The 144,179-nt window shown below is 36.1% G+C and overlaps 2 protein-coding genes and 2 non-coding genes across 7 annotated transcripts in view; 3 read left to right on the top strand and 1 right to left on the bottom strand.

Moving 5' to 3' along the window:
• Nucleotides 1–12,231: 12,231 nt before the first annotated feature.
• Nucleotides 12,232–12,313, top strand: TRNAL-CAA (transfer RNA leucine (anticodon CAA)). Its single transcript has one exon. It is a non-coding gene; the product is annotated as a tRNA-Leu (tRNA).
• A 10,937-nt stretch (nt 12,314–23,250) lies between these two features.
• TRNAE-UUC (transfer RNA glutamic acid (anticodon UUC)) lies at nt 23,251–23,323 on the bottom strand. The gene has a single exon. It is a non-coding gene; the product is annotated as a tRNA-Glu (tRNA).
• Nucleotides 23,324–32,360: 9,037 nt separating this feature from the next.
• PSMD14 (proteasome 26S subunit, non-ATPase 14) lies at nt 32,361–136,008 on the top strand. 4 transcript variants are annotated; one of them, XM_069574349.1, is made up of 13 exons: nt 33,121–33,588; nt 42,048–42,181; nt 44,463–44,514; nt 71,666–71,703; nt 92,281–92,352; nt 92,580–92,699; nt 94,704–94,774; nt 95,752–95,902; nt 110,140–110,247; nt 116,428–116,502; nt 122,489–122,614; nt 133,088–133,150; nt 135,593–136,008. In XM_069574349.1, the coding sequence occupies exons 6-13, from the start codon at nt 92,580–92,582 to the stop codon at nt 135,689–135,691; spliced, it is 813 nt and encodes a 270-aa protein (XP_069430450.1). In that variant the 5' UTR covers nt 33,121–33,588; nt 42,048–42,181; nt 44,463–44,514; nt 71,666–71,703; nt 92,281–92,352; the 3' UTR covers nt 135,692–136,008. The 4 variants fall into 4 exon arrangements, with proteins under 4 accessions (XP_069430447.1, XP_069430450.1, XP_069430449.1 ...); XM_069574346.1 differs by lacking the exon at nt 71,666–71,703 and having other exon boundaries at nt 32,361–33,588; XM_069574348.1 differs by lacking the exons at nt 33,121–33,588; nt 42,048–42,181; nt 44,463–44,514; nt 71,666–71,703 and adding exons at nt 51,387–51,430; nt 52,140–52,199.
• A 4,810-nt stretch (nt 136,009–140,818) lies between these two features.
• TBR1 (T-box brain transcription factor 1) overlaps nt 140,819–144,179 on the top strand; it is a 7,609-nt gene continuing 4,248 nt past the window's right edge. The window contains exons 1-4 of the mRNA XM_069579460.1: nt 140,819–141,510; nt 142,118–142,272; nt 142,630–142,751; nt 143,324–143,482. Coding sequence (XP_069435561.1) covers nt 140,819–141,510; nt 142,118–142,272; nt 142,630–142,751; nt 143,324–143,482 — 1,128 coding nt within the window. The remainder of the gene's footprint in view (nt 141,511–142,117; nt 142,273–142,629; nt 142,752–143,323; nt 143,483–144,179) is intronic.

The following is a 144,179-nucleotide window of genomic DNA, read 5'->3' as shown; positions in this document are numbered from 1 at the left end:
GGTCAAAATGGGCCCTTTGATTCTTTGAATCTCTACATAATTGTTGTTTCTAAAGCTACAGTTTAAAGTGTTTAGCTGGCATTTTCATTCATTATGATCAACAATTTGGCAGTGTTTATAAAATTTAATACACATGCATTTGATCCAGCATTTCCAGTTCTTTGCACCTATTCTATAAAATACTCAAACATACCCTCAAAGATAGGTAAAAGAGACTACTCATTGCATCATTGTTTTCAACAGAAAATACTTGAAAGAACTGAAATAACCTGCCATAAGCAGTGGCACAGTTAAATAAAGTGGGGTACATCTATGCTTTGGAACATTATGCAGCAGTTTTAAAAGAAGGATTCCCTGGTGGTCCAGTGGTTAGGATTTGGCCAATGACCCATGTTCAATCCCTGATCAGCAAACCAAGATCCCACAAGCCACATAGCATGGCCAAAAATAAATAAATAATAAAAGAAAGAGGTATAGCTATATATAAGTATAGAGAAAAATATACAAGATATATTGTTGAGAGTTAAAAAACCAACCAAACAAAACTCCAAACAATTTATGTGATGTAAATGCATAAGAATATGTTCTGAATTGAGAGGCACCACACTTTAAATCTTATCACCTCTAGGATAGGGAGGTATAGTGATAATAAATGATACATTTAAAAGACGCTGAGAAGTGCTTTCATTTTTTACTTTATTGGTGTATTGTTTTATTTTTAACAATGAGCATGCATTTATGTATTCAATAATTAAATAAAACCTGTAGATTTTTTTAAAATAATACTTTTTCATACCAAGAAACTTCTCCTTGGTAAGCAATGGTTAAAGTATAATTTAAAATATTTACAGCTATTCTCTACATCTCTTTCTTTTCTGACATTCCTCTTCACACATCCCACCCATTACAAGGCTACAAAGAGTAAACAAAAATCTCTTAAAAAATAAAAAAAGAAAAAAAAATAAAGATATGCCTAGAAGAAGCTTTGCACAGATTATGTCCCTCTCTTTGTTTAGAGACAAAATAACAAATTTCTGTTTAATCCATCATGAAATATTAAAACTACCAGAGAATCTGGAGTGTTGGTCCCCCCTGATAAACTTGAGGGAAATGCAGCTGATCATTCCTACGAAGATTTAAAGATATAATAGTTCTTAAATATTTCCTTGAATGAGTAGATATATATCATTTAGGATTTTATCTGATTGTCTTATATTAATTAATTTCTCACAGTATTATATTTTTCTTTAAATCCATCTTACATTGCTTTAATCCCAGTAGGTATTAAAATTTGTTAATTTATATTCCATTGTGATATAGTATTTCCTGTATATTTGCCTGCCTCACACATGACATTATTTATTGTTGGAATTAAGTCTTATCCATGCCTTTGTAGTTCAAAGACAAATAGAAAAGCATTACTTATCACTTTCTTAATCTCTACTTTTACATATACTTGTATACAATCTAATGTTTTCTTATAAAATTATTTTCTTGTTTCTATATTATGAGAAATATTTTAAGTAATGAATAGGAAAGAGAAATTCTGACATATAATGAGAAGTTGCCTTCTAAAAAAGGTACATTTTTATTTTTATATATTTTTATAATGTTTATTTCTTAAAACAGCTGTTTATGTTTTGACTGTGGTGGGCCTCTGTTGCTGCACATCGGCTTTCTCTAGTTGCAGTGAGTGGGGGCTACTGTCTAGTTGCACCACTCAGCCTTCTCATTGCAGTGGCTTCTTTTGCTGTGGAGCATGGGCTCTAAGCACGTGGGCTCAGTAGTTGTGGTTCCCAGACTCTGGAGAACAGGCTCAATAGTAATGGTGCACAGGCTTCATTGCTCCTTGGCATGTGGAATCTTCCTGGACTAGGGATCGAACCGGTGTCATTTGCATTGCAACATGGATTCTTAAACACTGGACAACCAGGGAAGCCTGAAGTTAAATTTTTAAATGTTGTAAGTGCTTAAACTTATGCTTGCTGAATGTAAACGCTCACTTAGATTTCTGCTACAGGTTTTGATCTCCACTTTTCAAAGCTTCTAAAGTCTAAACCAAACCTCCCATTATTTTCTCTGAAGTCTAACAATCTGAACAGATGTTTTTCTTGAAAAGAGGAAATTTTTTATGATTGAGGTCTGACATTGTCTCATTCAGTGACATTTTGAGCTGACTTCTAACATAAGATTATTAAGAAGAAAATTGAAGCATCACCTATTATGCGTTGGAGAAGGAAAGGGCAACCCACTCCAGTGTTTTTGCCTGGAGAACCCCAGGGATGGTGGAGCCTGGTGGGCTGCCGTCTATGGGGTCGCAGAGTCAGACATGACTGAAGCAACTTAGCAGCAGCAGCAGCAGCCCATTTTAGCTTCTACAGAATCTGACCTAGTCAGTAGAAAAACTACTAACCAAATAATCATTTCATACAACTTATCATTGTATTTTAAATTAAAAGGCATTAAACTAATAAGATGATAAAAAATCTAATGATAGCTACCCTCTTCTGCTCTACCTATTCAAATACAGAAACAGCCAAGCATTTTTCCAAGAAGAGAAACATTTTAACTAAGTAAGTAGAAAATAAAGTTACCTTCATTTTTCTACTGAAACACTCCAAGGAAGAAAGAGGCGGGTAAAACACTTAAAGCAGAAAAAAATACAGCAAGAAATAGTGTGGCTTCTTGTTTGTTTCTCCTCACTCATTATTTCCTTTATTCTTTAAATCTACTGCTCTTTCCTTCAAAAAGAGCTGACTTTATAAAATCAATGGAAAATGAAGATATTTTTGTAGACCAAGTAATAAGAAATATGCTAATGATGTGTAAAAATAAGGAAACTCCTACTGGGGTCTTTACAGTTCTTCAGGACATTGGCCTCTCCTTACGTTCTATGATCACACCTCCCTCCACCTCCATTTTTCATCAGCACTGCTGTCATTACTGACTGAGGCCAGCAGAATAAATGATGCCGTGGGAACTGCAACTGTCATTTAAATGTAGCTCAGATTTTAAAACAGTTGATGGTGTAATAGGATAGACACCAGGATAAATTCAAAATGAATTCACCTAAAATAAACTATAACATGGGCTATTCAGTTTTTCTAGTTATTTATATGTTTTCTTATTAGATACTTGTATACATCCATTATATATATTATTGCATATGAACTCATGCACATGAAAGAGAGGAAATGGTCAATTGTTCTGTACTAGTCAGATATGGCTTTTAAGAGAAGGGAATTTCACATATCTCAACATATGGTTGACTGATAATTTCATGCTTGTAGAAAACTTTAAGATTATAATGGACTGAGGGATTACCTGAAAAGCTCAGGATCTCTGACCAGGGATTGAACCTGCGCCCCCTCCAGGGGAAGCACAGAGTCTTAACAATTGGACTGCTAGAGAAGTCCCACCTTGAAATTTTCAATTCTAGAAATTTCATTGTTGTCACAGGAATGATTGTTCTCTATGGAACAACTGGAAAACATATAAAAATTATTATATACAATTGTTATTGGCCTGTTCACCTTAAGATGAGACACTTCCCTTCTTTGAGCTTTGTTTCTAATGAACTAGAAATAACTTCCCATATAAAGAGGAAAATTTTCTTTCTGTTTTCCATTTTTGTTTTCATTTCAGAACAACAAATATGCACAATAACATAGTTTGATAACCGAATTCTACTTTAGGACTATTTTTCACACAAATCTAAGTACTAGACATTGAAACAAATGTCTGTTGTCAGCAGGAAGGGAGATTGTTTAATATATTTTTATCTATTTATTTATTTGTTTTTGGGTGCACTGGATCATCATTGCTGAGTGGATGGTCTCTAGTTGCAGTGAGTGGAGGCTACTCTTTTTTTTTTAATTTATTTTTATTTTATTTTATTTTTGGAGGCTACTCTTTAGTTGCAGTACATGGGCTTCTTGTTTGTCGTGGCTTCTTTTGTTGCAGAGCACCGGCTCTAGGCTTGTGGGCTTCACTACTTCTTATTGGGCATAGTTGCCGTGAGGCATGTGGAATCTTAGTTCTTGGACCAGGGATCAAACCCATGTCCCCTGCATTGGCAGGAGGATTCCTAACCACTGGACCACTCGGGAAGTCCCCAGGAATGGAGATTTCACTAGAAATCACTGGTTTGTATTTACTAGAAATACAACCAGTCCTCATGTAAACTTCACTCAAAAGAGCCAAGAGCAAGATAAATGCATCCCATTTACTGAAACCACCATTTATCTTTCTAACATTGATGATTTTAGTAAATTTATATTTTAAAAAAGCTTAGACTGAAAGGATTGTTTCCTTGTACCAGTGTGAAGAAATTAATGAAACTATAAAAATGGTTTTATCTATTTATTAGCTAGCCTATGTTTCTATAGGAATTGAACTCCAACAAATCTGCTGTTAACTGATCTTTTTCTTGTCCTTGTTGGGTTGAGTTGGGATATCCTCCTGATATTTTTTGTACTGGTGATATTCCTGTCATACTTCAAAATCCAAATAATCTTGAAGATCCCATCTAGCATTACTTTGGTTAAGGATATATTATCTAACTGTAACTAGACTGCAAAAATTAATTTATGTTTAACAGCAAGATGGGAAAAGAGATATTCTGAGTTACATCTAAACTTGGTTCATTTTTCTATAGGGTACACTGAACAATTAAACAACTTTCTTCCCCTAGTTTTCTTGGTTAAATGAACTTTTCATAGTAGAACAAGCTACCTAAATGGTTTTCTTTTGAGATAGGAAGTTCTATCGAGACACTGGATTACTTTACCCAACACTTTTTGCCATGACCAACAGATGGTTATGTTCTGAACCAGACTGTTACATGCCTTTCATGGTCTAATTTTATAGCTTCTGGGGAATGGAGCTTCCATTACTTTCCTGGGAAGACAGTTCTCCAGTGTAGTCCCTCTAATTAGTTAAGGTAGGTCTTCATTTCTTTAAAAGAGCTGAATTATTCAAATTGGAAAAGCAGCTACTGCGTAAGCAGCCTGACTTAAACTGACAAAAGCAAGGAAATTCTGGATCCATAATTCACCTTCCACCCCTTGACCTCACAAGCCGCCATATTAGCGTGATCACACCAAAATACCAGCTTGTGTTTACAGTTTCAGTCCTCCTGATGGCGGACGGGCGCGTGTACACGAGCACTCGCTCTGTGTGCACTGAATAGGATCACGATCCGGAGAGCTGAAAATGTAAACACAAGCTGGTATTATGGTGTGACTGGCGGTTTGTGGTTCTTTGTTTGAATACTTTAAAAATGGGCACCCTGGCAAGAACAAAAGAGGCAGAAACAGAACTGCTCCGAAATGGCTTCTCTCATCTTTGTCCCGCCTCAGGTAGACCCAAAATAACTTACCCACTTGACGGGGTTCCCCGCAACCGTTTGTTTTTGCCTAGTTGGCTACACTTCAATGCAACAGTTTTGTTTTTCAAAGGCAGGCCGTTCATCCTTTGCCTTTCGTAATTGTAAATTATTTTCTGAGTATTTGCTAGCACTGTATTTCTCCAGTCATTATTTACGTCAAAATCTTCCAAGTGGCAAATTCATTGCAATGCCTGATGAGTTTAAGCGAGAACCTAAGTGGCTTCTGTGGCCTTGCTTTAATATTTGCAAATCAGGAATGGTTCTTTTACTTCAAATGAGGATTGACATCAGTATATATGGTTCTTTTACTTCAAATGAGGATTGACATCAGTATAACCCTATCAGACAACGGTATCTACCTAGTGTTTTTGCTCAAGCTATTTTAGTCGTTAATTTTGAAGTGCAGAAGTTGACCTTAAGAGAGATGTAAAGGGTATAAACACTCGAAATTATAAACTTTATTTTAGGATAACATCTACTTGCATCGATGGACTTTTCGTTTTCTCTCTAGCCTTTGTCATTTCTCCATCTTCACACTAAATATGTTCAATCATTGGTTTCCCACTGTGAAGTTTGATTCTGAAATAGATTTACTTGTAGGATGAAGAGATGAGTATATCATTTCAGGGAGAAAATTAAGACATATAAAGAAAGAAGGCTGAAAGAAACTCATTTCCTGAAAAATGTCAACGTATCTCATGCTATGCTTGACTTCGTAGTAAAGTACATTATCTTGTTTTTTAAAAAACAAAATTTTCTCTTTGGAATTAGGTGTACCATCACTACCAAAAATCGATAAGCAAAGGAACAGTGGGTAGTATGGCAGGTCCCTTTTCTTAAATAAAAATTGCAAAATTGATTTTACACCTATTGAGGCAGCCATTCACTACTGTAAACTTATTTCTGACAACTGTTTCTTTTAGAATCTAATAAGTAATTGAAAAACAAAAGTGGTTTTCTCAATATAATCGGAAGGCAGTTAATGTAAAGGCATATACACAAACAACTCATGGTTGTAGACAGTTTTGATGTTAGACTGCAGTACTTAATAAAGGAATAAGAGGGATCCTAGCTTGGGATTTTTAATGAAATGCCACTCAATGGAAGCAAGTGATTTCAGAAGTGTTGTCAGTCACTTTAGACTGAAAAGAAATAGCAAGAAATAGCTTTTCAGATATCAAATAATTTGCACTCAAATGCTATACTATAGCACCTCGTCTTTGAATAGGCCAATTTGCCTTGTTTGTTTAAAACCTATTATACATGATCCCTTCGAGAGACTGCACAACTTGACTGATCTTTGCCATCTTGTAACTTTCTTATCTCTCTCCTTGTGAAATCCCTTACCGGGAGAGCTAGCAAGCATTTCACAAATTATAATAAAGAAACCACCTACATGTACATCAATACTGACAGATCTCAGTCATCTTATTTTCACGTGATGTATGTTCAGGCTCAATTGATGACTAAATTATGGAATTAATAGATATACTGGAAATGTGAGTTTGGTCTTATCTTACACACATGTTTTAAAACAGCTGTATGGAGCTATTTTGGAAACTCAGTATCTATGGTAATATGTTCAAATATACAAATAATTAATGTATAAAGAATTGATATTTTCATAGATTTTATCTGCAATATCCTATAAGTTCATATCTTGTGTGCTATATTTCCTATTCTAGCAGAAGAAGTTTGTGCTACAGGATTTCACAGATTTAAAGTTTAGCTTTTAGAGATTCTTTTAAAAATTATTTATTTCAAATATGATTGTAATTTTGCAGAAAATTCAGAACATCCTTGAGCCTATAAACATTCTTATGACTGCTTGAAATTTGTGTTGGCCCATACTTGCTAATGCGATTGTTTTCTTTAGCTACCTCATGCCACTAGTATCTGTTGATAGCAAATACAGACAAATAGCATTTAGGTTAAAAGGACATTGGCAAATTTGTCTTGTGGAAACCTGCTAAGAAAGGTAAAATGGGGGTCAGAAAAGCTGTAGCAATTGTCTAATTCTGTATCTGTAGCAATAAGGGTTAAAAAGAAAAGGATGGGTGGTAGAGATGGATGATGGTGATAATTGTTCAACAGTGTGAATTTACTTAATGCTAGTGAACTAGGCACTTAAAATGACTAAAATGGTGAATTTTATGTTTTGTGTATTTTACCACAATAAAAAAATAGAGGTTAAAATTGTCTCTGATGAGAAATTAGAGACTGACTCTAAGAACCTACTTGCCCAACAAAAAATGTGATTTCACTGCAGAAAAGATATAAGTGTATGTGAAAACAAGAACACCAAACTTTCTTTTCAATTCATTAAAGCAAACACAAGCATTCTTTGCCTTTGGAGTTGATTCAAACACAGATTATCGTGTAAAATCACCAAGTGATAATAGTAAAGTAAGACAAAGTTTATCAAATATTCTTTAGTTCCGCTCTGTATTTTTTTGCAATTGGCTATCTTTTTTTTCTAGGTTATTTTTTTAAGTCAATGCACATGAGCATATAACTTATTTGTATGGCTATTTATAAAAATGAAAAGGAATGAAGTTAAAGTAGTGAAAAATAACACTGCCTTAAATACTAATGAATTTTAAGTAGTTGAATTTTTTAAAAGTAAACTCTAAGTCATACTGTAGAGCCTACTTTCCTAACTTTTAATAGCTTTCTAAAAAAACTCAAACCTTGAAGTGCATGCAATTAGAAACATGCAACAGTGAGGCTAGGCTTAGTCACAGTACTATTTCAACGCAAACTGCTTCTATTTTTGGTGTCCTACAGAGAAATAGAATTAGAATGTTCTAACCTCTGCTCATTCTGTAGGTGAGAGTATAAAGCTGACTGCTTAAAAAATTGCTGTAGGGGGAGTCCTTTCAACCCAATTCTTTCTCATGTTTTATGTATTAGGTGATTACTTTACTATGAAGTAGACAATTATTTAAGGACAAATAATTAATTTTGTGTAAGTAATCAGTTCCAAACTCACTACGACAGATTGTCATGAATGTGGCCTCTCTATGAGCATCAGTACGTGGTTTATGCCTCATATTTGTACTATCCTGGTGGGGTTTTTTTCCCTGCTGTATGGTTTGTAAGGCTAAAACACAGCAATGTTACCTAAGTTTATAGAATCATAGAACTGGGTGAATTTTGAATTCATCCAGTTTAAGCACCCCTTTGATGCCTGAATCTCATTTAAGTACTTATACAGTCTTAGTATTAATATTTCTAGTGATGATAATGCTTACTTCTGCTGGAGCATATATAATTGAGAACAGGAAAGCTAAGAAGTCAGGATTAAATTACAATTTCTTCATCTGTAAAAGATGTATACAATTGAGGTTTAAATGAAACAAACTATATGATCAGGCCTAGCACAGAACTAAAAATATAATGCTTACTAAAAATTTATATCACACTTACTACTCTTTATGTTTCAAATATCTAGTGCTTATTAATGTCACATAATTTGAGGGGAGTTACCTGGTCGTCTGTTATTATTTTGGGCTTCCCTGGTGGCTCAGACAGTAAAGAATCTACCAGCAATGTGGGAGACCCTGAAGGAAACGGCAACCCACTCCAGTAGTCTTGCCTGGAAAATCATATGGACAGAGAAGCTTGGTAAGCTACACTCCATGGGGTCGCAAAGAGTCAGACATGACTGAGCAACACATACTAGCTGGTTGTCTGTTACTACGTTAAGGTTAGGGTCACTGAAGTATAATTAGACTAACATTATGATATAGAACTGGGTCACAATATTTTTAACATAAAAAAATAAAGATACTTATAATTAGATTCTTGTGGTGTTAGAGTAATAGCTGTGTCATGTTGTTGTTCAGTTGCCAAGTCGTGTCCAGTTTTTCGAGACCCCCTTGAACTGCGGCATGCCAAACTTCCCTGTCCCTCACCACCTCCCGGAGTTTGCCCAAGTTCACGTCCATTGAATCAGTGATGCCATCCAACCATTTCATCCTCATGTCATGATATGTTTACATAAATATTTACCTGTTCAAATTTTATTTTACCTTCCTACTCACTCCACTTGTTCTAAAATCTCATCACAAATTTTAAAATCACCAGAAATTTTATAATACCTCAATTATGCTTGTCTTCAAAAATTCATGGTTGTTTTTTCTTTCTTTCATTTATATATTTTGATTAATTAGATATTGAGTACAAAAACCTACTAAATTCTACATCTAGAATATCTCTATTTCTTAATTTCATATTCAGATATTTTAAAAAACCCACAAAACTATGCTCTGATAAAATTGCATTAAACTAACAATTATAGACTCTGAGCTGTTTTTAAATATTCCTAAAAAATTTCTAGTTCTATGATTTTGATTATTACTAAAGCAATCTAAATATAAGCAGTTTGTTGAAGATAAAGTAATTCAAATTATGAATATGTAACCTAAAATTTCTTAGAGTAATTAGCAGCTCTGGTTTACCTGAAAGATGCAGTTATCAGGAGCATGTAGTTTAATATTAGCACATCTCTAATATCAATGTTATTTAAAGCCATACATTAAGAATCATAAGCATCTGTAGTGACAGAAGAAGCATGCAACAAAGTACTGAAAAACTGGAATAGAATTAATTGGTTTTGGTCTACCCACTTCAAATGAGAAAATAGCAACAGAAAAAAAAATAAGCACTAAATGTATTCGTTAGGCAGGATCAGCAATCATGCTGCCCACACATGATCTGCAATTAATTTGTAAATAAGAAGATTCATCACCTGGAGGATAATAAACTCTAGTTTTATGGCCCAAAAGACTAGACAAGTAAAAACCACTAATGAATGTACTGTATAAACACAGGGGCAAGAATGTACATTGGTTGAACAAGTGAGGATAACAAGGAGACTCTGTTTAGTTATTAAAGTAGACCAAAAGATACATGACACATATCTGGAGATTTTTCTAAAGTGTTAACACTGCTCAAAACAGGGTCACTTAAAAGACATGGAAAAGTGTTACTACAAGGTAAGAAAGGCAAAAGTTGATTTTTAGAAAGAGCATTTTTTTTAAAAGTAAAGATCAGCGTTGTTTTATTTTAAAAAACAGATTAATCTCTTAATTTTAATTGATTTTTCATAACTGCATATTAGAAAATATTACTAATAATAAGCGGAAGTGATTTTAGTTTAGATCTTAGTTTAGATTTAGTTTAGATCTTTATATGTGACTTGGACTATGAAGAGATGCCTTCAAACATTATTTATCGAGAAAATAAGTATTAAATGGAATTTCCAATATTTCTGTACTTTGGGAAAGGCTTTGAGGTGAAAACTATTTTCTTTCCTATAAGTTACAGTTGTATAACATGCCTTAATTTTGAACCATAAATGAAACACTCAACTTTATGTTGAACACTCAAATGAAACTCCATTCAGATGAGAATTTATTCTTTAGTGCCAACTGAGAATTTTGAGAAACACAGAGAGATAAAAGAATTAATTTGGATGTTTATTTAAAATACAGTGTCCTGGTCTCCACCTCATAGCAAGTGAAATACAATCTCTGCATGTGAAATCTTGGCATCTCTATACAATTGCAGCAAAACCTCTAGTTGATTTGGAACCATACTAAAGTTTAAGAATGACTTTATTGTTAGTAAATATTTATTAGTTGGACTATAAAGAAAGCTGAGTGCTGAAGAATTGATGCTTTTGAACTGTGGTGTTGGAGAAGACTCTTGAGAGTCCCTTTGATTGCAAGGAGATCCAACCAGTCCACCCTAAAGGAGATTAGTCCTAAGTGTTCATTGGAAGGACTGATGGTGAAGCTGAAACTCCAATACTTTGGCCACCTGATGTGAAGAACTGACTCCTTGGAAAAGACCCTGATGCTGGCAAAGATTGAAGGCGTGAGGAGAAGGGTTTGACAGAGGGTGAGATGGTTGGATGGCATCTCTGACTTAATGGGCATGAGTCTGGGTAAACTCTGGGAGTTGGTGATGGACAGGAAGGCCTTGGGGTCGCAAAGAGTCGGATACGACTGAGCAACTGAACTGAACTGATTATTTTCATCAAATATTTCCTTTTCATAAACAAAATTTATTTTTTAATAGACACAGGAAAATACTTTTCCAAAGTGTAAAAATTAGACCTGAAATTACTTTTATGAAGTAAGTCCTTAGGCCTGGAATCACCTTAATGGTATCAATAATATTATTAGTGCTAAAATTAAAAGGAGAAAGAACTCAAGGGAAGTCTTAATATACTAAATAGTATACAAATTTTTGAATGCTCTAGAACTTAACTGTTAATTATAAATATAGTTTATATATTAAACTATATCATTTATTAAGCTGTTTCAAAGCTGAAACTCCAATACTTTGTCCACCTGATGTGAAGAACTGACTCCTTGGAAAAAAACCCTGATGCTGGGAAAGATTGAAGGCAGAAGAAAAAGGGGTCAAGAGAGGATGAGATGGCTGGATGGCACCACCGACTCAATGGACATGAGTTTGAGTAAACTCTGGGAGTTGGCGATGGACAGGGAGGCCTGGTGTGCTGCAGTCCATGGGGTAGCAAAGAGTCAGACACGACTGAGTGATTGAGCTTAACTGAACTGAAACTGTGTCGATTATTAAAATTTAGTACTCAAAACAAATGTCATAAAGTATGACATGCTATAAATTCTATAAAACATGTGAAGGTCTATGCAATTCATCAGAAGGATTTGACCCAATTCTAATAATTCTATCTGCCTGCTTTATTTGATTATTTAACATTAGAAGTAGGTGTATTTTAAAACAAAGTTGGGGGAAAGGAAATATTTGCTGCTAGCAGGTGCTTTTAAGAAGTGGTGTCTGGAAATAGAGCTGTGATGGCTGGGTGGTCAAGGCATTGGATTCAAAATCCAATGGGGTCTGCCCGCTCAGGTTAGAATCCTGCTCACGGCATTTCTCAGTGAAATTAAAAGATGTTGGCTCCTTGGAAGAAAAACGACGACAAACCTAGACAGTGTATTAAAAAGCAGAGACATTACTTTGCCTACAAATGTCTGTATAGTCAAAGCTATAGTTTCTCCAGTAGTCATGTATGAATGTGAGATCTGGACAATTAAAAAGACTGGGCACTGAAAAATTGACGCCTTTGAACTGTGATGTTGGAGAAGACTCTTGAGAGTTCCTTGGACGGCAAGGAGATCAAACCAGTCAATCCTAAAGGAAATCAACCCTGAATATTCATTGGAAGCACTGATGCTGAAGCTGAAGCTCCAATACTTTGGCCATCTGATGCAAAGAGCCGACTCATTGGAAAAGACCCTGATGCTGGGGAGAACCAAAGGCAAGAGAAGGGGACAACAGAGGATGAGATGACTGGATGGCATCACCAACTCAATGGACATAATTGAAGGCTCATTTTAGAAAGATCTTAATCTGTATTGTTTAAAATGAACTTTTCTTTAAATCTTAAGGAGATAAATTTCACCAAACCTGAAAATTCACTCACGGGATTTACCTCAAAGGAAGACAGGGGTTTTTCCAAATAGTTTAACTTAAAGAATAGAGATTGTTACTTAGACATAGGCGCCATCTAGTGGCAAAGGGCGGTAGTTTGGGGGTAATTGTTTTCTCATTGGATAAGAACAATATGAAACTGGCTACATTTACAGGTTTTGTTAAAGGCTTAAAAAAACATCATTTTAAATTGTAGAGATTAAATTGAAAAGCATTTACTGAATTTCAAAATAATTTATATTAATGAACATCACAGAGTGAGGAAGAGGTTGAAAATGATGAAGGTAATATCACCATATATTGTAAAGATATGGGTGATATGAAATGGAAAATCAATGCAAATAGAATTTAAGAAAAAACTTAATTGAATATTTTTATAGATATTTACTGTATACACACATTTTATGAAGAATGGTCTTCTTATGTTCAGAGCTCATTTTAAAAATTATTAATATATAGTGGAATTCTCTTTTCTCTGATGAAACAGGTTATATCACTATGTATTCAAAAAATTAGTCCACTGTAAGGAAAATTGGACTTTCTGATTATTTATAATTAACCAGTAAATGTTTATTAAGTAGGTATTCCACATAACTAGGTTCTGGGGAATGAATGTGATTGAAAAAATATATAGTCTCTATAATCTAACAAACTATAGCTGACATGACAAGAGATTAATTCCAAAAAAGATTTAGTAAGAAAATTAATTTAAATTACAAACATATAACCACTGTATAAACAAAGCTCAAGAAAGACCATACTTGCTTATTCTGGTGCTTTGTACCAGCTCAAGAGAAATCATCTGTATTAAAAGTTTATTATGTGTGCTCATTACTTGGTCTGACATGATTGGACCAATAATTTCTTACACTGGCATGTTCAAACATAAACATAATGTTTTCTTATACAAAGAATTAATAATGTCAATTGTATGAAACCATATGTAACATTGTCGGGCCATGGTAGATATTTAGTTCTTTTAATTCTTTTAATCTTTAATACAGATAATCAAGAATAGTTGTTGTGAAAACTGAACAAGTACTGAAGGGGAATGTTTTAGATGGGGTATGATTAGATAAGGGAAGATATAAGATGTTTTGAGTAAGATCTGGAACAGAGTCATAGGTATAAAATGACAAAGAAGTAGCAAAAAGGCATATAAAATAGGAGCATAAAATTGAAAGTTAACATGTTGTATTAATGATGTAGAGATCCGTGTAAATGTAGAGGTCAATGTGGAAAGTAAAAAGAAATAACACAAGAATGTGATTAGAATCATGCAAGAAATTCTCTCTTAAAGATTTTACTTTATATCGATATGATAGGCAATAGGGAAAACTGTACTCAATATTAGGGTTATAAAGACTGATAAGATTAGATTCCTGAACTGAAAGAATACATAATAAACTAGGGTAAAACATTTGCTGGGTATCCAAAATTATTTTGAATTTTACTCAGTTTATTGATAAATATATCCGTTCAATGTTTTTATTTCTAAAAGTGTTAATTTTCAGATCCTCATGCACTAATCAAAGGGAGAGTGTCCATAGTTCTTTTGGTTGAAGAACAAAAGAACCATATCCCAGGACAGTCCCTAATGTCAGTGCATTTTTCTCGATCCTTATGATTTTCAGGGTGATTGTCAAGATGCAGTTTGGCCGTGAAAGTCCTCCTTAGATGTCATTTGTTAATTCAGTATTCTACAGCAAGATTTGGAGTGACTTGATGAAGTGTGCTGAATATTTTCTGCTGTTCATCCTCTTCACCCTGCTCTCTGCCCTAGGAGACTGGTTCCTAAAGACCGAATCATCTGGAAGCTGGTCTTAGCTTAAGACTGTCTGAATTCTACTGAGGCCAGAGCTCCTGTCAGGTGGCCCATCCCCCATAGCAACACTCTCATTTCAGCTTTGGTTACTACTACCTCCCTTTGCCCCTCAAGTCTAGGGAGAGTAATACCTTCATGTTGGCAGGTACTTCAGTTGAATTCCTTTAAACATGCCCAGATCTTTAATTAAACTATCTTTTGAATGTGCCTCTGTTTCCTGCTGGAATTCTGATATAAGGCTTCCAGTCACAGTCCCAGGAAGATTATAGAAAAGGAATATACACTAAAAAAAGAGAGATTAGGCAGAAGAGGCTATGTTTATATTGTGGTAACAAACAAGAACTAAAATCTTAGTGGTTTAACACATAGAAGATTATTTCTCTGTCACTCAAAGGTCACTATCCTTGATGTAATTCTTCAAGGCAGCTATCATTCATGTGTCACTTAGCAATCTCATCTTCTTTGATTTTCTGGCTCCGGTTTCTTACCACAAGACACCCACATTTGCTGCTGCGGGGGGAAAGGGAACTGGAAAATTGCACAGTGGCTTTTTACCGCCTCAGCCCGAGAAGCAAAACACATCACTTCTCATAGTTGATTGATCTGAAGTATCAGATCTCCCTGGCCAACTCCTAAGGGGCTGGGAACTTTAGTCCTGTGTGAGCTCAGGAAGGAAAAAGGACGTAGAATACCTACTATTGTGGAATAATAAGCAATATGTGCATGCGCAGTCGCTAAGTCCTGTTTGACTTTTTGCAACCCCATGAACTGTAGCCCATCAGGCTCCTCTGTCCATGGGATTTCCCAAGCAAGAATACTGGAGTGGGTTGCCATTTCCTCCTCCAGGGGATCTTCCCAACCCAGGGATTGAAGCCGCATTTCCTGTGTCTCCTGCACTGGCGGCAGATTCTTTCTCACTAAGCCACCTGGGAAGCCCCATAATAAGCAATATCTTTGGCTTTAGATCGTGGTTCCCAGCACAGGGTTCCATTTTAACTTTTCGAGTGCTAGGAGCGACCTTTGTCATTCATAATCAGCCCCTTTATATCACACTTAAGTTTATGCTAATGAGATAACTTAGAATAAGGTCCCTAGATAGCCTCAGGATGGGACTGGTCACCAGAAAGACCAGGCGATTAGAGGGTAGGAACTTGCACCCCCACCCACTGACTTCCAGGAGGGGAGAGGGGCTGGATATTGAACTTTTTGAAACTTAGAGAGCTTCCAGAGTGATGAACAGGTCAGGTTGGTGGGAGGGTGGCACACCTGGAGAAGACAAGGAAGCCCTGTGCCTTCCCTACCCTATGTCCTTTTCCATCTGCCTGTTCCTTTGTGTCTTTCATAATAAACTGGAGTTATAGGCATAGCATTTTCTTGAGTTCTATGAGTCATTCTAGCAAATTATCAAACCTTGGAGGGAGAAGAGGTAATAGGAACTCTGGAATTTGTAGCCAAGTTAGACAGATGTGGACTGTCTGGTACCAGGGACTTGGTACTTAGGCCTGATGTTTGAGTGAGAGCAGTATTATGAGACTGAGTCCTTAAACTTGTGAAGTCCAACACTGACTCTGGGTAGTGAGGGTAGTTAGTATCAGAATAGTATTGAATTGTAGGACACTCAGATTGTGTCAGAGAGTTAGAGATGTAGTGTTGGAAAAGACTAAATGTAGACATTGATAAGTTAAATTATCATGTTAAAATTTAAGAGTAGCAAATGAAAAAGATTGAATATCATATACAAAGTCAATTGACTTACAGGTCATATGCAATAACTATAATAATAACACATAATGTTTACTAAATGCTTTACAAATATTGAGCCATTTAATCCTCATAACAACCCTATTTAACAAGTAGCATAATTGTTCACATTCTGGCTCTAGAATTCATGCTATTAACCCCTAATGCTAACATTTTATATATGTCTTTATTTGATTACCATTGCAATAGATATCAGCATGTTTTATACAGGTAGCAATAAACAATAGTAAATGTGGCATGAAAAGATATACAAAATGTTAACAATTAGTATATGAAACTGAAAAATCTTCATGAAAGTGAAAGTGAAATCGCTGTTGTGTCTGACTCTTTGCGACCCCATGGACTGTAGCCTACAACACTCCTCCATCCATGGGATTTTCCAGGCAAGAGTACTGGAGTGGGTTGCCATTTCCTTCTCCAGAGGATCTTCCCAACCCAGAGATCAAACCTGGGTCTCCCGCATGGTAGGCAGATGCTTTACCATCTGAGTCACCAGGAAAATCTTCATAGTTTAGAAAAAAAAAAAGCACTTGCTTTTGGCAGTCGGTGGAGATAGAATCATCCCTAAAGCTAAAGTACTAGAAAATAGAAATGGTGGTGGTTTAGTCGCTAAGTTGTGTCAGACTCTTTGTGACCCCGTGAACTGTCGCCTGCCAGGCTCCTCTGTCCATGATTTTCCAGGCAAGAATACTAGAGTGAGTTGTCATTTACTTCTCTAGGGGGTCTTCCCTGATCTTCCCCACAAAGGGATCAAACCCATGTCTCCTACGTTGCAAGGGGATTCTTTACCGACCGAGCCACCAGGGAAGCCAGTAGATGTGACATGTGAGAACTTAGTGCAGGAGTGTGGCATTTCAAATCAGACAGATAAAGACAGATTACTTAATAACGTGAAGAACCGTTAGGTCGTCATCTTGAAAGAAATGAGAATTTAGAGACCTACTTGACTCCTTACGCAAAAATGAAATCCAGATTGATCCACAATTTAGATGTAAAAGTGTTTGAAGAAGGAAGAATGATTGTTTAAATTTTTTTATGCTGTGAAATCCTTTTTTTGGGGGGTTGAGTATATGCAACCCAGAAGCAAAAGCAAAATCAGCAAGCTTTCTTTGAAAGTTTTATGCAGTAAAAAATAACGTAAACAAATTTACAGAGGGCGCCAAGTTTTCTCACCCACCATATCAACAGAGCAGTTTGGCGTTATTCTGTTTTATGTACTGATGCTCCATGTAAGGTTCTGTCTGAGAAAATGTTCTTGTACTAGAATAAGGTAAAGAAGAGGAAGAAGTTGAAAAACACTCTCTAGTTGTGCAGACTAAGGCCCAGAGCAGTTAAAGTCACAAAGTCACAATCTGCTCTAGACTTGTGCTATTTTGTTATTTGTTTTGGTTTTTGTTATTATCCCTTTGTTAAGATTAAAAAACACTGTATTGCCATTAAAATAAATCCTCTTTTTCTGTAATAAAAGAGCCTATTGATTTTTTCAGTTTGCTTAGCCCTTAGTAGTTTTGAATCTTTTTCATGTGTCCCATTATTGATTATTTAGTTACTTATTAGCAATGTCTAAAAATATGTAGGTTAGGAAAAATGGAATGGACTTCGCAAAGTAACGTACAATGGGTGTGTTTCTTTTAGAGTTATTTAAAAATTCTTCCAAACAATTAAAAATTCATTAGAACTGCCTTAAAACTCCTTTTATAGGGTAAGCAAAGTCCTGTGGACTCTGTTAAGGTATCTTTTTCTTATGCAATTGTCAAGTGCGCAAGAAAACTTCTTGTGTTTATTTGGAGTTTATCCTCCTAATAAACACATTTCATTAAAAAAAAATTCATTAGAGACCTTACTTGATGGTCCAGTGGTTAAGAATCCTCCTTGCAATGCAGGGGACACACATTTGATCCTTGGTCTGGGAGGATCCCACATGCCGTGGAGCAACTAAGTCTGTGTACCACAACTACTGAGCCCACAAGCTGCAACTACTGAAGAAAGAAAGTGAAGTCACTCAGTTGTGCCCGACCCTTTGCGACCCCATGGACGGTAGCCTGCACCAAGCTCCTCCATCCATGGGATTTTCTAGGCAAGAGTACTGGAGTGGGTTGCCATTTCCTTCTCCAGGGGATCTTCCTGACCCAGGGATCGAACCCAGGTCTCGGCATTGTAGACAGACACTTCACTGTCTGAGCCAAGCCTGCATGCCTAAAGCCTGTGCTTCTCAACAGGGAAGAAGCTTGTGCTCCTCAACAAGAAAAGACACTGAGATGAGAAGCCTGCGAACCACAACTTGAGAGTAGCCCACACTTGCTGTAACTAGCGAAAGCCAGCACTCAGCAGTAAAGAACTGCTAGCGTCAGAAAGTGAACAATGAAAATAAATAAATAAACCTTAAAAAAAAATTCATTAGCGACACACAGCCTAATGAAATTTGGCATAATGCCAAATGTCCAAAGTATCTTATTATAAAGATGTCACCTTCAAGGCAATTGCATAGCACAGATACCTTGGTTGGTATCACAACTCTAGCAAGCCTTTTTAACATGCTAGTCTCATAAAGTTACTTCTTATAAATGTACATAAATTAGCATTTATACATATGTGTACATACATGATTTGACATTGCATTGCATGTGAATATTAATTTTTTATGAGAATGATTAATAGTTCAGTTGCTCTTATAAGTATTGATGGTCCAATCATGTTTTGAAACATGAAATAAAAAATTCTTTCTCAGTAGGGAAAAGTAATCTGTGTTTATTTAATTCTTAATCAAATTATTTGTACTTTGAACATTGTACTCAATGGCTGAGATTTATTGTGAATGTTACCATCTACCTACAGAGAACTCGTCATTCATGAACATTAAATCCTCTTCATGAATTAGTTTATTTTCTCCCAAATTGTTTGGAATTCATGTATTTACACTAACATTTTAAAGCATTAAGGTTATTGTTTAATTTATTAAATATACAATAATTATACAAAGCTATCACAAAATGCTAAGGAAAAAAGATTAACAGGGTTTATAGTGAACTAATCCACAAATCAAATAAGTTCATTACAAAAATAGTTATACCTAATAATAAGACTTTTTATAGATCCAATTAATATCATCCAACAAAGATAATCTTATTTAAGCTACCTCATTAGAGGCTAAGAAAGCTTTTGAAGTTTAAATAGAGCAGTATTTTCTGATACTTAACACATTTCTAATTTAATTTTCCTATTTCTAAGTGGATCAAATTTATTTTATAAAAGGTTCAAATTTTATGTAAGTCCTAACCAGTGGTTCACTAATATTTTTCTGTTAAAACAGGAGCTAAGTGTAAGTTTCAGGATTTTATAAAATTAAGAAAAAAATTTTTTTTCCAATTCTTAAGAGGAGACTGGATTTTATGCAAACAATACTGTGCATATTGAAACAAATAATAAATGACAGTATTTTATTTCTTTGAATCCTGGGGTAGAAAAGCAGTTACATTTTTAGTGGTGATCTGATACAGCCAATTGCCTTAAGTGAGAATACACATAAATAGCATCTCTAAGTGACCACTTAAAATTAAAAAGTAAAAAGAAGCCATAATCTAGAGACACTGTCTTCACTCTTCTACTTTCTTTTGGGCACTCTCTACCCTAACAATTTTAGGAAAGATACTTTAGTTTTGTTCACTTAGAAACTCCCCAGGTAGTAAATGGAAGATAGGACATTATCAGTCAAAAATTGGGGTGTCTCCCTGTGCCTGTTATTTTAAAGCTCTCAAGAAATGAAATATTTGATGCTATCCTTGCCTTCTTTGATCATAGCTAATGAAGCTCTTCAAAACTGTCGTGCTATATCTTATGTGGAATATAGAATATTCGGTATTTTTCTCGAAATAACATTCAATTGAATTCACTTGTTAGTTTTATTTTCTAGGTTAAAACCCCCAAATTACTCTCATCCTTATTCATGCTTTCTATTATTAAAACAATTACTATTGTTGGTTGTTCTTTTTCTTAAAATGTGATAAAAGCTAGATATAGGATTCTAAAAGGGGCCTAGTCAATGGCAAAAATAGGAAGAAATTACATCCTTGCATATGCTTTCTTGAACAAGAAAGGAGAGGGGGAGTTTAAGAAGTATACAAATGAGAAAGATGGAGATTTTGGTGAACTTTGTAACTGTAGGTCTTGGTAAGGAGAGCGATATGTATCCTAAAAGCACTGAGTGTGCCTGTGAAAATGGCCAGAAGCATAACACTGTATGAAAGGGGCAGGCAGCCTTGGAGGGATGGGGAGAGAAAATATGATGAAGATTAGTCATCCACCAAAATAGAAAATAATTTTTTAAGATTAAAATTAAATGTATTTATCAGCCATCATGTGTGATGAAGTCAGCTTTTAACTGTGGATTATTACCACAGTCATTTTTCCTGTGGATGCTAGCAGAATTACATTACATGCCAGTTCCAACTCACTGAAGAAAGTCAAAATTTGGGAATGTTAATGCAAGGTTAATAACAAAACATGCATATTTTGAAACAAAAAACAATGCTGCTGCAGCTAAGTCACTTCATTCGTGTCCGACCCTGTGCGACCCCATAGACGGCAGCCTACCAGGCTCCCCTATCCCTGGGATTCTCCCGGCAAGAATGCTGGAGTGGGTTGCCATTTCCTTCTCCAATGTGTGAAAGTGAAAAGTGAATGTGAAGTCTCTCAGTCGTGTCCAACCCTTCACGACCCCATGGACTGCAGCCTTGCAGGCTCCTCCATCCATGGGATTTTCCAGGCAAGAGTACTGGAGTGGGGTGACACTGCCTTCTCTGAAAAAACAGTGAAGAGATCGTAAGAATAGACTCGGGAATATGTAAAACCATTAGAAGAGGGTCAGATGGATTGGGTAGTGATTTTAAGGATTTGCTTGGGGGCATTTGTGTTGGGATTTAAAGTATGATAAGCAGGATTTGATATTTTTTGTTTGTTTGTTTGTTTTGCTACAAAGTGAAATGGGTAGACTCTGGAGATGTGAAATAGTGGTCACTAGATATTTAATATTGAAATTCTTATAGACAAAAAAATGACTCAATATCATATATCATTTGCTTACATTTGTATATTCAGCTTATAGGCCACCATGGCTATTCTAAATATACTATTCTGAAACCAGAGCTTTTTCTTATTGTTAATACTATCTATTCCTTGAATTTGGGATTATTAGAAATGAAGTTTAAACTATTGGATAATTCTACCTATCATACCATACTCTATGGTTATCCATATTTTTCAAGCTGAATATGCTTCATTCTAAATACTATCCTAGACAAAAATCTGCTTTTAAAGTCCTATGTAAATATATAAATAATTATTAAGGTATTCTAAAGCCAAAGTATTTGAGAAGAGAGAAGGTGTGAATCACTAGAAAAGATTGACCTGGGCTTGAAACTTGTGTGCCATATGCTAAGTCGCTTTAGTCATGTCTAACTCTTTGCAACCCTATGGACTGTAGTCCACCAGACTCCTCTGTACATGGGTTTCTCTGGGAAAGAATACTGGAATGGGTTGCCATCTCTCCTCCAGGGGATCTTCCCAACCCAGGGATCAAACCCCTGTCTCTTACGTCTCCTGCATTGGCTGGTGAGTTCTTTACCACTGGTGCCACCTGGGAAGCCCCTGGGCTTGAAACTTGGATTTTCTCAATTTCATGCTCATCATTTGAAAAATGATGGTGTTGGACTTTTAAGCACATGGTCAACTATTTTCTTGTTAACTCTTTGCCTGAGATAGTTGAACCTCGATTCCTTATAAGGCCCCAAAGGATACAGTGATAATCAAGACACAGTCCCTGTCTTATAGAGGTTGAGGCTGAGTGATAGTAAAAGCTGACATTATTTTTAGAGGCCCAGTACTATGCTAAGTACATCATATGCACTACTTCATTTAGTCACATAATCCTACCAGGTTGTTAATATTATTTTGATTTTATAGAGATGAAGACTCAAGCTTACAGAGATTAGGTGACTTGCCCAAGGTAAGTAAAAGATGGAACCAAGATTTGATTCTAGAACTGTCAGATATCACAGTCTGGATTATTGAAGCTATGTAATAAGTCTTGGAGTCAAGTAGTATAAATTATTTACCTTTATTTTCTTTTTTTCCCACAGTTGTTTTGGTTATTTTAAGTCCTTTACATTTCCATATGAATTTAAGAATCAGCTTAGGGAGAATTGATAACCCAGCATTAAATCTGATTCCGTTACTTAGACATATTTTGATCCTTTGGGGTCCTACTTTTAAGCTCTTTAAGTAGTACCAAACCTGCTTTTCACGTTACTGAAACACACTATTCTTAGTGCTCTTACTGATGCTGTTTTAATTGTAAGGTTTTTTTCCTAAGGCTAGTTTTTATTATTATGATTATTCCCGGCCCTTAAGAACCACTCCACCCTCTAATTCTTTCAATGGTTCTCTCCCCAGCCACATGCATGCGCTGATTACCAGTCAGCTGAATATTCAGGGTGGTCCCTCTGCAGACCTCCGGTATTCTGCCTGTGTATCTCCCTCCTCTCTAGTTCTCTGCCTGATGAACTCTAGCAGCCTGGCTTCCGCAGACTCCCACCTCTGTCTCTCCAGTTCTGGTCGGCCTCTGGGCTCACCTGAGTTCTTTTCTTCCTGTGTTGAGGCTTGGACATTTTCTCCAGGCAGTAAACTGGAACAACTGGAAGAACTAGAGTACTCTGTTCACTTGTTTTCCATCTCTCAGGGTTCACTGTCTTTTTTTTTTTTTTTCTGGCTGCACCATGTGTTTATGGAATCTTAGTTCCCCAACCAGGGATTGAACCCAGGCCCTCAGCAATGAAAGCACAGAGTCCTAACCACTGGACCACCGGGGACTTCCCCTCATTGTCCTTTGATGCTTGATGTCCATTGTCTTCTTCCTTCCCACTAGAGATGACAGTCTCTCTAGCAGTTAGCCGTTAGAGTGTAAACGGAAGTGATTATGCGTAAGTTCTAGTTCAAGCTCTTAGCTAAAAGCTGCTTGCCCCTGATTCCTCCTTCCCTTTCCCACATGCCATAGTCTGAGAGGATGATAGCACAGCTGGGAGACAGACCCCAGGCTTCTGAGAGCCTCATTGGAGCAGTGCCACTCTGACCCCCTCACTACTGTGATCTTCAGGTGAGATAGAAAGAAACCTGATAACTTGTTTTGTTGTCGTTCAGTTGCTCAGTCGTGTTCGACTCTTCGGGGCACCATGGAGTGCACCATGCCGGGCTTCCCTGTCTTTCACTATCTCCCAGAGCTTGCTCAAACTCATGTCCATTGAATCGGTGATGCCATCCAACGATCTCATCCTCTGTAATCCCCTTCTCTTCCTGCCTTCAATCTTTCCCAGCATCAGGGTCTTTTCCAATGAGTTGGTTCTTCACATCAGGTGGCCAAAGTTTTGGAGCTTCAGCTTTATCATCAGTCCTTCCAATGAATATTCAGGATTGATTTCCTTTAGGATACTGTTTTGATCTCCTTGCTCTCCAGGGGACCCTCAAGAGTTTTCTCTGACACCACAGTTCAAAAGCATCAATTCTTCAACACTCAGCATTCTTTATGCTCCAACTCTCATGTCCATACATGATTATTGGAAAAACCAAAGCTTTGACTATACGGAAATTTGTAGGCAAAGTAATGTCTATGCTTTTTAATATACTGTCTAGATTGGTCATAGATTTTCTTCCAAGGAGCAAGCATCTTTTAATTTCATGGCTGCAGTCACCATCGAAGTGATTTTGGATAACTGTTTAAGCCATTACTATTTTGGTCTTTGCTAAAGCAACTCATATACCAATCAGTACAGCCAAGGAAAGTAAATAACTTCCCAGATTCATACACATAGGACGTAATGGAGTTAATTTTTCAACCCAGATTTATCTATGATCATAATCATCATCCCGGGTTTCCCAAATTTTGGTTATATTTGTGCCATTTTCACATTTTTTCCCATATCTGCTTATTATTTGTATCATTGTTTACTTAATATTTTTCCTTAAATAGATGGTTTTAGAAGAAATTGTTATCTTAAGCAATAATAGTCATTAAATTAAAGGTCTGATATGTTTTTTATATATTCTTTTAGTATACATCAAAATAAGTATGTATCCATTAATATAAAAGATGTGCACGGATGTCCAAAATCATCTTATGTACCACCCATGGTATTCATGAAAAACACTGAGAAATACATGGTATTTTGATTTTGCCTCTTAATCAATTAATCACAATGAGTAGAGATCACAGTGAAAAGAAAGACCAGACTCATCTGTGAGAATTAATTACATGATAATTGCAGCCATGAAATTAAAAGATGCTTACTCTCTGAAAGGAAAGTTATGACCAACCTAGACAGCATATTGAAAAGCAGAGACATTACTTTGCCAACAAAGGTCCATCTAGTCAAGGCTATGGTTTTGCCAGTGGTCATGTACGGATGTGAGAGTTGGACTATAAAGAAAGCTGAACACTGAAGAATTGATGCTTTTGAACTATGGTGTTGGAGAAGACTTTTGAGAGTCCCTTGGACTGCCAGGAGATCCAACCAGTCCATTCTGAAGGAGATCAGTCCTGGGTGTTCATTGGAAGGACTGATGCTAAAGCTGAAACTCCAATACTTTGGCCACCTCATGCAAAGAATTGACTCACTGGAAAAGACTCTGATTCTGGGAGGGATTGGGGCCAGGAGGAGACGGGAACGACAGAGGATGAGTTGGCTGGATGGCATCACCGACTCAATGGACATGGGTTTGGGTGAACTCTGGCAGTTGGTGATGGACAGGGAGGCCTGGCGTGCTGCAATTCATGGGGTCGCAAAGAGCCAGACACGACTGAACAACTGAACTGAACTGAACTGAACATTTCCCTCACTCTATCCCCAAGATTTCCTAGATAGTTGTTCACCAATTTCCTCTATTATTTGCCAATATTATGAACAGATCTATGACTTTTCAAATTTCCCTGTTGAGTGTCGTCTCCTTGGAGCAGCATTCCAATCTCAGTGGACTGCTAGGTAGTCACATACATTCTGAAGTGTCACAGACATCTAAAATTATACCGGTTAACACTTTAGAAAAATAAAATGATAACATAGAAGGAAGTGACATTAATTGCATATCAGTTGCTTTTCCACCAAATTAAAAAAATAATCACTGGTTACTATGAATTTTAATTCTGCTACTAACTAGCAACATGACCTTTCTCATGTAAGGTATCCTCTTTGGGTTTCATTTTACTGAAGTGAAAAATGAAGAGTTTGAAAGTATACAAAACAATAATAATAATAACTCCATAATAGAGAATGTGCCAGAGTCATGACTTGGCATTTCAGAAAAGAGTAAATATAAATGGTCAACTAACACTTGAAAGATATTCAACTTTATTAGTAATCAGGAATATGTAAATTAAAGCAAATGATACATCATTGTACTTTCATTAGCTTGGCAAAAATTAAGAAGTCCAACAAAATAAAATGCTAGTGATGATGTAGAGCAATAAGAAAGTTTGAATGTTAAATGGGATTACAATTTGACATTATCAAGTTAAAATTGACAACATGCATGCCTTTGAACCCAGCAATTTTACTTGTAGGTATAGTCTTGAGAATCTCTTGCTTAGATAGACCAGGGAATATAGAGAATGTTTATAGTATTCATAATAGCAAAAAACAAAAAAACTAGAAACAATCCAAATGCCCATCAACTGGAGAATGATAAATGGTGATATAGTAATCAGTTCAGTTCATTTCAGTCACTCAGTCATGTCCAACTCTTTGCGACCCCATGGACCCCGTGGCAGCATGCCAGGCTTCCCTGTCCATCACCAACTCCCGGAGCCTACTCAAAGTTATGTCCATCTTGTCAGTGATGCCATCCAACTATGTCATCTTCTATCATCCTGTAATACAACAAAGAAAAACCTGGAAAAGACAATAGAAATTTACAAGTCTTCAGAATGTACATGGTAATTAAAACTTTCAGCCAGAATAAATCAGTACATAAAGCCCTATAGAATGAACAGAGAATTGGATGGAAAATGGCAGAGGAAAAAGGACCAACAAATTTCCTTTTCAAAAGGCAGATAAAAAAATCTATACAAAACCTTTATTTTAATACTCATCTAGTATCAATTTCCTTTACCCGTTATAGATAAAATGTTATTTTTTGTGTCTTCCATACGGTTTCTTTCATCAGAAACCCTTTTGTATTGATCAAAATTACTTTGTAATACAAATTATTACTCTTTATTATTATTTTTTGCTACACTGGCTTCCCTAGTGACTCATGTGGTAAAGAATCTGCTTGCAATGCAGGAGACTTGGGTTCGTTTCCGGGTTGGGAAGATACCCTGGAGAAGGAAATGGCTACCCACTACAATATTCTTGCCCAGAGTATCCCATGGACAGAGGAGCCTGGCAGGCTACAGCCCATAGGGTCACAAAGAATTGGACACCACTTAGCGACTAACACATGCAGCAACAACGTGCAGGGCTTGCTGGATCTCAATTTCCTGACCAAGGAATCAAACCTGTGCCCCCAGCAGTGGAAGGGTGAAGTCCGAACTACTGAACCCCGAAGGAATTCCTCCCCGCTTTTTAAAAATCTTAACAATATGTTGGGTTTCTGAAATTAAAGGATGTCAATTTGGAATCATTTGAGTTATCCTGTGTATTTTACTTACTTTGCTAGAATGCAGTAAGTTAAATTTTAGAGGCTTCTTGGAAACAGAGGTTATGCTTTTTTACCCAGTAGTAACTTGAATACATACTCTGAATTCTGATTTATCCATTTTATGGCATCTTTTCTTTGTAGGTGCTAAAAAATAATCTTTGTTATTTGCTCAAACAAAGAACAATAAGGAAATTAGTTGAGAAAATTAAATTTTATTGACACCAAGGATACTTAGGCCACGTCACCAAAAAAAATTATGGCAATATCAGTAGTGCCTTTTAAATTAAATGACAAATTGGAAGTGTTTAACAACATATGGTCCCTTTTTCTTGACATATATGATTAAGAATATATCTTTTTATCAAAATGTAAAATACCATCTGGCAGAAGTAACAATTATTCTATTGGCTTTATACATTAAATCACTGTACTTCGAAAAGTAAATATTTTCCTATTTTTCCTTTTTCTTGTGCTAGATCTATTTATAATATTCAAAACTGTATAATTCAAACACTATAATTAGGTATAACAATTAAAATTGATTTTGAATTTTGAACACAAAATGTTTCTTAAATTCTTCCAAACATTTCTTAAAAATTCATTTTGCAATAGCTCTTTTCTGATATTCATGATTGTAAATTTAGGCTATCTGAAAACCTACTGTTACAACTTCTTGTTAGACACATAGTTAGACTTTGTATATGAAAGGAGTTATATGTATATGCATGTAGTGCTCTTTACAAAAAGGAAGGAATTTTTATAATAAGGTTCACACATTTTGAATGTATGTAGTAATGCTAATAGCCAGAGTTATTCATTCATTTGACAAACCTGTCAGGTTCAGAAGATACCAAATGAGAAGGAAAAGTTTCTCTCTGACACAGGTATTTTATATATCTAATAAGGTATACTTCTGCAATATATGATTTTAGGAAACATATCAAACAATTCACAATTTTGTGCATATAGTGTTCTCCAAAGCAACACTGGGACTAACCCAAACAATGAATGCTTTAAGCATTAGATGTAATATTTGTATCAGCTATGTGGCCTGAATTCTATAAATTCTGTTGTTGATTTAACTTTAAAGAATTGATAATTTCAAGAGGGGCTATTAGATTTTAGATATTTCTGATCCTTTTGAGTATTCTTAGCAAGCAAACTACTTGAATAAATATTCTATGTATCTATGATGTATCTATGTATCATGTATGTATGTATCTAAGTATCTATGATGGCTAGGCCCTACCCACTGCTCTCAAGAAGCTTAAAATTTAGATGCCAAGGCAGACAAGTAAAACAAGGATGATAGAGTAAGACTGTAGGGTAAGCAATGTGACTGTTATTTACTGACCATACTTCAACCACTGGGGTAAAGTATGGGGATGGGAGATGGAAGAAAGGACATTTTAGGCAGAAGTCATACTTTGGTATGACTAAGGAAAGGACTAAATAACAAATTTGAGAATTTTCTTCTCTTTTATATCAACTATATTGTAGTATAAACTATATACAATAAAATGTACTTAAGTGTACAGTTTGATGAGTTCTGATAAACCACCACAAAGAGATAGAATATTTCTGACAACCCCAAAAGTTCTTTCCCACTCCATGCAGTCAATCCTCCCACCTAACTCCACATTGAACCCCCAAGAGAAGCACTGATCTGCTTTCTGTCACTATGTATTTGATTCCATTTGTTTCAGTTCAGTTCAGTTCAGTTGCTCAGTCGTGTCCGACTCTTTGTGACCCCATGAATTGCAGCACGCCAGGCCTCCCTGTCCATCACCAATTCCCCCTGTTCACTCAGACTCACATCCATTGAGTCAGTGATGCCATCCAGCCATCTCATCCTCGGTCGTCCCCTTCTCCTCCTGCCCCCAATCCCTCCCAGCATCAGAGTCTTTTCCAATGAGTCAACTCTTCGCATGAGGTGGCCAAAGTACTGGAGCTTCAGCTTTAGCATCAGTCCTTCCAAAGAAATCCCAGGACTGATCTCCTTCAGAATGGACTGGTTGGATCTCCTTGCAGTCCAGGGGACTCTCAAGAGTCTTCTCCAACACCACAGTTCAAAAGCATCGATTCTTCAGCACTCAGCTTTCTTCACAGTCCAACTCTCACATCCATACATGACCACTGGAAAAACCATAGCCTTGACTAGATGGACCTTTGTTGGCAAAGTAATGTCTCTGCTTTTGAATATGCTATCTAGGTTGGTCATAACTTTTCTTCCAAGGAGTAAGCATCTTTTAATTTCATGGCTACAGTGACCATCAGCAGTGATTTTGGAGCCCCCCAAAATAAAGTCTGACACTGTTTCCACTGTTTGCCCATCTATTTCCCATGAAGTGATGGGACCAGATGCCATGATCTTCGTTTTCTGAATGTTGAGCTTTAAGCCAACTTTTTCACTCTCCACTTTCACTTTTATCAAGAGGCTTTTCAGTTCCTCTTCACTTTCTGCCATAAGGGTGGTGTCATCTGCATATCTGAGGTTATTGATATTTTTCCTGGCAATCTTGATTCCAGCTTGTGTTTCTTCCAGTCCAGTGTTTCTCATGATGTACTCTGCATATAAGTAAAATAAGCAGGGTGACAATATACAGCCAGATGTACTTCTTTTCCTATTTGGAACCAGTCTGTTACTCCATTTGTTTAAAGTTCATTAAAATTGTATTTTACAATATGTACTCTTTTGTGTCTCTTTTTCATCAGTAAGATATTTTCAAAAGTCATCCATGTTGTTGCATATATAAGTGGTTTTCTTTTTACTGCTGAACATTATTGTGTTGTAAGGACATACCACACTTTATCCACTTACCAGTTGGGAAACATTTGGATTATTTCCAGTTTGGGGCTATTATGAATAAAACTGCTATGAACTATTATGTTTAAGTCTTGGTATGGACAAATGTTTTTATTTACTTTTGGTAAATATATAAAGTGGAGTTACTGGGTCAAATGGTAATTGTATTTTTTTTCTTAACCTTGCAGGATGTTAGTTCCCTGAACAGGGATTGAGCCTGGGCCACAGAAGTGAAAGTACTGAGTGCTAACCACTGGACCACCAAGGAATTCTCTGGTTAATTGTATTTTTTAACTTCATTAAAAAAAAAAAAAAAAGCCAGAATGGGAATTCCCTGGAGGTAGAGTTGTTAGAACTCTGTTCTTTCACTGCCTAGGTCTCCGTGTAGCCTGCTGCCACCTCTCCCTCCCCCCAAAATCCAACAATGCCAGAACAATTTTCAAAGTGGTCAAACCATTTAAGTTACTGTTTGCATGGTAAATATACTTTTCATCCTCTTAGTTTCAAAATGTTTTGTCTTTACATCTAAAATGTGTCTCTTGTGGCTTGCATATAGTTTTTTTTAACCCATCTTACAAATCTCTTTTAACTAGAATATTTAACCCATTTGTGACACATTTATTTAGTTACATTTAGTGTAATTACTGATAAGATAGTTTTTATGTCTGCCATTTTGCTGTTTTCTTAATGTCATATATTTGTCTGTTCTTCTATTCCGTTACTCTCGCCTTTTATGTTAAATACTTATTTGTACCTTTTAATTACCTTTGTACCTTTAATTACTTTGTACCTTTAATTACCAGTCTGTTCTAAAGGAAATCAGTCCTGGGTGTTCATTGGAAGGACTGATGTTAAAGCTGAAACTCCACTATTTTGGCCACCTGATACAAAAGCTGACTCATTTGCAAAAGCCCTGATGTTGGGAAAGACTGAAGGCAGGAGGAGAAGGGGACGACAGAGGATGAGATGGTTAGATGGCATCACCGACTCAATGGACATGAGTTTGGGTAAACTCTGGGAGTTGGTGATGGACAGGGAAGCCTGGCGTGCTGCAGCTCATGGCGTCACAGAGTCGGACACGACTGAGCGACTGAACTAAACTGAACTGAATTACCTTGTCATTTCTTTTATGATGTATTTTTTGAGTATCTTCTTAGTGGTTGTTCTAGGTATTACTCAGTTTTGTTCTCTGAACACCTTGCAGGGCAGCTGATTGTTAAAACGGCGTCTTAGTGGTTGCTTCTAGGGCAGGAGGAGAAGGGGACAACAGAGGATGACATGGTTGGATGGCATCACCAATTCAATGGACTTGAGTTTGAGCAGGCTCCAGGAGTTGGTGATCGACAGGGAAGCCTGGTGTGCTGCAGTCCATGGGGTCCCAAAGAGTCAGACCCAACTGAGCAACTGAACTGGGGATTACAATTACCAGTTTAGAACAATACAGCTTGGATTAATACCAGTTTAATTTCAATAGTATACAAAAACTTAGCTACTATATAGCTTCATTCCCTCTTGCTTCCTTTGTATTATAATTATGATAGAAATTAAATCCTTATACATAATATGCTTATCAACAAAGATTTATAATTACTATGCAGCTGTATTTTAAATGGGAGAAAAAAGAATTATAAACAAAAAATACATTTATACTTTTTATAAATATGTATTTACAAGTTTCTTTTATATGGGTTTGAGTTATTGTCTAGTTTTTCATTTCAACCTGAAAGACTCCCTTTAGAATTTCTTGTATGGCAAGTTTCCTAGTGACAAATTCTTGTTATTTTTGTTTATACATGCACTTGGGGAATGTACTAATTTCTCTTTCATTTTTGAAGGATCGTTTTCCTGGATACAGAAGTCTTTAGCTGACAGTTTTTCAGCATTTTCAACATGTCATCCCACTACTTTCTGCTTCCGTAGTTTTGGTTGTAAATCTTATTTAGGATTATGTGACGAGTGGCTTCTTTCTTGACACTTTCAAGATTCACTTCTTGACTTTGGTTTTCAACAGGTTAATTATAATGTGTCCAGGTGTGTATTTCTTTGAATTTATCCCACTTAGACTTTATTAAGCTTCATGGATATGTGGATTAATAAATTGGAAAGTTTGTGACCATTAAGTGTCATCACATAGTATCAATAATATATACATGTCAAACCTAATCTCTCAATCCTTTCTGTTCTCCCCTTTCCACCTTAGTATTCATCCTTTTGTTCTCTACATCTGTGCTGCTATTTCTGCTTTGTAAATAAAATGATCTATACCGATTGCTAGGCAATGGCACCCCACTCCAGTACTCTTGCCTAGAAAATCCCATGGATGGAGGAGCCTGGTGGGCTGTAGTCCATGGGGTCGCTAAGAGTCGTACACGACTGAGCAACTTCCCTTTCACTTTTCACTTTCATGCATTGGAGAAGGAAATGGCAACCCACTCCAGTATTCTTGCCTGGAGAATCCCAGGGACGGGGGTGCCTGGTGGGCTTCCGTCTATGGGGTAGCATAGAGTCGGACACGACGGAAGCAACTTAGCAGCAGCAGCATACCGTAGACAGCGATTTTTGAGTGGGAAAATTTTGAGTGGGAAATTCTGTATAATTGTGCCACTCAAACAGCTTTGGATTCCTTCCTTTCCCTCTATCCAGTAGATTGATCACCTTTCTTGATTTAGGAATGCTTTAAAGATGCTAGTTATTTAGAACACATCTGACAAAGTGAGAGGGGCTTGGTAAAAGTACTGCCCTAAACAGAGCCTGTACTGAATTGTGATATAAACTGGTCAATAGTCATTTCTTGGGCAGTTTTGCTCTCTCAACACCTAGCAGGGGAGCTACTGGGTAAAACGTTATTGCTGATAATTACTTGGAGAAATGTGAGTAAATGATTTCTTAAGTTTTGTAAATTAAGTTGGGCTTAAAATAGATGGTTTCGCAATTAGGGAAATACTTGTTTTCCTTGAAATTCAATCTTCGCAAATTGGTGAAGACAAGGTGAGTAGACTGCACTATGGAAAAAAACATCAGACCGACCGATTTCCACTGTTTTCACACGTCTCCCTTTTCTCTCTTGCTTCTCAGATAGCCACGTTAAGTTTAGTTCAACTGAACCTTTTCGTTTTGAAGTAGGGCCGCGATGAACACCAAAACGAAAGGAGTTCTGGACTTCGCATTACTACACTTCCCTTTCCTATTGAGTCACCTCCCAGGGTGCGTAGGCCAGCGTCTCGGATCTCGGCGCTGGCCGAGCGCGGAGAAGCGGGGAAGGCAGACGTGAAGGCGGAGCAGCGAGGATGTCCGAGGATGTCCGGCGCTAACTTCCGCCTCGCCCTCCGAGCCTGGAGTCAAGAAGCTGGCCCGCTCCGTCGGTCGCGGGCGCTACTCCTGGGACGCCTGCTCGACTCCCGAGTCGTCTCCAATTGGCCGTCGGAGGAACGGAAGCTGAAGAGGAGCAGTGAACCCGGAAGTGCTTCGCAGCGGAGGCCCGGGCGACTCTTTTGAATGGAATCGGGCTGATTCATCGCCGGTTCGCCTAGCCAGAGCCGGGCCCAGTCCGAGCTGCTGCTGTCGTTGTCGCCGCCGCCGCGTCATCGCTCCTGGAAGACAAGGGTCCAGACCGCGACCTCCCGCTCCGCCCGCCTTCAGGTAAGCCTGTGAAGGCAGGCCTCAGACGTCCGCGGAGGCAGCCGCGCTAGGCCTCTGCTAGCCCCGTGCTTTCCTGAGTCACGTTGCCCAGCAGAGTTGCCACGGCCCCGGGCGGTGAGGGTGGAGTCCAGGTTCCTTCGTCCTCCTCTCTGGCTTCCCGGGTCTCTGATTAAGTTAGGTCTGGATGTACTTTCCTTCCGGGCGTTTCTGCTTCGCTGAATTCACCGCACTTTGGGAACCTCTCCTCCCTATACTGGGAGAATCCTTGGTTTTGGCCACTGTTTGTGTTCTGTGGAAAGTTAGCCCTATGTTGAAAAACTTCGTACCAGACAGGAAACAAGGGCGAGAGAATAAAAGGAACTTTACTGTTGAATGCATGTTTATCACTTCTCCCAAGGATAGGCCTTGACCCATTTTCTTTTAGGTTTTTATCTCCCTTCAAAAAAACAAACAAACAAAAAAAAACCCAGAGGTGCACTGGTTTTTAAACTTGAAACTCTTAAAAACAAAGTGCGATTATTTCTGCTCTGCCTTTGAACGTACTTTCAGTTTGTCCTAATAGAGTAGTTGTTGATGAGTTGATTACATTTCTTGTTTTCGGTAAAACTCAATTTTCCTGGGAACAATACGTTGTGTCAGTCAAGGAAGAAAAATGTAAACGTCTTGAAAAAGTTTGAAAATAAATCCAGTGATCGAAGGCAAGATTCTTGAAATTAAAATGGTTGGTAAAAGATTTAATGGGAAAGGCAAGGAGGAGGTTTTAAAAATGAGCAAGAAATGTCCTTCTAGGGTGAAGATTTTTTTTTTTTTCCCACTGCCCATAAAATTACTTAGCGCTGCTGACTTGATGTTTGTGAGTAAGCAAGAAGACAGCCAGTGATAATGGTGAAATAACAGAGAAAGCACTGAGTACAGTTGTAATGCAGAGGACTATACCCCTCTAGTCTTGTCCTATGAAACTGCCAACTGGTTCATTTAAAGTTTGAATTGGGTATGTTTTAAACATACAGACTTAAGTGGATTATTGTGCATTTGAAGAGATTAAGATACGTGGTGGCTGAGAATTAACTACGGGATGCATTTAGTGAAGTGGTATTTCATGAGAGACCTGAATATTATCTTGATTTTGTTTTAGAACAAAGTTACATGTGGCCAACAGGAGAAAGTTCTGAAGTCATGATCTTTCAGTGTAGCCCCACCTGTTGAGTTTGGGAGATTTTTTTCCCCCCCTAGGATGCTTGATAAATATTATATTGTTGTTCTAATTGAAAAGCTGAGTTTTTAACCTGCCTGACATGGGTTTAATTTACTTTTATATCTGTCTGTCAACCTTGTGTTTAATATCTAGTTTCAGAACCCTTGTTTGAAAATCAGTAACACGAAGCAGTTGTGCTTAAAATTTGTTTTTAGTTTTATAGCAATGTTTGTTTCCTTAGTTGTTGTCCACCTGTGAAAGCCTTACCTAAACACTTGTGATTTTTACTTGTGAACTTGTCTTCTACCCAGTTTGTCGTACTCATTTGACACTCATGTTTTATGATATTTTGATGTCCCCGTCTGTAAAGTGAGAATTGGATTAAATAATCTCTTCTGGCTCTAAGTAAGTGTAGTCGCTCAGTCATGTCTGACTCTTTGCAACCCCATGGACTGTAGGCCACCAGGCTCCTCTGTCCATGGGATTCTCCAGGCAAGAATACTGGAGTGGGTTGCCATTTCCTTCTCCAGGGGATCTTCCCAACCCAGGGATCGAACCTGGGTCTTCCGCATCACAGGCAGATGCTTTACCCCTCTTCTGGCTCTAAGAGAATACTAATAACAGTTACTGAGTATCTGTGAATATCTCAGGCACTGTGTTAGGTGCTTGTATTTTTTTTTTTTCTTACAGCAGACTTGCAAGAAAGATACCACTCTCATTTTAAGATGAGGTCTAGACTCTAGATCTAGAGTCTAGAAGAAGGGAACTTGTTCACATCATATATAGAGACGGTAGGTGAAGACGCTAGGATTCAAATCTAGGTCTGATTTCCTCCAGAGCCTTTCCAGCTGAATCTTTTTACTTTATGCTTTTTTCTTGGGTTTGTATCATTCCTCTCAGGTGGATGGTAAATTCTTTTGGTGAAAGTGACTAAATTCATTAGTGACTCTATTTTTGTATCATCTTATATACAACAATCATGAAGCCCTAATTTGTTAGTAAGTTGTGTCCCACTTTTTGTAGCCTGCCAGGCTCCTCTGTCTGTGGGATTTCCCTGGAGTGGGTTGCCATTTCCTTCTCCCGGGGATCTTCCCGACTCAGGGACTGAACCTCAGGTCTCCTGCATTGGCAGACAAATTCTTTATCTCTGAGCCACCAGGGAAGCCCTATATATATACTAGGAACTATTTAATAAATGTTTTGTTTTAGTGCTGTAATTAGGAGATAGCACAAGATACTTAAAATAATTCTATCCTTACTATTCTAAATGGGGGGGGGATCTTGCTTTTCAAATCTTATTTATACAATTAAATTAATGTTGACTGTTTCTGTTTCTTTCACTGAAGAAAATGAGAGGAAGAAATTCCTAATTACACAAATCAGAGAGTAGAGGAATTAGAAATACAGTGAGATCACAAATACAGAATAAAGAATTTATCATCAGTTTGAGAATAGTATGTAAGTGCAGCATGGGTTGAGAGGTAAAAATGAGCTGGAAAACAGAAGAAAAACTCGAACAAATAAGGGCTTTATGATTTTGTTAGCTCAGTTTGGGAGATGAAAAAGTGGAAAATCATGAGGATTTTTAAAGTACTGATACTTATTTTGTACTGTTTTTTTTTTTCCTTTTTTACCAGAGTTCTAGACATTATATATGACACGTTAGGCATAAACACTTTATTCATATTATCGGATAATTTTTTAGCTAATAATATCATGAATGAGCTCTTGAGTCCTTTTCTTTTTGATAGATGTAAAAACTTAGTTTTGATCCATAGACATTTTGCATTGCTTTTATTTCTGAGTATTTGAAATATTCTTTTTTTGTAAGTATTCTTTTATGTTCTAGTGTAACAACTTAAATTTTATGAACCCCTTTGCTAAATTCTGCAAAAAAACAAGTCCCTCCTCTTCAGCGTGATTGATTCATTTTTTACTGTGAAATATGCCCAGTGTTTTGAAATTCACTAAATGTCAAACTCTTTGGGAAGAAGAACCTGTGTTGAATGAGCACTAGCTATGCTCACAGGATGAGCAGCTGATGACAGCAGCTAGCATTCATTGTTTACTTCCTATGTGCCAAGCATTATTAAATGTTATTTTTGTTCATTGTCTTCTTTAATATTCTAAACAATTCTGTGAGATAGATATTATCATTATCCCCATTTTACAGATGAGAAAACTGAGCCTGAGAGAGGTAATTGGCCCAAGGACACAGAGCTAAAACGTGTTGGAATCAGGATTTGAGTCCTGGCACTGAGACTCTAGACTCTTAAGCTCTTAACCTTAATATACCAAGAAAAACAGTCATCACTATTTACCACCTGGGTCCAGTAGATCTTTTAAAATTTCTTACACCTTATTCAGTTTTTGAATAATTTATAGAAGTAAAAATAAAAGAATAGTAAAAAAAAGTATATTTAGAAATGTTAATGATATTTAAACATAGCACATGCAAATTTTTGTTCTGCATTTTCCTGGTTTTGAAGGCATATGTACCTGAAATGGATAACATCATTTAAATGTAAATAGCTGTCCATCATCCATCATACACGAACCTACATTTTTTTAATAACGTCTCTTAAGAGGCCCTAGCTTATCTTTTCTTCTGGTTCTACTTGTGCTTGCAATACTTTGTGCGTGTGTATGTGTGTTAAAATATGCATGTAATAAAATTTACCATTTTAACCTTTGTTAGGCCTACAGTTCAGCGGCATTTAAGTACATTCACATTGTGTAATCATCACTACCATCCATCCCTAGAACTCTTTCATCTTCCCTGATGCAATAATTTTTAATTGTATAAGATAGTTTTTAAAGTAAGCTTATGGTTTTGCTGAAGTAGGGATAGCCATCATCTTTGCTCATAAGACATTCTTACTTTTAGATTTAAGAACACCAGTTAGTCCAGTGATTTTTTTTTTTAATTTGTGTTCTTTCTTTTTACTCACCTTCGTGTACACATCAGCATTTGTCCACATTTGAACTATATCAACATCATAAATGATAACAATATGTTGCCTCTTTTGCAAAACAGGTTCTTGTTGTCAAACTGTGTAAGGAGTCCTTTTTGTTGAATATTAACTAGATATTTCATATTTCCTTTTTGATCTTAGAAATTCATTGTCCAACTCATTGATCGTTTAAAAAATAATTTTTGAAGTAAAATTCACATAGCACAAAATTAACTTAAAATTTTTTTTAAGTTATTTCTTTTTTAAAATTAACGTATAGTTGATTGGTAATTTGTACCAGTTGGCTATACAGCAGAGTGACTCAGTTATACACATATATGCATTCTTATATTCTTTTCAAAACTATCCATTTTAAAGTGAACAGTTTAATATCATTTCAGTTCAGTTCAGTCGCTCAGTCATGTCCAACTCTTTGTGACCCCATGAACCGCAGCACGTGAGGCCTCCCTGTCCATCACCACCTCCCAGAGTCCCCCAAACTCTCCCAGGATTAGGGTCTTTTCAGATCAGTCAGCTCTTCGCATCAGGTGACCAGAGTATTGGAGTTTCAGCTTCAACATCAGTCCTTCCAGTGAACACCCAGGACTGATTTCCTTTAGGATTGACTGGTTGGATCTCCTTGTAGTCCAAGGGACTCTCAAGAGTCTTCTCCAACACCGTGGGTCAAAAGCATCAGTTCTGCTCTCAACTTTCTTTATAGTCCAACTCTCACATCCATACATGACTACTGGAAAAACCATAGCCTTGACTAGATGGACCTTTGTTGACAAAGTAATGTTTCTGCTTTTGAATATGCTGTCTAGGTTGGTCATAACTTTCCTTCCAAGGAGTAAGCGTCTTTTAATTTCATGGCTGCAGCCACCACCTGCAGTGATTTTGGAGCCCCCAAAAATAAAGTCTGACACTGTTTCCTCATCTATTTGCCCTGAACAGATGGGACCAGATGCCATGATCTTAGTTTTCTGAATGTTGAGCTTTAAGCCAACTTTTTCACTCTCCACTTTCACTTTCATCAAGAGGCTCTTTAGTTCTTCGCTTTCTGCCATAAGGGTGGTGTCATCTGCATGTCTGAAGTTACTGATATTTCTCCCAGCAATCTTGATTCCAACTTGTGCTTCTTCCATCCCAGCATTTCACATGATGTACTCTGCATATAAGTTAAATAAGCAGGGTGACAATATACAGCCTTGATTTATACCTTTATTCATTTGGAACCAGTCTGTTGTTCCATGTCCAGTTCTAACTGTTGCTTCCTGACCTGCATATAGGTTTCTCAAGAGGCAGGTTAGGTGGTCTGGTATTCCCATCTCTTTCAGAATTTTCCACATTTTGTTGTGATCCACACAGTCAAAGGCTTTGGCATAGTCTATAAAGCAGATATAGATGTTTTTCTGGAACTCTTGCTTTTTCGATGATCCAGTGGATGTTGCCAATTTGATCTCTGGTTCCTCTGCCTTGTCTAAAAGAAGCTTGAACATCTGGAAGTTCACAGTTCACGTATTGCTGAAGCCTGGCTTGGAGAATTTTGAGCATTACTTTACTAGCATGTGAGATGAGTGCAATTGTGCGGTAGTTTGAGCATTCTTTGGCATTGCCTTTCTTTGGGATTGGAATGAAAACTGACCTTTTCCAATCATCTAGTAGATTCATAATGTTGTACAACTACTCTCTATATTTATTAATAGTTCTGTAACATTTACATTCTTCTGAAGTAAAATCCCCTATTCACAAAGCAGTTTCTCCATTTTATTTCTTTCCCTAGCCCCTGGCAATACCAGTGTGCATTTTGTCTCTATAGATTTATATATTTTGGATATTTCATATAAATGGAGTCATTCAATATATGACCTTTTACACATGACTTCTTTCAAAGAGCATGTTTTGGGATTCATCCACTCTGTAACATTTATCAATATTTAATACCTTTTTATAGTTGTATAACATTCCATATGTTCCATTGTATGTATATATAGAATTTGTTTATCTTTTCCTCCTTTTATGAACATTTGGGCTGTTTCCACCTTTTCGCTGTTCATGCATGTACATGTACTTGTTTTGAATACCCGTTTTCAGTTCTTTTGGATATATAGCTGGGAGTAGAATTTCTGGGTCCTGTGGTAATTCTGTGTTGAACTTTTTGAAGAACTCCCAAGTGTTTCCAACACTCACTGGATTTTAAGTTTTAGAAAATATCTAGGATATTGTCAGTGGTGTGAGATGTTGTTTATATCAGGGTGATTTCATCTGAATGATTTTACCCTTCCAGAGGACATTTGGCAATGTCTGGAGACATTTTTTTTTTTTTTAAGTAAAGTTGATTTGCAGTATTGTGTTAGTTTCAGGGGGATAGCAAAGTGATTCAAAGTTATATATATATATACACACACACACATATATTAGGTTATTTTCCATTATATGTTATTACAAGATATTGAACATTGTTCACCATGTTATACAGCAAATCCTTGTTACTTCTCTATTTTCTGAATAGTAGTTTGCACTGTTAATCCCTTCCTCCTAGTTTATCCCTTCTTCACCCCCTCTCCCCTTTGGTGACTGTTTCTTTTCTATGTCTGTGAGTTTGTTTTTGTCTTGCATATAGATGTATTTGTATTATTTTTTAGATTCCACATATAAGCGATATAATTTTTATCCTCTCTGTCTGGCTTTGCTTAGTATGAAAATCTCTAGGTCCGTCTATGTTGCTGCAAGTGGCAATGGTTCATTCTATTTTTTATGGCTGAGTAATATTCCCGTGTGTGTGTGTGTGTGTGTGTGTGTGTGTGTGTGTGTGTGTGAAATATTCTTGAACCAATCATCTGTTGATGGGCACTTGGGTTGCCTCCACGTCTTGACTTTTGTAAATAGTGCAGCTATAAACATTGGGATACATGTATCTTTGCTAATTGTCATCTTTTCCAGATATATGCCCAGGAGTGGGATTGCTGGATCATATGGTAGTTCTATTTTTAGTTTTTAAGGAAACCTCCCTATTATTTTTCATAATAGCTGCACCGGTTTACATCCCCAACAACAGGGCAGGAAGGTTCCCTTTTTTGGAGACAGTTGTGATTATCACAGCTGTACTTGCTATAGGGTCTAGTGAGTAGAGGCCAGGGAAGCTGCTAAACATCCTGTAGTGCACAAGACAGCCCTCTACAGCAAAAAAGTTACTTGGTTCTGAATGTCAGAAGTGCCAAAGAAACCTTGGCTCATGTCAGCTTTATTGTCATCACTAGAGTGCTGTTACTTTTTTTTTTTAGCGTTCATCTCGTGATTCTCTAATAATTGTGAAACTTTTTCTCTGTCAGTTCCCTCTTTGCTGTTAGGGGAGGAATATGAGGGATTCTGAAGTACTTGTTCAGTGAAAGCTAACAAAAATGACTACAAAGATGGTATCTCTAGTGTTTTGTATCTTTTTGAAAGATGAAGCAGTGCTTTGGGCAGCACCATAAAAACTGAAAGATGATGCAGTGGCTATAATGTATTTCACTGTTGCATTATTTGGGGTAATCTTGCATTTTCTCCTTAGTTTAGTCTTCTTTGGCATAGTTTAGAATAATTGATTAGGACATGTCAGAGTAATTCCTGCTGCTAAGTCGCTTCAGTCATATCCGACTCTGTGCGACCCCAGAGACAGCAGCCCACCAGGCTTCCCCATCCCTGGGATTCTCCAGGCAAGAACACTGGAGTGGGTTGCCATTTCCTTCTCCAGTGCATGAAAGTGAAAAGTGAAAATGAAGTCGCTCAGTCATGTCCAACTCTTCGCGACCCCATGGACTGCAGCCTACCAGGCTCCTCCGTCCATGGGATTTCCCAGGCAAGAGTGCTGGAGTGGGGTGCCATTGCCTTCTCCTAGAGTAATTCCTAGGATAATGAAATAACAAACTTTAAAGATATACGGAAATTAACCACTAAGATTCCATAATATATTACAGATTTCTAATAATGTGCAGTGAACCTATATGGTAATTTTGTTCTATTTAAAAATGAATAAATCTTTGTTCTTTAAAACTCCTCTAGAAAGACTGAAAGTCATGAGATAGCAATCTTTACATATAATTAGAACAACGCAAAAAAATCTTTAGGATCAAAAAATTTGGATACAGAGGTAATCACTATGCTCTATAGCTCCCTTGGGTGGTATTTCATTCTGTACTCTCAGGAAATGATAATTAAAAATCAATTTTGATTTCTCTTTTGTTTTTAGAAATTTTGCTTATTTCCCTCCTTAGTTCTCAAAATAATTATCTTATTTAATTATTATTATTATCATTATATTTTTGTAGGAGAGAGAGAAAGGGGAAAAAAAGCCTTGGGAAAAATTATACCTGCCAATATTAACAAGAGCTTGAATTTAAAGAAATTTTTCAAACTCAGCAAATTGAAGCTTAATACCACAATAGCTGTAGCTACTGACCAGGTAAGAATTAAGAATGTATTTTACTTTTATTTATTCTTTCAGGATATTGTTATAACAATATTATGAAAATGTGTTACTTTTAACACAGATCAAAAGCCCAGATTTAAGAGCTCTTGAAAGTCACAAGTAGCCTTTTTGTTCTTGTCTGCTTTCTATAAACTTCTTAAAAGTAGTGTAATTTAGAACACTTAACAATATATTTCATTTCCAAATGTTGGTTTTTTATTAAACCTTATTATCTTATCTTAAATGTTTTAGTTTGATAAATATTTTTTTCTGTTTGCTGAGACATCTCATTTTGCTAAAAACACAAGTTTGACCTGCCAGATTTTCTTTCCCTCTGCTCCCCACTTAGCTCATGTATATTCACAGCATCTGGAGTCTGTGTAAAGTCATCAGAAACAACACAGGGGGAATAGATAAACTGAACACAGCTGGGAATTTACTTTGGCTTGGAATATATAAAATGTCTAAAATTTTTCCCCCCATTTGTTCTTTATTTTAGTAAGCTTGCACTGATCCAAGAGAATTTTTTTTTTCTTGGAATAATATCTTGTAGAGGAATAAATGTCTTTTATATTTTAAATACACAGGAGTTTATTTTGTTTTGTTTTCAGTCAACAGCCTTTAAAAAGTACTGTGTATGGAATGCCATATTTGAGTTATGGAATTTTAATGAGAATTTAATGGAGAATTTATTTGTAAATGTTGCTGTTAGGAGGGTTAGTTAATACTGTGAAGTGGAAATTTTGTTTAGACTATCAAGTTTCCTTATGTGCCTTTTCGTTTTTTAAAGAGAGTTTATTATCAGTCTCACAAACTTGTGGAGTGAAGGATGCCAGACCCAAAACATATTATTTTGTTTATATAAAATTCAAAAACCCTGAGAAGGTATGCTGTTAGACCTTGGAATTCTGCCTTTGCAGGGGGTTGGAGACTAGGAAGGAGCATAAAAGAGTCTTAGGTGCTGGTAAGGTTCTCTTTCTTCATCTAGGTGGTGGTTATGGTGGTATGTTCACTTTGTACAGATTCCATGGTTGTATCATTTGGGCACTTTTCTAAATTAGGATTTGAATGAAGTTTGCAGTATTAACAATGTTAAATATTCACAGGATTAAATTGTTAGCAATATTCAGCAAACATGATTAGGTAACAGTATAATGATTATAAGTTAGTAGAGTTAGTAAAGCTGTTCTAACTAGTAAAACAACTTGGACAAGTGACAAAATTAATCTGTTAGTGTTTATTTAGTTTCAAATATAATTTGTAGTAATGCCATTTTCTAAAGCATACATGTAGGAAGAAGAGGAATTTTAAGACATAGTAGAAGTGACTTAGCAGCAGCAGTTTTCAAGTAGAAAAAATTGCTTCATTATTATGTTTATTTAGTTGTACTAATATTAATTTTTATAATTTGATTACTCTTTTTTGTGCATTTGTGGCCATATTAGTACCCTTGCTATTTTTCCCTTTGATTTCTTCTGTGAAATTTTTGAGCTTATAAGAGTATCTTCTGTGGTTACTCCAGAAATGAAAAAAAATCAGATCGACATTTCAAAGTTAATCTTCTTTGTATTGATTTACTCTAAAATTGAGGCCAGAAGCCGAATTTCCTTAGTGAAAATGGTGTATATCTTCACATTATCTGAAATAACGCAAACTATCTGTGTGGATTCTAGAACACTATCCTAATGCACTTAATGTTTACTTTATAATATTTTGTTTAGTATAATGAGTGCGTTTTAAAGCCTTTGATGCTAATTCAGAGATCCATAATCTGCTCACAATGTCTTTCACATGTAGTTTTGATGATAACTGACAAGCTGTAAGTTAATTAGCACAGAACTTACTAATGAGGATGTTAAAATTTAATTTAAAAGTGAGGATTTTTATTTGTACACTCTGGACAAATTGAAGGAAATTCAATCATACAAATGATAAGCATTTCAGGCACTTTTTCCTCATTCAGGTACTTTATTAGATAACAATAAGAAAATATAATTAACTTAATGATAGCAAAGTTTTGAAAGTATGCTAAGATTGCTTGTCTTTAGAACTAGGGAAAACCCAAAACCAAAGCAGTAAAATAAGGTCTGTTAATTAGCATGGAAGACAGCTTCTTGAATTAATATGTGGTGTTAATTAACAGGAAGTCTGATGTTGTGTTGTAATTACCACCAATATTTTTGACATACTGAGTGACTGAAGGTGAATTACATAGATAGCAATTGAGTAAACACTTTTGTGCTTAGGATCGTTTTTCTTTGTTTCTGTTTTCTAGAAATATGGACAGACTTCTTAGACTTGGAGGAGGTATGCCTGGACTGGGCCAGGTTAGTATATGGACTAACTATTTTTTTGTGTGTTAAATACAAGCCTTTCACTAGTTATCCAAACAGAAAGAAATCACTCCCAAGAAATTCTCCTCACAGATAACCTTATGGTAAGAAGCGTCCCTTACTGCTGGTTGTTGTGTACCAACACTAGATAACTTGTGAGAATATGTTCTATTAATTTAATTTTCTCCTAAGAATAAGAATTTTCTCTGCTTTGATTTAAACTTTTGAGATATGCAAGATAATCAAACTTGCCTTTTGGTGAAACAAAGAGAGACTCATAATATGGTATTTCTGGGTTTACAATGTAGACTTTAAAAGTAACACATGAAAAAGTAAACCGTGCATACTATTGGCAAATCCGGAAAAGCCATAGAATGTCTGTATGGACAACCTTAACACTGATAAATTCCTTCCAGTAATTATGATCCATGGATGAATAAGTAATACCTCTTTTTCCTTTAAATTTGATATATATGATTTCTTTCATATTCTTATTAAAATTAAATTAATTTTCAGTTATTTTTAATATTATCATTTATCTTGTTCTGCACAGTTGAGGCAAATGGCCTCCAGATACACTTCTGTCTTAGGATATTCTGTCTGCTTTCAGCTGAAGAAGAAATTTCTGCCATTTTTGAATTCTTCAGTGATTGTCTTCCCAATCTTCCAGTCACAAAAAAGATGATTATGTGAGACTTTTATGTAATATATTATTTTATGTTGACATTTTGGGAGTATTTTTCTAACCCACATTTAGAACCCTTTTAGTGATCAGCTTTCCCGTATTTCCATATCACTGTCAATGACTTTGTCTTCCTTTATTCATAGTAGTCTAATATTTTGTGTGGGAAGTAGTTGTGTTTGAGATTTCATGAAAGTTTCAATGTTTCTTAGGCACTTTTACAAGAATTCTGTATTAGGTCCGTTGTGCTTGATGACTAATAAACCTTTTCCTTTTAGGATGTTGAAGGCATTTTATGATTCTATATTATACCCTTGCATAGACCATTTGTTAGTTTTGACTGTTTCTCGTTCCTTTTCTGTAAGCATGTTTCTTTATGATTCTTCATTTTTCTAAAATCTTTGCAATACGTTTGCTTAAGAGGTCTAAATTTCTCTGAACTTGGCCCCTAAAGCTGCTTTCATACTTTTGCACACATTATAGATTGTTTCTAGAATTTTCTGATTCACTCTAAAATCACCAGTAATATTGTTTAGGTATAAAAAGTGTCAAAAGTGAACTGAGGTGGTGTATAGATACTTCACATTTACCTGCAAATTACAGGTCAAGGTATTACCTTACTGGAATTCTTAAGAGAAGTTGCTTCAAATTTAAATACCAAAATAACTTTTCCCTTAAGTAGTAGATACAGTAAGTTATATATCCATGCCAGAAATCCATGCCTGGAAATGCTGGACATGAAATGATGGTTTGATTGACTACAAATTGATTGACATCATACCTCAGTGACCACTGCAAACCTTTGCATTGAGCGGAAAACCAAGTGTTGGTTCAGTAACCTGGCCTTGGTTTTGGATAATTTCATCGGCACGTGTTCCTCCTTAATTTGTATTCTTATTTGAACTTAAAAATATGTTGTCTGAGAGTCTGTTACTTCATGTGTTTCATTTTTCTGATTAGATGACAGACTTTCAAAAGAATGATATATGGGGTTCTTATTTCTGTGATAACCTTATTTATCAAATACTAGGTGTTCAATAATTATATTTTTTCTTAAAATTTTATTATGCTCTTGTTCTAACCTAAATTGACAAACAGATATGATGTTACTTCTTTAAAATGAAAAGTTGTGTGTATTACTTTGTTATAAGGAGTAAAAAAGTTAAGTGTATTGTTTATTAAAAATTTTTTTTGGCTGTGCATCCGTGGCACACAGGATCTTAGTTCTCTGACCAGGGATCAAACCTATGCCTCTGCAGTGGAAGGAGGGCGTCTTAACCACTGGAGTGCCAGGGAAAGTCCCAAGTGCATTATTTAGTTTCAATTAAAAAGTCAAAGATCTTTGGGTTGATAATAGCTATTTCCATTTGATAATGTGTAGCAGCCAATAAAAGTAGAAAAGGAGATAGAAGTTGTTTTATCCCTCCAAATATAAGTGGGAAATGTTACTATCTTACCATATAATGGAAAAGTCAGAATTTCTTCATAAATAGGGGCAGATTACTTGCTGTTAACTTTTCGATGGCCCTTTTAAAACATTGAAATTGTAGCAGAATAAAGTTTTCCATCCATCCTACTGACTCAGCTTTCTTTGACTAGAAATGACATTTCTCTTTTCCATGGCTAATCCTTTCACTTATTCTCTGATCCCATCCTGTCTTGAAACCTTACTCATCTCCACTGTCCTTTTTCTCTGTTACAGATATTTAAATGTCCTATATCCCCCCCAAACTTCCCTGCATCCTGCCATTAAACATTTCGTTTCCAGAATTCCTGTAATAATAACTGAGACTCACATATCCTGCCTCCTTACTTCCATTGACTGATGAGATTATATTCTGGCCTCCTCCATTACTGTACTAGAATTGTTCAGATTGTCAGGTCTGTTGGCTCACTGTTAGTTCTCTTTCACTGTTTTAATATATCACATTGTTCACAGTGTCTTTCTTGAATCTTTCTTCCATTAGCTTTTTTCTGTTACTTTTTCCTAGTTCTTCATCATGGTATGCATACCCTATAAGATGACTTAAAGTTTTTTTTTTAATATTACATTTTTAAATGTTATTATTTGAACAGTAGCAGGCTAAAATCATTAAATCTGTCCATAATACCCTACTTCAGTATAACTTATCAGTAGTGAAGCAAAAACAGATGTTTTATTAGAACTATTAACAGTTTGTAAATGAATAGCTTTTTGTTTCAAATATGTTTTTATTTACTTTGCTACAGTGCTTATGAACTTGAAATTACTGAAAGATATGAGATAATTATATTAAAAGCATTTATTGCTCTCGTTAGACTGCTTGATTTTCTTTATAACTATCCCAACTTAGATCTTGGCAACTAAGCTATTTCCAAAAGCAGTCAAGACTAAACCCAAGAGATGGGCATAGCCAAAGCATAGTCAGCAGTCTCTAAAAGTTTCTTTTAAAATAATTTAATAATACTTACTTTATTTTATGTATTTATATTTTGGCCTTGGCACGTGACTTACAGATCTTAGTTCTCTGATGGTGGATTGAACTTGTGTTTCCTGAAGTGGAAGCTCAGAGTCCTAACCACTGGACCACCAGGGAATTCCATCCACAAGTTTAGGGACTTCCCTTCTGATCTAGTGGCTAAGACTGCACTCCCAATGCAGGGTGCCTGGGTTCAATCCCTGGTCAGGAAACTAGATCCCACATGCCTCAGCTAAGTGTTCATGCCACAACTGAAAGATTCTGCATGCCACAGCTGACACTTGGTGCAGTCCAATAAATACATATTAAATTTAAATAGAAGTTTTAGTTTAAGTCTCTTGGTCAATTTTAACTTTAGAAGAGTTGAGATAAGCTTAAAAGTGAATGAAACTGGAGTAAAATGTCTTTGGCATTATCTTGTATTTGAATTCTTTAGACCAGTGTTTTGACTTTTTTAATATGTTGGTTGTTATCATTATTTAGGGACCTAACAATCTAGTAGACATACAGCAGTTATGTTTTAAGGGCCTGGCACTACTTCGAATTAGCAAATGCTAGTCCTGGAGAAGGCAGTGGCACCCCACTCCAGTACTCTTGCCTGGAAAATCCCATGGATGGAGGAGCCTGGTAGGCTGCAGTCCATAAGGTCGCTAAGAGTCAGACAGGACTGAGCGATTTCACTTTCACTTTTCACTTTCATGCATTGGAGAAGGAAATGGCAACCCACTCTAGTATTCTTGCCTGGAGACTCCCAGGGACAGAGGAGCCTGGTGGGCTGCCGTCTATGGGGTCGCACAGAGTTGGACACGACTGAGCGACTTAGCAGCAGCAGCAGCAGCAGCAGCAGCAGCAGCAGCAGCAGCAGCAGTGCTTTTTATAAATAATGTGATTTTTATAGGATATGATATTTAATTTTTTATGCAAAAAGGGAAAGTGAGACTGAATTGAGGAAATGATGCTTGAACTAAATTTTGGATTATAACCCAGACAAACTGAGAAAAGCCAGGAGAATATGTGATATGAGGGGAAATAATGGAAAAAGAAGCTGGTAAGGGAGTTTGGAATAGATTAGATATAGGCATTCAGCAGGTATTGAATGCCATTCTTAGTGCTTTTTACTTTTTCTCCAATTGTTGTACTTTGATGAAGACTTTTTATTTTTTTATCAGAGTTGTAAGATAATTCCACCTGTGTTTTTGAAAAGTAATTCTAGTGGTAGTTTGGAGAATAGGTAGGAGGAAAGAGTTTAAAGGTAAAGTCATCAATTATATGAAATATTTTTGACTTTTAACCTTCTAGGAACATAGTAGGATTATGCCTTTCCATCATTTTTGAACTTAGCCTGCTTGTGGTTTTGCTTTGGCCAGTGGAATTTGACTTGGAAATTGACAGGTCACTTTTAGACAGAAACTTTAAGAATCAGTGTGTGATTTGCCTGCCCTGGTAACCCAAGAAATGGAATCTCTCTGAATGGAATCTCTCTGAGAGAGAGCAACATAACAACCTATAAGTCAGAAATCCTATGATTTTTGTGTGAAATTGCTGAATTTTTTTAGTCTCTAGTTTTTAAGAAACATGATATAGGCCAAACTAAACACAAACTAAAAACATATGTTTTACCTGTAAGTTACCAGATTGTATCTTTCTAACACTGACTTCAGTAACTTCTGGTGCAAAAATAAGGGAAAATACTATAGGAGGGGGTGGTCAGAAAAAGCTTTCTGAAAGTGGTGAGATGTAAGCTACATTTTGAAGGGTTATTCCAGGTGACTAGACTTAAAAAAAAAAAGGCTTCACAAATTGAATATAATCTGCTTTATTTGTTACAACTCCCAAATCCACAGTGTATGGATTTTGTATTTAAAACCAATAACTATTTTTTGGTTTCTGTTGAGTCTTAGAGTAGGAATGTTCTTTCAATTATTTATCTTACAGGTTTTAATGTAACATTTTATAGAAGGGATTAATATAATATAGTAATGGGGGAAATGACTGGAATAAATGCAGAAGTAACACCATTTTCATGAATGATGAGTTTCAGTATCACATGCCAGTTCTCTCCAGTTAATCATAAATTCAGTGCAGTTCCAATAAAAATACCAACCAGAATTTTCATGGAATTAGAAAACTGATTATAAAATTTATATAGGAGAAAAAAAAAAAAACCCCAAGAATAGCAAAGAGATTCTTAGAAAGGAAAAAGAAATTTTGTTTTACCAAATATCAAAATATATTTTAATGCTGTGTGACTCAAGTATTGGTACTCAAGTATTGTGTGACTCAAGTATGTTTTATTGGTATAGAGATCGGTGGTGGTATTGTTCAGTCACCAAGTTATGTCCGATTCTTTGCAACTCCGTGGACTATAGCACGCCAGTCTTCCCTGTCCCTCACCATCTCCTGGAGTTTGCCCAAGATAGAGATAGGTAGATTGGTATAATCAAATAGAAAGTCCAGAAATAGACTCATGTATATATGGAAACTTGATTTATAGTAGAGATGGTATTAAAAACAAGTGGGGAAAGAGAGGCCTGTTCATTAAATGATGCTGAAGCAGGTGGCTTTCTTTATGGGAAGGAAAACTAATACTAAATTCCTACCTAATTCTGAACACAAAAATCTATAGCAAATGGATTAAAGATCTACCTATGAAAATTAAACTTTATAATTTTGGAAGACACACCTATTAGGATAGTTATTATCCAGAAAATGTAGCAAATATTGGTGAGAGTATAGAGAAACCCTTGTGCGTTGCTGGTAGGAATGTAAAATTGTGTGACCTCTGTGGAAAATGGTATGGTGGGTCCTCAAAAAATTAAATAGAATTATATGATCCAGCAATTCCATATCTGGGTATATAACCCAAATAATTGAAATTAGGGGCTCAAATAGATATTTGTACAGCTGCTTTATAGCAGCAGCATTTGTAATAGCCAAAAGGTAGACGCAGCTTGTATTTATTGATGGCTTAGTGGATAAACAAAATGTGGTATATTAATACTGTGGATTATTATTCAACCTAAAAAGTGCTGACACATGCCTCAACATGGGTGAACTTTGAAGACATTATTCTGAATGGAATTAACCAGTCACAAAAGGACGAATATTTTATGATCTTGGTTAAATGAGTTACTAATCTGATTCATAGAGGCAAAAAGTAGGATGGTGGTTGCCAGGAGTCGGGGGTTGTAGTGGAATGAAGAGTTGGTGTTTAATGGTACAGAGTTTCAGGTTGGGAAGACGAAAGTTCTGTAGACGGTGGTGATGATTGTACTACTGCTGCTGCTAAGTCACTTCAGTCGTCTACGACTCTGTGTGACCCCATAGACGGCAACCCACGAGGCTCCCCCATCCCTGGGATTCTCCAGGCAAGAACACTGGAGTGGGTTGCCATTTCCTTCTCTAATGCATGAAAGTGAAAAGTGAAAGTGAAGCCGCTCAGTCGTGTCCGACTCTTAGCAACCCCATGGACTGGAGCCCACCAGGCTTCTCTGTCCATGGAATTTTCCAGGCAAGAGTACTGGAGTGGGGTGCCATTGCCTTCCCACAACAGTGTGAATGTATTAATGCCATGAAATTGTGTACTTAACAGTGGTTAAAATGGTAAATTTTATGTTATGAAAATGAAACAAGTTTTAGATTAATTTTTTTTAAACAAACACTTGTTGTGAAGTGTTACTGAAGACTTAGGAAGCAACAATTCTCATAGAAGCCTTTTTCCTTAGGGTTGGTCTGGGTGTGACAGTTTGGATTATTGAAAAATTACAAAGTACGTAAGTGTCAAAATGTGTTATGATGGAATATTATATAGCAGTTAAAGTGAACTAGGTTCTATATCTCAGTATGCATAATACAAACATTTTAAGAGAAAATTTCGGGTTGTAGGTATATACATACACTATGAAAGCATTAATGCTAATTCTTAAAACAATAACTTTTTTTAAAGGTAAAAGTATTACAAGTTCTAAAGCATCTCTGTCCAATAGAACTTTATACTGTGAAGGAAATGTTCTGTATGTGCTAATACAATAGCTATTAGCCATATGTGGCTATTATCAAAGACTTCACGGGTGGCACTAGCGGTAAAGAACCGCCTGCCAATGCAAGAGATGTAAGAGTTGCAGGTTCGATCCCTGGGTTGGGAAGATCCCCTGGAGGAGGGCATGGCAACCCACTCCAGTATTCTTACTTAGAGAATTCCATGGATAGAGGAGCCTGGCAGGCTATGGTCCCCAGGGTTGCAAAGAGCAGACACAACTGAAGTGGCTTAGCATGCACACACGGCTGTTATTAAGTCTTTGAAATGTGACTGGAACAACTGAATTTTTAATTTTACTGATTTTTAATTCACTTACATTCTACAGCTGCATGTTGAGTCCACGATATGTACCAGTATGACCTGAAGAACTGAGTTTTTAATTCTACTTAAATTTGAGTAATCATGTGTAGCTTAGTGGCTACCATGTTGTATACCACAGGTCTGAATAACCCACATCAAGTTCATGAGAAGGGAGGGAGACAAAAGGAATTTCTACTTCGTAAGTAGTGTTCTCTCTTTTTAATAAGAACAACAATAAAGAAAAAGAACAGCTTAGTGAATAACATTAAATAACATTTTCCTTTAGTTAAACTTCTTTTAAAAGCTGCCAAGTAAAACAAAATCAGAAATTCATTTTAATTTTATTTTCATGCCTTACTTAGATGTTCCATATTCTCTCTTAATCTTGGAGTTGAAGAGGGTAACACTTTAGATCTTGCCAGAGACAAGATCATGTAGGGCCTTGTAGGAAATTCTCTTCCAAGTGACTTGGGAAGTTGTTAGAGGTGTCTAAGCACAGGAGTTTTGCTCATCATACTTCCATTTTTAAAGAACCGGGATACTCTTGGAGATGAGACTTAAGGCAGGAATGAAAGCAGAGACAAGAAGCTACTATACTGTATTGAAATAAATTATAGATTATGATGTTTTATTTTTATTGTTTATCTACTAGAGAGATTCTAGTGTGGCTTCAGCCAACGTAGATTAATGTGTACAGTTGATGTTTACACCTGTTTTCACATTTGAAACAAAACTTTTGTTTATTGCTGGTGCAGTAGCTTGAAAATGAGCAGGTGTTTACAAAAAGCTTTTTATGAGTTCTTTATGTTCCTGAGCTCTTTAACCTATCTGTATTGACAGTTTTTATATACTGATGGATGCTTCTGGTTACGTTTTTTCCCCATTTGATTCTTTGAGTGTCTATCCTGATGTGATCCTCTGAACGTTTACAAAGAGCCTTTCTAAACATTGATAGATTAATTTGGTCATTTTTCTTCCTATTAAGAAGTAGGTAAGAAGCGACTTAGCAGCAGCAGCAGCAAAGTGTGAAAGTATTAGTCACTCATCATGTCTGACTCTTTGTGACCTGATGGACTGTAGCCCACCAGGCTCCTCTGTCCGTGGAATTCTCCAGGCAAGAATACTGGAATGGGTTGCCATGTCCTTCTTCAGCGGAGCTTCCTGACCCAGGGATTGAACCTAGGTCTCTCGCATTGCAGACAGATTCTTTACCATTTGAGCTAAGGGGTCAAGAAATTTGAATTGTTTTATTTCTATGCTTAACTACAAATAAATAGTGATTTTGCTTTAGAAACAAAGTAAAAATATAAAATGCATGTACTTCTCTTCATTTGCTGCTCTTGATGTAATAATTTTATTATTTAAAAAGTGTAATTCCTAATTATTTTATTCATGTACTTGAGCTGATGTTTCTACTATAGAAAATTAAGAAAGAGGTCAGGTCAAAAGCAAGCTAATTAGAACATACTCTTTTTAGGTGTCATTGTAATGTAATTCTTCTGCATAGATATTAAACCCTATGAAAAATGTGATGCTCCTGAGAAGTCTCAAATCTGTTCTTGGGTGTCCTCAAGTAAAAGGGAAACAAATTTCTGGTAGTTGCACTGTGGTTAATCTGTGGTGTTCTGTTTGAACTTTCTAGTTGTGACTGGTCTTTCAAGGGGAAAGGTCTTTGACATTTGTGAATGTTAAATTTCTATTTTAATATGAAATTACCATAAATGACTTTTCTTGAATTCTTTAGAACATAAGGGGAGCAGTGATGTGTTTTCAATTACAGTGAAATTGTCTTCCAGAATTGATCACATTCTGATGAAATAAAAAGTCAAAATTCTGGGGAAAAACAAAATGTTAAGATTTTTAAAGTCAGGGATATGATGGATCCATGACAACTGATAGTGCTTTTGGTAGCTTTAAAGGGTATATGGAGTGAGAAATAAGGTACTTTTGTCTAGTATAGGAAACTAAGATATTATAGTAATATCTAAATATTCTAAATGTGTGGGATGTTATGATCATAAAAATTCAGTTTATAACTTTTCCTTCCTTACCCTCAACATCATTTTACATGTTTGATATACTGGTCACTTTGCTCATTTGGTACACTGATCTTTGGGCTTCCAATCTTAAACTTGCCTAACATGATTTCTAATTTTTTAGTTCATATTATCATTTGGACAGTTCTTTAGGTATCATGCTCACTTAAAATCTGGATAGTCATGGCCAGTGTTCTATCCCAGAACATACGTTCAAGGTGGTTCTTCATGAGTTATTATCTGGGTTGAACATCCTGGAAGTATGCCCCCAAAAGCAGGGCGATGGTCTCTACTGGGCAGCCTCCCGGTGCTGCTTTTCAAACTGTTGTCAGTGATTTCACAGGCCCTTCCCTCGAGGAGACTGAATGAATGCCTGTGTTGGGCACAGTGGGAAAGCTTAGGGACAATAAAAGTTAAGTGATGACTGGGATAATTGTACTTTTCTCTGTTTCATTGTATATACGTTTCCTATCTTTTTACTTGAGTACATTTTTACCTGCCTGTGGTATCTCTCTGTTAACTGTCAGTTCTTTTTAGTGTTCTAAACACAAGAACCTGAGTAATTAGAAGCAAAATGCTTATCAAAAGTAGACAACATGATAAAATATAATTTTGGAAAAACACCCCTTTCTGTTTTATAGTAAAGATGTCCTTTTACTTCATGGGAAATTATTGTTTTATTACCTAGAAAAATACTTTTTTGTTACTATTATGTTGCTGTATCACTATAAGGAGATAATTGTGATTTTACTTCAGTTTGTAATTCATTCCAGAGTTTCTGGCTACTATTGCCTTCCCCCTTGCAGGTTCTGATTACTATATGCATTTCCTAGTTTCTGATTTATAGGTAGAAAATGAGGTCTTCAAATACTTTATAGCTCAGTCTTTCTACAAGGTTCTTCCTTGGGGCTTTGCTTGGGGTCTGAAAATTGTAGGAATATAGGGAGATAGCCAGATTATCTGAATAGGGAATGTACGTTTCAGTGGGATTTGGAGCAAATGTATGGACCTGTAAAGAGAATGCACATATTTTGACAGCTGTGTCAGGATTCTTTTCTGGAATTTATAGAAGTAGGGTGGAGAAAGGGATGAGAGCTAAATGGACGAATGCTGAGGGTTTGCATGATTTAATGTGAGTGTTCTGTGTATAGAACCTCTTCATACAGCAATCCTCTATGGATAGGGATGATTATTTCCATATTATTGGGCCAGGCCTTAGAACTAACAGGAAGTGGAGCTAGAGGTGGAACACAAGTCTTTCTGAGGCCAAAGCCTATTCTGCATCAACACTGTGTCCTTAGGTAGATAATATCTATGATGTTAGATACTTGCTTCATATAACATTAGGCTGCTTGCTGCATAAATTAGAAAGCCTTAACAGTCTGGAATTTTTATTGGGCAAAATGTAGGCAAAGAGAAGATGCCTGCTTTACAATTTTTTTAGGAAACCTAAAATATTTGAGAGGATTTTTCTTTATGATAACGTTTGTTACATGGCCTATGTTTTTAAAATATTTAAGGAATGAGTAACTATTTCATTCATTTTAATCCTTATGACTATATCTTGACATTGATAAAGATCAAGGAAACAAACAGTACAACTTTTTAGAGAAGATTTACGTTTCTTACTCCTTTTAAGTTTATAAAACATTTTCCTTACTGTTCAGAAACTGATTAGTACTCTAAGCTAGTTGTCAGTGTGTGGTTTCATTAAAAATTTTATTTTGGGAAAGAGGTTTCTATTAAGCTAATTTGAATGACCAATCTTGTTGTACCTTGACTTGTAATAATGAAAGAAGAGGTACAGAGAGCTGTTTTATTTGAATAATAGACTTGCCAATTAGCCATCAAGTGCTTCCATCTGTGAAATTGTTGATCAGATGGGTTAGCTGGGATGTTTCCAGACTAGGGCATCATAAATGGCACTTGAAAACTGTCACTTTGATGATGAGGTTTCAAGTATTACACTGCTTGATGCTGTGGAACCTTTTTTTCCCTTTGCAGTACCATGTTTTTTTAGAACATACGGATCCCACTTATGAATTCTGTGGCATCAAGAGAACTTGGGAGACCTGCCACTGATGTAAAGTTCTGCTTAATCTGCTGCTCTGGCCTGTGCTGAGATTAAACCAGAGTATTAACAGCTTCTTTCATGGCCTTCACAGTAATGTTGGTTGGTGATCTGACTGGCACAGGCAGGCGGTGCTCATTGCCTGTGGGCCATGGAACTGGCACATGTTGACAAGTTTCTTTGCACTTTTCCATTAATACAAACTCATTTTCAGATCTTTACTCCCCTAAGTAAATGTATAGTAGTCTAAGGCCACATTAAGTGTTTCTATGTGGTAATCATATGAAGTGAATTTAACATCTGTCCTATATATTTTTAAAGAATTTAACTTACATATTGATAATTCTTATATTTAAAAATTTAATAATAACTTAGAAATATAAATTTCTGAAAATAATTGTCATGTATCCTTCTTTACAATGCTGTGTCTTCCTTGCTTGGTCTTAGGTTTTATAGGATGTTTTCGTTAGTAAGTTGACTTCCTTGAGTGCTTGTGGATATGATTAGCTGTTGGAGTCCCTAAATGATTTTCCTGTCTCGTAGGACTGTGTCTTGCTTTTCTTTCCCTGTAAACCCAGATTCCTGAAATTTGGGCAGACTTCCTGGTCACCAGTCTGTGTGAGGACAAATTTATGCCCTTTTCCCTTTGTGGACACCAGCTTGCCCTTCTGTTTACCCTGGCACAGATCTCTGACCTGCCTAAACTCATTGTGAAAGGCAGTATGTTTTGGGCAATGATGAAAGGCATGCTCTGGACCGAGGCTAGATCCAGCAATGGCTGAGCTCTATGGAAGAGGAAGAGAATAAGTACCCCCATGGCGGATTCATGTTGATGTATGGCAAAACCAGTACAATATTGTAAAGTAATTAGCCTTCAGTTAAAATAAATTTATATTAAAAATAAATAAATAAAAATTGCCAAGTTTAAAAAAAAAAAAAAGAATGCTGTGTCAGTGTGCAAGAAAGTGGATGGTTTGGGATCTTGTTCCTATTTATTTTTCTTCCAGGGTAGATTTTCATATATTTGAATCATCCCCAGGTCCTTCAGCTTCCCTGAGTTGATCCTCTGTCTCCTGATGAGAGAAAAGTATCAATTCTAATGTTTGGTTGTTTGTTACTTGGGAGTATCTGACCACTGTGCCTTTTTGTTCTCAAAGGTTTGACTGTTCCCTCTCCTAGGCAAAAATGTCCAGTAGTAAGTCAATGACATTGATCAGGCAACAGGTTTCTGTTTTACAGGTGAGGAAATTGAGGCATGTAACAATTCAGTTGTTCAGTGTGCTGTGTCATTTGAAGAAATTCGACATTTGGGGGGGAAAGTGACTTCAAAGTAGAACCGAGACTGTCGCTGTTAAGTGCTCTTCTATAGAGCTTTAAACAGAAGTGTAAGAAGAGAAGAGATGTGACAGTATTACCGGTGCCTTTCTTCCCCAAAGACTAGAACTTTCTCCTGTGCCCTTTGACCATAGTTACTCTTTCATACCTTGTAAGCATTTTTTCCCTGATGTTTTTTTCTGTCCCTGTTCCTTAATTCCTCAGAAATAGCAGCTCTGTAATTTTTTGCATGGCGTCTCAAATAGTATTGTGAATAGAAGAACAGTTCGTACAGTTAGGGTAGTGGGCAGGAGCATTTCTAGGCAGTCCAGGAGAGAGGGTTTCTGTCCCTTAGGCTCCAGCTGTTATGCCTTAAAACTTCTGAGCCTTTTATGCTTCTGAGTAGCATAAATCATGCTACTTGTTTGGTTCTTTTGAGAACCAAACAAGGTATTTTAGGAAAGCTAAATCATTGTTTTAAAATAGGTGATATTTGACATGTTACAGAGTTAACAAGTTAACTATGCGTATGTGAAATGTGTCCATGCCTTTTCTGTCCCTTCCCTAGGAACTGTTACTAATTTATTTCTGTTCTTCCAAAAATATTCTATATCAGTGAGGTCCAATAGAACATTCCTTGAGCACAGAAATGTGTTATATCTAGCTGCCTAGTATGGTAGCCATGAGCCGTGTGGCTATTAAGCCCTTTAAGTGTGAGTGGTATGACTGAAGAAGTAAATTTTAAATTTGATTTTAAATAGTTTAAAGTTTAAGTACCTGCATATGGCCAATGGCTACTGTATTAAACAGTGTTGTATATATATTTGGGTTGGCCAAAAACTTCATTTTTTTTTCCCTATAAGATGGCTCTAGTAGCGCTTAGTTGTCTTCAATTTCATTTGAAACAATTTTGTTAGATTGTATTGTAACAGCTGTCATATCAGCCTGCAGTTTAAAGAAAAGCTTATCAAAATGGGTGAATTTTTGTGTAGCCATTTTAATATTGAAGATCGAAGAAAAAGCAACATTTTAGGCATCTTATGTCTTATTATTTCAAGAAAGGTAAAAAATGTAACTGAAATGCAAAGAAAACAAAGATTTGTGCAGTGTTTGGAGAGGGTGCTATGACTGATTGAAGGTGTCAAAAATCGTTTGTGAAGTTTTGAGCTGGAGATGTCTTGTTGGACGATGCTCCACGGTCAGGTTGACCAGTTGAGATTGATAGTGATCAGACTGAGGCTTTAATTGAGAATAATTAATGTTATACCATGCAGGAGAGAGTCAACATACTTAAAATATACAAATCAAGTGTCGAAAATAATTTATACTAGCTTGGTTATGTTAATCGCTTTGATGTTTGGGTTCCATGTAAGTTAAGTGAAAAAAACCTTCTTGACATGTGATTCTCCACTTAAATGTAATGAAAATGTTCGTTTTTAAAACAAATTGTGATGGATGATAAAAAGTGGCTACTGTACAATAATGTGAAGCAGAAGAGATAGTGGAGCAAGCTAGATGAACTACCAACCACACCAAAGGCCAGTCTTCATCCAAGAACGTGATGTTGTGTAAATGGAAAGATTGTAAGGAGTCCTCTATTAGGAACTCCTTCTGGAAAACCAAATGATCCAACAAGTACTGCTACCAGTTAGGCCAAATGAAAGCAGCACTCAACAAAAAGTGTTAGTCAGAAGAAAATGCATTCTTCCATCAGGATAACACAGACCTCTTATTTCTTTGATGGCTAGGCATAAACTGCTGGGGAGTTCTGATTGACCCACTATATTCACCAGACATTGTCCCTTCAGATTTCCGTTCTTTACCAAATTCTCTTAATGGAAAAACTTCAGGTCCTTGGAAGACTGTAAAAGGCACCTGGAACAGTTCTTTGCTCAAAAAGACAAAAAGTCTTGGGAAGATAAAATTATGAAATTGTCTGAAAAATGGCAAAAGGTAGTGAAACAAAGCAGTGTTCAGCATGATGAAATGAAAATTTGTCTTTTACTTAAAAACCAAAGGAGATTTTTGGCCAACCTCGTACTTAAGAGTACATTCTGGAGATTGGCTCCTTGTGTATATTGATACATACGTATATAAGTGGCTCCTTTTCTTTAAATGGTTGTTTGCTATTCCATTTTATGTCTGAACCATGATATATACTTTGTTTTCTGTCTTAATGTTTTCACAAGGATATTTACTACATCATTGGCAGCTTTGAATTTAGGCTTCACCACTTACCTTGATCACCTTGGACACATTGATTGACTTTGAGCCTCGGCTTCCTCATTTTTACATGGCAGGCACTGTAGTATCCACTACTGTGGATCGTAGGATTATGTGATTATTAGAAGTAATTTATGTAAAAGATTCAAGAATGGTATTAGGAGCTCAAATTAGGTGTAGTAGATAATAGCCTTACTGTTACTTACTGTTTTAATAATGAAACCGTAACAACTCCAGAGGCTGATGTTTAATGTTAAATTGTGGCAGAACATTCAGAAGGCTTTGCTTAGCTCATTTCAGGTTTGTAAGTACAGACAATCTCTACCTTTTATTCCCTTCTGTGAATTGTACATAGCCATCTGTGGATTACTTTTCATATGCTAATTTAGAACTTTTGTATATCAGCTGGCAAAATTGTACATTTCAAGCTCTTAACATGGTGCCTTGCCTGTCAGCCAATGGTTAAATTTAAGCAAGATCACAGTCTTAATACAACATTGCCTGTGCTTGAATATTTTATAATATATTTGAATATTGGTGGAAAACAGGAAAATAAAAATGCTGATACTATTTAGAAGCAGCCCTAAAATTACATGGATTAGGAAGCATAATTATGAGTTTAGATATAATTTTTTTCTTTAGTATTTTCAGTGATATTGCTTATAAATGAAATCTTTTGAAGTATATTGAAAAAGTAAACTTTTTTGCAGTATGAGTTCTTGATCACAGATGATTTTTACGTTCTTAATACACTGGCAGCTATTACACTGGCAACTATTGATAAGTGTGTTTTAAGTTTTTCTTGACTTCACTTTTCATGAAATTTAAGATCTGTTGTAACACTTTGCACTGTCATAAGGATTGTTTTCTTATTCAAAGTTCTTTACAGAAAAGTTAGATTAATTTTTTAAAGTTAATAATCAAAATGTTAACAGGTATACAGATTAAGAACCAATTTCAGGCATGTTCTTTGTCTGTGTACTATGAAGGATATGTGCTGGGGTTTTTTTGTTACTGTGTTTAATCTGAGTACCTAAAATGGCATGTGTGTGAGTGAAACTCAGTTAAAGGAAAAACAAAGTATTAGCCTTGTTAGATCTAAATTTAGTTAGCTTTAGTATTAACATTTATTTCTAAAGCATATATACATATAGTATTAAAATTAGAATTGCTATTTTTTGATAGACATTGGTAATTTAAATATTATAAATTTATCATTAAAACTAGTAGGTGGAATGGTAGCAGCTGTGTGCCAGGTACTGCATATATGCAGTACATGTTTATGCCATTTAATCCTCATAGTAACCAGGACTGTGGGTATGATTTGCCCCATCTCACAAGAGAAAGTGAACCTGAGTTTTAAACTGTGCAGTGAGGCATAAACCTCATATTTCGTTTTCTAATTCCAAAATAGTTTGGGAGGGTGTTCATCAGATTGTTCATAAGCATTATCATCTTCCTTATTTACTGACTTTATAGGAATTCCGTGGTGCAAATGGTTATTTTTTGTTCATGGTGAAGGTCTCAGGACTGCCTCAGCATATGATTTTGAGCAGCAAGTAATAATATTTTTAGTATTTGTATCATTGAAATGATACACTGAATCAAAGGGATTGAACTGTGGGCCAAGAGATTTGGTTCTGAATATTCCTGACATGTAGATTGCACAGTTATTTAAAGTATCTATGTTTATTTTCCTGTGTATCTGTTCCTATCTGTATGTTCTATAGAAGTGTGATCATATCTCTGACTGCTTCATTGATTTAAGGATCAATTAAAAATAAAACAATGAGAGGATTTTAAAATGTTTTGTAAAGTCATACAGCACTCAGCAAATACTTTAAAATATTGGCTAACTCCAAGCACATAACATTGTGGTGAGTTGTCAAGCCTTGATGAAGCATCCCTAAACCAGATTTGTCTCCTTACACCATAATTTCCCTTAACTTTTGGAGCTGCCTTTGGAACTGCAAATTATGAGATAGGAGATTTGGAAACTGCAGAGAGAAAGTGGGGGAAGGGGTGTGTGTGTGTGTGTGTGTGCGCGCGCAAGTAAACACAGGTGCTATAATTCAGTTACACTGTAGATATAAGCAGAAATTGATATGTTTTTCTGAAAGAAAAGCTCCTCTTAGAAAGTTTTAATTGGCATCTCTGAATGAGTGCTATTTTTTGACATGATGCCTGAATTTGCTGAATAGCTGTAACATCTTATTATCTACCCTGTTTGTAGATCTTTTTTCAGTTTTATGCTTACAAAAGAGTTTTATTTTGTAGTCATATATTTAAGAATGATTGTAAGAGAAGGTACTAAGAAGGGTGAATTATAAAAAGTTAAAGTATTTATAAGCCTTTTATTTTTGTTTTATTTACTAAGATATAATTAGCATATACTAAACAGTACATACTTAAAGTATATAATTTGGTAAGTTTTGAGATGTATACATACACTTATGAAACCGTCATTACAATCATGATGGTGAACATCCACCAACCCCCCCCCCCCACTCAAATTTATTTAGACATTTTGTAATCCCTCTCCTTTTACTCTTCCTCAGGCAACCATTCATTATACATTAGATTTAATTTTCTAGACTGTTAAGAAAGTGGAATTATAGAGTAGATACTCTTTTTCGTCTGGTTTTCATTACCATAAGTATTCTGAGATTCTTCTCTGAGTGGTTATCAGTAGCTTGTTCTCCTTTATTACTAAGTAGTAGTATTTCATTGGCTAGACATAACACACTTTATCTATTCACCTGTTCATAAGTATTCTAGTGTTTTCTGATTTGGGGCTGTTACAGATAAAACTGCTGTGAACATTGTATCAGTCAGTCAGTTCAGTTCAGTCGCTCAGTCGTGTCCGACTCTTTGCGACCCCATGAGTCGCAGCACGCCAGGCCTCCCTGTCCATCACCAGCTCCCGGAGTGCACTCAGACTCATGTCCATTGAGTCGGTGATGCCATCCAGCCATTTCATCCTCTGTTGTCCCCTATTCCTGCCCCCAGTCTCTCCCAGCATCAGAGTCTTTTCCAGTGAGTCAACTCTTCGCATGAGGTGGCCAAAGTACTGGAGTTTCAGCTTCAGCACCAGTCCTTCCAAAGAACACGCAGGACTGAGCTCCTTTAGAATGGACTGGTTGGATCTCCTTGCAGTCCAACGGACTCTTAGGAGTCATCTCCAGCAAAATTCAAAAGCATCAATTCTTCATGCTCAGCTTTCTTCACAGTCCAACTCTCACATCCATACATGACCACAGGAAAAACCATAACCTTGACTGGACGGACTTTTGTTGGCAAAGTAATGTCTCTGCTTTTGAATATGCTATCTAGGTTGGTCATAACTTTCCTTCCAAGGAGTGTCTTTTAATTTCATGGCTGCAGTCACCGTCTGCAGTGATTTTGGAGCCCCCCAAAATAAAGTCTGACACTGTTTCCACTCTTTCACCATCTATTTTCCATGAAATGATGGGACCAGATGCCATGATCTTAGTTTTCTGAATGTTGAGCTTTAAGCCAACTTTTCCTCTCTCCTCTTTCACTTTCATCAAGAAGCTTTTTAGTTCCTCTTCACTTTCTGCCATAAGGGTGGGTTCATCTGCATATCTGAGGTTATTGATATTTCTCCCAGCGATCTTGATTCCACCTTGTGCTTCTTCCAGCCCAGCGTTTCTCATGATGTACTCTGCCTAGAAGTTAAATAAGCCGGGTGACAATATACAGCCTTGACGTACTCCTTTTCCTATATGGAACCAGTCTGTTGTTCCATGTCCAGTTCTAACTGTTGTTTTCTGACCTGCATATAGGTTTCTCAAGAGGCAGGTCAGGTGGTCTGGTATTCCCATCTCTTTCAGCATTTTCCGCAGTGTACGTTTCATTTCTGTTGGATAAATACCTAGATGTGGAATGGCTGGATCATATGGTGAGTGTGTGTTTAACTTAACTGAAAACTGCCAAACTTTTCAAAAATGATTTACTGTTTTCCATTCCCGTTAAAGTGTGAGAATTCCAGTCCCTTCTCATCCTTGCAAACATTTGGTATGTGTTATGGTTAATCTTTTTCATTTTAACCATTCCAAAAGGTGATAGCATCCCATTATACTTGTAGTTTGCGTTTTCTTAATGATTAATGATATTGAACATTTTTTCATGTGCTAATTTGCCATTTATATATCTTTTTTAGTGAGATCTTTATTCAGGTTTGCTGCCCAGTTTTTACTGGGCTATTAATGAAATTTGTGAGTTCCTTATATATTCCTTTATAAGTCCTTTATAAAATATGTGATTTGCAGATATTTTCTCACAATCTTTGGCTTATTTTTTTACTCTGTTAGTGTTTTTCAAAGAGCAGAGTTCTTAACTTTGGAGTCTATAAAAATTTTCTGTTATAAATCGTACTTCAGTGTGATATCTAAGACATTTATGCCACTTTAAGGTCACAAAGATATCCTCTTTTCTTCAAGAAGTTTTATAGTTTAATGTTTTACATTTAGCTCTGTGATCCAGTTCAAATTAATTTTTGTATATGATGCAAGATATGGATCATGTTTAGTTTTTTAAAACAACTTTGCATGTGAATATCCAATTGTTGTAGCATCAATTGTTGATTTTTTTTTCTCTACCTTTGCATTGTACTGTTATTGGAAATCAGTTCTCCCTATATGTGTAGTCCTGTATCTGGAATCTCCATTCCGTTCCATTATATTTATCTTTTTAAGCCAGTATTGCACGGTCTTAAATACTGGAACTCTATAACACATTGTTGAAATCAGGTTGTATTAGTCCTCCAGGTTTGTTTTTTAACAGCCATTGTTAAATGTTGTTATTGGCCATTTTAGGGCCCATTATATCTTCACATACGCTTAAAAATAAAGTACGTCAGTTTCAATAAATAAAAATATACCGGGGTTTCGACTGATTGTGTATCAGATCTATACATCAGTTCGGGGAGTACTGACGTCTTACCCATATTGAGTCTTCCAACCATGAACACAGGTTATCTCTCTATTTATTTAGATCTTCTTTAATTTTTCTCAGTAATTTTTTGTAGATTTCAGTGTACAGAATTTTTATATCTTGTCATGTTTATGTCCAAGTATTTCATATCTTTGATAATACTATAAACAGCATTTTTATTTCTTTGATTTTCTTGTCTATAAAAAAGGCAGTTTTACTTTTTCCTTTCCAATCTGGATGCCTTTTATTTCTTTCCTTATTGGACTGACTATAAATGTCAGTAAAATGTTGAATAGAAGTGGTAAAAGTAGACATTCCTGTCTTGTTCCTGATCTTAGGGGGAAAACATTTATTATTTCACCATCAAGTGTGGTATTAGCTGTACATTTTAAATAGATGTTCTTTATCAGATTACAGAAGTTCTCTACTTACTATTTTTACTTTCTACTGAGTTTTCATCAGGAATGGATGTTGGATGTTTTTAAAATTCATATTCTGCATTTTTTGAGATCATCATATTGACTTGATTGATATATATGATTTTTTTTTAAACTCTTGCAGTGTTCTGTGATCTGAAACTGTTTGATAGCATCCCAACTTTCTTTTGATTGCTATTAATGTGGTATATCTTTTCCTGTCTTTTTCCTGTTAATATATTCAGGTCTTTATTCAACCTATTTGAAGTACCTTTCTTGTAAGCAGTATATACGTAGGTCTTGTTTGTTTTTAATCCACTCTGATAATCTTGGCTTTTTAAATTGAGATTTTAAGATTATTTGCATTTAATGCAATTATTTATATAATTAAGTTTTAGTCTGTTGCTGTTCAGTCCCTGAGTTGTGTCTGACTCTTCGCAACCCCATGGACTGCAGCACGCCAGGCTTCCCTGTCCTTCACTTTTTCCTAGAGTTTGCTCAAACTCATGTCCATTGAGTCGGTGATGCCATCCAACAATCTCATCCTGTGTTGCCCTCTTTTCCTCCTGCCTTCAGTCTTTCCTAGCCTCAGGGTCTTTTCCAGTGAATCGGCTCTTCCTATCAGGTGGCCAAAGTATTGGCCAAACTTCAGCATCAGTCCTTCCAATGAGTATTCAGGGTTGATTTCCTTTAGGATTGACTGGTTTGATTGATTGCAGTCCAAGGGACTCTCAAGAGTCTTCTCCAACACCACAGTTCAAAAGCATCAGTTCTTTGGCTCTCAGCCTTCTTTACGATCCAACTCTCACATCTGTACAATGACTACTGCAAAATCCATAACTTTTGACTATATGGACTTTGTCAGCACAGTGATGTGACTGCTTTTTAATATGTTTTCTAGTTTTGTCATAGCTTTTTTTCCAAGGAGCAAGTGTCTTTTAATTCATGGCTGCAGTAACCGTCCACAGTGATTTTGGAGCCCAAGAAAATAAAGTTTCAGTCTATTATATTACTATTCTCATAGTATTTTTCTCATTTGTTCTTTTGTTGTTTTTTCTGCCTCCCTCAGGTCATATTATATTACCTCACTTAGAGCAAATGAATGTTAAAATAATATATTTTGTATCTTATGGTTGCTTGTTGGGCTTCCCAGGTGGCTCAGTGGTAAAGAATCTGCATGCCAGTTCAGGAGACTCAGGTTTGATCCTTGGATCAGGGAGATCCCCTGGAGTAGGAAATGGCAACCCACTGTACTGTTCTTGCCTGGAAAATTCCATGGACAGAGGAGGTTGGTAGGCTTTAGTCCTTGTGGTGGCAAAGAGTTGGATGCAACTTACTGACTGAGCATGCATTGGTACATTGCTGTTATAATTTTTAGTCTTACTTGTTATAAAGTCTGTAGTTTATTTTTATTATTTTAGATTGAGTAGTCTTTTACTGTACTAAAATATTTGTTAACAAAATTTGCCAATTTAATGATTCTTAAGTGTACAGTTCAGACATTAGGCACATTCACACTGTTGTGCACTTAACACCCCCATTCTACTCCAGAACTTTTTCATCTTCCCATGCAGAAACATACAGAAAAAGAGGGCTTCCCTGGTGACTCAGACAGTGAAGAATCTGCCTGCAATGTGGGATCTCTGGACCAGGAAGATCCCCTGGAGCAGGAAATGGCAACCCACTCCAGTATTTTTGCTTGGAGAATTCCATGGGCAGACAGTACAGTCCACGGGGTTACAAAGAGTTGGACACGACTGAGCAACTAACACACACACATACATACAGAAACTCTGTATCTCTTACTAAGCAATAATTCATCATTCCCTTCTCTTCCAACCCCTGACAACCACCATTTTACTTTCTGTTTCTACTCTCGGTGCCTCATATAAGTGGAATCAGACAAAGGTCCATCTTGTCAAGGCTATGGTTTTTCCAGTGGTCATGTATGGATGTGAGAGTCGGACCATAAAGAAAGCTGAGCGCTGAAGAATTGATGCTTTTGAACTGTGGTGTTGGGGAAGACTCTTGAGAGTCCCTTGGACTGCAAGGAGATCCAACCTGTCCATCCTAAAGGAAATCAGTCTTGGGTGTTCATTGGAAGGTCTGATGTTGAAGCTGAAACTCCAGTACTTTGGCCACCTCATGCGAAGAGCTGACTCATTGAAAAAGACCCTGATGCTGGGAAAGATTGAGGGCAGGAGGAGACGGGGATGACAGAGGATGAGATGGTTGGATGGCATCATTGACTCAATGGACATGAGTTTGGGTGGGTTCTAGGAGTTGGTGATGGACAGGGAGGCCTGGCGTGCTGTGGTTCATGGGGTCACAAAGAGTCAGACACGACTGAGTGACTGAACTGAACTGAACTGATATAGTATTTGCCCTTTTGTGACTGGCTTGTTTTGTTTAGCCTAATATCTTCAGGGTTCATCCATGTTGTACCATGTGTCAGAATTTCCTTCCTTTTTAAGGCTGAATAATATTCCGTGTATGATATACCATGTTTTGTTTATTCATCTGCTGTTGGATGTTTGGGTTGTTTAAACCTTTTGACTATTGTGAATAATGCTGCTGTGAACATTGGTGTACAAATACCTGTTCTAATCAATGAGTTTAATTCTTTTGGGTATATACCCAGAAGTGGTGTTGCTGGATTAGTTAATTAATTAATTCTGTTTTTAAGTGTTTGAGGAACTGCTGTAGTATTTTTCACAGCAGTGTATTGTCTTTTAAAGAGATTTAAATAAGAAGAAAAAAAATCATATGTTTACATATGTCCTTATAGTTTTCTGTGTTCTGTCTTTTGTGTGGATGTATATTTTATCTGGTATTTTCTGTTTGCCTGAAGGACTTAATATGTTTTGTAATGCAGGTCTGCTGCCCACTAACAAAAAAAAAAAAAAAAAGGACTGTTTTTCTTTTAATATTGAGCTGTTAAAGTTCTTTACATATTGTGGACAGAAGCCTCCTTATATGATTTGCAAATATTTTCTTCCAGTCTATAGGTTCTCTTTTCACTTTTAAAAATTTAATTTCTTTATTTTAATTGGGGGCTAATTACTTTACCATATTTTGGTGGTTTTTGGCATACACTGACGTGGACCAGCCACAGGTGCACATGTGTCCCCCCATCCTGAAGCCACCTCCGTCCGCACCCCATCCCTCTGGGTTGTCCCAGAGCACTGGCTTTCAGTGCTCCACTTCATGCATTGAACTTGCACTGGCCACCTATTTCACATATGGGAATATGCATGTTTCAGTGCTATTCTCGCAAATCATCCCAGCCTCGCCTTGTCCCACAGAGTCCAAAAGTCTGTTCTTTACATCTGTGTCTCTTCTGCTGTCTCGCGTATAGGGTTATTGTTACCATCTTTCTAAATTCCATATATATGTGTTAGTATACCCTATTGGTGTTTCTCTTACTTCACTCTGTATAATAGGCTCCAGTTTCATCCATCTCATTAGAATTGACTCAAATGCATTCTTTTTTATACCTGAGTAATATTCCATTTTGTGTATGTACCACAACTTATTTACCCATTCATCTGTCAATGGATATCTAGGTTGCTTCCATGTCCTAGCTATTGTAAACAGTGCTTCAATGAATATTGGGGTACATATGTGTCTTTCAGTTCTGGTTTCCTTGGTGGTATGCCCAGCAGTGGGATTGCTGGGTCATATGGCAGTTCTGTTTCTAGTTTTTAAAGGAATCTCTACACTGTTCTCCATAGTGACTGTACTAGTTTGCATTCCCACCAACAATGTAAGAGGGTTCCCTGTTCTCTGCACCCTCTCCAGCATTTATTGTTTGTAGACTTTGATGGCAGCCATTCTGACCGGCATGAGATGATACTTCTTTGTGGTTTTGATTTGCATTTCTCTGATAATGAGTGATGTTGAGCATCTCTTCATGTGTCTGTTAACCATCTGTATGTCTTTGGAGAAATGCCTGTTTAGTTCTTTGGCCCGCTTTTTGATTAGGTCGTTTATTTTTCTGGTATCGAGTGGCATGATCTGCTTGTATATTTTGGAGATTAATTGTCAGTTGTTTCATTTGCTATTATTTTCTCCGATTCTTATGGCTACCTTTCACCTTGCTTATAGTTTCCTTCATTGTGCAAAAGCTTTTAAATCTAATTGGGTCCCATTTGTTTATTTTTGTTTTTTATTTCCATTACTCTGGAAGGTGGGTCCTAGAGGATCTTACAGTGATTTATGTCAGAGAGAGTTCTGCCTATGTTTTCCTATAAGAGTTTTACAGTTTCTGGTCTTTTCACTTTCTTGATGATGATCAGTCTTCTTTTATGACCTGTGCTTTTTTTTTTTTTTCCCCTTTGGCTGCACTGTGTGGTATGCGAGATCTTAGTTCTCAGACCAGGGATCTAACCTGTGACCCTTAGAGTGGAAGCCAGGCAAGTCCTGTGACTTGTGCTTTGATGTTGTATTGAAAAATCAGTGTTTAGCCAGAGTTCATGAAGATTTACTCCTCTGTTTTCTTCTAAGAGCTTTATGATTTTAACTCTTACATTTAGTTCTGTGATCCACTTTGTGGGTGATGTGAGGTGGGGATCTTGCTTTTTCATGTAGATGTCTAGTTGTCTCAACACCATCTTTTGAAAAGACTTTCCCTGTTGAGTTGTCTTGGCTCCTTTATCAAAGATTTATTGATCATAAATGTTAGAATTTATTTCTGAACTTTCAAATCTATTTCATTGTCTCTGTATCTCTCCCTATTCTGCAATACTTTATAGATTTTTCTTATCGCTTGTTTTTAGTTGTGATGGGTAGTGATGTAGGTTTCTTCATATTTCTTGTGCTTAATGTTTTGCTGAGCTTCCCGTATCTGTAGGTTTATTTTTTTCTCCAAGTTTCAACAAAGTTTGAAATTTTTTAAAAATATTTTCTCTGTTCTACTATCTTTCCCACCCTTTCAAGAATCATAGTGACGTGTATATTTTTGTTTTTGTAGTAGTCCCATTGTTTTTGATGGCTCTGTTAATTTTATTTCCAATTCTTTGGTTTCATTTTCTATTGCTGTGTCTTCAAATTCACTCATTTTTTTACCCCCTGTGCAATGTCTGATCTTCCATTAATCCTATCCAATATATTTTTCATCTTACAGCTTTTTTTTTTTTCACTTTTTGACCATCTGTGGACACCCTAAAAATAAAGCTCCCCAAGTGTCTCTAGATTCACTGCATACTTTATCCTGTTGCCACTGATGAATTGTGGCATTCATTAGAAGAAGTTTGATTTGGGTCGTTTTTAGGTCTTTCATGTCTCTACTTAACTTTTTGACAGTTATAATAAGATTACTTTTATTCTAGATTGGTTTTAATTAAATTGATTTATCTCCTAATTGTGCATGCCTGGTAATTTTTTTAACTAGGGCCTGAACTTGTGAGTTTTGCCTTGTATGTTGGCTGGTTTTTATTCTTATGAAATATTCTTGATATTTGTTATGGGATGCAGTTAAATTATTTGGAAGCTGTTTGATTCTTTCTAGTTTTGCTTTTATAACTTGTTAGGTGAGACTGGAGCAGTGCTTAGTCCTAGACTCGTGTTTTTCCACTATTGAGGCAGGACCTTTCTGTCTAATCAATGCCTTGTGCATTCTGATGTTTTTCTGTTTGGCTGACGGGAATGAGCGTTATCACCAGTGCTGTGTGAGAGGTAGGTCCTCCTCTCTCTGATCTTTTTGCTCTTCTTTCCCCGCCCTTTCCCCGCCCTCATGCGGTGTCCTCCTACACTTGAACTGATCAGTACTCAGTTGATTATTCAAGGAGGAGCCTCAGAAGATCCCAAGGTTTTTTTCTCTTTGTGGCTATTTTCTCTCTGGTACCCTTTGACGATAACTCTTGCTGCTTTGGTCTCCCAGTAATCTCAGCTCTTAACATCTCAGTTCAGCGATTTCAGTAGACTACCTGGTTTCCTTCCCCCTGCACTGCAGCTTGGAAACTCTCAAAGCAACAAACTAGGGTAGTAGCAGGGTTTACCTCCTTTGTTTTCCAAGTTCTCAGAGCTCACCGTCTTTTGTTGCCTCATCAACAATATCTTACAAGCTTTTCTTTTATATAGTTTTGTCTATTTTTTATTTCTTTCTGTTAGGAATGTAAATATAGTCCTTTATTACTCTCTCTTGAACGTAAGCAGATGCCTCTTTTATTTACTTTTTAATAAGAAAAATGTTGTGGGACTGGAGATTCTGGAGGGGGTTCTCCTTTCTACTGGAACTTTAAAGAGATCAGTATTAGAATTGTACTTAGATTTTAAGAAAATATTCTGACAGTGAATAATAATTGAAATCAAATTAACAGAAAGTGCTATTCTTTCTTAGCTTTCAGAGGTACTAAATAAACAAGGTTATTGCTTTTTGAACACATAAAATTAAATGTGTAGGGCAGAATTTCTTAAATATGATAGCATGAATACTAGAGGGACAGTGATAAATTTACATTGAAACTTAAAATTTTTTTCCCTTTATGATATGATAAAATAAGTAGATAATATTAAGTAGTTAATATTTGTGGAACACTTATATGTGCCAGGCACTGTTCTAAGTATTTTAAATATATTAACTCATTCAGTCTTTTCAGCGATTATATGAAGTTGGGTTATTGTTACAATCTTCATTTTTTTTTTTCAGATAAAACTGAGGCATGAAGAAATGTAAAAAGCAAAGTGGTGAGCCACAGATTGGGAAAGATATATATATCTAACGTATAATGGACAAAACACTAGTCATGAATATATGTATTTTGTTTCTATAAATCAGTAAGAAAACGATATTTTTAAATGGGCAAAAGATAGGAATATTAGAAGAAAGAACACAAATGGTTTATAAACCATTTGTATAAGCTAGTAGTAGTGTACAGCCGTCTTGTGCATTTTGGTAAAGTCTAGTAATGGTAAAGATTTGCTTACCCTGCATCTTGAGAGATCTTTTCCTAATTATAGTCCCCAGGGAAAGTGTCCCATGTGGATGCAGGGACATTCGTAACAGCATTGTTTGTAACCCCTTGGTACTCCTTTCTTAAAGGTCTGGGTCATAAATATTTTAACTTGTGGACCAAATGGTTTCTGTTGCAACCACTCAGTTTCATCCTGCCATTGTAGTGTTAAAGCAGCCATACATAATACAAAATGAATGTGCCTGGCTATATTCCAACAAAACTTCATTTTCAAAAACAGTCAGCTGGCTCTTCCACAGGCCCCAGTTTGCTGATCTGTAGTTTATAATATCAGAAAAATTGAAAACAACCTAATTGTCCATCAGGAGGAAAATACATAACTTTGCTTAACAGTGGGGCTTTTGTAAAGTCAGTGATCTTCACATATCTGCATGATTAATCCATATTAACATACTAGAGGAAAAGGCAAGTAGAGGAATAAATATGTTCTAAGTTTTAATGTATAATTTTAAAACATGCAAATATTATAATATTGTATATTATCTGTATCTGCTTACATAGTGAAAGTATGAGGAAATGCATGATAATCACCAAAAATTAGAATAGTGGCTACAACAGAGGTTAAGGAGAGGGTGCCGTCAGTCAGGAGGATGATGCAGAAGCTTCAGCCTAACTTTCAGTGATGTATTATTCCATAAGCTGTTTAGTGAGTGTACTACAGTCTTCTGTGACTCCTCAATCAGTTTTAAAAGGAACTAACAGTGGTTAGAAAAAAACAGTAGTGTGCTCTGTGGATAGCTGTCACTTTGCTGTCATCCCCTCTCAGCTGCTCGCCTCACTGCCTCACTGGCCTGTCTTTTGCCTAGGGAGGCAGCTTTCTACTCTTAGGCCTAAAGCAGATTTAGTTCCCTAAATAATAGTAAGCCTTGTGTCCAGTCTGCGGCCTAATTGGTCATCTATCTCAGTTTCTTAGTCTCTTTCTAAGTATGTTTTGTTGTTCAGTTGCTAGGTCGTGTCCAGCTCTTTCGACCTCGTGACCTTCTACAAGCCAGGCTTCCCTGTCTTTCACTGTCTCTCAGTTTGCTCAAATTCATGTCCATTGAGTTGTTAGCTTCCTTTTCTCTAGCCTCTCATTTATTCGGCCTTGTGGATACACTTCTCCCGAGAGACGGGATCTACTCTTACTGGAGACCACACAAGCATAGGATCGCCTTTGGCATTTTCATGTCTGCTTGGCTCACAGAGGCATCAGAACGCCTTTCTTGGCATGTTTGTGGGTGAGATAGTGATCAAAAAAATGAAAACCGAAACTGCATTTATTTATAAAGAGATTGAGGAGTTATTTATTGAGCATCTTTTTGTATGTACAGGATACTGTTTCTCTAGTGTGGAATTCTCTGTTATGATAGTAGCCTTTTCTATTAGGTAGTCTGTCAACAACCAATAGCAGTATGCAGAGTACTGACCCAGTGCTGCACAAAGTTACAAACAAGTGAATCCCAAGCCCTTACACAGTGTTTTGCTTAATGGGGACGTCATAACACAATGAGAAGAGTGTGTAGCAGGGAAAATCTAGTGGCTCTAAGGAGTGTGGCTCTGGGTATGCTTGGTGAGTCCAGTGTCAGCAACTGAGTCCACCAACAGGGCCATGTGCACAATGTGCTCAGAACTATATTTTCTTACCTGAAGTAAAAAGCATATTTGTCCTTTAATGAATGATTATTTTAACATTTAGAGAAAGACATTTCAATGTAGATGCTGATTTCCAATAAGAATAAAAATATGATTTGTGTATCATTAAGATATAAATTTCATGTGTGCTTTTTTTTTTAATAAGAGGAAACTGAGTGGCCATTTGGCAAGAGCACTTTATTACTTAATTGAAGACAAAGAGGTAACAGTTCATTTTGAAAAAGCTATTGGTGTGTGTAATACTATAAAGTTGCCTCTGGCTTAAGCTACACAGAACAAATGAAATGGGGGAGAGTTAGAATATGGACTTAGAACAGAAACTACTTGTTACTTGGGAATAGAGTTGTCGTAGTTCACAAAGAAAAATACTGGATGCCCAGTTAAGTTTGAATTTCAGGTAAACAGTAAATATTTTAAAAATTTAAGTATGTCCTAAATATTGCATGGGATGTACATATTAAAAAGTATTCATTTATCTAAATCCAGATTTAACTAATAGTTTATTTTGCAGCTCTACTTGAGTATGAATTTCAGTGGCTTATACTGAGAAGAAAACCAGTCCCACTGAGACTAAAATGTTAGGATGCTTAATTTTCAGTGAATAACTGATTGCTGTAATGGCTTTTGGTAGTCTTATATTGTTGTTCTTTGGCCAGGGTGTAACCTGCCATGTAGACAGACTACATACATATAGTGTTACTATAGCTGCATTGGTTTGAATTTCCACTTTGTATAGTAATATCAGGTCTTGATTAAACAAGGTAATAGGAAGGGAAGAAGATCTCAAATAATTTCTAATAAGAATAAAAACAAAATTAGTTAAAGGGGAGATATAGATGGATTTTATGTCCATGTAATGTTTATAGTTATCACCAGAGTGCTATTATGTGGGTGGTAAGAGACAGTCAGATTCTGGAGAGTTGGGATGTGGCCTGAGGTTTATTTACTTGTGTAATTGTCCTGTCTCCTACCTCCATTTTAAAGACTAGCACAGCATGGAATTGGTTCATCATATATCTAGCGCCTGTCATAGTTCCTAGCACACAGAGTTTTACAAGTCCTTTTTTTTCCCCTCTCCTATTCACTCAGACAAGTTTTTTGAATTCCCTCTCCTCTGTATGTATGGTGCTTTTTCTTCTATATCTTCCCTTGGTCTTTTTCTTCTTTCATTAGATAAGATAAATCACATATTTGAAAAAATATAGAACAGGATATACCCAAACAGGCAAGGTTATTAGTATTCTGTGTTAACACCTCTAGAGCCTGGCTCTTATGAACTGCTTAGTGGCTCTAACAGCTGATCACAGTAGCATCCATTTAACCCTCGGCTCCTCTGATCAGTGATCCAGCTAATCACAGTCTTGAACTGTCTTCTCTTCCAGGGGTACCCATGCTTGGATATCACACAGTCAACTTTTTATAAATACTTACTGAAAAAAAATTTTATTTGGAGAGCTTGATATGTTAAACAGAAATAGCCCTTGGCCTCAAGATTGAGTCAGATAGAATATTTGTGCAAATTCCATAAACCAAAGAGATACTACATAGTACTTAACTGTATGACAGCATTTTGTATGGAAAGCACATCGTCTTCTCTCTTGTCTTAACAACTGTGTCTTTTAAGCATATCAGAGAACTCCAAATTGATATGTATTCTGAAGTGCTGAACATTTTTCATAAAAGGCAAAAATGTGGATAAGAAAAGGCACTTCTTTTTAAAAATGGTCTTTGAAAAAAGTCATATCCTCAGTAAAATACCCATTGAAATGGAAGCAGTATTAACTCATGTTTGGCTGCGTAAGAATCCATTTGTTGTTCAGTTGCTGAGTTGTGTCTGACTCTGAGACCCTGTGGATTGCAGCATGCCAGGCTTCCCTGTCCTTCACTATCTCCTGGAGTTTTCTCAGACTCATGTCCATTGAGTCATTGATACCATCCAACCATTTCATCCTCTGTCTCGCCCTTCTCTTGTCCTCAGATCTTTCCCCGCATCAGTGTATTTTCCAGTGAGTTGGCTCTTCATATTAGGTGGCCAAAGTCTTGGAGCTTCGGCTTCAGCATCAGCCTTTTTCAATGAATATTCAGGGTTGATTTCCTTTAGGATTGACTGGTTTGATCTTCAGCCCACTTTATTTTTTAAAAAAGTTTTGAATGGTAATGTGCAGGATAATGGCTTTTTTGTGTTTCTGTGCCTTTAAATGTGTTATTTTCTTTCCTTGGAAGGCCTTTCCTTGCCACTCTTCTCCTTTTTGTTTTGCTTGGATAAGTTCTACATATTTTTCAGTTCTTAGCATAAGGGAAGATTGTATCAAGGACATAACTCTGACTTCTGTGTCCACTATATATGCTTGTGTGGTGCTTTTATAGTTTTTCTTGCTTGCCTTCTGGTTTGTAAACCTATTCAGGGCATCCGTGTGTGTGTGCTAAGTCACTTCAGTTGAGTCCCACTCTTTGTGACCCTATGGACTGTAGCCCACCAAGCTATTCTGTCCATGGGATTCTCCAGGCAAGAATACTGGAATGGGTTGCCATGCCCTTCTCCAAGGGATCTTCTTGACCCAGGGATTGAACTTGCATTGATCTCTGACTTCTGTATCCACAATACATGCTTTTGTGGTGCTTTTTTAGTTTTTCTTGCCTGCCTTCTGGTTTGTAAACCTTTTAAGGGCAGGGACCTGTTTACCTTTGTATAACCAGTACATGGCATTGGGCTCTCAGGTCTGTGGTGGCTGAGTAAATAAATAAAACATGCACTCTGTATGTGTGTATAACATTCCATACATGACTTTGCATACTATAGAAGATGAGCAGCTACTTAATTATGAATGCTTCCCAAAATAACCAGTTTGTTTGTGGCTGTCTATATTTTACATGTTTTGTAATTTAAATACATAAATAGTTGAATAGTATAAAAGGAAAAAGGGCCATTAGCGCTTATAAAAGCTTTAAAGTCAAAGCCAATTGTAGGGTCTGTTTTGGAACAGTTCTAATACCTTAATGCTCTGTTGTAGGACTTTTGAGATTCTTCTTGATTCTGGGACCCTATGTCCAGTTATAAAAGATAGCATGTTTTAGCCACTCCTAAACATGTGAAGTTATAGCTTCTGAAATCATGCCATAAAAGGAATTTTGGCTTTTTGGCAACCAGTCATCAGGATATGCTTTGACAGTGCACCCTATCAAAATAATGAAACTTAATTACAAAGGTGTTTAGCTCATATATGTTTCAAAACATTTTCATAATAGGGATTCTTGTATGGTCATTGTGGAAATTAAAAGTTTAACTAAGCAGTTCTCTATGAATTTTGCTTCTTTATAACAGAGGTAGTTAAGCATTGTACTTGTTCCTTCCTCATTGCTATGGGGCAGAGTGAAAGTCACCCAGAATGGGAGACAGTTGGTCCCTGTTCTAATAAGACAAATTTCATAAATGGCTAAAGTGGTTGGTGCTTATGGCATATTTTACACACACTTTTTTAAGTAGGTGAAAACTGTTTCAAAGTGAGTATCAGGAGTGGTCTTAAAGAGAAATGTCACAGTTGGGTATTATTCGCTAGGCCACCAGTCCCTGTGTTCCTTGATAAGGTGTGTTTATAAACAAATAACGGTGTTATCTTCCCTTTTCCCCGACTGCTACCTTGCCTCACCCCACTGCCTGTTCCCCACTGAAATTTTCATATTCTCAAAATATTGACTCCAGTATAGTTCCTTAGGTTTTCTATATTGGAGGAGCTCAGTGGACCTAAGGGAAAATGTCAGTTTCCAGAGAGGCAGGAACTGAGTTTGTCAATGATGAAAAGACTTGAAAGAAGGAGATGAATGATAAAAGGGAGGAAAAGAATAAATATTAGGGTATAGGAATATAGCATGTATAATTCTCATTTTTTGACATCTTCACACCATTAAGTTGCCTACTATTATCTCAACCCTTGCTGATCAAGTTTTTAGTTAAGTGTATTGTTGGTTAAGAGTTACTTGAGAGCTCCACTGTACAACAGTAGATGAAATTATGTCTCTTTTGTCATGCTGGTAATTTTTTATTGATTTATCACAAGTCATAGTTTAGGCATTATAGATTTACTAGTGTTTAGTTCTTACTCTGATAATATTTTTATTGAGGAAAATACCTCCAAGATTGTTCAGTGGTGAAAGATGTAGCATATGTGTGTTAATTTTTTAATCATAATATTTAGAATATTATTTATGTAATTGAGTTTTAAATGGCTATAATGCTTATTATATGGGAATATTAGTATTTATACATATGGCATTTCAAAAGCAATGCATCATTATTTTAACATTCCTATTCTTATTCTTCTTTCCTTCTTTTTGTCTTTTTTTTTTTTTTTTAAAGAATTAATGTGCCATCTGGAAACCTCTGAGATCATGCCATAAAAGGAATTTTGGCTTTTTGGCAACCAGTCATCAGGATATGCTTTGACTCTGCACCTTATCAGAATAATGAAACTTAATTAGAAAGGTGTTTAACTTATATCTGTTTCAAAACATTTTCGTAATGGAGATTCTTGTATGAACATTGTGGAAATTAAAAAATTATTACTACTCTGTCCCAAGTTATTATTATGAGATAGCCCATGTATCTTAAACAGAATTGTAAATCAAAGCCCTATGTGACTAAATGGTTCTGAGCTAATTTTAAACGCTATATCCTGTATCTTTTTTCAGTGTTAAAATAAGCAAATATGTTTAGTTTATATGTTTTTCAGAGAGGAGCGTTGCAATATTACAATGCAATTAACTTGCTCTGTTCTTCTCTTCTGAATAATGTAGACATTGGAACTGTCAGCCAAAGGACCTTTTTTTGGAACATTTTTTTTTTAACTCTAAAAAGTAACAAGTTTTTAAAATTAATTGAGAGAAAACAGCTGAAAGCATGCATTGAAAGGGTTAAGTCGACATGAAAGAATTCATTTCCACTTTAATGACCTAGCCTTGCTGGGTTAGGACTATGGGGAACATGCTTCTGACTTGTACTCCTATTGCCAATTAACACCTCCTATAACAGGTTGCCTCAGCTAGTCATTGAAGCTCAGGCAGTAGAAATAGTTTACATGCAGCTTGTTTTTCACACTAGTTGTTTAATACTCACAAAATTAAAGTATTAAAAGGTTCTTTCTTACCTTGCTCGGTAAGAGATAAATAGTACAGTGGTAGTTATTTGTATATGTTTAAATTTTCTTCGTTTCTGTTCAGGTACCCCCTGCCTAGGGGTTTTTAACTGAGGAAACTGAAGATGGTGGTTTCAAAGGGCTGTATTGCAATGCCAGAAATTAAGAATTATTTCCTGTCAGCTATTTAATATATGCTTAGGTTTTATTTTATTTTTTAGAATAGTCACCTTCATTTGTTAAAAAATGTTTTTGTTGTTGTTGAAAAACATTTTAACAGACTTCAAAGATAATTCTATAATGCAGGACCAAATATATACTTTAAAATAGCCATTATAAAAATAAATCCATATAATATTTTAATCCTAAAACAGCTTTTAAATAAGTCTAGAAATGTTTTACATCATTGCCCAAGGTAACTTATATTTTTAGATGTTTTTGGACTGTTGCAATTCAGTGATGTTACTTATTTTACATTTCTTTTTAAGTGACACTTTGATTCATGTTTAATCAGCAGGTATTTTAATAACATTATAGAATTGGCTAAATAATTGATACCAGTTCACACTAAGAGAAAGGTGGAGTAATATAACTAAGAGTGTTAACAAATTTGTTAAAAGGCCTGAGTAGGTAACACTTTGAAGTGTTAGTTTTTATCCTGTTATAATGGTAAATGCCTATTTTTTTTTTTAAGCACTTAGTCAACAAGGGCTGCCCAAGGAAAAGTCATGGCTTTTTATGCTGGATCAGATTTTAACCTTCTAATGAAGGCAGGTGGGAAAGTCCCACAAAAACAACTCATGTCTCTTTTAATTTAACCACATTTAAAATTTGTGGACCTGGATGACGGTTTGTTTTACTAAATGTACCATATCAAAACAGATCAAAATGTAACATTAAAATTCAGTTGTACAGAGTTTGATGCCCTTGTGGAGTTCCTGATAGGTATTGTATCACTGGTCAGGTAGATCTTCATGTATGTATAAAAGGTCAGTCACACTATTTGTGCCTGTGGCTTACCTGTTTTACCTTGCAATTCTGTTAGATAGCTGACTTATACTCTTAGTCAGTTTAAAGGTGTGAATTCACCCTGCCTCATTCTAAACAAACTTAACTATAAGAAGTCAGGTGGGATGAGGAGGAAGATGGGAGGAAGGTTCAGGAGGGAGGGAACATGGGTGTCCCTACAGCTGATTCTTGTTGATGTATGACAGAAAACCACAAAATTCTGTAAAGCAAATGTCCTTCAATTAAAAAAATGAAGTGGCAAAAAAAGAGTCAGGCTTACTTAAAGTGATTTTAATGTTGTGCCTGTAGGATTTGAGTATTATGGATTTATACAGCAAAAGCAATTATTCCAATTTCTTATTTGTATGATTGAAAGTGAAAGTCACTGTCACGTCTGACTGTTTGCAGCCCCATGGACTATACAGTCCATAGAATTCTCCAGGCCAGAATACTGCAATGGGTAGCCTTTCCCTTCTCCAGGGGATCTTCCCAACCCAGAGATTGAACCTAGGTCTCCCACATTGCAGGTGGATTCTTTAAACCAGCTGAGCCACAAGGGAAGCCCTATTTGTATGAGGGGTATGTGCATTTTAGTTCCATGTCTTTTTATAGCAGTATGTGACTAAATCATTCTCTAGTTTTTTGCCAGTTTTCAAATTGTTAGCATCCATTTAAGTTTTAACAATAGACTATAAGGTTGTAGAATATTCAGATATTTCTTATTTTGCTTATCTGTTGTGAATTATGTATGTATTTGTTGTGTGAAGTACAGACCAATTTAGTTTTTTTTCTTTTGCTTAATACCACTTTAGTTATTAAAATGCCTTTAGTAATTCTAATAGTTTTTTAAAGCATCTTGAAGTTTGTTATATCATATTCAATCTTTAAAAAATAATGACTTTCTGTACTTGTTTATTATGGTGGTTAGAGAGTTGTTATAAGGTCAACAGAGTAAAATAGTTCACATACCATCTAAGTTGGCAGTTTTAGAGTTATGCTGTTGATTAAGCACCAGAAAGAAACATTTTCTTCATTGTTTATTTTTGTAATAATAATATCCTAAGCCAATTTTTGAAATTCAAAAAATATTGGGGCCAAGATTTTCATTTGATTTATATCATTGTATCATTTATATCATTTAACATTTTTTTACTTTAGCTAGCATTTTGCCTAATTCTTTATAAACATAATAAATTCTCAGTAAAGTGAAAGATAATTGAAGTAATTTAAATTCTGTACATTTATTCAGATATTTTTCATCCTTTGAATGGAAGATACATAATTTGTCATTATATGCGGTCACTATGATGTTCAGTTGAACGTAAACATAGCCTAACAGGTGATTTAAATCTAACATTAAAGTTTGTATCAGTTTCTGATTGTGAAATCTTTTGTTTCTGACTAAAGTTATAGGGTCGTAAATTCGAGACAGGAGGATGGGGTAAAAGGACTCGGAAACTTTCTGTGGTTGAGGAATGAAAACCATCCTATGTCTCTTTTCCTGGATGGCACTTCCCAATCCCAGAAGTCCCTCTTTGCCCATTACCACTTCATGTGTATTTCTCCTCTTTGAATCCCTGAACTCACACTGTTTTTTCCTTCAGTTATTTAATGCTTGAAATAGAGCTATACCTGGATATCTCTATTTGCCTAGGGTATAGCCATCTAGCACCTCAAGTATCTTGAAAACTTACTTGATATCTCTACTTCTGTAAGAATTGGAGTCCTATTTTGTTGAGTATATTTACTCACTTCTTTAAAATATATTAAAGTAATACTCAAGTAATTTTGTAGGCATATATATGAATAAGGTGATATTACCTTGAATAAGGTGGTATGTTTATGAACTGTGCTTGCTTTATTATTTGTCTACCATTTGTGTAAGGGTTGGTTGCTCAGTTGCGACTGGTTCTTTGCAAGCCCATGGACTGTAGCCCACCAGGCTCCTCTGCCCATGGAGTTTTCCAGGCCAGAATACTGGAGTGGGTTGCCATTTCCTTCTATAGGGGATCTTCTTGATCCAGGGCTTGAACCTGCGTCTCTTGCATTGCAGGCAGATTCATTACCATCTGAGCCACCAGGGAAGCCCTTTGTAATGCTGTGATTAAAAAAACAGCCCTAAATGTTATGTGTGACTTGTTTCTTACAATATGTTTTAATAAAAAGGCATATTTTTGTTTTCATGATAGTGTACATACTGTGTTATAAGTAAATTCAGTAGTGCCTTTTGCTCTGCTAAGCCCCCTGTGTCCATCTAGATTTCAGTAAATAAAGGGGAGCCCAGAGATGTTCCCTGTTCTCAGTGGGCATACTAACTTTCAGGTAGAAAGAACATCTATTTATTCTCAAGACTTGTTTCTGTTTTCTTTAATAAGAAATGGCTCCAGGTGGCAGAGTATTCTAAAATTGTAAACAAAGGAAAAGAACTAAGCCTCCAGAATAAGTAGATTTGGCCATCTGAAAATGGGATGGTATGCTATAGTGGAAAGAACACACTGCCAGAAGTCAAAAATTGCATTTTATTTCTGATAATCTCTGCCAATGTGTGTTTACTCTGTCTTTCCAACTACAATATAAGCTTCTTGAAGCTTTAGTGCTAGACCCATGGTAAATACTTAAATATTATTTGGAACCTGAGCTTGACCTCTGCCTCACATTTGAGAAAATGAGAAATTGTTTCACAGCCTGAAAAGGAAAGTCCAGATTTTCTCTGAGAGGACCATGTGGACCATGGAATGAATTGGAAAACTTCAGGTTAAACAAAGATAAACAGATTTTTTTCCACTCCAGGATTTTTCTTAGACATGAATTTGAGGGGTAGAGTGGATATTCATGATATCCTAGACTTACGTAACTAGGAATGAACTATTATGGATGATATTTTCTTGAAACTGTTTTCCCAAAAATGAATATTTAAAAATATATCTCTGTCATACTGCAGAATAACAAAAGAATTGATAAAACTTGGTGATGTATTGACTATAAGGACCAAAGGAGAGTCAGTGAAAATTTTGCCTAGGTTTCTAGTTTGAGACTTAAGATTAAAATAAGATGGGAAGGTTAGTTTGTAGAGAAACAGTTATAAGTTTGATTTTTGAAGATGTTGAATTTGAGATGGCTCCCTTGGGAAACAGTATGATAATTGGTAGTATACTAAGTTAGAAACAAACCCCCCAAATATTTAATTAGTCATCAAATATTTGAACCCCTCTGTAACATTTTCCCCACTTGAATCAATTATGTTTGAATAACTGGAATTACAGGGAACTCATTAACTGGAACTCTTTAGATAGTTTGGACCAGTAGAAGCTTTTTCTTATATGGAGCCCAAATTCAGTCTCCCCATAAGCTTCATTCCATTTACCTGTAGTTCTACAAACTATGTGGTCTAAGTCAGTGGTTCTCAAGTTTTAGCAGGCATCAGAATCACCTGGAGGGCTTTCTAAAAACCAAGATTTCTGGACTTTCCTCCCAGAATTTCTGATTCAGTAGGAATGTGCATTTATAACAAATTACCAGGTGGTGCTGATGTATCTTGATTTAGGGACTGCACTTTAAGAGCTGTTAGTCTGAACTTTGTCTAACAACTCTTCATATCTTTGAAGATAGCTGTTTTGTACCTTCTCTTTTCCAAGCTTTATCAAGTTCTTTTGGATATTTCCTATATATTATGATATTAAGTCTCTTTTCCATATTGGTAGCACAGATTCTGAGAGTGAAGAACTCTGAAGTGGAATCCCTTACATATAGTCAAAGCCAGTCAAAAAAAGACCTCATCCTTCAGTGTTCTTAAGTACTTTGCATTGTTAAATGTAGAAGCTTGAGTGATTTGCTTGTAATTTACCTCTGTTATCCTGAGCCACCAGGATGGGACAGAACTCTGCCTCCAGTGAATGTACTGAACAGCCATACTCCTTTTTATTAGTTCCTTCAATATTGTAAGTTAAAAGTATTCATTCAATATAGCAGCAGGCTAGGGTAGTTTTAACTTAAAGTAATATTGATAATTAAGATGGCTAGAGTCATCTGAGATCACAGAGAAAGGAGTTTTAAACAGTATTTTTAAATTATTAGTTATTATTTTGTTCTTAGGTTTATCTGCATTATTAAAAGGTTTATCATGAATGTTCTGGTTCATGCCAACATCTCTGTTTATTTACTTAAATAATTTCTAGTAGTGCAAAAGCAGGTTAAAAAGTTGTGCAGTTGTAAGGCTCTTGAGAATTGATGCTTTTGAACTGTAGTGTTGGAGAAGACTCTTGAGAGTCCCTTGGATTGCAAGGAGATCCATTCTGAAGGAGATCAGCCCTGGGATTTCTTTGGAGGGAATGATGCTAAAGTGGAAACTCCAGTACTTTGGCCACCTCCTGCGAAGAGTTGACTCACTGGAAAAGACTCTGATGCTGGGAGGGATTGGGGGCAGCAGGAGAAGGGGACGACCGAGGATGAGATGGCTGGATGGCATCATGGACTCGATGGACATGAGTCTGAGTGAACTCCGGGAGTTGGTAATGGACAGGGCGGCCTGGCGTGCTGCGATTCGTGGGGTCGCAAAGAGTCGGACACGACTGAGCAACTGAACTGAACTAAACTGAAGGCTCTTGATGTACATTGCTCAGTTGCTTTTCCGATAGATTGTACTAATTCACTTTCCCACCAATAGTGCTGAGAGTGTGTCTTTTATCATACCTGCTCCAAAATTGGGCATTGTAAAGCTTGTTTGATAGGAACAACAGGAACAACAATGTCTTAATGTGTTAATTGGCATTTCTTAATTAAAGGAGGTCAACTAGTGAGGTTGAACATTTTTCATATTTATTTCATTATTTCTTATGTAATTAGTTGCTTTATATTCTTTGCCCAATTTTCCAGTAAGATTTTAGTATTTTGTTAACTTGGGTATTGACTTGTTATAAATGTGGCAACTATTTTTTCAAGGTTTTTTCTTTTTTAGTGGAGGCATACCTCATTTTACCTAGTTTCACTTTATTGTCCTTTGCAGATAATTTTTTTTTCCCACAAATTGAGCATTTGTGGTAACCCTTCATTGAGAACGTCTATTGTGCTGTTTTTCTAACAGCATTTATTTACTTCGTGTCTCTGTGTCATGTTCAGGTAGTTCTCAATATTTCAAACCCTCCACCAGCAAAAAGATTATGATTCACTGAAGCCTGAGATGACGGTTAACATTTTTTAGCAATAAAGTATTTTTAAATTAAAGTATGTACATTTTTTTAGACACAGTGCTATTGCACACTTAACAGACTACAGTATAGTATAAACATAACTTTTATATGTACTTGAAAACCAGAATATTTATATGGCTTGAATTATTGTAACATTTACTTTATTGGAGTGGTCTTGAATTGAACTCACAGTGCTTCCAATGTATGCATATATTCAGCAATTTTATGTTATATTGTTAGTTTTATATTGTTTTATTTGTTCAGTTGAGTTTGTACCCAGAATGTGTTTCCTTGCCTAGCTCTAATTAATTAACTGGTTTAAACTAAAATATCCATCAATAAACATTAATTTTCCATACTCCTCTTCCTGTAGCCCCTAACAGCCATCATTATGTTGTCTGTCTTTATGATTTTGACTGCTCTGTGTAAGTACTTCATCATGGAAGTAGAATCATATAGTCCTTGTCATTTTTGATTGGCTTATTCCACTTGAAATAACTTCTTCAAAGTTCACCCGTATTGTAGCATATTGCAGAATTTCTTTTTAAAGACTGAGTAATATTCCACCATGTGTGTGTATACCACATTTTGCTTATCCATTCATTCATTGGTGGACATTTGGCTAGCTTCCGCTCTTTAGCTCTTGTGAATAATGTTGCTGTGAGCACTGGTGTACAGACATCTTTTTGAGAACCTGCCTTCATTTTTGGCATGTTATATACCCAGATACAGAATTACCAGATCTTACAGTATTCTGCTTTTAATTTTTGAGAAACTACCGTGCTGTTTTTCACAGTGGCTGTCCTATTTTGTATTCCTACCAACGGTCGCAGGGTTTTCTGTTTACTCACATTCTCACCAGTACTTTTTTTCTGTTTTTTTGTGTGTGTGTTTTGTTAGTAGCCATACTAATAGGTGGTATTTCATATATATCTTCTTTGGAGATATATCTGTTCAAGTTCTTTGCCCATTTTTAATCAGGTTTTTTGTTGTTTCAGGAGTTCTCTTTGTATTTTGGATATATAATTTACAGTTATTGTTTTGGCATCCTTGGCATTCTTGTTAAAAATCATTTGACTGTATACACCAGGGTTTATTTTTTTCTCTCTGTTCAGTTCCACTGGTTTTTATGTCTGTCCCTATGTGTAGTGCTGTATTTTTTTGTTTTTACTGTCTTTGTAGTAATTTTGAAATCAGAAAGTGTGAGTCTATTAATTTTGTTTTCTTTTGAAGATTGTTTGGCTCTTCAGGGTCCCTTGAGATTTCATATGATTTTAGAATAGGTATTCTGTTTCTGCAAAATTTTTCATTGAAATTTTGACAGATTGCTTTGAATCTGTAGATCACTTTGAGTAGTCTTGACATTTTAACAATATTAAATTTTCCAGTCCATGAACATGGGATGTGTTTCCATTTATTTATATCTTCTCTAATTTCTTGAAGTAGTATATGTGGTTTTCATTGTACAAGTCTTTCATTTCCTTGGTTAACTTAATTCCTAAATATCTCATTCTTTTTTATGACATTGTAAATGAAATTATTTTTGTAATTTATTTTTCAGATTGTTCATTATTTGTTAATGAAATGCAGTGTTTTTTAGTGTTGACTTTGTATCCTGCTACTTTACTGAATTTACCTATTAGATCTAATATCCTTTTCATGGAGACTTCAGGGGTTTTTTGGTGGAGTTTTCAGGGAATGGCAGCTCAACTCAAGTATTCTTGCCTGAAGAATTCCATGGACAGAGAAGCCTGCTGGCTCCATGGGGTGGCAAAGAGTCAGAAATGACTAACTAACATACTTGCAGGATTTTCTATGTATAAGATTATATTATCTCAAATAGATAATTTTAGTTTTTCCTTTCTAGTTTGCTTGCCTTTTTATTTTTTTTTTCCTTGCCTAATTGCTCTCACTAGAACTTCCAGTACTACGTTAAGTGGTGGTGGTGGTTTAGTTGCTAAGTCATGTCCAACTCTTACAGCCCCATGGACTATATGTAGCCCATCAGGTTCCTCTGTCCATGGGATTTCCCAGGCAAGCATACAGGAGTGGGCTGTCATTCCATTCTCCAGGGGATCTTCCTGACACAGGGATCAAACCCATGTCTCCTTCATTGCAGGCCAACTCTTTACTGATGGAGCCACCAGTGAAGCAAGGGTGAAAGCAGGCATCTTTGCCTTGTTCTTCATCTTGGAGGAACAGTTTTCAATTTTTCACTAACATGGGACATTATGTTCACTGTGGATTTTCATCTATGACTTTTATTGTGTTGAGGTAGTTTTCTTCTGTACCTAGTTTGTCAAGTGTTTTTATCATGAAAGAGTGTTGAATTTTTTCAGATGCTTTTTCTGCATAGAAATGATCATTTATCCCCTCCCTTCATTTGCTTAATGTGGTATATTACATTGGCCAGTTTCTGTTTGTTGAACCATCCCTGCATTGCACATTTTAATCCCACTCAGTCATGTATATAGATAGTCTTTTGAATATGCTCCTGTGTTCTATTAGTATTTTGTTAAGGATGTTTTCACTGATGTTTATAAGAGATACTGGTCTGTCTGTAGTTTTCTTATCTTGTAGTGGTTTTGTCTGGTTTTGGTATTGGGGTGTGTTGACCTCACAGAATGAATTAGGAAGTGTTCCCTTAACCAATATTTTTATCATGGTTTTGGTTATGATTGGATTTGTTTTTAAATGTAAATCAGTTCTCTGGGTAGTAGTAATGTGATATGGAGAAAGAAATTTAATGTGAAATGTTATCCATATTGGACAGTTTAAAAAAAGAGATAAAATAGACTGATTCTGTGGGGATAACATTGAACCTAAATGAAATGAAACTTTGTGGAACAATATAATAGTCCATCTAGTTTCAAGACAGGTAACCTGAATTTATTAATACCACTGGAACTTTCATAAAAATAAGCTCTAAAATCAGCTTCAGAGCTAAATATTTTATTAATGAGCTTGTCCAAATTTAAATTTTAAGACATACATAATTTAGTATACATACATTTTATTAGAACATAGAAAATGGGAAGTTGTAAACTTTCCAAACATTTAATAAATTGAGTATAGTGATATCAAAACCTGATAAATTTAACAGAAAAAATAAAATGCCTGGTCAGTCTAACTTATGTAAAAATAATATACTTATATATAAAATAATATAAATAAATATATTTTAAAATGTTAACATAATAATAAATCAAACTTGAACAATTTATCCTGGAAATATAAAGGTGATTTACTACTAGGAAATCTAATGATGTAATTCATCCCTGAAGAAAAGCAAGGTGGGTAAAACACAGTGGCCATTGTGGCTTGTTTTATAAAAAGAAACATATACATGAATTTCCATTTTAAATCACACATGAGAGACTTTTACAAGAGACTTTACTTCGTTTATATTTTTTCATTACCAATATATTTGGTCTTAATTTAGGTTGTTTGCTATTTTTGTTTTGTTCCCTTCTTGGTACTCTGATTTTTATTGTCAGTTTGTCTTAGCTTTTTCTTCTCCAGTGGTTTGGTAAGGTCTATAATCAACTTTAATGGTTATCATGGTTATTTTAAAGTTGTTCAAAAGACTGTTAGATCCATATTTATATACTAGTCTGCTGCTGCTGCTGCTAAGTCACTTCAGTCGTGTCCGACTCTGTGCGACCCCATAGACGGCAGCCCCCTAGGCTCCCCCGTCCCTGGGATTCTCCAGGCAAGAACACTGGAGTGGGTTGCCATTTCCTTCTCCAATGCATGAAAGTGAAAAGTGAAAGTGAAGTTGCTCAGTCGTGTCCAACTCTTAGCGACCCCATGGACTGCAGCCCACCAGGCTCCTCCATCCATGGGATTTTCCAGGCAAGAGTACTGGAGTGGGGTGCCATTGCCTTCTCCGATATACTAGTCTAAGTCAACACAAATCTCTTTTTTCCCCTTCTGTATGTCAGATAGAGTTTTGTATACTTTATTTCTCTCCATTGCTCTATATAGTTATTGGGCAATATCTGTAGTTTTGAACCCTGGTTATTTATTTAGGTCTGTCTCTGTTTTTAACTGTCTTTCACTAGTCTTAACAGATTGTTTTATATAATGGCTTTTCCATTTTTCACTTTGTAATTTTGATTTGTGGGGTCTCAACTGGATCATTTTCAAGAAGTTCTTTGAAGGAAGATTACTGGAATCATTTTCTGAGTCCTTGTATATTTAGTAATATATTTGTAGGCTTTCAGACTTTTTTTTTTTTGACCAAGTATAATGTATTTGACTTCACAAGGTTTCTCTCTTAAAAAAGTCTGAAACTATGCCATTTAATGTTGCAAAGAAATCCAAAGTCAACCTGAGTTGCATTTTTTTCTTCAGGTTATTGAGTTTTCCTATTTATATGGTTTTAGAAATTATGCTTTATCTATGCAGTTAAGATTTACCTAAAATTTTACAAACACTTTTCTTCATTTTTTATTGCCATTGACATCTAGTAGTACAAAAGTTGAGGGTTTTTTTTAATTCAAGAAATTTTTCTTTTGCTTTGTCTTAATTGATGCTTTCCATTTCTTATTTTCTCCTTAAGATCAACTGTATTTCATAGCTTGTGTCTCCTTACTTTCTCTTTAAGTATCATTATGTTTCTGATAGTTTTCATCTCTAACTTTTTACTCTACATTCTAAGACATTTTGCAAAGTTTGTATTAAATGTGTGATAGTGTTATTTGTATCCTTGTTTCCTCCAGTGTAATTTTAATTCTGCATTATTTTTCATGCTTTAACCTTGGTCTGTCCTACAATATTCTATTCCAAAGATAAGAAATCATGTTGTAATCTACCGATGCTAAACAGTTTTCTAGAAATTTGTTTATGATTCCTACTTTTAAATGACTTTCCTCTCCTTAAATTGTCTGAATGGTATTCCTCATGAGTATTTGCCGAAAGGCAATGTAGGTAAGTTGTCCATAGCTCCACATTTTTCTCATCTCAGGTCATCTTTGACCTACAGCTGTACTGGCTCTTACATAATTGTCTTAGCTTAGTTTCCAGAGTCCTTAATGGGGTTTTCTTCACCTTCATTTCCTGGTTGTGTGCTATTCCGAACAAGTGAGCATAACGATAGAAAAATGATAGCAGATACTCTCTGCCACTGGAGGTCCTTAACACATCTGTTACATAGGCAGTGTCTTGCCAAATTGTTTTGGGGGCAATCTATTCTAACTAGAGCAAGAAACAGAATAGCAATAGAGGGGGCAGTAGAAAATATCACTGGCTGCAGTCTCAAAACACAACACCTGTACAATAGAGAAACCAGCTGTGTGGTTTTCGGTTAGTATGTTTCTGAATCAGAAGACCATAGAGAGAAGCTAAGGATCTTTACATGTACTTCATATGGCTTGTTCTCACGCCCAGGGTAACTCTTGGGTATTTTTCCTTTCTGTTCTTTTGACTTGGTGCTACCTTAATTTGTTCATTCTTTTGTTTTTTTCCCAACCATTTCTTACTGAGTTCCATGTGCCAGGCACTTCTCTAGGTACTGGATATTATATACTGTTGAACAGAACAGTGTTCTTTCATTGACAGTAGAAATAGTTTCTGAATTTTGTTGGCAATGCATTTTGGTGATGATGTAATGTTTTATTTCCCTATTTTTCTTTTTCTTAGTATTTTCTGGCAAATTGAGAAAGGCTATATTAATAACTATAACCTAAATACCAGTTTAAATTCTTTTGCTGTGAGCATTTTTTAAGTTGCTCTGAATCAGAAAATAATTTTTATAAATATAATGTTCATTATCCTGACCTTAAAGTATTATTTCTCCCAAAACTTCTTGTGATGACTAATTTACTACTATCTTCTCTTTTTTCTTAAACTTTCTTAACTTTCTTAGATGAATAAAATGGTCATATCAATAAAATTATCATGTTTTATATGATGACCTCAACAAATGTTTTGGCATTATAGCACTTTAGTTTACCTTAGAGTTTTCATAACTATTTGAAAGGCAAGCAGTAAAGCTGCATTAGGTGATAATAGATTGAAGAATTTGGTATTTTTAAAAATGTATTTATTTTTAAACATAATATTTGAAAGATTTTATTTTTCTCACCACTTTGGATATAAGCAAATAGAGGTAATTTTTGTATGTGTTGCTTATATTTAGAGAAAACTTATTCTGGAACTTTTTATACTCAGTGCTTCCAGTAAATATTGCGAGCTTTTAAACAAAACAAAACAGAAAATCACAGTATTTGGCATATAAATAGACAAGAAGAAGCATAAAGTACACAGAGACCTATAAGTGTGAAATGTAATGAGTAAAGCAATTGTTTAATTTTAGTAATCAAGTCCATAAAAGCAAGTTAAAGCACTGACTTATAGTTTAGATAACTAACATATTCATTATATAATTTATGTTATTATTAAGGAAAGGGGACTTTAAGCAAAACAGGACCTGGCAGTTAAAAGTACATGTCATTTTATTTTCCCAGAATCCTCAGTATTAAAAAAACAAGCTTTCTATATGCACTAATTGGGTCAGAATTAATTTTATAAGACTGTAGTCATATTGAGGGTAAGAACTATATGTAAATTACTTTGAGCAGCAGAATGTTATAGTAAAAAGAAGATTTGGTGCTTTTGATGAAGAAGACAATCTTTATGGAGAAACATAATATCTTCTTAGGCTGTAGTAAGATTAATAGTAATGTTTTCTTTAAAGGTAGTTGTTAGGATTTGGAAGTCTTTTCCATTGGCTACACCAGTCTCAGCCAGTTTGCTCACATCTGGGCCACTTGTGTTAAATTTGATGTTGTGTAGGGGAAGGGAACAACTTCAGGTGAAGCGCAGAGCATGTTGTTTTCACAGCTCTTTCACCTAGGGATTAGAAGTCTTCTCCGCCCCCACCACTTCATCCCCATACTGAAGTATCGGCAGAGATCCCAAAGCCCCAATCTACATGCTGTCTTTAGCTGAAAATCATGCTCGCAGAATTTATTGTTTGTGTTGGTTCTTCAGTTAATCATGCTAGTCCAACAGTAGTTTACATTCACATTGAGGTAAGAGACATAGCTAATTGGTGCATTGTTATCTATTTTGTAGTGGGGGTGAGCTAGCATTGCAAAAAGATTCATGCATTACATCCATTGGAAACTTGCCTGAATGCTAAGTTTGATATTTTCTACAGGTTTGATATTTACAAGCTTGTTTTGATTGTTTATGTTGTAGCTGAATAAAAGGATACTTAACATATTTTCTCTAAAGTCTTTAAAAATAATCATGTTTAAATAATGTGGGACTTTAATTTTGAACTCATAACTTCTCTGTGTTTATAATGATTTCTCTGCTTGTTTCTAGGGGCCACCTACAGATGCTCCTGCAGTGGACACAGCAGAACAAGTCTATATCTCTTCCCTGGCACTGTTAAAAGTAAGTGTTGAATGGAGTTACTGGTTTTACTGAGCTCTGCTGCTTTCTCTGTATCTTTTACATTGAAATATTTTTCATGTTAACCCTCTCATACATAAACTTGTTTTAGGTGCATGTATAAAATAGAATGGTTTTATTTTCACTGAAATACAATTAGGTTATTAATTAAAAGGAGGGGTGTTTGAAGATCTCAAGGGCTTTGTGTCTGTGTATCGTCCTCTTTACAGATGTTAAAACATGGTCGAGCTGGAGTTCCAATGGAAGTTATGGGTCTTATGCTTGGAGAATTTGTGGATGATTACACCGTCAGAGTGATTGATGTGTTTGCTATGCCACAATCAGGAACAGTGAGTACTTTTATGGTTGCCTGCTGCAAGTAAATGTGTTTCTTTTTTCTTTTCCTATGCAAAATAACTCTTATCATATTGTTATTTTCTTGATAGAAAAATTGATTATAAAAGATTAATAAAAATAATTTTTAGACTGTATTGAGTTAAATCTTTTAGATGAATTATGAATTCCCTATGGGTCTATAGACTGATGCTAAAATTTAATCCCTTTACTTGTTCTTTGAGCTGTAAACTAGCATAGTGTCCTGGATTTATGTTAGTTATTTTAATAGAGTAGGATATTAGTTTGAATACTTGGTTCAAAAGATTTCAGAGACTCAATTAAAGTTTTAATTCATGTACGTTGTCTAGTCCTCATGTTTTGTTTTTATTGTTTTGAAATAGCACCCATTTAAAAATGTTCTATATATGGTGATAAATGACTTAAGCTTTTCCTATTCAAAATGTTAAGTTTAAAAAAAACAGAAACCATGACAGACTTTAGTTCTTTTTGCCTGGGTGTGGTAATTTGTCATAGACTAACATACTGCATACTGATTGTGAAAGTCCTCTACCCATCTACCCATGGGAGTTTTTTTCTTGTGGGTTTTTTTTTTTTTCTGTTTTGTTTAATGCATTGGGCTTATAGACAGGTGTGTATTTAGATTTTTAAAAACTGGCCAAAACCAATAACCATTTACTGACCTTCCAAAAAATAACACACATATTCTTCTCATCCATTTGCCTAAGAAAATATGTACATTTATCTGATGAATGTCCTTATGTCTATATCTGTTATAGTAAAAGGTTCTTAAGTTTTAATATCCTTTATTTTCTTGTAAATGTTTGTTTGATCATATAAAATAGAATATTTGATCTCTGTGTTCACTCTGTGTAGTAGAATTGGAAAGTTTCTCTTCTAGCCCAAGAGTTAGCAAACTTTTTCTGTAAAGACATATGTCTCTGTCTCATATTCTTGTTTTTTTTTTTAAACCACCCTTTAAAAATGTAAAAAAACATTCTTAGCCTGTAGGCAGCAGATTGCATACCCCTGTTCTTGAGGATGCACTCTCAATTAGAATTCAAAATACTGTTTGTTTTGGTGGGAAGAAGTGCTTATGTTAACTGGTTTGTTTAAGTAGATTAGACTTAAATTCCTGATGTTAGAGGGAAGCCTTGAGGGAGCTATAATGGCAGTAATCTATCACTGGAGAGATGATATGAATGCCTTTAATTCTTACATGTCCTAAAATTTTCTTTTGATTGAACTAGCAAAATAATGGAGCATTTAAAAGACTTGGTTACAGATTGTCTCATGTGGGAAATTTTTTGAAAATGCTTTTATATTTGAGGTAATATTTCAAATGTGTGTATTTCCTTCCTATTGCCTGATCTACCAAGAAGTCCTAATAAAAGCACCGAACTTCCTCCCCTCCCAGCTCAGCCACCCAAAAAAACAAGCAAAAACAACTCTTTAAATTGTTAAATTATTTTCCTTCCAGGGTCTTTACATACTGAAGAAAAAAAAAAAAGGAAAAGACTTGAACTGTTGGTTATAACAATAGCCAAATAGTCATAGAACTTTGAATGAGATGGAAGAGACTTACTGCCTGTCAGTTTTCAGAGGATGATTTTAGGAAGTATGCTTGACTAGATAGATCTAAATAAGAAGTTATTGATTCACTAATATGGTATTTCTTTTGTGGGTGTGTATTTGTGTGTGTACACATTAGTCATGACTGTAAACGCTTATAAAACATCCTAAAAATTACCTTAACTCATTAACAGCAGTTTGGTACTTGGCAGTTTTTTGGTACTTGGCAATGTAAAAAGTTTTATTAATATATGGATTATAATTGAATGATATGGGTATCAAATATGGGTATCAAAATCTATTAAATTATTTTGGTATCTCCAAATGTACATAGGTTTCTTGACAGTAACTTTTTGTTCATTATCTTATAATACAATTTTTTTTCATTGTTGTAGAAGCTAATCATTTTTATTTTCTTCCTAAACCAGGGCGTCAGTGTGGAGGCAGTTGATCCAGTGTTCCAAGCTAAAATGTTGGATATGTTGAAGCAGACAGGAAGGTGAATATTTCAAGTGATCATATAATGGAATAATGGGAAATATTTTCAGCAATATGTCTCAGAATTTTAGATGTTTATGAATATCATTCTTAGGGAAAAAAAAAACTATGTTGTTAATGTGATAGTGTTACCTATCTAGTGTCTCTTTCCTGTAGAATCAAAGAAATTTGCCAGTCAGAAAAATGCCTCATGTTAAAATTCTCAACCATTACATAGTAAACTTGGACTGTAACTTCCCTCTGTTTAGCATATGGAGTTACTCTCTAGTCACTTATAATTGAAAGAGCTTGTATGTTCCAAAATTCAAGAGTTGCAGCTAAATAAAATTCTGAATATTGAATTATATTTGTAGTCATATCAAGTTTTACAGACAGAGAAAGTAGAATTCAAATATTGTTCAGGTTTTTTACCCCAGATTAAATCTCTCAATAGTTGTCATTCTCTTGCTCAAATTCTTGTACTGTGGAAAAAACTTCAAAATTAATGTTAGCAAAAGGCTCAGCAGCTGGGCAGAACAGTGCAAATTGGTTTTTGACTGAGTTCCTAGTTCTCTTGCTGGTTTAATTGATATTTAATCCTTTCACAACAGTGGATCCTGGTGTCCATTGTTAAAAATGTACTCTGCCTGAAAAATTCAACTCCCAGAGCTAAGGAGTTAAAGAGTAGATATTTACTTGAATGCTGAAAGGGTAAAAACTGGCTCTGAGAAAGTGTGGTAACAAGGTGAAAAACTGAAAGCCTTATCTACCACTGCTAATGTGCATCTCTTAATGATAGCACTCCTTTGTCACACTTATTCATTTCCATGTTTTCTGGGTAATATGGTGTATGATTTCAGTGTTTCTAATGGTGTTTTTTCACACCTGTGTGTTTTTCATCTCTTCTTAATTTATACCCTGTTAGTGTGTTATTTTTTTTCATATCATAAATGTAATACTTGGTCTCTTCTGAACGGCTAAATGCCCTCTTTGTTTCAGGCCTGAGATGGTTGTTGGTTGGTATCACAGTCACCCTGGCTTTGGTTGTTGGCTTTCTGGTGTGGATATCAACACTCAGCAGAGCTTTGAAGCCTTGTCGGAGAGAGCTGTGGCAGTGGTTGTGGATCCCATTCAGAGTGTAAAAGGAAAGGTAGAGTGGATTCTGTCTTTATTAGCATCTCCTGCCACATTCTGTTTACAGATACATTAAATAAAAGTCTATTTTGTTTAAAGCTTTTCTTAATTACACACTGAAACCCTGGTCTCTTTACTTAAAAAAACAACCAAAAAACTTACAAGTCAATAAATGTGTCTTGGTATTATTATTAGCAATTTAACTGTTTAGAGATTTGTTTCTTCTTTAATCAGTCTAATCATACGTTTTTATCTTTAAATAATTTTATTTCATAGATTTAAGAATGTTAAATCATACTGAAAACCTGCTTTTCACAATTTATTAATATTTTCATAAACATTTCTCTACCTTTTATTTTAAAATGGTAAATTTGGGATTGGCACAGTGTTTACCAAATCTAGTTAAATAGCTCCGTTTTGCAGACATTGTACAGGGCATATTCTGGAGTTGTATGTTCCAAATATTTTAGACAATGAAGACTTGTCCCAAACACTTGGTATCAACCGTTTGCATTTTTGGAGTGAGGACAGAGATGAATGATTAGATATGCTAAATGATTCTGAAAAGAGATTAACTTGCAAAGCATATTGGGTTATATTTGTTCTTGTTGAAATCTTTTGTTCTTGTTTAGTTCTTTTTTCCTTCTTTATTTTCTTTTTTCCTTCTTTTTTCTGTTCGTTCGTTCTTTTCTCTTTTTTTTCTCCTTCTTTTTCTTTCTTACTAGCCCCATATGCCATTTTCCTATTTCCTGCCTCATGACAGCAGGGAGCAGCTCTATTATCACCTTCACAGAGCTGTCTGCAAATGTGAGAGGCAATTCGATTTTGCTCAACCACAGGGAGAGTGGATTAGAAAAACTACAGAACATACAGAAATTGGCTAGGTGGTTACTGCTTTAAAATACTGCTGAGGTGTCTTGTTTGAGCATGTACTTCCATTGTAGTGTAGAATAATTGTTAAAATAAAATCACAATACATTTATGGAATCCTTTTTATGCAGCTTTTACAAATAATTTTTGGAGCACTTAAAAATAAATATTAGCTTGCTATCTATCAGACCTGGAGTTTGATGGTAATGCAGATTACATTTACATCTGCTCACCAGCTCAAACAAACTAAATATGGCTGTTAAAACATGGAGCCTTTAGCTGTCATGAATTTGAAGTTGAACACTTTTTGACATTATATTACTATGATGAATAAAAATTGAGGTCTTCTCTAAATCATGATACTGTTAGATGTGATTTAGCTTTTCAGAGGCGGAAACTAGCCACAAAAATAATAATAGAAACTGATACTAGGCAGATCTGAATGGATAACTTCTGAGGCTTGCTATATACCTATATTTCAATTAATTTACTTTCTTTTTACTAAATGTGTTGTTTTTTTAACTGATACAGATAAAAGGAATTGAAAATCCTTGAATTTTGTTAGTTTTATGAATTATAGTATGGTATAGTATTTCTTAAGTTTAATTCTCTGATAATTAAGATACCTTTTAAAAAAGTAACCCATAAGTAACTAATTTAAGTAATAATTATTTTAGAAATATAACTATCTGATTAAATTCCCTCCCCACAACTCTTACAAATAATAATTGAAACTTAAATTTAAATATAATTAGAATTCTGTTTTGTAGTTTTAGTGTGACTTTTTATGATACTTAACTGGTGATAGTGGCTAGTTTGTAAAGGAAAAATATAAAGTTAAATACAGTGAAAGAAAGCATTTTCAAAATAGAATGTAAGTAAGTGAATATGTGTTTTGGTTATCGTTTATAGTATTTTAACTGGTAGTTTTAGTTTCCAAACCTAGTTTAGGTATTATATAATAGTGGAGTTTGCAGTGTTTGTTTCTAATTAAGCATGATTCATGTTAAAAGAGTGCATTCATTAAAAAATACACTTGTATCACATGACAGTTATAATGTGGTAAAATGTAGTATTTTAAAATATATATCAAAAACTATGGAATTACATGTATCACTGTCTAGTTTTATACATCTTGAAAAATATTTTTGGAAAATTAATATAAGCATCTATCATTGATTCACCTCACTTATTGTACCTAACATATATATTCATGCAATTATATTACCTCAAATAAGAATCTGTCTAGTTCTTTGTCAATAATTTAACCTCATTTATAAGGTACCTGAGTTTGGTTATCATTTATAGTTCTCTCAATGTCTCAAAACTATGAATTAAATTAAGTTTTAGTAAATCCATGGCCAGAGTGTTCTAGTTAAATCATTAAATTTAAGAGTATAAACTGTAAAAAAGAAAAGAATAATAGCATAGGACTCGCCCTTCCCAATCTCTGTACATGATTTAGCAAAGCTGTTAAAATGATTAGATCAACAGTTAAAAAATGACAGTCTATGTATAAATGATTTAAGTTGGGTCTCTGTTCTTTTAATACTTCTTTCCTGTATATCTTTATCTTTTCATTTTTGTAAGTCCTAGTCTTATCCCCCTGAATTTGAGTGATTAGATAAAAATGGATTCTTTCTTTGTAATCTCAATCCATAAAGTTTGATTTCCTTTTATTATTTCACTTTTTTCCTTGACTTGACTCTATATGAATTTCTTGCTGTGTGCCAGGTATTGTGGTAATAACTGTATGAACTTAACTCATTTGTTCTTTTTGGTAATTCTGGAAATAGACTCTATTATTCTGTTTGTCAATAAGGGTAAAAAAATTTATAGAGTCAGATCACTTTGTCCCAAATCATCCTAATATGTAATAAGCAGCAGAATAAGAATAAGAATCTAGGTCTATAAAAGTTAAGAACTCAAGCTGTTTACTGACTCTTTAATATGAACAATGCAATTAGAATCACTTGGGAATGGAAAATTAGTACCAAAGTCATTGCAGGGCCTTTTCTTAACTTACATTGGTAGATGTCATTCTCTTCAGCATAAGTCAGAGGAAGGAACTGTACATTTTCTCAGAGTTCTCAATAGTTCTATGTGCTATTTTTAGTAGATATTATATATTAATTGATTTTCTGATATAGTCTTTTTCTATTAATTAAAAACAATTTAGGCAGACTCATGTCTGTCAGCTTTTGTGACATCCCTAACCAGCATAAACAATAAAATGTACTATATGATAAATAATCCATATCTCTGTATATTATATAAGCCTATAAGTATTTTAAAATGATACAGGTGAAAAATCAGTGATAATAACATTTGTAATTTAAATGGAGTGTAAGCTTATAGCAATTACCAGTGGGTTCCTCTCTAAATTTACCAGTGAAATAGCTTTTAGGATTCTCTTTTAGTTTACTTATAATGAAAACACAAATGAAAATGTTTTAAACTTCAGTTTTCAAGAGGCATGGTGGCAGCCTCTTGCTTAATGTTTTGTTATCCTGTATATTCAGCCCACAACTGGACTCTATCCAGCGATGAATTTAGAAGTAAATTCAGCTTGTAATATGACTGTACTTCTTCATTAGGGCAAAAGAACAGTCACTTTGTGCAAAGTCAAAACTAGGTTACAACTATTACTACTTTTTTTGAGAACTAATTTTCTTGACAGGATTCTTATCAATAAAATGTTCAGATGTTACCTGTTGACTCCAAACAATCTTTGTATCTATTCTCTATTTTGAAAGCATATTAAAAAAAATCACTGAAACCCCTTTATCCCAAATAAATCTTCACACTGGCTGGACTTTCTTGAAGATTTTTTGTTTTCTTTGATTGGACATATCCAATGGGCTTCTGAAAATGTGCTGTTTATCTGGTTTCAGATCAACTCATTATCAGATACTTCTTAACTGTACCTGATATGCTTATTTGCTAATGATTTTGGGGTATGAAATTAAAAAAAAAATGGTCTTAGCCTCTTTGAGAAGTCATACATGTTTAGTGTCACTAGTGAGTCAGGTAACATTCTGCCAATTATATGCTGGTAATCCTACACTGCATACTGATATGATACAAACTAACTATACTATACAGGTTTGTTTCTGTAACTAAGTATTGAATTAGTTGCTAGTAACAAATAATTCAACCAATACTTACTTATAAACTTTTATGTGTTGACATGCAATGAAGTAGTACTTGTGTAGCAAACATAGTAAATGCAGATTAAATTAAATGTAGGCAGAAATCAGTGTAAGCTGCACAGAGTAGATGAAGCTTGGACCAAGTTTTAAGGATGTTACTTAGAAAAAAGGAGCTTATACTTTATGAGGAAAATGTAGAAATGATACCATTCAGAGTGGTTCTTTTGTTCATTCTTTTTTCACAGGTATATTAGAATATAAAATGAGTAGTTATTGTTGTTGTTTTTTAATCAGTGTTTTACAAAAAAGGTAGGGCTTTGAAGAGTAGAAACAAACAAAGGAGGAAAGAATTAGGGAATGAATAATAGCTTACTTTTTATTTTCAGATATCTAGAAGGTTATGTCTTTTTCAAGGTAAGGGGGGGAAATAGTTTACTTATCCAAGAAATTTTCTATTAGTTTTAAGATGGTAGAGATTTTAAACTATTCCGTAATAGTTTTGTGTTAGCACTTTTTTGTTATTAAAAATTATATTTCATAAAGGCTGAGAATAAGTAAAGAACGCAGGCTTTGGGGTCAAGTCTGCATTAGAATCCAGTTTTTAACTCTTCTTTACAGCATAACCTTGAGTAAGTTATCTAATATTCTTGTGCTTCAGTTTTCTCATCTGTAAAACAAGGATTTTAGTAACTATCTCATGGTGTTATGAATATTGTGAAGTGATGTATATATTCTGTGCACATGCATGTTGAAGATGTGCAATAAACTTCACTATTCTAAAGATTAAAATAATTGATACAAGGAAAAATGACTATCATGTTTTTAAAAATAGAATCTGAATATTTTTGAAAAATTTAAGAATAAGTGTATAAATTAATTACTAATTTGCTCACTTTAGGAAGGTGAAGGTAACAGCTACAAAAGAAAAAGTTCCCTTTTTATATTTTGTACTCTCAGACTAATTTAGGAATAGTCAGCTGATTTTTTTATTGGACACTTATTGTTTTTCCAGCATATTTCTCTGGGGCATGCTGATGAAAAAGAATGTGAATATATTATGTTAAAATTCTGGCCTTTAAGATAATTGATGTAATTAAAATCATTTTGTGTTTTATTCATCTGTCTATGGGCTTCCGCAGTGGCTCAGTGGTAAAGAATTTGCCTGCAGGGCAGGAGCTGCAGGAGATGGGGTTCGGTCCCTCAGTTGAGAAGGTCCCCTGGAGGAGGGCATGGCAGCCCACTCCAGTATTCTTGCCTGGAGAATCCCAGGGAAAACGGAGCCTGGTGGGTATAGTCTGTAGGGTCGCAAAGAGTCAAACACAACTGAAATGACTTCACACACACACACACACATCTAAATATTGTCTCCCCCACAAGACACACGCACATGCACACACATCTAAATATTGTCTCTCCCACAAGACACACGCACGCACAAACACATATCTAAATATTGTCTCCTCCACAAGACACACACACACATATACCTAAATATTGTCTCCCCCACAAGACTGGAGCTTCTTTTAAGGGAGAAATTTTTCCTTATCCTGAAATTCATGCAGGGTCTGTAAAAAATAGTTTTTTTCATAAGTGGTTATAAAATAAAATCAAGGAATGAGTGTGTCAGTGGTCAGTTATTACCAGTTCTGACTTAACATGTAAGAAAACTGCAGCTAATTTTGTGAGGTTTAGTAAGTAATTTGTATATGTTAGTGATGATAGAGTCTTATTTTAAATGAGTGAAACATGAGATTGACAAGGTCAGTGAGCCAGTGTTTCATAGACATTAGCCTTGATAAATCTGAATTTTCTGTAATCAGAGCTAGAGTTCGAGTTTGTCATGTCATTTGTCTTTTAAAGCTAGTGGAATATATTTAGCTACTATTCATAAGATTTTCTTTTCATCAGTATCCCATAAAAGTTAATTTAAGGGCTGAATAGTCCTTATCTCGAATTTTGTATACACACACACCTTTTCTTTGCCTAGTTTTCCAGGCTGAGAGAGAAAAATAGAAAATAGGACACATAAAAATTCTATTTCTATTCCTAATATAGCTTTGTGAGCATACTCATCCAACTCTTGGAACAAGTTTAGTTTCTATATTATCTTTTGTTTGTGCCCTGTTTTTCACTCTTAGTATCAATTTGAAGTTTTATAACATTCAGATATAATCTGTGAGGATGTCTAAGAAAATATTTTAGGTGTTAATGTGCATATACTATTCCTGCTAGACTTAATAGTTTAGAACACTAATTTATCTATATAATCAGAAATTGTCAGCTAAGAATGTTAAAACAATTTTATGTTTAAAATTCTAAGTATAAATCTGATATACAACTAACAGTTCTTAAGTGTCATTCTTTTAATTTCAAACTTCTCTATTAATAATACAATTTGTGGGCAAATTTATTGTTGTTTAGTAATTTCTATGCATTTGAGTGATAGAAATCTGCTTCAAATTGGTTTGAATTCAACTGTTGCTGTAAAGATGTAGGAAAACCTTTAAAACAATGTCCCATTATCTATAAAAATATTATTTATTGACTCTTTTGCCTCTTGAATACTTTTCTATCTTCAATCTAATGAACCCTGGTCATTCATTCAGCAGACATTTATCGATCATACTGTGTGCCAGGCATGCAGTGGACACACAGGGCACTAGGATCTACTCCCTGTTTTAATGCCAGTGTTGTACCGGAAAATGGAACCTGTAACTTTATATAAAAGGTCTTTTCATAGCCTATATATATTAGTTGCTTAAGATCATACTCAAATGATTTGACATTAATCCTTGGTAATTGTGAGGATGTTTCTGAGCCTAGGACTTAAGTTTGTCTGCTTTAGCCTGTTGTTATCTCTGTAATTTCCTCAGGAGGGTAGAATTGACTATGGTTGTAGATTTTCTTCTAAGTCATAGTTGATCATTATTCTAATAATAATCAGAGGTTTTTCTTAGACTACTAGTAAGTTTTTCAATTAATGCCTGCTGCCACTTTTTATATGCCAAGTAACTTTTCTATATGCAGTTTTTATTCCTAATTAAACACAAATCAAAGGGGAAAGAAGGGACTTTCCTGGTGGTCTAGTGGTTAAAACTCAATGCTTCCATTGCAGGGTGCCATGCAGTGTGGCCAAAAACAAACAAACAAACAAATAAAACAATCAAAAAACCAATAACCAAAAATGTTTTCTTGGAGCTTTTCAGTTTAATAGATAATCTATTAAACCTTTTCTGTAGTATATGTATTAGGGGTCCCAAGTGCTCTGCTGGGGAATGGATATTTGGTGGCACATAAGACACAAACCTTGCTGGGATGTAACTGAATCTAAGAGTGGTCTTTTTTCTTTGCTTTTGTGTTAGGATAACTGTTCCATCAGATAACGTGGTGATGAAAACTACTGGCTTTGGCATCCTGTGTATGTACAGATGATAGTGGTGTCACTTACTGGTTGTCATCTCATTTAATTTATTCAAGTCCTTGGAGCCTCAGTTTCCTTATCCATAAATTAAGAATATTAATGCCTACCTCTTGGTTGTTGAGTATTAGTGTAATTTCTATGCAGTATTTAATTAATAAGCCCAGTAAAAATATATAAAAAGGATACATACCAAAGTAATTGAGCTTTACATTTTTTCTCCTATGAAAATGACTGTGCCTTTTGAGAAATGGCAGTTTGAAGGATATATTTGTATATTTTTTTGGAAGGTGATGTTAAAGCACAAGAAATGTATGTAAATCCTTTATTTCCCTTATCCCTTCCCTACTACCTTTCTAACGTGAGTGAGCCCTAGTGTTTAGTCTCTGGAGCCTTTTATTCCTTTACTTTATGTGGAACTGTCAATAAACAAACTAACTGTATTGTTTTCTTTGTCTACTAAACAGGAGTCTGAAGTCACTTGTCCTTTTTGTGTTGACTGTCAGGGTAGCCACTGACAGATTTGATAATGTTAAGTTCGTTACCCAACCGGTGACCCAGGGATGCTGGTCTCTTGTAGCTCATTAATAGTCCCTGAGGAATTCAGTTTTTAAGTTCACTGTTTATTAGTCACCTCTAATTCTAGAAATACCTATCATAGAGGAATACCAAAATTCTAGGCATATTGTCTTTGAAAAAAAAAATCAGTATAGCTGTTACATTTTTTATTTGATTTAGAAATTTTCCTAGGGGGAGTATGTCTTAAACTTTAACACTGTACTGCAGTAGCAATATTCTGCTTAGTTTACTGTGTCAGTTTGAGTGCTCCAAGAATCAAATGCCAAAATAGGATTTGGTCTATGCAAGAGATTTATTTGGGGAAGCACCTTTAATGGATAAAGGGGAGACTCTTCAGATAGCAGTACAAGTCTGACTGTGTGGATGGAGAAAGGGAAGGTAGGATTGAGTAAGAAGACCCTCATACTGCAGTATATTCCTAAGAAAGTTTCAGCCAGGCTGTTGGGGAGTCCTTGGGACTGTTGTCCTTCAGAAGAACCCCTTATTTGGTAGGAATGGCTGTTTGTAGTACCCTTGGTGTGCCCAGTCATTGACTGGGAATAGCCCTAGGGAGATGTGTCCTGGGGAACCCCCAGAGGATCCAAAAGTGTAGCATCTGAAGTCTGCGAGTCAGCTATGTCTGCAGTAGGTTCTACTGAAAGGAGATCCAAGCTGGGCAAGTCCATGACTGCTACAGTTAGTAACACTAAGAACCACAGTGGTGGAAGTGAAAGTGAAGTCGCTCAGTCGTGTCCGACTCTTTGCGACCCTGTGGACTGAAATCCACCAGGCTCCTCCGTCCATGGGATTCTCCAGGCAAGAATACTGGAGTGGGTTGCCATTTCCTTCTCCAGGGGATCTTCCCGACCCAGGGATCAAACCTGGATCTCCCACATTGGAGGCAGACGCTTTAACCTCTGAGCCGCCAGGGAAGTACACAAATACTGTTTTATATAATTTTATCATCAAATGGTATCATTCATGAGCACATGGTGACATTGAAAAGTCAAATAGCAGTTAACTTAGCTAACTGAACTCACAGGTGATAGAACCAGAATTCTAACTTAGGCAGGATTGTGACTCCACAGAGTGTCTTAAGCATTTAAATACCTATACCATACTGAGTACAGGCACAGACTATAAAAATTCTGCTAAACTTTATTTCGTGACTTAACTGTATTCTTTTTAGAAAGTTTCATGAATCTAAAAACGTCTAATTACCTTTCACCATACTAGTTTCCAGAGATCGATTTGTTTTCATTAAAGTATATATATTCAGAGCTGTGGCTTTACTGTTTGAATTTTGATGCATGTCTTCACTTGTCAAAAAAAAGTACATTATGCTAGTTACACTCCATCCCCCTTTTCTCCCAATATATTGAAGTTGTACTACAAATCTCTAGCTACAATAAGCAATTCTCCAAGGATGAAGAAAGAAAATGTACATACACACAGGAATTTCTTTTCCAGAACTAAAATTGACGTTTTATAAATAATTTCCGTGTTGCAAAGTTGAGACTAAGAAATCACAGCAATTCAGTGATATGCATTTGGCATGAGTCAGTTTTAGTTCTTAGTGCTTTTCATTGGAAATGGCATAAAAAGTAAGATTTCTTTGAATTTTTTATGCTGTGGGCTTACAAGAGACATAAGATGTTTTTCTCTTGTAGATGTCTGGCAGTGCATGGCAGCAGAAGTAACGAAATGGTCACAAACCCCAGCAGTACTTCCCAGGTCACATGCATCCTTAATTTTTAAAGAATCTAGAAACAACCTAAGCAGTTGATAACAGGTCATTTCTAGGTGATAAAGGATATTTGATATGGGGTGTTGCTTTTCTTTCCACACCTAGCATTTTTATAGCCATTTAGAGACCTACTTCACATGATGGTGGGTTTATATGTGTTTAAATATGTAACCTAACTGATAATTGAATTGTAACTCTTCTCTTTTCTTGATGTTTGACATTGATTTTGAGGTCTGAAATTTTTTTTTCAAGCTTTTTTTCCCCTGGCTCATTTTATATATAAACACTTCCCATAGTCATTGACTTCAAAATAAGGGCAGTTGGGAATGCCAAATGCAGCTACTGTTGAAAAAACAAGAGAGAAGGAGAGAAATTGTGAATTATAGTATCTACTGCCAGAAGTACTTATGCATTTTTCTTTCAGACACCTTTGTATTAAATTAATTTTACAAGCTTTACTTAAAAAATAGTCTCCTTTGAATGTAAAAATTGGGAAACTATAGATTGATGCTTTAGAAATTTAGTCTTTCAGTGACCTAGTAGTTGATATGAAAACGTGAATTTAAAAATAAATAGCATATTGGCTAAACTGTACTATACTCATGAAAGAAGCCAAAAAATTATGGATTAAACTGAATCTGAAAATAATTACAGTTTTGTATCCTAAACCAGATTCGTTTTAAAAATGAAATGATAGGTCCTTGACCCTTGGGTGTGCTTGGAATAAATATGGAACACAGTATTGTTTTTAAAACTATTTTGCTTTTATAAGCTAAGACAGATGTACAAAAAAGATGCAGTTTTTATTTTGTATTGGCAGCTTCCAAATATTTAGTGTCTATTTCCAAGAGTTGCAATTAGTAAAGCTACCATGGTACTGAAATCTGCACATCCCACAAGCTAATTATATTTGCAAGGTCAGAGTGAATACATATTTTCAGAAAAATAAAGGGTTATATAAATATGTGTCTTCTACTTGGCTGTTATATCACAGTTTGTTGATCTGGAGTATAATGTGTACAATTCACAAATTTGTCTGATAACAGAAAGTGGTGTGTGATTGTGTTTATTTTACTAACCAGTATATTCACAGCAATCACTTCCAAATATCTCTCCAGTAAAGATGTGTTAATTACAAAACAGACAAGGTCTTCTATTATATTAAAGCTACTAACAAGAAGACAGCAGGAATCACACATGTAAATAGCATCATCAACCCCTATTTTAGTCCTCTGTTTTGATCTGTGAGTTGCGCATAGACCAAAGGTGCTATTAAAGACTGAGTGTATGAAATAGGCAGCATTATATGAACAAAATTTATTCAACAAGAAAACAGACCTTTAACATGAATTTAACAAGCCTGAGAAATTATAAACTATCATATGCTGCAGATTCATGCAGTGATAATAAACAAAAAAGGAAAGTAAGAGGTTTCCCTAAGCTAGCCAAACTGCTAATGGTTTTGTTATAAGCTGTCTACTGTCGCAGTGACCTCTGAAAAGTCTCAAGGCACTTGTACCAGAAAAAATTAAGTGGTCAGGCTGGTGAACAGAGATTCAACGTGGTGAGTAGGACTGTAGCACGGAAAGGAATTATAAAAGTCTAGCCTCATATTCCTAAAGATATTTGTCGTACTTTAGGTTGGAAGTTTTTGTTGGTACATATTAAGGAGAGAGTTTTTTGGGCAAAGTTTTTTGGCTAAATTACTTTTTGGATTTATAAGCTTATGACATAGGCTGAACTGGTTTAATGTATATATGCATTAAAAGATACCATTCAGAAAATCAGATAGCTCGAAAAAATGGATTTTGCCCCTGCCCCCCTCCCATACCTTAATTAATCCTAGGGGGTTCTTTGTTCAGTATATTGTATCTAAGATTTCCATCCTCATCCATGGAGTGACCACTTTGCTGTCATTCTGTTGCCTCATGCTGTAAATACATAAACATGGAGAAATGCCTTCAGCTTGTACACACCTCCAAGTGCTCACTAGGGCTTTTTCTTGAATCTTAGTGTGGCATAATTAACACCTTCTGCACCCATTGCTCATTAGTGCACTGGACATTAATGAGTCTATTTTGATAGTTGTTCTGAAGGAGAAAGTTACTTATTTTCACAGTGCAAAAAGCAATTATAAAATTGTATAGAAATTAAAATGTAGACTATATTGCCATATTTATATTTTTATTGCATGCTAAATCTAATTTTAGTCTGCAGGTTGTTGAACATGTTAGTTTCCTTAAGACAGTTGCTATAGTGATGGACGCAAATTCCTTTGATCTTGGTGTAGTTATTCATTTTCTGTTGGCTATCATATTGTCAGTCAGAAATTGTCAGTCTAAGCATTTAATTTCACATAGGTTGGAACAGCATATTAAATTCTTGAATTTTTCTCTTAATTTTAAAAAGAATTAAAAATTTAAATTTCAGTTTGTTTTTAACTGGTCACAATATCTATTTAACTGATATTTCCACTTCCTTCTAATGTAGTTTCATACCTGTTTATAATATTCCAGAGAAATATGAGAGACTTTTTCCTGTAAAATAGCTGGTTTGCTGCTTTGGTTTGAAGGCATTCTATATAAAAATACATCTTGTGATATATAATGGTATTTTCATAGTTTTGCAGGAGTGTTCTTTTTTCTGTAAGTTGTACTGAAATCTATTCGGAATCAAACTATTTTAAAAAACAATTGGACCAAAGTGATGCTTTGCTCTTAAACATTTACTGCTTTTGGTTAGGGAATCAATTCTTAATTTTATATTTATTTAAGTTGTACTTCTGTCTATCAGAATAGTCTCTTTTCCCCTTCTTTGGCCTAAATGTTACCTTATTTTTATGTGCTTTTTAGTAGAAAATGTTAGGAAATTTTACTTTGATATGTTTTTAAACAACTGTCTGATAATATCTGATTAAAGCATGTTTGATAGTAGTACATATTTTTATTATTGCTTTATGAAAAATATGAAAAAAAATAAGTGTAAGCAAGAGGTGTAATCCTAGGTCATATTTATTTATACATAAATGTGAAAATTAAGGCTGAATTACAGTTATTGTATAAAAAGAAAAAAGTTTTCACAAACTTTTAAATCATGCATGTTCTGGGGATACTTGGTTTTATTTTAAGGCAAGAAGAATCTTTGGGGAAATTCAAACTGTTAGAAATAAAAGCAAAAGGCAAGGTTGATTATTTATTTATTTATTTATCTGGCTGCTGGAATAGACAGAGGCCTTAGATTGTGTCACTTGTCATAGTGCTTTGATCTAAGTTTGTGTACATTCATACCTTCATGGCAGCTTTTTAGAAAGAGTGACTCTTTCTTTCAGTCTTGTTCTTGGCGTATAGCATTTAGTAATATACTTCCTTGATGTTTCAGACTTTTATTACATTCCAATTGACTTATTTTGGATTTTTTTTTTTAACTTAGTATCCTCAATAATTATACAAATGAGAAACAGTCTAGTTGACAGCAGCTTTTGAAACACTGATAAATCTCTTTGAAAGGCAAACCTAGAAGTATTATTGTATCCTGCTTTAAGATATTTTTATATGAAGAATGTATTGAGTTTTTTCTCTAGGTGATTGATTTACATTCTCTAAAAGAGACATGTGTCTTGAGATCCCAGGTTCTTTGCATAAAACTTAACATTTAAAACCTTTAACAAGTTCTTTCAAATCCATGATAATGAACAGAGAAAAGCATTCAGATAATAGGTGATTCTTGTTAAATCTCTTACTATATAAGAGCTAATTGATGATTTGTATCATAAAAGGATTTGAAGTTTTTCTCTACAAAAATATTGAATACACCCAGCAAAAAGAGAATACCTATCATTATTTGTTTACTTTGAACTTAGAACTGTATCATTCTATACCATGTTCCTAACTTAAAGCGTAGATGACCTTGGTTTTCTTGTATTGTGCCTCTTATTCTTGAGAGTGGTTTGGACATGTAAGGCCATCAGACAAGGTATAAAGTTTTTTATAGTCACAAGAAGTAAAAGGTATCTGACTAGAAGAGAATACGTGGAGTGACTGCCTTGCTGGTTGTAATTTTGTTGTCATTTCAAGTATTGTGGTAGTATAATTGATGTGACAGGGCTGGGCTTTAGATGTGGTCCCTTAGCTTGTGCTCACTTTCAGTTTTAGTTTCTCTTTGCCATTCATTTTGATTAGGTAGAATTTAGGTGACAGGCATGCACACCAATGAGGGCTGTTTGGTGTAAGTTTAGTAATGACGTGTTTCAATAATGAAGATGCAAAGTTAATATTTTCCTTTACTGCTTCATGAAAATTGCAATAATTGGTGTCACCTTACATTACAAGATAGAGGGTGGTGTGCTGATGGCACAGTCAGCAGGGGTTCTTTTTTATTAATATTATAATTAAATGATTTTCTGGAAATAGGCCAGAAACAGATGCAAGTTGATCATGCCTTGTCCACTGTTGCTTGACATCATCACTTGCTTTTTAAAAAAGAAATGACCTGACACCTTGTTTTTACAGGTTGTTATTGATGCCTTCAGATTGATCAATGCTAATATGATGGTCTTAGGACATGAACCAAGACAAACAACCTCAAATCTGGGTCACCTAAACAAGCCGTCTATTCAGGTAATGCCTGTATTTGATTATATGTTGAAACTGTTTTACATATTAAAAGCCTGTTATAAATGACCAGTTTATGATCCAATACTTAGTCTTTTAATTTGTTTTGCAGTTAATTTTTCTTGTGCTTTAAAAGGAGATTATGAAAATAGTTTTGCAAAGTTAGATTTGTTGTATATGAGTCTGCTTTTAGTGATGTCTTTAAACTTCGCTAACAGTTTGAGGACATCCTTTTGGGGGGCATAGTAGATCCTTAATCTTGAGAGTACCTTACAGTTTTGTTGGTTAACAATGTAGTAAAGGACTGATAGGGGTTTAAGTGGAGTGTGTTAGGTATCATAGTATCATTATTGATTGGTTAGTAGACTTTTAATACCTAATGGTAAATTGCTGTATACTTTAAGGGGTTCCCAGAAGCAGTTCCTAAATAGTACTTAAATATTTTTTAAATTTATTTTGCTTAATCCCTTCTTTTAAAACAATTCATACAAGACACAGCTACATACTGCTTTTGATTAGTTTGTATCTTGTTCTTTCTAGTAATGTCAGGCATATTATTAAAGTTATTTAGACACTTAATATCCTCCTGAGTGATTAGTGTTTTCTTTGTATCATTCACATACCTCATTGTTTTTACACAAATCTTTATTGTCTGCAAAAATTATTTTAATATGTTTTTAAATGCACCACAACCTGTGTCTGTATAGTTAATTGCTTCTCTGAAGATTAATTAAAAGGACAGGAATACCATGTTCGGTTAAATAGAACACACAGGACAGAGGCATTATAGTAGCTACTGCTGCTCTGCTTCTGAAACCTTGCTCTGTCCTGTGGTTGTCTTTAGGGAGTTGTGGCTTTGACAGTTAGCCATGGTTAAGCTTGGCTATACTTTGATAACTTTATACTTTCAGATGCTTAGTTTTTCAGCAATCACTCATCTGAAGCCTTCATCAAAGTGAAAAAATTTTTTTCCCAAAGGATTGAGGTGTGTTGCTTTTGAAAAAATTATTTCAGACATCAGAGAAAACTACAAAGTACAATGAGTATGAAGTAAGCTACTAGCGCTTTTGATTGGGTACAGACAAGCCCATGCTTGCATGTTCCAAGAGAATATATTACTGGACGAGTTTAGCCTGTGATAATGACCTTTCTTGTAAACCCCCATAGCATCATACTGCTTCATTATTTTTTTGCAAAAGGTTAAGTAGCATCTCACAGTCTAAGATCATTGTGATTACTGCATGGTATGTTTCTGCCAGAAGTTTCTACTAATTGCAAGTCAACAGCCACCTGTTGCAGATATTGTCTTTTAAATTTAAATACTGCTGTTTAACCTTAAAAATTGAGTGTAATTAAATAATTAAAATCTGGTTCTTTTTGCATCAATCCAGTTTGTATTTTTTACCTGATAAACTGTAATTTAAGATGAACCTTGTGAAGCTTTCCAAACTGAAGTTAAAGGGACCTGTGTATATAACAGCTATAGCATCATTGTTTTTCATTTCTTCTTAGCTTGTTTTGCCTTCCAATTAAAATCTGTAAATATATTTATTTTACAGTTTATATAGCGCCCATCAGGAAGATATCTATCTGAATGCTTTGCAGTTTTGAGACAATTCCAGTACTAAAACACTCAAATGGGGTCAAGTGAAAAACTGACAGAACAAGGGCACACCTTAATACAACTTCTTAGTTTTCTAAGACGAGGTAGAAAGAAAGCAGCCTAGAAGAACTTGAAGTGAATGGTGTTATTCATAATAGAATTTTAAGATGTGTTGGCAGAATCTGTACCTCAGGGATCAGAAACCTTTCAGAAAGGCCATACCTCTTATTTTGGAGGAAAATTAGTTTGTGTTTAGAGGGATCTTATTCCTAAACCAACTTACAGGTAGTAGGAATAGGTCCATCAGCCCTCATGCTGGTGTTTGCTAATGCTTTGCTGATTTTTTTACTATAATATTAGGGTTATATTGTAAACTACTATTTAATATATTGAGGAAAGTTCAAAATACGTTAAGGTAAAGATGATAAAATCACATATACAAGTTCTCCTCTTTGAAAAAATATATATTAAAAACTGTGTGTGTGTATTTACACCACAATGTTAGTATTGATTGCCTTTGGGTAATAGGATTATGGATTTTTTTCTTGTTTTTCCTTCTCTTTATTTCTTAAACTTTTTGCAGTGAAACATACTGCTTTTAGAAGATGTTACTTTTAAGCACTAATAGCAATGTTGAAGCATCGACAACAAAACAAAGCTAATAGACAAGGTTTATATGAACTTTCATGTTTTAAATAAGAGAAGTCATTAATAGAGTCATTTCCAATAGAGTGAAAAGTGTAATGCCTATACTGTAGAGTTTCCTGTTAATGTTCGTAACTGTAATACTATTTTGTATGTGGAACATTTGACCAGTACTGTCAAATGTATAGAATTGAGGATTAGCAAACATTTATTTTATTAAACCTGTTTCACTAAAAATTGTTCATCATTTCAAGTCCTTAAAGGTCACAGTTTGTTTGAAGGTTGTCAGCTGCATGGAAATTTACTAACTATTGATGCATAGATGCATTGTACTAGGATTGTGAGCCCCTTAAGTGTAGCTCTGAGTACAACTTTATTGTCTAACAGAGTTAAACTCTTCAAAAAACATTATTTTCAGTAGTTGTTAAGCAGTTGTGAGTCAGTTGCTCTAGAAAGAACCATTGTGGGCATTTTGTAGATGAGGAGACTTGAGCCCAGCATATTTGTGATTTGCCTAGGTTACCTAGTGAGTTGTAGGAACTCTAAGCAGAGCTTCTCCTTTTATACTATAGTTAGAAGATTCACTAATTCATTAATTTTGGCATAGATAATATATATATACAGCTCAAAATTCAAAACTTATGAAAAAGTATTTAGCAAAAGTTATCCCTTCTGCATTTGCCATTTGGAGCCTAGTCCTCCACCCAAAAGGGAACAAAACACATGTTTTGTTTCTTTTCAGTTATTTTATTTATATAAAGAAAGCTTCCTTTTAAAGTATGATTTAATGGATGATATTTAGCAGCACAGTTTCAGTTTATCAGTGTAAAATAAGGCAAACAGATTATCTTTAGATCTAAATAAATACGCCTTAAGAGCATGAAACTTTTTTTTAACCTATCAAGAACCTATAAATACGTTATTACACCTTTCATAAACTGTGTGTTTTATAATATGCCTGTTTTCCACACAGTGAGCAAATGAAGTTAGAACTTCTCATTTCTCCTGAGTAGTCTAGACATTGCCAGAAAGTATGATTTCACCATAATGATTATTGGTGTACTTTTCTTCAGATCTGTCATACCAACAAAATTATAAAGCTCTACTCTAAAGATGAACTTAAATATAGAAATAACCTGAAAGTCAAATCAGTGGGATCTCAAAACTCCTCTTTGTCTAGTTACTTCTCCAGATTACTCTTTGTCTAAAATAAATAGCATCTTACACGTGATATTGAGTCTCAACCTAGGAAGAACTCCCTTCTTTGAAAGTTTTTGACAGCTTTTGAGCAAAGAAAACAAGGGTCAGCATATCCACGAAGCAAATAAGCTAAGTCCCATTTGAGTAATTCTAAAATGTATTGTCCTAGAAACAGTGCTCTAAAAGGTGATTTAGCTTCCCAGATCAGCCACTGATAGCTGACAGCCCGAAATATAAACAGTATAGAACAGAACCTTGCTTTTTAATAGTGCTTCTATGAGAAATTGTTGGAGTTTTCAAATAATTAATGAATGAGCTTCAGGACAAAATTCTGTTTTACTGAAGAATTGCCTAAATTTTCCTAAATCCATCATGTGTTTTGTTAAGTGTAGATTTAAAAACTAGGTATTGATGTTCTCCAAAATTTCCTGGTTATGTAACTTCTTTGTTGGCCTGATATACTATGGCATTTTCAACTTGGCCCTTTCAAGAGGCTAGTCTCCTCCTTGGTAGAGCTAATCTTATATTTGGTGTATGCTGCCACAACTTGTAATTCAGTGTCAACTAGATTGGTGAATCTCAGAAAGTTTATTTTTCACTAAGTTAAATAAAAGAGCCTGCGCCTTTTGGGTTTATATGGAAGAAGGACTCCGAGGGGCCAGTTTACTTATGATTTGGGATGAATGTAATGGGGGCATGCAGCAGGTGAGTAAGTGAAGTTAGAAAATAGTTTGAGGATATCATTTGGATTAAATTTATATTTATTATTGTTCCTGCTAATTTTTCATACTACCTGTGTTAGTTTTACTACTTTTATCTGAATAACGTAATTGAAAATCAAGTAGGTAGTGCCTTCAAGTTCTCAACTGTGTATTTCAGCAGTACAGTTTATCTCCAAAATGCGGACGTGTGTAGGTACCCATTTGGCTGACTTCTGTATCTGTTGGCTATACCATTACTAGCTTTATGGCCACTATGTAAAATCACACAGTTGGAGCACTTGGGCACCTTTTCTTTAAATTCTTCCACCCAGAGGATGTACTTCCTAATTTGCATAAAGTTGAGTACCATTTAAAGGAGGCACTGATTAGCCCCACTGTTTGATCCTCAGTAGTACACATATCTATGCACTGAAATTTAGCTCACTGTTCTTGATTGTTGAAATGAATAAGGATTTAATAGATTCTCTTAGTACTTTAATTTCACATGTCAACCGTTTTATTATAGCAGATGTTAGAAATATGAGAATGGATTTTTGCAGTACATAATCTAAAATGGGTTAGTATTTGGTGGGGTGATTTTGCTAGCAAAATTTAATAATAAGACTATGCTTTGTTTTCATTCTCATTTTTAAAGTACAAAGAATTTAAGAATTTCTGAGATATACTGTAGCATCATAGTATGGTAGAAAAAAACATGGGCTTTGGAGTCAAAAAGTCTTAGGCTCAGACCCCAGCTTTGCCTTTTATTAGGTAGAAACTAGTACAAATTGAGATTAGTGTCTTATTACCTCATCTGTCAGAAATACACACGGAGCCAGCCTACCTTACTGGGTTGTTGTGAAGATTAGAAGACTTATTTTGTAAAGCAGATGCCAGGTGCTCATCAAATGTTTTCTTTCTACCCCCTTTTTTTGCCTCAACACCTTAAGACTACACTATAAAAATCTAATTATAGTTTATCTTTAGATTCCTGAGAGTTAACCCCAAAGCCCTTTTTGTTTTTGTACTTGAAAATGTATCCAATGTATATTTCTGTGCTTTAATGTCTTGGAAGGCTGATTAAGGAGTCCATAGAAACTGTTCTGGACCTCATTTGAACCTCTGCTGCTAAGTTATTTAAGCAGTTGTGAAGCATTTCTAGCACATGCAGCGTTATTGTTTCTTAATAAAACCATGCCATTAGCTTAAGTTTTTATTATGGTTTCCCTGTTTTTCTTGGTGATCAAGTACAGTGGAAAGAAGTTTCCATTAGCCAAATAGGGAAACAGACAGGTCCATATTTTAGAGATTCAACTTTTCTGCTGAAATTCCCACTTTTGAACTTGAAGGCACTACCTACTTGATTTTCAATTACGGTATTTGGATAAAAGTAGTAAAACTAACACAGGGAGTATGAAAGATTAACAGGGACACTAACAAAGAAATATAAATTTAGCCCAAGTGATATCTACAAGTACTGCTGAGTGAGATTGCCTGTCACTAGATCCAGTACAGAACAGATTCCATTTTATTAATTTAGAGACATGTGCAGACAGTTACTTTTCAAATATTAGAAATGAATTAAAAAGGGAAACTCCAGATTAATGTTGTGGGTGAAGGAACAATTATTTTGTTACAGCTTTTTAGGCTTTTTTCTAAGTAAGAAAGAGCCACTGCCTAGATGATCATAAAATTAGACTTAATAAATTATGTGCTATTTCTAAATTATGAATAGTTAATTTCTAAGTTAGATAATGATAAAGTCAAACTGTATCTAACTCTGAGCAAGGCTACTAAAACTGTTGAATCTATGCTGCTATTTCATGCCTTAAAGAATGTGTGCCCCATACCTCAGAACCTCACTCCTAAACTTTAGCTGAGAAAAAAATAGTTTAATATTTATTTTGGATAAAAAGTCATGTTTAGAAGATATAAAGGTATTGTCTACTGGATATGTCAATATTTTCAAACAGCTGTATTTATTTTATTAGATGAAAAATACTGATTTGTCCTTTTTCTAATCATTTATCTATATAGGCATTAATTCATGGACTAAACAGACATTATTACTCCATTACTATTAACTATCGGAAAAATGAATTGGAACAGAAGGTGAGCTTAAATTTTTTACCTTTGAGAAGGAAAAATGTCTATTTCAAACAGTTGAACTATTACCTGGTTTATTTGAATTTAAATTATTGACCTCTTTCATTGTATTCAAAAGTTTTTTCATTCCTCTTGAATTGCAGCATAAAATAAAGGAATATTTTACTGGAAAAAGTGAAAGACAGTTTTAACTTCTTGCTATGTTAGAAGAAGGAAGAAGTTAGAAGAAGTAGGAAACAAAAATTCCACCTTGGTTTTATGATAAATTATAAAAATCTTTCTTCTAGGTCTGTGATTTTCTGATTAATTTATCTTCTCCATAAAAATGACCTTTTGTCACTAAATTGCTAAATAGATAACTTTCCAAATTTGAAAGGAATAAATTAGATTGTAACTGTATTGTGTTTTTTAAAAAGTATCATGGTTACTTAGGATGAGTGAGTCAAAAGGGAAATGCATTTTAAGGATTTTCAGATATTCAGATCTAAATTTGTACACCTTTTTATAGTAGTAAAATTTGATACTTGAAAAATTACCTAGCATCTTGATGAATTAGCATTTTTTCAGTTCAGTTTAGTCGCTCAGTCGTGTCTGACTCTTTGCAACCCCATAAACTGCAGCAAACCAGGCCTCCATGTCCATCACCAACTACCTGAGTTTACCCAAACTCATGTCCATTGAGTCGGTGATGCCATCCAACCATATCATCCTTTGTCATCCCCTACTCATCTTGCCCTGAATCTTTCCCAGCATTAGGGTCTTTTCCAATGAATCAGCTCTTTGCATCAGGTGGCCAAAGTATTGGAGTCTCAGCTTCAACATCAGTCCTACCAATGAACATCCAGAACTAATCTCCTTTAGGATGGATTCGTTAGATCTCCTTGCAGTCCAAGGAACGCTCAAGAATCTTCTCCAAAAGCTTCTTCAAAAGCATCAATTCTTCAGCGCTGAGCTTTCTTTATAGTCCAACTCTCACATCCATACTTGACTACTGGAAAAACCGTAGTCTTGACTAGACGGACCTTTGTTGGCAAAGTAATGTCTCTGCTTTTTAATGTGCTGTCTAGGTTGGTGATAACTTACTTCCAAGGAGTAAGTGTCTTTTAATTTCATGGCTGCAATCACCATCTGTAGTGATTTTGGAGCCCCAAAAAATAAAGTCAGCCACTGTTTCCACTGTTTCCCCATCTATTTGCCAGGAAGTGATGGGACCGGATGCCATGATCTTCGTTTTCTGAATGTTGAGCTTTAAGCCAGCTTTTTCACTCTCCTTTTTCACTTTCATCAAGAGGTTCTTCAGTTCTTCACTTTCTGCTATAAGGGTGGTGTCATCTGCGTATCTGAGGTTATTGATATTTCTCCCAGCAATCTTGATTCCAGCTTGTGTTTCTTCCAGTCCAGTGTTTCTCATGATGTACTCTGCATATAAGTTAAATAAGCAGGGTGACAATATACAGCCTTGACGTCCTCCTTTTGCTATTTGGACCAGTCTGTTGTTCCATGTCCAGTTCTAACTGTTGCTTCCTGACCTGCGTACAGATTTCTGAAGAGGCAGGTCAGGTGGTCTGGTATTCCCATCTCTTGAAGGATTTTCCACATTTTGTTGTGATCCACACAGTCAAAGGTTTTGGCATAGTCAGTAAAGCAGAAATAGATGTTTTTCTGGAACTCTCTTGCTTTTTGGATGATCCAGTAGATGTTGGCAATTTGATCTCTGGTTCCTCTGCCTTTTCTAAAACCAGCTTGAACATCTGGAAGTTCATGGTTCACGTATTGCTGAAGCCTGGCCCGGAGAATTTTGAGCATTACTTTACTAGTGTGTGAGATGAGTGCGATTGTGAGGTAGTTTGAGCATTCTTTCGAATTGCCTTTCTTTGGGATTGGAATGAAAACTGACCTTTTCCAGTCCTGTGGCCACTGCTGAGTTTTCCAGATTTGCTGACATACTGACCGCAGCACTTTCGTAGCATCATCTTTTAAGATTTGAAATAGCTCTACCAGAATTCCATCACCTCCACTAGCTTTGTTTGTAGTGATGCTTCCTAAGGCCCACTTGATTTCACACTCCAAGATGTCTGGCTCTAGGTGAGTAATCACACCATCGTGATTATCTGGGTCGTGAAGATCTTTTTTGTATAGTTCTCCTGTGTCTTCTTGCCACCTCTTCTTAATATCTTCTGCTTCTGTTAGGTCCATACCATTTCTGTCCTTTATTGAGCCCATCTTTTCCATGAAATGTTCCCTTGGTATCTCTAATTTTCTTGAAGAGATCTCTAGTCTTTTCCATTCTATTGCTTTTCTCTATTTCTTTGCATTGATCACTGAGGAAGCCTTTCTTATCTCTCCTTGCTATGTTTTGGAACTCTGCATTCAGATGCTTATGTGTTTCCTTTTCTTTTTCACAGCTATTTGTAAGGCCTCCTTGGACAGCCATTTTGCCTTTTTGCATTTCTTTTTATGGAGATGGTCTTGATCCCTGTCTCCTGTACAATGTCACGAACCTCCATCCATAGTTCATCAGGCACTCTATCAGATCTAGTCCCTTAAATCTATTTCTCACTTCCACTGTATAATCCTAAGGGATTTGATTTAGGTCATACCTGAATGGTCAGTGGTTTTCCCCATTTTCTTCAATATAAGTCTGAATTTGGCAATAAAAAGTTCATGATCTGACCCACAGTCAGGTCCTGATCATGTTTTTGCTGAGTGTATAGAGCTTCTCCATCTTTGGCTGCAAAGAATATAATCAATCTGATTTCGGTGTTGACCACCTGGTAATGTCCATGTGTAGAGTCTTCTCTTGTGTTGTTGGAAGAGGGTGTTTGCTATGACCAGTGCGTTTTCTTGGAAACTCTGTTAGCCTTTGGCGTCCTTCATTCTGTATTCCAAGGCCAAATTTTCCTGTTACTCCAGGTGTTTCTTGACTTCCTACTTTTGCATTCCAGTCCCCTATAATGAAAATGACATCTTTTGGGGGTAAAATTTGATACTTTACAAATTACCTAGGATCTTGGTAAATTAGCATTCTTTAGCTTCTACTAATTTAGAGTTATCTTGAGTACATTTTTCTCTCAACTAGTTAGAAATATTCTGCCTATTGCTTTTTAAAATTATAATCTGAATTGCTGTTTTCTTTCTTTATTACTGCAATTGGTCATCCTCCAAATAGGCTTCTTGCGTTTCTGAGAAAGACTTTAAAAAGTCTTAAAGAGCATGAGTACTGTTGACAGCAATAAGCTTTGAATGCTACATGCACTCTGAAGTTCAAACATGATAAGTAATCAGTAGTAAACAAGATCTTCTTACTAGTTGAAAGTGTTCCCCACAGAGTTACCTTAGAAGGGATTCTAGTGCATATGGTGTGTGGGAGGTGAAATAAGAGGGCTCCCTATAATACTCCCTCTTTCAACCAAATCACTTCCGTTTTCTGGCTCATTTATATTTTGTGGGGAGCATGTGCCATGTAAGATTTTCTGAAGTTTGATAAACTATTGATTTAAAACTTCTAAGCCACCAATAAACTCCCTCATAGGTCCTAGGTGCTTGAGCATGGTTTTGAGTGGGGTGCTGCAGGGGGCCAGTTCTTCCTTGACCTGAGGGAGACACAGAGCCGTAAAGCTCTCTTCCATCTGTTTGCTTTTGTTCCAAAGTTCATACCAGCTTTGGTAGATTTAGTTGATAACTGAAAGTACACTTTCAACACTTGTTTTAATTTTATGTAGACTAGGTGCAGGCCATGGGTAGAAGGGTACCACTCAGACACAAACTGAAAAATTCATTCAGATACATAAATATATTATACATATATTGTCAGTCTTATATCTGAGACCCAACTGTTTGGAAATATCCATCTAATTACATCAGACTTTCTTTTTCTTCTTTCTTTTATAGTATCCATTCTTGATACCTTAGCTACCATCCTTGATATAAAAAAAGCACACATATAAATAATTAATTAATAGTATATTTATATTCCTAGCATAGCTCAGTTCATGTGCTTTCTTAATGTCAAAAGCCCCTGCCTTTATTCTTGTCCCACCAACCTGTATACTTAACTCCAAGTCTTACCTGAGGGGCCCAGTGCAATCCTTGTCCAGGCAGGGTGGGATATTCTGCTCATTGGGAAATTTTTTGGTTTGCTTTTGATGTGTACAAAAAGCCTGTTCTCAATAATCATAGGTAGCTTTATAACATTGGTATATATAGCTATATAGCATTTATAGCTTTATAGCATTCCCTGGGTTGGGAAGATCCTCTGGAGAAGGAAATGGCAACTCACTCTAGTATTCTTGCTTGGAGAATTCCATGGACAGAGGAACCTGGTGGGCTACAGTCCATGGGGTCACAAAGAGCTGGACACAACTGAGCGAATAACACTTTCACTTTCTTATAACATTGGTAGTTGCAGCTGCACCAAAACTTCCTGAAGATGTATTTTCTAAAACATTATCCATGGTGTAGATGGGAAGCAAAGAAATTGGGCTACATGTTCGGGAGTTTTCCAGGTGTTTTCAAACTACTCTTGCCTCCATGAGCCCTAGGGGAGCAATCAGGGAATTTGGAGCTTTTGTGTCTTGAAAGTTCTCATAGATGATTTTGACTTGTAGCTTATTCTTCAGCATAAGGAAAACTTTGTACTGATTTTAGCTGCAAACAGTTCTTTTAAACTAAACTCACTTCTGACTATGTCTTTAGAGCCTCATGCCTTGTGGATCTCACTTAAAGTATACTGCTTCTAGGACCTACTGTATTGCACAGGGAACTCTGTTTAATGGTATATGACAGCCTGGATGGGAGGGGACTTTGGGGGAGAATGGTTATATGTATACATATGGCTGAGTCCATTTGCTGTTCCCCTGAATCTAATCGGTACACCCCAATATAAAATAAAAAGTTAAATAAAGTATACTGGTTTTCATAGCAAGAAAACATCAATCATTCTGTAGCCACCATTTTTTTGATCTTGTGTAATTTTATCATTTAGAAAACTTTTCTTCTTCACTGGTAGTCCTCAACTGAAGGACATTATTTATAGAATAGGACTTTAAGAAAAACTGTCTTAGGAATTTGAACTTGAAAACTGATGAATTTCCAAGAATATGTCCTCAGAACTACGAGTCCAATTTAAGAAATAATGAGCTAAGGTGTTTAGTTCCGTGATCATTAATAGGATCTGATCCTAGTTTGCTGATGTGATTGCAAACTGGATGAATCTGATTTTCTTCCCAGTTTTATGACTTTTCATTTTGATATAAAATTTAAATTTAAGAAGTTATAGACAGAATATTAAAATTTGAAGGAAACTTGGAGATTATCTATAAGCCTTCAATTCATAGATACTGTAAACAAAGGCTCAGAAAGACTGACACAAAGTCATTCAGTAAATAGGAGCATTTACCTCCTTATCTTGGTATTTGAAAGCTGGGCTATATGAACTGTTAGAAATCCTATGCATAACATAGTAGTTTCATTCACTCAGTATATACTTATTGATTATATTCTATGATTAGAGTATGATCTAGATTCTAGAATCTAGATCTTGGTGATCTTGAATTAAAGTCCTTGCCCTGTTGATTTCTCTTTAGTGAGAAAGAAATGCACTAAACAGGAAAACACAAGTTTCAGCTGTTTATAGTGTTATAAAAATAATAAACAGGTTAAGGAAAGAAAGATGTTTAGGATAGTGTGGAGTGGCTTTTTTATAAGGTGGTGAGAAGTGGCATCTATCTCTAAGGAAGTGAGAAAAGTAAGCTATAGAAAGATAAAGAAAACAGCCTTTGAGGCAGAGGGACTGCAAAGGCCATGGGGTTGGAGTATTCCTTAGAGTTTTGTTAATATAGATTTAGGAGGATACTCTTTAGGGTTTATTTAAATTAATAAAATTAAATTTAAATTCATTAATTCCAAAAGTTGTTTGTGAAGTTGTTTTTCAAGACATAAAGGAAATTTCTTCAGTATAGAAGCATAATTAATTTTTCTTTGTGTTTTTTAGATGTTATTAAATTTGCATAAGAAGAGTTGGATGGAAGGTTTGACACTTCAGGACTACAGTGAACACTGTAAACATAATGAATCAGTGGTAAAAGAGATGTTGGAATTAGCAAAAAATTACAATAAGGTAAAAACTTATTTTCAGCGTTTATTTCTTATAACCTTTAGAATATGTGCAGTTAGATATCAGGCATTATATAAACAGTTAAAAGCAGAGTGGCCTATTTCATAGATCAAACAGTAAATATTTTAGGCTGTACAGGCCATCCCAGCCATCCAGTCTGTTGCAACTACTCAACTCTGCGGTTACAGAGTAAAAGTAGCCACAGACAGTAAATACACAAAGGAATTTGTGAAGCTGTGTCTTAGTAAAATCGGCATCCAGCGAGATTTGACTCATGGCCTGTAGTTAGCCAGCCCCGGTTGTAGACCGTGTAAAATGGTCTTGTACATTTGAAATCTCTCCATTACTCAGAGGACTTTTTCTTGAAAGGGAAGGAGGAACAAGGAGATGTGAACAACAGCAGCATTTAACACTTCATAACACGTAACGTGAAGTTTCCTGTTTTTCATTAAATAAGTATTTATTGGAAACCAGTTAGATAGATGTCAGGCTCTGGGGGTATAGTAAGAAATAAGACCTATCCTCGTGGAATTTATTTTCTGGCAGAGGAAACAGAAAGTCAACAAATAAACACAACACAATACATTATAATTAGTGCTGTGAAGACAGTGAACAGGATGATATAAAGGAGAAGAGCAAGGGGAGACCACTTCATATGAGGATGTAAGAAAAGTGATACTTTTGAGAATCTCCTAAAAATGTTTATTGTACGCTAAAGTGTAGGTGGCTCAGTGGTAAAGAATCCGCCTGCCAATGTAGGAGACATAGAAGACCTGGATTCGATTCCTGGTTCGGGAAGATCCCCTGGAATAGGAAATGGCAAACCACTCCAGTATTCTTGCCTGGGAAATCTCATGGTCAGAAGAGCCTGGCAGGGTACAGTCCATAGGGTTGCAAAAAGTCAGATGTGATTGAAAGACTGATCACATGCGCACACACACACAAGTATACGTGGTCACGATAATGTTTTATTCACAGATTTCTGTTCTTTTACAATCTGAAGCTCGAAGTCCAAAATCAAGGTATTGGGAGGGCCTTACTCCTTGTGCAGCCTCTAGCAGGGGAGCGTCCTTCTTTTCCTTTTCCAGCTTCTCTTGGTCCCCAGGTATTCTTTGGCTTGTGGCAGCATAATTCTAAGCTATAACCAAGGTTATGATTTCAATATATCCTTTTAGGGCGGACATGGTTCAACTCATAACGTGTTTTTCTACTTTTTTGACAAAAATCCATATAAAGAATAGATTTTACATTTCAACCCAGTACATGCAATGTATTTGTACGTATGTGTATATATTACAACAGAAGTAAAGTGAAGTGAAAGTCACTCAGTTGTGTCTGACTCTCTGCAAGCCCATGGGACTATACGGTTCATGGAATTCTCCAGGCTAGAATACTGGAGTGGGTAGCCTTTCCCTTTTCCAGGGATTACAACAGAAGTTCTATGAAACAATATTTACCCTTTTACAAATGATATATTCTATTTTCTTTCTCATTTGACTTGATTTCATTCTGTTTCAGTTACATATATACATACTATGTACATGGACATATAGCTTGTGATCTATTAAAGGGTCGAAAATCTGTGATTTGTAAAACATATATACATACTGTATGTACAGTGTTATGGTTACAAATATTTATCAAATATCTTCTGAACAATTTTCAGTGAAAACAGGGATTCTTCCTTCATTTTTAGGAAAATAAGAGCAGTAAGAAAAGTGCAGTACCAGAGTACTAGACCATAACTGGTGTGTTTGATAACACCTTCGTATTCAAATTTTCCACAGACCAGCTGCGTCAGTTTCACTTGTAATCTTGTTAGAAATGCAGGCTCTTTGACCTGCTAAATCAGAATCTACATTTTAACAAGATTTCCAAGAAATTTGTATACCCATTCAAGTTAGAACGTAGAGAACACTGCCATAGAGAAGTGCAGGTGAAGTCCTGTGGTTCAAAGCTTTTTCCTTTCAGCTGGGAAGGACCCAGGATGCTGTTTTAGAAAATAATAATGTTTGAACTAGACCTTAAAGCATGAGTAAGATTTGGAAATACAAAGAAATGTTACCCCAAGCCAGCTGAATGTCATGAGCAAAGACTCGGAGACAAAATAGGCAAGGGCATCTTTAGGAAGCTGTGTTTGGGTAGAATACTTAAGAAGCGTATACATAAAAGGGTAAATAGTGGGGAATAGAGATTTTTAAATTACTGAAGTCAAGTAACAGTCTGGATAGTTTATTTTTTGATTAGGGTCATGGTATACCCAGAACCTGACTTTAGAAACATAATTTAACAAGAGTATAGAAGAAAGTATTCTAAGAGGAGATTTGAAATGGAAATTCTTCTTAGGAGGAACTTCCTGTTACCCAAACAAAAGGTAGTACGTGTCTGTGTGGATTATAGCAGTGGTAGTAGGAACAGAGGTATCAACAGATTAGTAAAATAAAATGTGCCAGTTGGATAGATAAGGTGAAAGAAGAAGGACTCAAAGATGAATTAAAGTTCCCCTGCCTAGGTAACTTGAAGTATGTTAACACTGTTAACATTTCCAATTTAAGTAGAAGTAGAAAGATTGAGGGGCTTCCCTGGGGAAGAATCTGCCTGCAGTGAAGGAGATGCAGGTTTGATCCTTGGGTCGGGAGGATCCCCTGGAGGAGAGCATGGCAAAACACTCCAGTATTCTTGCCTGGAGAATCTCATGGACAGAGGAGCCTGGTGGGCTATAGTTCATAAGGTCGCACAGAGTCAGACACAGCTGAAGCTACTTAGCACACATGCATGCACTGAAAGATTGGGAAAGGATGGAAAGAGATTGAACAAGTAAGGAATTCTCTGGCAGTCCATTAGTTAGGATTCCACACTTTAACTGCTGAGGGTACAGATTTAGTCCCTGGTCAGGGAACTAAGATCCCACAAGCCACAGTGTGGCAAAAAAGAAAAATAGAGTTTAAATAAGCAGTTCACTAAGTGGGACTAAAAATTGACAGCAAGGGTTAGAGCTTTTGGAGACAGTTAAAATTGATATTAGTTGTCACAGCAACTAAAAAAAAATTTTTTTTTCTTTTTAATTTAAAGACATCTTACAAAATATTAGCCAAGAGATAGTGTATAAGATTTGCCAAGAGTTAACAACCAGTCTTTTGAGAGAATGGAGAGCTTTGCAAAAAATGCTTATGGGCCCATACAAGCTAAAATCTAGCAGACTTCCTTGGTGGCTTAGACGGTAAAGCGTCTGTCTACAATGCGGGAGACCTGGGTTTGATCCCTGGGTCGGGAAGATCCGCTGGAGAAGGAAATGGCAATCCACTCCAGTACTATTGCTTGGAAAATCCCATGGACAGAGGAGCCTGGTAGGCTGCAGCCCATGGGGTCGCAAAGAGTCGGACACGACTGAGCGACTTCACTTTCACTTTTCACTTGAAGAGCATTGCCCTGATTTATATATAGTGTTCCAGCTAGAAATCTCCATTGGTTCTAGATTATAGGGAAATATATATATAATGTTTCTAGTATATGTTGTAGAGATTAAAGAAATTGTTTATCATATTTAAAACAGTTAACTTTTATAAATTAAAAAGTTAAGACAAGTTATTATTCAGCAGACTGTAGGAATGGTTTTCATTTCTCTGTAACATTACAAGTTTAAATAAATTCTTATTGGTATCACTGCCAGGAAATAACCTATTTATGGTTACTGCTGCCCATCCACAGAAGTTTTTCCTATTTTACAGTTTTAAAAAATCTCTGTAGTACTCAAAAACTTGTAAGGTTTGGTTATAAAATGAAAACAATGTGTAAGCTGTGATATGAAGGAGTCCAAATTTGGGGCTGTAATTCCCTCTGTGATTGAAAGAGAATGTGGTGGAGTTTTTAGTAACACTTAAAATATAAAAAGAAAGGCCCATACAACTAGTTCCTCATAGTATTCTTTTTAATTGGTTGGCGTTTTAAACTAAGGTAATTATAGTTAGGTGCCAGTTAGCTCTGAAAGTGAAAGAAGGTTAGAAAATTAATTAAATTCTTTTATATCAACTTTTTGATTTCAGGTCTGAAGTCCACGCTGAGATTCTGCTTGACTGTTAATTGTTGATTTCTCTATAATTACTGAACTTCAACACCCACAACTCTTTTATTTCAAATCTACTAGTTTATTCATGCCAAGATGCATCAGTATTTCAAGACTGATAATATTTGATCAGATATTTGTAAATAAGTACGCCAGTGAAAAAAGGAATTGTAGAAGACATCTTTAAGAATAGCATAAAAACATAAAAATCCACTTTGCTTTCAAACATGTGGCCCTGTAAATTCAGAGATTTGATAGTTTACATTTTGGGTAGAAAAACTTCCTGCTCAGTAACCTGAAAGAAAGTTTGGATACAACTTTTATGTAACATAAAATAAGTAATTACATGATTACATTTGGTTTACTAAAGTAGCTGTATTAAATAAGAAAGTCTTGTTTTATGCTAGTGCAATAAGATAAGAAAAACAAAATAATATATAAATATTATGAAATCAGGCCAGATTATCATTATTTAAGTATGATAAGATATGTTTGCAATCAAACATAGAAATACATGAAACTAAACTAGAATACTATTAGAACTATTACGATTGAGAATTATATAGGTTACAGTAACCACGCAGTTACATATGGTGAAATGAGTTATAAAAGGCAAATCAATTCACAGTAGCGTCCAAAATTACAAAATACTTAGGAATAACTACCATAAAAATGTAAATGTATAAATATGTATGACTTCTTTGAAATACAGTTTTTAAAAAAAAGCATTTGTGAATAGATTCCCTTGTTTCTGTAAGGGAAGACTCAATATTTGTAAAGATGCGGTCAAGCTTCCCAAAGGTTACTTTACTATTAGTAAAAATATCAGTGAGCTTTTAAATATTTGATTAGCAATAAAGTTTGTCTGCAATAAAAATGACATTTATTGGATGCTTGTTAGAAGTCCAGCCAGCAGAAAATATTTATACCTATAATGCAGAAAAGGCTAGTATCCAAAGAGTACATAATAGACACATAATTCCTACAAAATAATTTAAAAAACAATAATAAATTGATAACAAAACTGGAAAACTCACTGAAGACAAGTGGCATATAAACATGAAAAAAAGTTCAACTTTATTATAAAGTATTCAAAGAAAAAGTTAATAATATAAGTAGTTTCTTTTTTCTTTTCAAATAGAAAAAAAGTGGTTTGGGAGAATGTGCCACTAGTGGGAAAATAAAGATTGATATATGACATTTTTTAAGGCCATCTCCCATTTTATCTTTCACTTTTACATGCATGTAGCTCTTTAAGCTAACATGTTCTCTTTTAAGGGTTTATTATGAAGAATGAAATTCTATAAGTACTAACTTAAAGAAATATTTTAAACTTATGTATATAAGATGAAATTGTGTAGCAATATTAAAAGTTCCTGCTATGTTACCTTCCCTCCATTTTCCAGTGATAACCTATCTCTCATATAACTCAATGTATTATGCTGTTAACAGTGTTACCTCCAAGGTGGATGGTAGGGGAATTTTATACTTCATGTAAATCCTGGATGTTTTTCAGTTTTTGCACCAAGTATGTTTTATTTATAACCAAGATTGTGTTAGCTTGAAGTAACAATGGCTTAAACAAGATAGGAGTGTATATCTCTTTCAGTTCAAGGCCATGTGAAACTTTGAAATTACTGCACACCCCAGATATCTCCATCTTTTGCCCCACTTTCCCTGTATTGGCTTTTGTCCTTTGTATTTCCTCGTGATTCCTGGTGGTTGCTAAAGCTTTAGCCATCCCATCTGAGTTTCAATGCAGGGGCAAAAAAGGATACTCCTCAGATAAATCAGTTCCTTTTCAGGATCCTTTCTATAAGTCCCACACAGCACTTCTGATTATATCTCATTGGCAGAACTTAATCAAGTGGACATACTTTGCTTTGAGAAAGGCTCTATAATACAGTCTTTTATCTGGGAGCATAGCTGCGTTTAATAAAATCAAGGCTATATTACAAAAGAAGGAAAAGACGTATATTGGGTATGTAACTAGTAGTAGACTCTGCCATAGGAACTTTTTCTACAAGCTAAACTACAGTTTCTGTTATGCATACAACACTTGTATGGGCACACACATATGCTGTTTATTTTATATGTTTTATATAATTACATTTTAAAGTTGGATTCCTTTTAGTATTTTTAGAATTTACACTGTTCAGGGTCACTTAATAAACCATGGGTTTGCTTTATTCGGCTTCCCTGAATGTGTCATTAAAAACAAATTATTTCCCAAATTGCCATGAATGTTGCTTTGAGGTCTTTGGAGATAGATAGGACTATATTTAAGTCACAATTTTATTGTGACTTATTATTGGCTGTGTGTCCCCATTATTCATTGAGTATACTCCTTGTTTGTTTGTTTCATACTGTATTATAATTTGTGATTTATAGGCAGGTAAAGTAAACCTCAAATGTGACCTTCTTGAAGAACTGTCTTACTTGTAGTGAGTACTTAGTAGTTACTTACTAATATATAAAATAATGAAAATTCTACTCTTGAGGACATGCATGAAATGTACTGGAGTGTTATAAGCACTTTCAAAAGGAGAGTTAGAAAGAAAATTTATAGTATAAATATTGATGTAATTAACATATAGGAAGGAGATAGTGCCTAATTTCTTTATGTAAAAATGTAGATTAACTATTTCACTGGAATGTTTTAAGGATTCTGTAAATTACTATGTATATGTTAACGTTTAATTGCTAGTGATTGTAGGAAACCCATTTTTTTGTTCTCCATATTCACACCTGTCATACTTTCTGAGAGTTTTCTAGTTGTTTCATGTTTGTTAATTTTGCTTTCCCAAGTATGTTTTATAAAAGCCATTTCTTTAAACTTACTCTCAATCCTCATAACCCATAATGTGATTTTCAGTTAAGTAGTCAATTCATTGACTGTATAAAAATCAAAAAAAAAATAAAATGCCTATGTTACATTGGCAGTTATGCAGAGATTGTTAAGTAATGAAATAATATACCATACACGTGATTTTTATAAAGCATGTGCTTGATTGGGAGCATGGCATGTTATAGAGTGAATACAGCAAACATGTCCAAGGGAAAAAAAGAAGCCCAAGAAATGGGCTTGGGTAGAATGATTGCTTGGTATCACCAACTTAATGGACATGAGTTTGAGCAAACTCTGGGAGATAGTGAAAGCAGGGAATCCTGGCATGCTCCAGTCCATGGGGTTGCAAAGAATCAGACACGACTTAGTGACTGAACAACAGTAAAGTGAAATAAGAGACATGATGTCATAAAAGCAGAGGAAAGAATTAAAGAAGAAAAGGGTGTATTAGAAAAGGTCTTCAAAAAGTCCAGGGAAACGGAATCTATTGGAATTTACAAGGTGGCAAGATCCTTAAAATCATATTAATGAAGTGCCAAGGATCCAATCCATGTTTGTCAAAGGGAAAAAAAATGGTCAAATTTAAAACAGAGGTTTTCCATTTGAGAAATCTGACCATTACCAGAAAAAAGACAGTGAGATTAATGGGTTTGGTAAAAGCCTCTTTAAGAAAAGGGGTACATCTGAGGGGATTGTGATAACATAACAGACAAAATTCCAGGAATTTCTTAGAACTGTGCAGACCGTGCATGATGGGATAGCCATCTGGGGGTCTTTGTTGATAAACTGTTAAAAACGTTTCTCGTGTGAATAGCCACAAACATTTTCAGTGCTTTTTTGTTGGTTGAGTAAACCGAAGAGCACGAATGCAAAAGCAAAATTTGATGCCAAATCACAGAAGTTGCCATAAACACAGAAGTTCCCCTAGTGAGGACATTGCCTGTGCCTGAATTTCATTTGTTTCTGCTGGTACCATTTCTTAATTTTTCCTGGTGACTAGCCAGAATGAAGACGAACTGGTCTTGCCCAGAGTGGTAAAGTGATAAAGGTAACTTAGGTAGATGGAGAAAATATTTAGGGGTTTGCTGTGATGATCTGGTCTATCTCAGAATGTAAGAGATGTGCTTACTCTTTTGTCATGGGGGTTTGCAACCTTCGTATATGCCTAAATCTACAGCTGCTCCTCATTTTCCAGATGGCATCTATGGCTGGGAGTACTTTTTACCATCTGCACTTCTCAAAGAGTTTGTGAACTCTCTCTTTTAATTATTGGAAATGGAAAAACTAATTGGTAAAGTGGTTAAATGATATAAAAGATTTTAAAAACCGAGTGAGAGCTTTTTATATTCTTTTTATTTTTATATTTTGTTTAACCTTTCAAATAAGATCAGTGCTTTATGTGGTTTTTTTACTTTCATCTTTGCATGTCTGCCATCTTTGATATTTGCAACACTCCAGAATACTGCATAATAACTGTTTTGTACATGGATTGGTATTTGAGCCAAATTCCAAAACCCTTACCTCCTTCCAATACTGTAAAGTACTATTGTTGGCATGAGCATGGAACAGCTAACACTGAATGGATATAGAGTACAAACTCGTGTGAATTGTTCCATTCATCTAATGTTTTCAGATTGGTAAGATACAGTGTCATGATTTGTAAAGGTAATTTAGAAAGACAAACTTTTTATATGTTGCCAGTGCTTACATGTATGTAAGACACTAAGATAATGGGAGACACAATTTTGGAGATCCTTGTTATAACTAGCTAAGAATAATGAGTGACATCTGACTCTGAAAATGAACATATTCTCTGTCTAGGGAATTCTGGATTTGGAGTGTTATTAACTTATTTTCTCTTCTTTCAGTCTTATGAGTCATAAATATATTTCCTAATGATGTGTTGTAAATAAGGATCCTTTAATAATCAGTAGATAGATACAATACTTATTCACCATCTTTTCTCTTTAGGCTGGTTCTACTGGGGAAAATTCTCCAGATAGTTTGTCCATTTATAAAATTAGATACTTGCCATCTTTGCTCATTTTCAAGTTCTCTGTTTACAAAACTATTAAGAAGGTGTGAAATGCAGCCAAACTTCCCAGTTTATGGGAAATGTCTGATGATTGCATTTCCTACATGTTCATTGTTCACACATGAAGAAATTTGGCAGCTGTGAGATTATTAAGTTTAGAGTATCCAAATCTAACCCTCACTGGGATTTTGGTTTCCCGCTTTCTACCCCTACCTTCTCACCACCCACCCCCTACTCTTTGTAACCATATTAAGTGCTGTGGTATTATTTCTTAAGATTGATGATACTTAAATTTTCTTCATTTTCCATTTATTAAAATGCTATGAATAAATCATAGACTCGGAGTTCACCTGATGCAGAGTCCTAGTTTCAGGCAGTGGCATACTCAAAACTGTTAAGAAGGAGGTTCCTTAAACTTAGAATTCTCAATAAAGAGTTTATGTGGTGGTGCCATTATTAGGGTAGAGGGCAAGAGTGGTAGCTAATATAAATGCTGTAATTATTTCAAATTATTCTGCTAGAAAATTTATGATCTTACACATAAACTTTGTAGCTGACTCTGAAAATAGTAGAAAGTGATTTGTTTATATGGTTTGATTGACTTAATTTTTACTTGATTTGGCATTTAATTCAAGTAATTTTTTGGTGTTGAAAACCTCAGATTACTCTATTTCTTCATGATTATGAAAAATCATATGGAGAAATGAGGAATTTTTCTGAATACATATTTTACTTTTAGAGATTTAAATATGTGAAAGTATTAAGGGAAGATACTATATGATCTTTTAGGTGTGGATCAAAAGTCAGCAGCAGGTCCTTGATCCTAAGTGTCTTGCTGTGCTGTGCTTAGTTGCTCAGTCATGTCTGACTCTTTGTGAACCCTTGGACTGTAGCCTGCCAGGCTCCTCTGTCCATGGGATTATCCAGGCGAGAATACTGGAGTGGGTTGCCATGCCCTCCTCCAGGGGATCTTCCCCACCCAGGGATTGAACTTGTGTGTCTTAGGTCTCCTGCCTTGGCAGATGGGTTCTTTACCACTAGTGCCACCTGGGAAGCCTCCTAATAGATAATGGGTATGCATGGGTTTGGCTGACAAGAAAAAGGAGACAAAAATAATAGGAAATTGTGGGAGAAACATACAGAAAGTAGGAAAAGAAGACAAAATAAACTAATTAGTGCCCCAGTGCCACAAGCAGCTGCCTTACGTTCTTCCTTCTTCCAGTGTAGCCATCCATCAGATAATTCCGTAACAGTTTTCAAATGGTTAACAGTTCCATTTGGTGATCCAATTTGATATTTTCAGTTTTGGGGGATTTTTTTGGACAAATTTCTTAAGTCTGTTTTCAAAATGAAGGTGGTGATAGTTTTTATTACCCTGAAGGATTAGCAGAATTGCTTTTTTGCCCAATAAATTGCTTGAATAAAAGATACTGTGAATGAAAATTAATGATGATCATCATCTTTGATTATTTTGCAGTAGGAAAAGCACATTTAGACTTTGAAACTCTGTCCTTTGTGTTTCAATCACAGGCTGTAGAAGAAGAAGATAAGATGACCCCTGAACAACTGGCAATAAAGAATGTTGGCAAGCAGGTGAGGTGTACTATAATAGGTTATATAGTCACATAATAACATGTTCTTGAGAGTTAAAACTATTTTGGAGCCTGTGTGATTTTTTTTTCTCCTGTGTTCACTCTACATTTTTCTTCTGTCATGTAAATGTGATGCTATTTAAAAGTCACTGAATTATTTGATGTCCGAGTCTTTTTGCCAGCTATAGAGAAGTAAATCACAAATATATACCTATGAGATACTATCTTTAGTGAAAATAATAGAAATAAATTAGGAAATTTGCATCCTGAGTTACTTTTCCAAGTATTATTTTTATCTGAAATAATATTATCCTTGAAGATAATAGAATGGTGGGTTTATTTCATACATAACAGTTTTTAAAATGATATATAATCTATCAATATGTAGACTTAAATTTATAGGTAATATTCTTGAGAAAGCTTAAAGCCCTGTTGGATTTTACTGAGTGAAGAGAAAGGGTTTCAAGTATTTGCTCTTTCACTTTACCAAGATGAAATATATATTTTAGTTCCTATTTTTCTGAAGGTTGGGGGGGAACACATCAACCAATTAAAAGAATCTACAGATTAATTAGACTGTTTTTTAAAGAATGTTGATTACATTTTTTCATTTCATGGAACATGGTTATCATATTGCTGATGTTGGCAGAATCTTGATATTTCAGATGCAAGACACTAAGCTGTCTTTGCTTTCAGCCATCCTACCATATGCTCTGATCCCATCACATCTCACAAGCTATGTAGGTTTGGGCCAGGACCATTCTTGGATGGGAAATCTCTAAGAATCACCCAGCTGCCACAAGAAGTAATGTAGATAACTGCGGGAAGTGTGTTACCAATTTGCTGCAAAGCCAGTTACTCCAGTAGAGCAGTAGGGGCAAAGGTTCTAACTTAAATATCATAATTGATGAAGTCAAATCCCACTGCATTCTGAATATTATGGTTTAAATAACAGTAGAAACCCTCCAAAACCAAATGAGATATAATTCATCTTATTCTTTCATCCGGTATGATACAGTCACCCTTGTTGTCTTTTCCCACTACATATTTTATTATAATATGTAATATTAGATCACCAACTTGGATCCTAGCATTCAGTAACTATTTCTTGAATAAATAACTCTGATGCTGTAGTTTCTTTATGTAGATTCAGTTTAACAGTTAGCAGCAAATAAAAGGAGTAAATTAAAAGTGAAACTGAAAAAATATATGATTGCAAAGTTTAATAATCATCAGAATCATTTTTTAAAATATCGTACTTCACTGGTTTGGCCTACTGCGTGGCAAAGGCAAAACTGGCTATAATGGAATCAGACCAGTGTCTTTTTCTCTCGCCAGTGTTAGACTCATTCACCTAAAATGCTCTAAGGCTTGTTTTTTTTTTTTTAACTTAAGAAAATTTAATATTATGGTCTAGTTATTTGAAATTATCTGTAGCGTGTTGTATCTCTGGGTGTTTTAAAGAAATCAACGTATTGAAATTGTAGTTCAGAAAGCAACAGCCAAGAAGTAATTTCAGTGGTGAACATTTTTTTAAAGTTAGGATTCTTGGTATTTTAGCAATTCATATAAGAAAATAATGCTTTAATTGAGAATTTTTTATTTTGTACAGTGTATACCCTTTATATCAAAGCTTTCAAGTTTTTAGCTGAAATATTTTAATCAGCTCAGCCTTAAACATAAATGTATATTAAGCATTTTAATTTAACTTCCTTTTATTACAGTGCAACTTTAAACCTTATTTTAAACTTATATTTCAAATACAGATTTGATCAGGTTTAAATTAACAGATTGTATCTATATTCTTTTCTGTGATACATTTTTTCAAAATAGCTACATGAAATATTCTTAACATTTTAGAATTGATCCAAATTGTATTTAAATTTTTAAGTTACTAATAGTGACTTTTGATCCAAGAGTATTTCTGATTTAAAGTACTATTCGTGAAATATTAAAATCATATAGAAATTAAATTAAAATTATAGAGGAAGTGGTGAGATTCACATTGAACTCTTGTCTATTGATATATGTCTGTTTTGAGCAAAGTACCCTCTCAGACATTGAATATATGTGAATGGCAGAAAATATACACCTATAATCAGGTTTATACATACATATAAAATGCTCTTAACTTTTTTTTATCAGATGATTTCAAACTGTATAGAATTCCTTGTGACTGTTTATAATTTCTGCTGCAATCATAACATTGTGTAAATCGACCTTTCATTTATTTTATCAGCTCCTTAATATTTTAACAGATTTAGTAATCCTGAAAATGTAATAGTATATTAGGAAAACAAAATTTTAAAATACATATATACATTTAAGTTTGGCTTTCTTTACCGATTTCATCAGCTACTGAAAAAAAAAATCTAAGCAATTCGTCTACCAGTAATATGGTTCTTGTTTTTTTTTTCCTTTCCTTATTCTTTTTTTCCTTTAGGACCCCAAACGTCATTTGGAGGAACATGTGGATGTACTTATGACTTCAAATATTGTCCAGTGTTTAGCAGCTATGTTGGATACTGTTGTATTTAAATAAAGTAATGGAAAAAGCTTTTAGTGATACTTTCAGTGTATAGTCCTCTGTTGTTCCTAATGCTCAAAATCAAGGGACCTCTGAAGGTGCATTTGGCTAAAAGTAAGACATCTGGCATCATTTGCAGCACTGTAACACCTTCACTCTCCATTGTGCAATTACTTCTATTCCTTTAGTCAGGGTCTTTGCAGATTCCAAAGTTGTATAAGAATACATCAAAGTGGACAAATTTTGTTAAGATCCCGTTTAATATTTGAAGAAATCAGTAACACAAATATATTTTGATTGTTGCTTACAAAATAAAATACATTTACAATCTATGTCTCCTGAGGTCTTTTTGGCACTGGGTGGAATTGACAGAATAACATTTGACAGTGCTCTAGAAATCTCACACAACGATATGTTTCCCTTTGGAATTTAAGATAACACAAAACATCAGTATGATAACAAAACTTCACAAATGTAAAATGACTGCCATTAATGAGTGGCTACCTCATTAGTGAGTAACCCAGAAAAATGTTGACATATTAAAAGTATTTGTCACAAGTTAATATTGTATACTCAATATCTTGTTAACACATTATACTTCCAGTATTTCAGATAAGATAAGTAATATAAGAAGAAAAGGGAGGCAATTTAAATTTAGATTTTTGTGATTTTTTTTAAAGGGTACATTTCCACCAACAATGTTGAGATTGTCTGGGAGTTAGTTGCTTACTGCTTGCTTCACTAGACTTTAGCTGAGGCAGCTGTAGAAGGTGTGTAATGTCTTCAAAGCAAAATGAGAAATGGAGCCATAATGTGAATTTAATATCTTGAGTACATAAGCAATAAGTTTGTCATTGTTTTCTCTCATTTTAAATTAACTGAGAACAGGACCCAGTTTCCTGTTAAAGACAAAAATTTGACTGATGGCAGTTTTCAGAGATATTTCAACCTGTTTCTAACTTGATGTACGTAAGTAATTGTTCTCATTAGTACTTATTCATTGGACAGTACCCTACCAGGGCCTCCAAAAAATGTGCAAAAAGTGTGGAGACAAATAACATTTAATTCTGTCTCTCCCTTTGTGAAAATAGGGTAAAAATGTTTCTAAGGCTTCATTAAAGGGGAGTTTACTTGGGGATTTAGAATTGAGACTTAGCCTCTGCTGAAGGTGGTATGAATAATATGATGAACCAAATTACTGTCCTATTTGAATAATCCTAGGCTTTCCTTGGTAGCCTAATGAAAAGTTGCTAGAAACTTAAGTGGAATTGGCTTAAACTCCTAGTATGTTTCACAGCCTCATTTTTGGTGGAATGAGAGGTGTTTTGAGTATTTCTTGATTGTCCTGTGGTTTCTTCTTTTAAAGACAGTGATGGTATATTTTATGTAGGACATGTAATATGTACTAATTGTTGGGATTATAACAGCCAACCATTTACAATTAAAATATAAGTTGAAGTTAGTAGAAGTTTTCCTTTTGCCTGCTTTAAACTTGTGTGCAAGCTGGGTTTTTTTTAATACATGATTTTCCCCCATACATAGATAAGGTTCTGTGACTTTTCTCACAGATACTGTTCATGAGAGCTAGTAAAGATTTTTTTGGTACAATATGCCCTCAGAAGAAGGTCTCAGTAATCGAAGGGCTGTTCTCAACATTCCATTTGAAACTTTTTTTTCTTTCACTTTAGTCCCCTGAAAAATAGCTCCTCACAATAAAATGACTGAGAAGGCTTATACAAGGCCTGCCTTTTGTTCTTACTTGATCACCTCATCTTCCTGGACTTCACACAGTCACATACCACGTTCTCCCACTTGGTTCATGCTGGAGACATTCCCAATTTCAAAACCTTACCAAAATCCCTTCTAGCAAAAAACCTAGATTTTTATAGATTTGAAGCCCATCAAAAGGAGGATGCCCAAAGAAGAGGCTCTGTGAACACCTTTGTCTTGGAGTGCACAGCTATTTTAGCTAGCAGCAGCGGCCTGATAGCCTAGGCGGGCATTCAAGCAACTTATTTAACCACAAGCTCTATAAGCCACTTCAGATGTGTGTGTTTACCTGAGTGCTTATATGAGCACATTTATTGATTTTGCTGCACTAGAACCAAAACTTGCCTCAGATGTCCTGCTTTCCTCTTAGACTAGTACGGGGGCATGGAAAACTCCAGCCTCACTATTCAGTGTGATCTGCTTGGACAAGGAGCACCTGGGTCTTCTGGGAGCTCACCATACATACAGACCTACTGAATCAGAATCCAGAATCCTGGTGAGGGTCATATGCACTTTTAAAGTTTGGGAAGCCCAGCTCTACAGAAGTATGAGTCAAGAGCAGATGTGCTGATCCTGAGAAAAACCTTAATTTTCCTTCTTGAGGATGCATATTAAAGGCATAAACCTGTATTGAGGAATCACTGAATGCAGTCCTGATGATCTGAGTGAGTGTTCCTGTTCATCTTCTAATCCAATGCCTTAAGAACTGAGGAAGGTGCACTCTCCCTCTTCTGAACTTTAACATGTCATTTTAGCATTCTTCATTTTTTAAAAAACCCAACTCAGGGTACTAGGAATAAAAAAACCTGACAAAGAGCCCAGGTAGTTTCTCCTTTTTTGCTACACACTTAAGGCTGTCCCACTCAGGGAGTGGGAGGTGGGCAACCTTGGAAACCGTGGAAAGGCATTCAGGGACAAAGAAGTTAATGAAAGCAACAGTAGGCCAAACAGGGCAAAAGGCTCTCAGGAGAAATGGCGATAGAGGTAAGAGGAAAAAAAAGCATCAATAATGTCATTGCCACGGTCCCTTCCCCCACCTCACAACACCTTAGTAATTAAGCCCCTGCTTGTTTCTGAGGCTTTTTGAAGGAAAATGGGGTCTGGCTGTATTTTTCTCCCAGAAAACTATCTCGGCTTGAGTCTGGGACATCTGGTCATCAACCCTTCCAGCCCTGGGCCGCCCGCGTCGGATCTTGCTTGCAGCGCGGTGGTGGAGGCCACAGCTGATGCCCTCTGCGGCCGAGCCGCCCGAACCGCCAGCCGGGCGCAGTCCGGGCTGGACGCTGACCGCTGGGCCCACCCAGGCGGCGCTCTCCAAATGCGCCCGCGTAGGCACAGGTCGAGTCTGGCAACCCGCCTCGCTATCAAGCGCAGGACCCACCCAGTGTCCCGGGCGTCCTTTCCCTCTGGGAGCGGCGGGGGCGAGGGGAAGGCAGATACACTCGGAGGAAGGCACGAGCTCCACCGGGCGGAGGCGCCCAGGCCAAGCCTCCGGCACGGAAAGAGTGTGTCCCCCTGGGTTACGCGCCAGCCTCCGCGCTCCCTGGGTATCCGGGCGGCTCCCCCTCGTGATCGCCCGGGTGCTGGGGAGCCTACTCTCGGGCCGCTTAGAGACCTTAGACAATGGAGCCGAGCAAGGCGGCTGGCGTAGGGCCGAGCACCGAGCGCGGGGGTGGCTTCTCCCGCCGCCGGCTCCCGCGGTGCCCCGCCTGGAGCCGGCCTGCCAGCCAGCTCGCGGGACCGAGCCGAGCTCCGGCGCTGCGCTCCTCCTGGTTTCCGCGCGGCTCGGCCGTCCCAGGAAAGCCACAGGAGGGCGGGCTGGCTGGTGCCCGCCACGCGAAGCAGTTTTGGGCGGTGAACCCTCTGCTGCTCTTGGCTCTCTGGTTCGGGCGGAGACTGAGTTGCTCCGTGGAACCAGTACCATGAGATCTCTTCTTACACCTCGGGGTTGCTTTGGGCCTCGTGCTATCTATTTGTGCCAACATCCTTTTAAACTGGTTCTTTTCTCTATCCCTCTTTAAATTCTTTCTCATTTTAAAATTATTGGCATGGATTCTTTTTCTCCCCTCCAGATTATATAAACATTACACACACACACACACACACACACACACACACACACACACGAGTCTTCCATAAAGATCACTGCGTTGACACCACTTCCACTCTGTCTCCCCAGATCAGCGCTTCTAGCGAACCCATTTGCGCGAGGACTAGGCTCTTTCTTTTCCTGGCGAGGCTTTTGAACCTGTCGCCAAGGCCGTACCTCGGAGAGAAGGAAGTGCAGTGGGACGTGAGGGATGCATGGCGCCTGCCCCCCAGTTAGATGCTCTTCAGATACTCTGCGACCAAGCTCGCTGATTAAATATTTAGGAAAGACCTCGTAAACATCACTGCAAATACATTAAGGCACTTCAACCCGACAGCTTATGATTATTTCAAAACTTAAAAAGGAGATCATTGATTGTCACTGTTTCTGTGCTCAACCAAGAAACCGAATCTTCCCGAGGTGGGTGGATGGGGTGGCTGAATTGCTTTTCTCCCCCACGACTCCCCCTTCCCGCTCACTTTCATGGCTGTGGCGCTCAGTAGCAGTGATTTATTTATTTCTGTATGGAGTTAAAAGGGTGTGCGTTGGTGGGGGTGTTCGTTGAGGACACGCAGGACCTGATCACAAAGGACTGGCTCAGGTGTCTTGTGCTTCTGTATTAACTGGAAAAGACAGACTCTGGAACTTTTACAGGGCGAGAAGAGGCCACCGGCTCGCGCTTTGTATACTTTGCACTTGAAATCGTTACATTCAACTGAATATTTGGCTCATTCAGATCCGAAAAGTCTCCTAGCATCGTCGAATTCCCTCCTCCGCCCCTCAGCTCCAAAGGAGGGGGAGGGGGAAGGTAGGAAATGTTTAGTAAATTGCACATCTTTGAATCTTCCTAAAGCAGTGGTCACAAAGCTTAAAGGTGACACAACAGCGCTCACGTAAAACCAACACACATTCCCCACCCCCCTAAACCAACAATAAAATCATCCCCTTCAATTTGCCATGATCGCTGCGACCAGGAGCCAGGTGATTATCCTAATTAATGTCTATCTAATTAAATTACTGTCAGCAGTTAACCAATGGCAGGAGCCGTTTCATCGGCTGCACAAGCAGCAAGATCAAAAGTGAGCCTTTTCTGATTGCTGCATAGTGTCAATTGGCCAATCTCTTCTCCCAGGGGAAAAAAAAAAAAGTAAATCAAACCTTTGAGAAGCATTTGCTGGTTGAAGTGCTTTCTGTCTAGTGAGGGGGTCTGTGGATTTCTAGTTTATGATAAATAGGACTTTAAAAACCAGGGACAGGAGGGCGAGTGTTCAGGTTCTAGAGCTATGCAGCTGGAGCACTGCCTTTCTCCTTCTATCATGCTCTCCAAGAAATTTCTCAATGTGAGCAGCAGCTACCCACATTCAGGCGGATCTGAGCTTGTCTTGCACGATCATCCCATTATCTCGACCACTGACAACCTGGAGAGAAGTTCACCTTTGAAAAAAATTACCAGGGGGATGACGAATCAGTCAGATACAGACAATTTTCCTGACTCCAAGGACTCACCAGGGGACGTCCAGAGAAGTAAACTCTCTCCTGTCTTGGACGGGGTCTCTGAGCTTCGTCACAGTTTCGATGGCTCTGCTGCAGATCGCTACCTCCTCTCTCAGTCCAGCCAGCCACAGTCTGCGGCCACTGCTCCCAGTGCCATGTTCCCGTACCCCGGCCAGCACGGACCGGCTCACCCCGCCTTCTCCATCGGCAGCCCCAGCCGCTACATGGCCCACCACCCGGTCATCACCAACGGAGCCTACAACAGCCTCCTGTCCAACTCCTCACCGCAGGGCTACCCCACCGCCGGCTACCCCTACCCGCAGCAGTACGGCCACTCCTACCAAGGAGCCCCGTTCTACCAGTTCTCCTCCACACAGCCCGGGCTGGTGCCTGGCAAAGCGCAGGTGTACCTGTGCAACAGGCCCCTTTGGCTGAAATTTCACCGGCACCAAACGGAGATGATCATCACCAAACAGGGAAGGTAATGCTACATTCTTGGCTGCCGCTGCTCCAGGCGCGGCCGGGGGGCATGTGTACCCGGGCTGTGACCGCCGCGGCAGCGAGGATTTGGGGTCGGGAGCGGAGTGGAAGGCGCTCCGGCGCGTCCTAGAGTTGGCTGGTGTTGGAAAAACGGAAAGTGGAAGGTATAACCACTGCGGTGATGTCGGGGAGCGGGGCGGGGGGGTGGGGGTTCCCGCTCTAGAAAGGTGGTCGGAGAGCCAGTCAGTGGCCGGAGAAAGGAGAGAGAGAGAGGGGGAGAGTCCTGGCCTGTGGCCGGGAGATGGGAGGGAGGCATCAATGCCCGATACACCGACAGGTGGAGATTCGGGTCGCCAACCTCGCTTTCTACCTGGGCAGTGATACCTGCCGACTTCCCATTCCAGTTCATCCGCCGATCTCCCAGACTTCAGTCCCTCTTCTTTTTCTCCCCCACCACCCTATTTCCAATCCAGCAAACGTTCGCTCATCGATGCTGAGAAAATAAGTTTTGCTTTGCTATCTGGCGCCGCGCTTCTTGCATTTAATCTTTAACATTTATGTTTTTTTTTTTTTCCCCTTGTTGTCTCCCCCCTCCCTAATTTAAATAGGCGCATGTTTCCTTTTTTAAGTTTTAACATTTCTGGTCTCGATCCCACGGCTCATTACAATATTTTTGTGGATGTGATTTTGGCGGATCCCAATCACTGGAGGTTTCAAGGAGGCAAATGGGTTCCTTGCGGCAAAGCGGACACCAATGTGCAAGGCAAGTCCTTCCAATTAACACGTCTTCTTGACACTTATTTAGGTGAGAATGATTAATTAAAGCCTTTGTGGACTGGCTCGAGCGACTTTTAAAACGATCGGCCAATGACTTCTAAAAGGAAACTAGGAGGATAGGGGGAGAGACTCAGCGACGAGAAGGGGGAGGATTATGCAAAAGCTATTTTAATCATTCCCAGTTAATAGGAAGAAAGCGCGGCCTTAAAAAAGCCCCAGCTAACGGGCCTTACAGTGGAATAAGGGGTGTGTGTCTGTGTGTGTGTGTGTCTGTCCTACGTGGTGAGGAGTTGGGACTGGGCAGTGCCGCGGGCACATGTAAACAACTTGTCTCTTTCTCTAGGAAATCGGGTCTATATGCACCCGGATTCCCCCAACACGGGGGCTCACTGGATGCGTCAAGAAATCTCTTTTGGAAAATTAAAACTTACAAACAACAAAGGAGCGTCAAACAACAATGGGCAGGTCAGTGGCTCAAGCGCTCATTTCTCTCTCTCACACACACACACTCACTTATACACACTCGTTCCTGCCTAAGATCCAGTTCATCACTTTAACATGAGGAACGACACATGTGTCTTTGCTTCATTAAAAAGACTTTTTAAAAATTCTATTTCCGTCCTCCCAAATTATATTAAGCTACAAAGTTGTTCTTGTCCCCCCTGCCCCCCTCCCTCGCCCAATTATCGAGTTCCCAACCTTCACAAGTACAAATATTTGGTTGATTTTGAGAAGGAAACGCGCAGAATCTGCAGGTTGTGAAAATCTTTGTTGCTCCTTAAAGGAGATCTGGGAGAAGGGCCCTGAGAATTGGGCGGTCGGGTTCGGTTTTCCTCTGGTGCTCGGGCGTTGCGTGCTCCGGCGAAACGGGGGCAGGTCTGCTTCCGCCAGCCAGTCACCAGCTGGGCGAGGCCCGCGGTCAGTTTCCCGGGGCGGCGGGCTCCTGGCAGACTCCACACGGCCCGAGGCTCACAGCCCCGTGCGGGCAGACCGCACTAACGTGCCGCCGGGCGCTTCCCTTTCTTCCCGACGGACAGATGGTGGTTTTGCAGTCCTTGCACAAGTACCAGCCCCGCCTGCATGTAGTGGAAGTGAACGAGGACGGCACAGAGGACACCAGCCAGCCCGGGCGCGTGCAGACGTTCACTTTTCCCGAGACTCAGTTCATCGCCGTCACTGCCTACCAGAACACCGATGTAAGGAGGCCTGGGGGCTGGGCGCGCGGCGGGCGGCGCAGGCTTCCCGCGGCCCGCGGCGGTACCGGGGGCCATCCCCGGCTCGGGCACCAACAGCCGCCACAGCTGGCTCTGCTGTACCTTTTAAGAGTAGGGCTAGGGGCCTGCTGGGCACCTTCCCTGTATACCTAACCGGTCGGAAAACGCTGCTTATTCGTCTCCGACGCGGGTCACCGGGCCACCTTCAAGGTGACCAGGATTTCTAGAGCCTCTTGGGAATTTTGATTTAGTTTTCAAACATCAGTTTCTGGGTGATCGAAAGAAATGCACATTCATGATTTTAAAACTAAAATAAATCAAATTACTGGGGACTATGGAGTGAGCTTCCTAGCACTCATTTGCAAGTTTGCAAAAACTTTTTTTTACTACTGTTGATTTGACTACTAGAAGTGATAGTGTTTCTTTTAAAACAGGAAAATATAATAAATGAAAGATATGCATTTTTCAATCAAAACTGATTTCAAGATGCAACTTGTGGGTTCTTCAAGTTGTGTATTAGAAGCAACTAACAAATATGATAAAGCATTTAAGATAGGCAACATTTTTTAGGAATGAATTCAAGTGCCCCTTAAAAATTTTTGCCTGAGTAAGTGTATTTACATAACAAGCATTTTTTTAAATGAGAATTTTGAACCAGTTTAGGACACATGGGAGAGCT

This window comes from Ovis canadensis, chromosome 2 (assembly GCF_042477335.2).
Source record: "Ovis canadensis isolate MfBH-ARS-UI-01 breed Bighorn chromosome 2, ARS-UI_OviCan_v2, whole genome shotgun sequence".
Lineage (NCBI taxonomy): Eukaryota > Metazoa > Chordata > Mammalia > Artiodactyla > Bovidae > Ovis > Ovis canadensis.
This window is presented reverse-complemented; position numbering and strand designations above follow the sequence as displayed.

Coding starts and splice junctions, on each gene's coding strand:
- PSMD14 (XM_069574346.1), top strand. CDS start 44,467: ATGGACAGACTTCTTAGACTTGGAGGAGGTATGCCTGGACTGGGCCAG. Junction 92,700..94,703: donor CTATGCCACAATCAGGAACA/GTGAGTACTTTT, acceptor TTCCTAAACCAG/GGCGTCAGTGTGGAGGCAGT. Junction 94,775..95,751: donor ATGTTGAAGCAGACAGGAAG/GTGAATATTTCA, acceptor TCTTTGTTTCAG/GCCTGAGATGGTTGTTGGTT.